Raw genomic sequence first — 144179 nt, 5'->3', positions numbered from 1 at the left:
GAAGTGAGGATGTGAGGTTCTTATTAGGTTAAGAATTGTTTGAGTTTAAAATATGATTGGGTAATGGTTATACCATATACATATTAAGGCTACGTTTGGATAGGGCGTTTGCGTCTGCGTTTTCCCTTTTCTTTTCTTTTTTCTTTTTTTCTTTTTTTTTTCCACGCGTTTTTGAGCTTTTTGAGTGCTGCGGTTACTGTTCATGTACTGTTCAATGAACAGTAACCGCAAATTTTGACTTTTCCAATTTGTTTCAGCCAATCACAGCACATCGTGTACTGTTCACGGACCCACAAATTTCACTTTTTAGCAACTTTTTCATTAAAAATGGGTCCCACGATACTATTCACACATTTAAAAATTATTTAGCTACAGTGTTTTTCAGTTTTCAGTTTCAATTTTCAGTTTTCAGCTGTATCCAAACAGACCCTAAGTTTATAAAATTATTATTATTATTATATTTGTTAAGAATCTGTGGGCTTGCTAGGCTTGCACTTATCAATCTTATATCGATCATTTTTTTTTTTTTTTGGTGAATCCGTGGGTTTCAGTTTTCAGTATATTAGGCTTTTTTTCCTGGTGGGCTTAACTGTTAGAGTTTTTTTTTTTTTTTTCCAGATTTTAGTTCAATTTTTTTTTGGGCTTTTTTTTTTTTTTTTTTTAGCTTGAAAGTAGAACAAATAAAATTTTATTTATTTATTTGAGGGTGTTCCTAATTTTGATTGAGGGTGTTCCTAATTTTTTTTAAAGGGTAAACAAATAAAAATAATTAATTAATATATATATATATATATATATTTTCAAATCAGATTGTTCCTAGGAACACCCTGATATGAACGTGGCATCATCACTGCCTCTTCGGATATAAGACCCAAAGACAGAGACAAGATTTTAGATTTGTGTGTGGAATGAGCAAGGTGGAACTCTTCAAGACTTAAGTTTGTGTGTAGAGTAATGAGACTTAACTGATTTCTGGTGCCACTCAAAAAGAGTCGTAGGGGCTCTTGAGTTTAATTTGACTTTTTATTATGAGAAAAAAAAAAGTTTGATTTGACTTGATAGAAACAAGTCATATGAGTGAGCTCCGGCAATTTGGTTTTTTTTACCAGTTTGTTAACTTAATTTTTTATTATTTGAAAAATCACAAAATGAAACTTTAACTCAGTTTTTTAAGTGATAAATATACAAGAAGTGAGAAATTAAACCAAATAAACAAACTTGTGGTGGGAATTGAGTGAAGTTTTCGGCTAAACTAAACATAGCCCAACTAACTAGTAAGACAATAACCTGTTGGGCCTTTCTAATGGATTCTTAGCTATGAAGCACGGGTGCGTTTCGGGACTCGGGTGCGGGTGCGGATGCGGGTGCGGGACTCGGCAATTTTTGAAAAAGGTGGGTGCGGGTGCGGCAGGACTCGGTGATTAAAAAATTATTAAAAATATTTTTATAATATATGTTTAATATATTGCTAAGCATACTTTTACTTTTTCACATTATATAAACAAATATTTTACTAATAATTTATAAACAAATATTTTACTAATATTTAACCAAATATTTATAAACAAATATTTAACCAAATATTTAACCAAATATTTATAAACTAATATTTAACCAAATATTTATAAACAAATATTTATAAACAAATATTGAACCAAATATTTATAAACAAATATTTAACCAAATATTTATAAACAAATATTTTACTAATATTTATAAACAAATATTTTACTAATAATTTATAAACGGTGCGTTTGCACCTTTTTTTTTTTTTTTTTTTTTTTGAATTTCGGCCTGACTCGGCCGTTTCGGCCGTTTCGGCCGATACAGGCCGATACGGCCGATACGGACCGAGTCGGCCCGATTTCGGCCGCGTCGGCACCGATTTCGGCCGCATCGGCGCCGACTTTGGCCGCGTCGGCCCGAATCGGGATCCGCCACGTGGCGCGACGCGGCACGACGCAGGACGGACGCACGGTCTGCGGCGTCGCTCCCGCGTCCCGCCGCGTCGGACGCGGGTACGCCGGCCTGGGAGCCGCGTCCGTGCATCCCAGATTCTTAGCCAACTCTAACCTCTATGCCCACCATTCACCACCAAATCATAGCCAGTGACAAACTGGGATTCCGCAGAAGCAAGAAACACCATAGTGTCCGCCACATTTTTGGGCCTCATCGCCCCACCTTTCAAGGTGTAAGTCGACTCTACCACCTTATCCTCCTCCTCATTTTCATACCCCAACATGTCCTTCAACAATGGCGTCCCAACCAGCCCTGGCGAAACACAATTCACGCGTATCCCATACGCACCTAGGTTCATGCTCGCGCACCTCACCAACCCCAGCACCGCGTGCTTCGACATCACGTAGTCGACGAACTTGTGGTAACCAGCACTCGCCGCTATGCTCGCCGTACAAACGATGCTCCCCCTCACGCGCCCTTCCACCATCGCCTTCGCCGCGTGCTTCACGCACGCCGCCATTCCACGCGCGTTCACCGCCATGAGCTTGTCGTAAGCCGCCAAGTCCACGTCCAGCACGCTCTGATCGCACGCGTGGGTCGCTCTTCCAATGCCCGCGTTGCTGAACATGATGTCCACGCGTCCGTACGATTTCACCGTGGAGTCTATTAAGTTCTTGACCTGTTCCTCGTCGCTGACATCGCAGTGTACGTAGGTGCATACGTTGGAACCGATTGACACGGCCACGTTTTGGCCCTTCTCGTCTTGGACGTCGGTAATGACGATGGCTCGTGCGCCGTGAGCGGCGAACGCGCGAGCCGTGGCCTCGCCGATTCCGCTTGCACCTCCGGTGACTATGGCCACCTTGCCTTGGAGCTTGTTGTTTGAAGATATGGAGTCTGTCATTTTGTTCTGTTTTAGTCAAGTGAGTGATCAGTGAAGTGAATAATAAACTTCTTATGTAGTACTGTTGACAAGCTACTCTCGACAAAGTTTGTCCATATATACAAAAGAGATCATATCAAAATTACAACATTGTACACAAACGAATCGACCTGATTGATGAATTAAATAAATGTGTTTTAAAATATATAAATAAATATGTAAGTTTTTTACCAAAAAATAAGTTTTTTTAATATTTTTTTTATTGATAGCAAATATGTAAATGTATGTTTTCAAAATTTGAAATACCTGAAACATTTTTTTTCAACTTAATTTGTGTAAAATAAAAACAGTATTAATAATAGACACATTTTTAAATGAATAACAATCTTTTATTTCATTTTTTATACCTCCACTTTATAATACGGTTCCCACGGTCTTTTTTTCGACTAACACCAACATACACTTTGGACTTTTTTTCAGATATGGCACTAAAGGATTGGTAGGAAAAAAATAATAATAAACAGGGAAGAGAAGTCAACTAAGCAGGGGTTGCACCAAGTACTTGAAGCAGCAGGTTGCCCACACAAGTCGCCGGTCACGCCTTCATCTTCTTATGTTGTTTCTGATCACGCCAAATCTTCTACTGCTATTTCTCCTTCTTCTTCCCCTTGCTCTTTTCATTTGTCCGTCTACACTCTCCCTTTTAGTTTTTGTATTCTTTTTTTATTTGCGTTTCCAAAGGCCCCCCACCCCACCCCACTCCGTGTGATTGCATTGGAAAGGTAGACGAGTTTCAGCCATTCCTTTTTTCACCTTATCCAAGGTGATGTGACAAATATCTCAACTCTTAAAGTACTTTCAAGTTTCGATAAATATTTACAATTTTTTTTTGGAAAAAAAGATCTAATACTACCATTTATCTCATCACGTTTTTACTATAATTTTTTTTTTAAAAAAAAAAATCTAATACTACAATTTTTTTTTTAACTATAATTTTGATGCGATAGAGAGTAACTAATAAAATTCTTGTTGTATACTTCAACTAACTGCTTCAGCTTCATCTTGAGGATGGTCGTTTCCCCTCGCTTAAATAAAAAGCAAAAACTTGTGAATATTGATGGGAATGACGATTCTACATCCCTAGACGAAGCTAACACTAATGACGAAGGAAGCATCCTTGACGAAATCATCAGGAACAACGAAGAAAGCTATCATCACTGACGAAGGCAGGGAGTCATTCAATGCAGTCAATCAATGACCTGAGCAGTTACGAAATCAACCTAGCAGACCGTTGGGAACCTCTTAAAAGTATCATTATTGGACCAGGGGCGTTACTTGAGAAAGCATTAACCACCCCAACGGCTAGCCCCCAAGGTCGCAGGTATAAAGCTCCCACACAGTCAATAGAAGGTACGAGATATACAAACACAGACCCACATCTTGATTTCTATTTTTTTATCATTCTAACTTTGGCATCGGAGACGTTGTGGCAGGCACCACACCGATGACCATCATTAAGCATACTCTCTCGCACAACGAAGGGTTCCATCTACTCACTGTTACTGACGATCTGTGCATCATCAGTTTGGCGCCGTCTGTGGGAACGATATTTTCAGATTCATATCTGAGAACGTAGCTCCCATCAACCCTCTACATTTAGATGGAATCCAACCCAGACCCTGCAGCCTTAGCCCAGCAAGTCCAAGCCCTTGCAGCCACCATTGAAGAACTCACCAAACAAAACCAAGAAATGAAGCTACGGCTCCAGCAGGTTCAACAAGCCCAACAGGAAGAGAACCGGTCCAAGGGTAACATGGAGGAAGAAGGGGATAGTCAACGGAGGGAAACCCCTCGAAGACCATCTACTCCGGACGAACAGAACTCAGATCTTCTTCGAGAAATGAGGAAAGAGATGGACGAACTAAGGAGTGCTATCAAAGAGAAGACGGACCGAAGCGTAGACAAAATGATAAGGGCTACGGATTCGCCATTCACTGCTGCGGTACTTGAATGCCCTGTGCCGTCGAAATTTCGCTTGCCTCAATTGGAGCCATTCGACGGACTCAAGGACCCACAGGATCATCTTAATACCTTTAAGACGACTCTGGGTCTTCAGCAACCACCTGACGAGATATTGTGTCATTCCTTCCCGACGACTCTCAAAGGAGCTGCAAGAGAATGGTTTACTAAGTACGAATTACGACGAGGAACTTTCACAGAAGGACTCAATGACGACGAATTACGACTCAACCTGGACTGCCTGGACGAAGTAAGAGACAACGCATCCAGTAGGATGACAAAGTATCAAAAAAAGATGGCCGAGTATTACAACAAAATGGTCAAACTCAGGCAACTGGATATAGGTGACCTTGTCCTGCGCAAGATCACTGCAGCAACCAAAAACCCTACTCAAGGGAAACTGGGCCCTACATGGGAGGGGCCTTACCGCGTCATTCACTACTCAAGACAAGGAAGCTACCATCTGGAAACCCTGGATGGACAAAAGCTCCCTCGGCCATGGAATATTGAGCATTTAAAGAAGTACCATGAGTAAATGTAATAGACGAATGCATTCGTTCTTGAGATTAATAAAAGGATTATTCTTCTGATGTCTTTATGCAGGTAGTACAAGTCAACCATAAGGCCCATAAAAAGTTAAAGTAACAAGATTCCGCCTTGACGGATGTAAGTTACTGACGGCCACACTGAAGGGTGTAAAAAAAAAAAAAAAGGAAGACTAAGTAACAAGATTCCGCCTTGACGGATGTAAGTTACCAATGATAACCCCATGGGTATAAAAAGTTACAGTAACAAGATTCCGCTCTGACGGATGTAAGTTACTGACGACCCACCAATTGGGTAGAAACAACAAAGTAACAAGATTCCGCCTTGACGGATGTAAGTTACTGACGACCCACCTATTGGGTAGAAACAACTAAGTAACAAGATTCCGCCTTGACGGATGTAAGTTACTGACGACCCACATAATGGGTAGAAACAACTAAGTAACAAGATTCCGCCTTGACGGATGTAAGTTACTGACGAAGACACCAGGGTTATAAAAGTTAAATGGCTATGTTCCGCTTGGACGGACATAAATTACCACGTACACAACCCATAGCAAGTACAAGTGGCAAAAGTCCTCTTGATGAGTTCACATAAAGAGGAAGGGAAAAAAGGGAAAAGCCATACATCAAATCAAAACAACACTCAAAATACATTCAAGATCGTCAGAACAGTTAACAAATCGTTGGCGAATAAGAATAGCACAAGAAACTAAGATACGGACGAGCGTAAATCAACCAAAGCAGCCGCTGAAAGAAAAAGTGAGTATGCTTCATTTTAACCCATAACCACTGGGTGATTAACATCGTTTTCAAAGTAAATAATTGTTCTGGAATTAGATTAAAAAAAAAAAAAAAAAAAAAAAAAAAAAAAGAAAAGGAGGGCCCTAAAACAAGAAGGGCATCCACCAAAAATACAACAAAAAATTTTCTAAGTGACAAGGTCAGGCATCGGCAGCAGCGTCCTCAACGGCAGGTGCGTCGGTGGCAGGCTCTGGAGCATCACCATCTGGGGCGAAGGACTGAGCAGCTTCGTCCAGAGCCATCTCCTTATCTACCTCCTCCAGGTCCAAGCTCTCCATGTTGACCCCAGAAGGATGCTTGACAAGATACCTCCTAAGAAGCTCGAAACCTTTAAAATACCAACTGAAGAATACAGTATTGTACTCGTCAGTGGTCTGGAAGGCCTCCACCGACCTGGCAGCAATAGTTGCAAGCTTCTCCTTGGCTGAAAGAAGCTGCTCATCCTTCTCTTGAGTCAACTTGCGTTCAACCCTGAGGTCGTCATCCAACACTTTAACCTTCTCCTTCAATGAGGTCGCCTCGTCCATGGAGGTAATAAGGTTCTTCTTCAGATCAGAGTTCTCTTTCTCCAGGGCCTCCATCCGGGTTGTCAGAGACACAACCTTGGCCTCTTGGGTGAGATACTCAGTGGTAATATGGAGGCTCTCTCCCAACACCTGGAAGAAGTTATAGAGTCGTCAATAAAAAAAAAATAAAAAAAAAATAAAAAAAAAAGAGAAAACGAAAAGGGAAAATATGGAAGAGCTCCGCACCTGGACGAGCTTATGAACATGACGAGGGACGACGTCGTTCAAAGACATGTCTGAAAGAGCCCTTAAGTCCGCTGGGGTGACAACCTCGTGAGCCCTGTCCACGGCCAACCTTTCGTCGTCCCATATTGTTGACGAACGAATGTCAGCCTTCTCCTTCTCCTTCCCTTTACCAGCCACGTGCTGCCTTTTGGAGCCAGGAGTAGCGATCTCCTCTATTGACGTAGTCGGAGAGGCAGTCCTCATCGTCTCAGGAGCCACGGGAGGAATGGTACTAAGGGGAATAGGAGCAGGGCCCTTCCCGGTCATGCGCACAATCTTCTTCCCCAGATTGGACAGCGGCTCGTCCTTCTTCGATCTCATCTTCGCGTACATGTCCTTGTTAAATTTTGTCGTCATCTCTGCAAGAAGAAAACGCTTATCAAGAATGCTTAAGTACACATAAGAAGAATCAGCACTGACGAAGATAATACTTACTCTTTTTGCCTTCAATACCAAGTTGACGAAGAACGTAAGGTGACGGGTCGGGACTGAGGTTGTAAAATGCAAGAGACCGGGGGTCAACCAGTTCGTCCCAGCTCTCAATCGTCTCCGCGTACCCGATCGCAGTCTCGATGCGCTTCTTATACTGGCTCTTAAGCCTAGGTCGTCTCTTAACTATGCCAAACAAAGAAACAAAGAAGTTAGCAAAACCAGAAGCTCAAAAGTAGCAAAATTAAACGACGGGGAGAAATACTGACGCACCTAAGGTCGGGGTTCCCCACCGACGGAGCAACCTCGGGATATCACCCCAATCACTGCTGGATTGAGTCTCGAAGTCGTCCCCAGACACAAAGAAAAAGCGCGACTTCCAATACCTGAAGGACGAGGGCAAGCCCTTGACAATCCTAGTCTCTCTCTCCTAGGGGACTAACTCATAATACCCCCACTCCTTGGATTCTTTCAAGCGGTACAAGTAGGTGAGCTCAGCCATCCTGATCATATCCCCGTTGGAGGCCAACCATATTTGCATACAGTTGATCACGATCCTCCACGAGTTAGGCATGAGCTGCTCGGGGGCAATACCAAAGTGATCCAGAAGTTCCATCAGGAACGAGTGGACGGGGAATCTAAGCCCGCAGGTGAAAGTTGACTCATAAAAACATACTTCACCTGGGAAAAAGTGGCAGGCCCTATCTTCTTCCCTGGGTAGACGAACACGAACCCTAGATAGAAACTGAAACCTATCCTTGAACCTATTTACGGTTTCGGCGTCCAGACCACAAACCTCCCTGAGGGCGTAAAAAGCCCTAACCTCCCGTGGGCCAGAGACGGCTGTATCTCCTTCAGCCGGATCGTCACTAGATGACAACCCAGTCTCAAGATCACTAGACCTAACCTCAGACATTGACCCTCTCCTTGCTAAACCCTCGAACCAATTTAGCGATTGACGGAGCAAGGGCAACAAGTCGCCCAAAACCACGCTCAGACAATTGCCCTCAAACACAAAATTTTCTAAAAACGGATAAGTACCCAAAGACCCCCCTAGACGCACGAAAAGGAAGGAGACCGACGGGCAAGCTATCCTAACCTCCAAACTATCAACCATGGAAATGCAGAAATCAAAGGGCAGAGAAATACGACACAAACTAAATCCCCAAAAAGAAAAACAGAGACCAACAACAGAAGAGAAATAAAAGGAAACATAGAATCAGAAATTATGCTGCAGTAAAAGAAAAAAGAAGGAAGTAAAAGGAAAGAGAAACGCACCTCCAATGGCGGAACAGCAAAAACACAGCGCAAGGTGATTTGGAGAAGAAAGGAAGTCTCAAGAGAACGCTCAGAGTATCACTGGGAAATTTTCTGTCTTTGCTCTCTGAAAAGTAAAAGAAAAATTAAAGAGGAGAAGTTTTAAACTTAGACCAAAAAGCGATTGAAAAACCAGCGGGAAACCCAAGGGTCATATCATTAATTCCACAGATCATCATGCGCCACGTGGCCATGATTGCGTGTAGCGCCGCCACTAAGCATTAAAAGCGGAACAGAACCCCAAGAGTCATAAGAAAAACTTTTCATCTTCTGTGATCGTCATGACACGTCACCGACGACCCCAGAACCTGGGGGGCAATTGATGGGAATGACGATTCTACATCCCTAGACGAAGATAACACTAATGACGAAGGAAGTATCCTTGACGAAGTCATCAGGAACAACGAAGAAAGCTATCATCACTGACGAAGGCAGGGAGTCATTCAATGCAGTCAATCAATGACCTGAGCAGTTACGAAATCAACCCAGCAGACCGTTGGGAACCTCTTAAAAGTATCATTATTGGACCAAGGGCGTTACTTGAGAAAGCATTAACCACCCCAACGGCTAGCCCCCAAGGTCACAGGTATAAAGCTCCCACACAATCAATAGAAGGTACGAGATATACAAACACAGACCCACATCTTGATTTCTATTTTTTTATCATTCTAACTTTGGCATCGGAGACGTTGTGGCAGGCACCACACCGGTGACCATCATTAAGCATACTCTCTCGCACAACGAAGGGTTCCATCTACTCACTGTTACTGACGATCCTGTGCATCATCAAATATAAAGCGTGCTGCCTTCTAAAGAGAGTTAGTGGGAGTTGAGAATGTAAGCCATTGAGTTTGGGTCCCCATCAAATTCAAGAGCCTCCACTTCAAGACGTCTGGTTTTTGCCCCTCCTCAGGTTTTGATTCCTCCCTTCAGGCTGGACATAAAAATAAATGTTGATGCAGCAGTGGGTCCTCGCTTCTCTGCCATCGCTGCGGTTGTGAGAGACAAGAGAGGGGAGTTGGTATTTGTTGGCTCCATAAAAGTGAACACAACCCTCCCTCTCCAGGTTGAAGCAGAAGTAATTAGATGGGCAATTTCCTTAGCCCCTGCTTTGGTTGGCGAATCTGTCATTGTGGAGTCTGATTCTCAATCTGTTGTCTAGCTTTTTTCAAATTTGGTAGTGCCCCTCCTTGGAGAATCAAGTCCCTATGCTCTGATTTGAAGTCCTTGATTTCTCTCTAGTAATGTCTCTGTATTCTGGGTCCCTAGGCTGAGTAATGAGGCAACCCACATCTTATCTAAATGGTGCTTATCCTGTAATTTTTTTGGCTCTTTTGGCTAGGGTTATTATAGCCCCATATTGTTTCTCTTCAATTATTTTGGGAGAGTCCAGCAGGGTGTTGTAGTTTTGTCTTTCCTCTTTAACAGAGTTTTCTGTTCATCCCAAAAAAAAAAAAAGCGTGTTTTTAAACAGTATCTTTTATTCGCTTGTATTCTCAAACAGTAAAAAGGTCATGTAAAAATGTTTATGCATGATCACAAAGCCAATATTACGTCTCAGTGTCCCACAACCACAAGTCATGACCAGTCCAAAACCCAAGCATCCACATTTGAACGCGCAAAATAGCACCACTAGAGCATTCCCGATTTGGAATAAAAACTAGTACTAAAAGTCTATAACTTTACCAAAACACCTCTATTATTTTCGATAATCAACACTAGAACACTTAATTACGAGCACAACACATAGACAAAAGATGGAAAATTCTAAAATCTTTGTGACACAACTCACACAAGTGTGCTTCTAATGGATCATTAGCCAACTTTGACAGAAAACCCAGCATCCACCACCAGATTATGCCCAGTGACAAACTCCGAATCCCCAGAAGCAAGAAAAACCACAGCGTCCGCCACATTATTGGGTCTCAGCATCCCACCTTTCAAGATGGAACGTGACTCTACCATCTTATCTGCCTCCTCATCATTTTCACACCCAAACATGTCCTTCAGCAGTGGCGTCCCAACCGCACCTGGTGTAACACAATTCACGCGTATCCCATACGCGCCCAGCTGCAAGCTCGCGGACCTCACCAACCCCAGCACCGCATGCTTCGACATCACGTAGTCGACGTACTTGGGGCAACCAATACTCGCCGCCACGCTCGTCGTGCAAACAATACTCCCCCTCACGCGCCCTTCAACCATCGCCTTCGCGGCGTGCTTCACACACGCCACCATTCCACGCGCGTTCACCGCCATGAGCTTGTCGTAAGCCGACAACTCCATGTCCAACACGCTCTGATCGCACGCGTGTGTCGCTCGAGCCATGCCCGCGTTGCTGAACATGATGTCGAGGCCTCCGTACGTGTTGACCGTGGCGTCTACTAACGTTTTAACCTGTTCCTCGTCGCTGACATCGCAGTGGACATAGGTGCAAATGTTGGGACCGATAGATGCGGCGACGTTTCGGCCCTTCTCGTCTTGGACGTCGGCGATAACGACGGCTCTTGCGCCGTGAGTGGCGAAGTGGCGCGCCGTGGCCTCGCCCATGCCGCTTGCACCTCCGGTGATTATGGCCACTTTGCCTTGGAGCTTCTTGTTTGATGGTGAGGAGTCTGTCATTTTGTTTGTATCAATCAGGGGAGTGAAGCAGTGAATGAAAACCTTTAATTTCTATGTGATACTATGCCAACTACTCTGGTCCCATATATTACAAATCAAATAGTAACAAAGCACTACAACTTTCAATGAAAGAGCATCTCCTCTTTATTTAAGAGAATCTAACCCCACAAAATGATCCATATGGGCGATTGGACCGAAAGGCCTACACACACACTCTCTCTCTCTCTGTCTGAGAACTTGAGATAACTGTAAGATGAAGAGGTGGAAAAATAAAAGTAAAAATGAAGATAGAGAGGATAAGAATAGGAATACGTGTATGGAGGGAAAAAAATAGGGAAAAAAGAAAAAAAGTAGAAAGAAGAAAGAGACAATTCTAAAAAGTGAAATCGTAATATAGATTTAAAAAATTAAAGAGAAGGGAAAAATAAAAATAAAGAATTAAAAAAAAAAATTTGGTTGGTGGATCAATCATACAAGAATTAGAATTGTTTGATTCTTGTTTTTGGGTTTACTCAAGGGCCATTAAATTAATGGGTTATTTGGTAGAGGGTTGCTCTCCCTTGACTTTAAGTCTCTCATTTGAATTTAATATTAGTTGCCTATTACTTATTACCTTTTATCATCTGAAAACGTAAAAACAACTCTTGCAATTTTATTGTTTACGATTCAAGGTGGCGCATCTAACTGACTAGGAGGGGCTTAGACTATTTTGCAATGTTCGATGTGAAAAATTTATCTAAGAGTTTAAAGTTAAATTTAGATACCTTGTAACATCCTATTTATAGATGGTTGAGATGAAAAGTTAAGAATCACCAGATTCACCACCATTTAATCACATAAGAAGAATAGTTTTTTAAAATTTTAACTTCTCACTTTTTTTAACTTTTATCTTTATTTTTATTACAGAAATGAGATGGAAATCTAAGTTTTTTACCTTCTAATCTCGACCATTCATAAAGTATTGCGTCTAGTGTATTGCACAATATCTAGATTAAGTGTTGGTTTGGATACGGATTATTCACATTTGCGTTTACGTTTACGTTTACACTGTTGCGCGTTTCAGCCTCTTTTTTTTTTTTTTTTTTTTTTTTTTTTTTCTCTCTCTCAGCTGTGCCGTAATTGTTGACTTTGGTACCAAACTTATTGCACACCTCAACAACTTGTCAGCACTTTAATCAACTTTTTAGAGTTTAAAAATTATTTTAATTAATTTTTCGGTACCTTTTACACAAATTTTCAGTAACTTTTCAGTTATGGGACACACAAATCACATTTTTTTTTTAAAATTTTCATTAAAAATTGGTCTTAAGATACTATTCACATATTTAAAAATTATTTTGCTACAGTGTTTTCAGTTTTTAGTTTCAACAAAATAAGTTTTATCCAAACAGACCCTAAGAAAAAGAAGTTAGAGACAATTCTAAAAAGTAAAACATATAGATTAAAAAACTTAAAAGAGAAGATAAAATAAAATAAAGATTAAAAAAAAGGTTTGGGGTTGGTGGATCAGTCATACAGAATAAGAATAATGTGTACCTAATTATTTATGTTTAAAGGATTTAAGAGTAATCAATCATACACATATGATAGTTGGTACAATTTTATTGTTTACTATTCAAGATGGTGCATCTAACTTACTAGGAGGGGGCTAGACCATTTTGCAATATTCGATGTGAAAATTTTATCAAGGAGTTTAAAGTTAAATCTAGATCCCTTGTAATATTTTGCTTATAAATGGTCGAGATGAAAAGTTAAGAATAACCAGATTCACCATCATTCAATGACACAAGAAGAGTAGTTTATTAAAATTTTAACTTCTCACTTTTTTAACTTTTTATCTTTATTTTTATTATAGAACTGAGATGGAAAACTAAGTTTTTTACCTTTTAATCTCGACCATTCATAAGGTATTGCATCTAATGTATTGCACAAGATCTAAATTAAGAAAAAGAAGACAAAGACAATTCTAGAAAGTAAAACATATAGATTAAAAAACTTAAAAGAGAAAATAAAATAAAATAAAGAGTAAATAAAAAAAGAAGGGATTTGGGTTGTTGGATCAATCATACAGAACAAGAATAATGTGTACCTAATTATTTGTGTTTAAAGGATTTTTAAGAGTAATCAATCATACACATAATAATTGACTAGGAGGGGCCTAGACTATTCTGCATTATTTGATGAAAATTTTATCAAGGAGCTTGAAATTAAACCCAGATCCCACGCAACATCCTACTTATAGATGGTGGAGATGAAAAGTTAAGAATCTCCACTGTCCAATCAAATAAAAAGAGTAGTTTTTATAAAACTTATACTTTTCTTTTTCTTTTTATCTTTTTATATTAGACAACTGAGATGAAAAGTAAAGTTTTTTACATTTTTATCTTGACCATACATAGGATATTGCATCTAGTGTATCGCACGAGATCTAGATTAAGACCAGTAATTGAAGATATAGGTCAATTGAATTGAGGAAGCTGTATCTATAAATCTCTCACTTGATCGCACAGCTTATAGATCTATGAGAAAGTAGGCACTTCTTCTAATTTCTTTGGTTGGTTTATATTTTTCTTGCAAGTCCTTCAATGATTTATAGCATTTAGAGTAAATGCTTTTTAAATTTATTCCTAGCTAAATGGTAAAATAAATTTTGAATTTTAAGTATACAACATTTAATTAAAACTGTAAGGACACGATTTGCAACGAACCTTAACAGTGTTGGGTTCGCACGTAAAAAGGCCCAGACAATATAATTTGTAGAGCGTGGATATAAAGAACTAGGTTAACTGTGGTCTCTTAAAAAGATTCACTCTCACGTATATTAAAGGTCTAAAGTTGGTAAAACGATCGTTTTCTTTAGTGATCAATACAATTCTTTTTCTCTACTTTTGCTTTCTTCCTTTTTGTCTGTGTTTTTCTCTCTTTTCTTTTTCTGTTCTGATCCTCCTTCTTGTATGTTCTTCTTTCAGTTTATATACCACCCTTTGCCTTCCATATCCTCACCGCACACGTGTAGGTTGGGTTCGGAGGATTTCTTTCTGTCCCATCCAGCACCTCCTAGAACTTCCTATGGGCAGTTGTAAGGCTGCCTCTTTACTGTTCAGGTATCACCTCCACATTAATGCGACCAGAGAGTTGGTTGAGAAGTCATTAATGCGGAGGCAGCTGTGGTTACAGATATTTTGTTTATCTTTTCCCTTTTATCCTTGGTCTGTGATCCTATCTGTATTGGTGACATGATTCTGAGGCCCGGCTGCCACAAGGCCGCGCCCTGTTCGTCCTCGGATGTACAGTGCCAAGGAGTATGGCGTCCTCGGTCGAATACGGCACCTCACCCTCGTGATTGATTACCAACCCCTTTAGTAATTACCTTATGATGGGACTTGGCCTCCTCGGACGGATACACATCCTCGGATGGGCCACAGGCCCAACAATCCTGACCTTAATGGGCTTATTGATCGAATTGCCCCCCACAATAGCCCCTCAAAATCCTACTTTTCGACTCCTCAGGAGAGAAGGTGAATTTTGACGTCACAAGCCCGTACCGATGCGTGTTTTAGGGCATGCCCCTGACGCTTCAGCATCCCGATTTTGGCAGCATTAAATTTTGACAACGCCCCTGTCTCCCACGTTCGACGGTGAGATCTAAATCAAATGGCAGAAGGCTTCCCTTATTTTGTGAGCAGGAACTTCACCGCTTACGAACTTCCCATGACTATAAAGGCGTTCCCTAATTAAACCCGTACTTTACTTTCGATGATGGTTCCAGAGCTCATACATTGAACCTACCTTTCTCCAGCCTTCGTTATTCTCCTGATGACTACAAATAATCGTATGTCGTCCGAGGTCCTTCATTTGAACTTGTAAGTCCTCTTGAAGTTTTTACCATTTTCATTTCAAACCCAATAGTCCTCTCTACTAAGTTTTTTAGAAAAATGGGGAAACAAAAGAATCCATTTCGATGTCTCGTTGAGTCCGAAGAAGGTATTAGAAACTTTCGCTCTAAGTATAAAATCCCCCCAACGGTAGGGATGAGGTATGCCGCCCAAGGGGAGTGGGTTGATGCCAGGCAAACTGGGGAAGTAGTTATCCCCATGATTGCCTTTATAGAGGGCAGGATGACTATCCCCATGGGTAGTATTACTAGGAGTTACCTCAACTTCTTTAAGCTATCCCCCATCCAGTGTGCTCCAAATATGTTTAGGGTCTTGGGAAGCATAGACGCTCTGAATAAGAAAATGGACCTAAAGCTAACCCATCATGACGTGAATTGGGTGTACAACCTTCATCGCTTAGCTGACCAGGGGTATTATCTCAAATCGAGATACCCTGAAGTAAGGCTAATTCAGTGCCTCCCCACCTCAAATAAGAACCTAAAGGAGGATTTCCTCATTCTCTCCGGGGAATGGCATGATGGTTTTCCCTGTCTGACAGTGGAGGGAACACCAGGTGGACGCGTAGTCATAGATCTATACTATTTAGTTCGTGAACACATTTCGTTCGCTTTTTCCTTTTTTATTATTTTTGACTCCTACAATTTTAACTCTAGAATCAATGGTTTTGTAGATAGACGCTACACGAAGCCCAATCTCAGGTTGGTCAATAAGGTGAGCCTAGATAGGTTATTGAAGGCTAAAATATACGTGAATGAGGCTGATGGTCAGTTTCGGGCAGCACACTTAATTCTCGGCTATACCCCCCTTTCTTTTGCTTTTCAGGCGCCGAAGTGCGTGATTAGGGCACGCGATCCTCGGCTTCACCGTATCAGTGTTGCCTACGAAGGGTTCATTGTTCCAGAGGGTATTCCGCTTCCCCAGTACACACCTCGCACAGAGCCTCTTTTCGTAGCCAGCATCTCGGCAGGAACTTCTTCACCCTCACCTTCCCTCAGGAAAGAGGGAATAAAAAGGGGAAGGAAAAGTGAAAGAGGCGAGGAAACCGTTGTAACAGTATCTGAGTTCTCGGACGATTTCGGGGTTTTTGATCAATCCACAAGCCCCGAGGAAGACCCTGACGAGATGGGGATACAAAGAAAACCCCAGAAAAGCTTACTGGAGCTGATGGAAGGTCAGTCGGGAAAGAATGTACCTGCAAAAACAATACCATCCCATACTTCATCTCTTCCAGCTGGGTCTCCTCCTTCTGCTCCTCGCCACCCTCCTCGGTCATCTCCACAACCAGCGCTTCCCAACGCTGTTGAGCAGAAAAGGCGTAGAGAGCGGAAGGGCAAGGAGGTGGCGGATACGAGTAAGTCTCGTCCCACTTAAGAGGAGTATGTCCAACGAGTTGCAAAGCAGCAGAAAACTAAGCACCAAGCCCCACGGGGCCAAGAGAAATCTGATTCCCCACATCTTGAGCCACAAGCATGGTTGCCAGTACCTATGCACGGTGGGGAGTCCCTGTGAGATGATGCCTCTATAAGGGACTTTAACGGCGGCATTGGGTGTCATGTAGCCTCGATCATAGAGGAAGCCTTATTGCTCCCGAAAGACATGGCCGAGATAAAGAACATGAGGAAGAATGAACTCATCCTCGAAAACAAACGATATTTGGGAATGGTAAGAAACTATCTTTTATCCTTTTTCATTCTATGACTGTTACTCACTAATATGCACTTTTCATTGACTATGGTGTTAACCCCCTTTTTTTTTTTTTTTACAGATCATCCAAAATACTTTCAAGCTAGATGAGATGCTCAATGCTTGCTCCAATCAGCTAGATGGCGAAAGGAAAAGACGGGTAATGGCTGTACAGACCTTGTCTAAGTCTGAACAGGACTTGGCAGACGTAAGGAAAAAACTACAGGTCGAAGAAGAAGCTTGCAAGAGCGCTGAGTCGACATCAGAAGGCTACCAGAAGCAGGCCGAGGAACAAGCAAGGCTTCTGCACGAGGTGAATGCCGAGCTGAAGAAGACTCAGGAGCAAGCTCTTGCTCTTAAGAAGCACCTAGAGGAAACTCAGAAGCTAAGGGAGCGAGCTGAAAAGCTCAAAGAGCAAGCCGAGAAAGCGAAAATCAACGCCGAACAGGCAATGAACGAAGCCGAGCAGAGAGGCTACGGAGTTGGTATAGCTGAAACCGAGAAGGCTTTGAGAGCCGAGGTTCTGGAGGTATGCCGCATCTACTGCGCAAGAACTTGGAGCGAGGCTCTTAATCGTGCTGGGGTTGAAGCCTCATCTGTGCTACGTAGGCCAGAGAACGTATTCTATCCCGAGGTGATATGCCCTTCAGTTCTTCAACCCCATCAGGCTGATGCTCCTTCTCCAGCTATTAACCTCAACGAGGAGGTTTTGCCTCGCAATTCTCCTCCTTGCGGCCAACCGGGACCAACTAAAGAGGGACTGGCCCCTCTAGGAGCTTCCCCAGACAAGACCACCACCGCTTCGGAAGCAGAGACGGCCTCCCAGGGTTTTCAACAAGAATTGGACTCCACAGTTCTACCAATTGGGGGCACTACCAAAGCCAAAGATGGAATCACAACTTCGGAGGCAGACCTACCCGCCAGCCAGATCCCACAGATCTAGTTGAAATTAAGAAAGTAGAACCTGTTTTGTAACTTTAAATAGACACTTAGTAGAGGACTTCCTTGCTCATTTTCTTATTGCTCTTGCGGCCGCATGTTATCTTTGCACTCATTCACTTTGTCGTTGTAATTTTGTATGGGTTCATGTCAACCACCTTCTTCATTGTACGTCAACTTGCGTCCAAAGCTCTCTCTCTGACTCCTCAATGAATGTTATAGGGCATTATTTCCCGTCAAGTTTATGATTAGAAGATTTTTCACAACTCTGTTACCATTCAATAATTCAATACACAACATAAAAGGTTAATTTCTACCAAGTTTGCGGTCCGAGGACCTGGCATAACTTAGCTTCTGTTCCACGTTTTAATATACATTATAGGATGTTAATTTCCACTAAATTTGCGGTCCAACGACCTGGCATAACTTAGTTTCTGTTTAACATTTCAATATACATTATAGGATGCGAATTTCCACTAAGTTTGCGATCCGAGGACCTAGCATAACTTAGTTTCTGTTTAACATTTCAATATAAATTACGGGATGTTAATTTCCACTAAGTTTGCGATCCGAGGACCTGGCACAGCTTAGTTTCTGTTTAACATTTCAATATAAATTATGGGATGTTAATTTCCACTAAGTTTGCGATTCGAGGACCTGGCATAACTTAGTTTCTGTCTAACAATTCAATATAAATCATAGGATGTTAATTTCCACTAAGTTTGCGATCCGAGGACCTGGCATAACTTAGTTTCTGTTTAACAATTCAATATAAATCATAGGATGTTAATTTCCACTAAGTTTGCGATCCGAGGACCTGGCAAAACTTAGTTTCTGTTTAACAATTCAATATAAATTATAGGATGTTAATTTCCACTAAGTTTGCGATCCGAGGACCTGGCATAACTTAATTTCTGTTTAACAATTCAATATAAATTATAGGATGTTAATTTCCACTAAGTTTGCGATCCGAGGACCTGGCATAACTTAATTTCTATTTAACAATTCAATATTAATCATAGGATGTTAATTTCCACTAAGTTTGCGATCCGAGGACCTGGCATAACTTAGTTTCTGTTTAACAATTCAATATAAATCATAGGACGCAGGAGTACAGGATGTATGATTGACGTAAGTTAAAAGAAAATATTTGAATTGAAACACTTTTATTAATAATAATACCTCTTGAGATTATTTACATTCCAAGGATGGAGTACAGGTTTTTCATCTAGGTCTTCTAGATAGTAGGCTCCTATTCCTGCTATAGAAGTGATCTGATATGGCCCCTCCCAATCAGGTCCCAGTTTTCCCCAATTTGGATTCTTAGTGGCCCCCAGGACTTTCCTCAGCACCAGATCTCCTATGGCTAACGGCCTCATCCTCACATTGCTATCGTAGCCCTGCTTGAGTTTATGCTAGTAGTAAGCTAGTCGAACCATCGCACTCTCCCTTCGTTCTTCAATCAGGTCTAAACTTTTCTCCAACATCGCATCATTATTACCCGAAGAGAATGTACTGGTCCTTAACGTTGGGAATCCAGTTTCCAGGGGAATGACGGCCTCGACCCCATAGGTCATGGAGAAGGGAGTTTCCCCCGTCAAACGTCGGGGTGTTGTCCGATACGTCCAAAGCACATGTGGCAATTCTTCCACCCATTCTCCTTTTGCGTCATCCAGTCTCCTCTTAAGTCCATTGACTATTACTTTGTTGACCGCTTCAGCCTGCCCATTGCCTTGTGGATAAGCTGGAGTGGAATATCTGTTTCTTATTCCCAGTTCTGAACAATATTCCCTAAAGGCATTGCTATCGAACTGGAGTCCGTTATCTGAGACAAGAGTTCGAGGAATTCCAAATCCTGTAACAATGTTCCTCCAGACAAACTTCTTCACATCTACGTCCCTGATGTTCGCCAAGGGCTCAGCTTCAACCCATTTAGTGAAGTAGTCTGTGTCGACCAGCAGGTACTTCTTGTTTCCTATGGCTTTAGGAAAAGGGCCGACAATGTCCAACCCCCATTGCGCAAAAGGCCAAGGGCTTGAGAGAGGGTTAAGAACTCCTCCCGGTTGGTGGATATTCGGAGCATATCTCTGACACTGATCGCATTTCTTAACGTACTCCTGCGCTTCTCTCCGCATATTTGGCCACCAGTAACCTTGCGTGAGGGCTCGGCATGATAGAGACCTTCCTCCTGTATGGCTTCCACAAATGCCCTTATGCAATTCTTCCAAGATTGACTCTGCTGTCTCAGGAGGCACACAGAGCAAGTATGGCCCAGAGAAGGACCGTCTGTATAACTTTTTATCCTCAGATAACCAATACCGAGGAGCTCTCCTTCGTATTTTCTCAGCCTCCACCTTATCTTCAGGCAATATGTCACTTTCAAGAAATTTTAATATGGGATCCATCCAGCTTGGCGACAGACTAACTTGATGGATTTGGCAAACCTCCTTTTCTAATGAGGTGGGAGTACACAGGTCTTCGACAATAATCACCCGAGGGAAATTTCGTACTGAGGAGGTGGCAAGGGTTGCCAAGGAATCAGCGTGGGTATTTTCACCTCGAGGAATATGTAATACGTCGAAAGACTCGAACTCCATTCACATACGCCTAACTCGGTCCAGATACCCTTGCATCCTTGGGTCTCGGGCCTCCAACTCTCCGGTCACCTGGCCAACTACCAACCTCGAGTCTGAGAATAGTTTCACTGCCTTTCCACCCATTTTATGGACCATGCTCATTCCCATTATCAAAGCTTCGTATTCTGACTCATTGTTAGTAGCCGAGAACCCTAGTCTTAACGACTTCTCGATGATGACCTCTTCGGGGGATATCAACACCAATCCCAATCCTGCTCCTTGTTGGTTTGCGGCCCCATCCACGTACACTTTCCATAAAGACTCTCCTTGTGCGGATATTAGGCCAACCGATTTTTCATCTATGTGATCTTGATTCCTACTAACTTCCTCGGGGCACTCAGCGAATTCAGCCACCAGATCGGCGAGGACTTGACCTTTTACAGAGGTGCGGGGCATGTATTTGATGTCAAAAGCACCCAGAATCGTCCCCCACTTGGAAATTCTTCCAGTGTAATCAGCACTTCTGAGTATGGACTTAAGAGGCAGTTGGGTCAAAATAACCACAGTGTGAGCTTGAAAATAATGCGGAAGTTTACGTGTTGCATGGACCACCGCCAGTATGGCCTTTTCTAATGACAGATATCTCACCTCGGCTTCATGGAGGGATTTACTTACATAATAAACTGGCCTTTGGACGCCATTGTCTTCTCGTATCAAGACGAAACTAACTGCATGAGGAGCTATCGCCAAATAGGCATACAACACCTCATCCACCTCAGGGCTAGACATGATAGGCGGGCTGGACAAGTAATCTTTCAACTGCTGGAACGCTTCAGCACACTCAACGGTCCATTCGAATCCTTGCCACTTATGTAACAGGCGGAAAAAAGGACGACACCTCTCAGCCGACCTGGAGATGAACCGGTTCGATGCAGCAGTCATCCCAGTTAGTTTCTGCACTTCTTTTGGATTGCGAGGTGCTTGCAAATTGTTAATGGCCCTAATCTGGTCTGGATTCACCTTAATTCCTCTATGGGTCACCATGTACCCCAAGAACTTCCCGGAACCTACACCAAAGGAGCACTTCGAAGCATTCAAGCGCAACTTATGTTTTCTCAGTATCCCGAAGATACTAGTGAGGTCCTCCACATGTTCGGACACTACTTTAATTTTCACAACCATATCATCGATATAAACTTCAATATTTCTGCCCAGTTGTGGCTCAAACATTTTCGTCATCATGCGTTGGTAGGTAGATCCAACGTTTTTCAAACCGAAGGGCATCACCTTGTAATGGTAGTTCCCAATCGGGGTCACGAAAGCAGTCTTTTCTTGATTGTCGGCGGCCAGCAGTATTTGGTGATACCCTTGGAAGGCATCCAAGAAACTCATCCTAGGGTGACCCACGGTCGCATCCACCAACTGGTCGATCTTCGGCATAGGAAATGGATCCTTGGGGCAGGCCTTATTAAGATCCGTGAAGTCCACGCACACCCGTCATTTTCCAGTCTTCTTTTTTACTACCACCGTATTGGCCAACCATTGAGGGTAAAAAACTTCCTTGATAGCCCCAGCCTGTTTGAGCTTGGTAACTTCGCTTCTAACTGCCTCGGCATGCTCCTACGATGGTCGTCGAGGAGGTTGCCTCCTAGGGACAACAGCAGGGTTCACGTTGAGTTGGTGACAAATGAAATTCGGGTCCACCCCTGGGGCTTAGTACGGGTCCCATGCAAAAACGTCCACATTGGCTCGGAGGAATTTCAGCAAATTTGCTTTCTCTTGCAAAGGCAAGTTGGCCCCAACCCGGAAGAATTTTTCTGAATCATCAGCAACAACTGCCTTTTCCAGATCTTCACACTCTACCCCATTGGTTGGCACGTCTAAGCCTGATACTGGGGACTTTAATTGCTACAACTCATTGTCGGTCGTAGCCGAGGTTTCTGCTTCTGGCCGATGCTGTATAGCCGCTACTTGGCATTGCCAAGCAGCTGCTTGACTCCCTACTATCTCCAGCACTTGGTCTCCGGATGGATACTTCACCTTTTGATGTAGGGTGGACGAAACCGCTTTAAGGGTGTGAAGTCAAGGTCTGCCCACAATAGCCGTGTACGGAGAAAAAACGTCTACGACAATAAAGTCCACCTCCACCACATCTGTGCCTGACTGCACGGGCAGCCTGATTAGCCCCATGGGAGTGACCAACCTTCCCTCAAAACTCACTAGAGGGGAATTATAGGTTGTTAAGTCCTCTGGTTTCAAACCAAGCCCTTTGTACAAATCTGGATTCATCACATCCACAACGCTTCCTTGATCAACCATCACTCTTCGGACATCGTACCCGCTAATCCTCAATATTACCACCAAAGTATCCTCATGGGGCTGTATGGTCCCAACCAGATCCTCATTTGAAAAACCCAAAATCAAGGGGACACGCCTCTTGGCTCTTTTCAATGCTTGAGAATGATCCTTGGCCGGGGATCGGGACACCGACAACACTCTCAAGGGGCAAGATCCCGTCCTTCCCAGTGCCGCAAAGATAACGTTAATCATACTCAGGGGGAGCCTTGATGAAGTGTCCCCACGCACCTCGGAACCTGCTTGGGTCGCCCTTCCGCTGGAGTGGTGCAAGAGTTGCTTTAATTTCCCTTCACGGACCAATTGTTCCAAGTGGTCCCACAAATTCCTGCAGTTATCTGTCGTGTGCCCATGATCCTGATGGTAATGGCAATACAAACTCGGGTTGCGTTTTCTAGGCTCTCCCGCCATCTTGTTCGGCCATTTGAAGAATGGCTCGTTCTTTATCTTCTCCAAAACCTGCTGAACAGGCTCCCAAAATACTGCATTAACAACCTGGGCGTCCGTCGAGCCCGACTGCCCGACAAAGTCCCTCCTCGATCGGCTGTTATTATAACTATCCGACCTGAAATCCCTCCTCTCCTGAGGGATCATCTTGGCCTTTCCTTTCCCCTGAAGTTGATCTTCCTCTGCCCTCCTGTACTTATCTATTCTGTCCATCAGCTGGCGCACACTAGTGACAGGTTTACCCGTCAAGGATTTCCTCAAGTCGTGATCAGCTGGGAGACCAGCTTTGAAAGTGGTTATAGCCACGGGATCATTCTTTCCCTCTATTTCGTTAAACATTTCCCAGTACCTATCCGAATAACTCTTAAGAGTCTCGCCCTCTCGCATAGACAAAGTCAACAAGGATCCTAAAGGCCGAGGAGTCCGACTGCATGTAATAAAGCGAGCACCAAAAGCCCGAGTCAGTGTTTTGAAAGATCCAACAGAATTGGCCCTTAAGCCATTGAACCACCTCATCGCCGTTGGACCCAAACTCGATGGAAAAATCTTGCACATCAAAGCATCATCCCTGGAGTGAATAGCCATCTTCTGGTTGTAATAGCTTACTTTCCACCGGATCTTAATGGCCATCATACAGAGAGAATGTAGGTTGATGGAACCGCCGAGGATGGGTAGCATCGTCTATGTTTCTCGTAAAGGGTAACTTGGAAATTTGACTCAAGGCTTTGTTCATGGCATCGTTTTTCAAGCCCCTGCTAGTTGGACTTCTACGCCTACGTCGATGGCGATGCTCCTCTTCATAGGAGAAAGTCTCGCTTTGCGGAGTTCTCGACCTCTGCATGTAACTAGTTCCATCTGACTCCCCAGATGAGGGTTCAGAGCAAGGTGGGGAACGTTCTCGCCGTGCATGGCGCAACTCTCTCTTCAAGTCTGCAATCTCGCGTTGCAGATTCCCATCATGCTTCGCGTGGGAGACATGACTCTTCCCCCGTGAGTGGCTCCTGGTGGTATGAGTTGTACGCACACTCTCCTCCCGGACTTCTCTCCGTTCGGGACTCCTCCGAGGACCACCATGCTGAGAGCCCCTTGACTCCGCCTGATGCAGGTTGACATCATCCTGATGCGGTCCCGCTGCGGGGTGAGGTGGTTCCACTCCTTCCATCAGAAGCATTGTACCGGAAGTTCTATAAGCTAACACAAGCTCTTCCCACAGACGGCGCCAATTGTAAGGACACGATTTGCAGCGAACCTTAACAGTGTTGGGTTCGCACGTAAAAAGGCCCAGACAATATGATTTGTAGAGCGTGGGTGTAAAGAACTAGGTTAACTGTGGTCTCTTAAAAAGATTCACTCTCACGTATATTAAAGGTCTAAAGTTGGTAAAACGATTGTTTTCTTTAGTGATCAATACAATTCTTTTTCTCTACTTTTGCTTTCTTCCTTTTTGTCTGTGTTTTTCTTTCTTTTCTTTTTTTGTTTCGATCCTCCTTCTTGCATGTTCTTCTTTCAGTTTATATACCACCCTTTACCTTCCATCCTCACCGCACACGTGTAGGTTGGGTTCGGAGGATTTCTTTCTGTCCCATCCAGCACCTTTTAGAACTTCCTATGGGCAGCTGTAAGGCTGCCTCTTTACTGTTCAGGTATCACCTCCACATTAATGCGGCCAGAGAGTTGGTTGAGAAGTCATTAATGCGGAGGCAGCTGTGGTTACAGATATTTTGTTTATCTTTTCCCTTTTATCCTTGGTCTGTGATCCTATCTGTATTGGTGACATGATTCTGAGGCCCGGCTGCCACAAGGCCGCGCCCTGTTCGTCCTCGGATGCACAGTGCCGAGAAGTATGGCGTCCTCGGTCGAATACGGCACCTCACCCTCGTGATATTGATTACCACCCCCTTTAGTAATTACCTTATGACGGGACTTGGCCTCCTCGGACGGATACGCATCCTCGGATGGGCCACAGGCCCAACAATCCTGACCTTAATGGGCTTATTGATCGAATTGCCCCCCACAAAAACTAATCCAACTAACCTGCCTAATTTGCTGAGTTGAAGTTGCCCAAATTTTATATCGACCAGCCATTTTTTTAGGTTGGTGGATTAGCCGTGGTTTGAAAATTTTCCAACCAGTCAATAGCTAATTGGTTAAAAAATATTCTATCAACCCGCCCAATATCTGTTATTGGTTTTAACCACTTTATTTCTTGGGTTAGTCGAATGAACACTAGATTTCCTCTCCATTGCCTTATTCACTAAACCCCCCTTATTCCATCTCTAGTTAAATTCTAGTAGAATTGGATGCATATCGATCATGTATTCTATCTTGTTCCAGCCAATTTTCAACGGTATTTGAATTTTGGGTGAAATACTCTCTTCATTTGTTTTGAACTTTTTTTTTTTTTTGAGAAACAGCACTGTGGTGCAATAGATTAAGAAATACCAGCTAAGTTAGCATGGTAAGAAGTCATTACATTAGTTGGAACATCTTCCATCCATATTACACAATTTGTAAAATTAATAGCTAATTGAGCCAAATTATGTGCAACTATGTTGCCCTCTCTCTTAGTGTGAGAGTAGGACAATTTTGAGAACCTAGAAGATAAATCTAAGGAATCCTGTAGCAGTAAACCAAACAGAGCTAGTCCAGTGTTCTTGAATTTTAGCGCCTTCATCACCAGTAGAGAGTCTCCCTCCAAAGCGGCAACTTTAATATCCATCTCTCTAGCAAACTCAAGGGCTTTGTTGGCAACCAAAGCTTCGATTTCCACTGGTTGGAGCTGTTGTGAAATCCGGGCAGCCATGAAAGCCATAACAAGTCCCTTCCTGTCACGAATGGTTACTCCCAGTCCAAAACATTTGTCCTTGGCAAAGATGGCGCCATCAAAATTGATTTTAAACGTTTCCTTGTCAGGAGGTTTCCACCGTGCCCTTCTCACCGGTCTACTGGGGAGTGGTGCGATTTTTAGTGCTTGGAACTCAACAAAGCTATTGTGAGCTCACTGTGAGATTTGGTTAAGGGGACGATGGTTTTGTTGAGTTCGTACCTGGTTTCTTTGGTGCCATATGGACCAAATATTAAATGCAAACAGTACCGGATTCCTTTGATGATCAAAAACCCAAGCCAAGAGCTCGCTGAAACTTAAAAAGCTCCGTTGGCTCCGAAAACTCCACATGCTATTCGCTACCCAAACTCCGTCCAGCATTTTGCAACTCCACACCGTGTGCAAAGCGTCTTCAGTTTCTTCCTTGCATTGATCACAGCACTGCTTTGTAATAATTGTTCGCCGGAATAGATTACACTTCGACGGGAGAAAGTTACGGCTAGCCCTCCAAATTAGATTATTTACTTTATTTGGGCATTCAAGAGCCCAAATCTTCTTCCAGAGCCCTATCTCATTGTCTTGATTCACATCCACCTGAAAACCAACTTCATCTTCTTTCAAGAATCGGTAGCCGGTTTTACAACTATACCTTCCATCATGCTCCCATGGCCAATACATAGAGTCCTCTGTGTCTTTTCTAGCCAACGGGATATTCTTTATTTCTTTAGCTTCTTGTGGTGCAAGAATTCCATCTATCATCGCAGAGTTCCATGTTCTAGTTTTCTCATTAATTAAGCAATCCATTGTGGCTTCTTCCATTGTTTCCACCATTGGGGAGAGTATCTTGGTTGGATGTCTTCGGGGCAGCCAATGGTGTTGCCAAATTTTTATGGACTTTCCATTCCCCACCCTCCAGCAAGCACCATCTAGGATACCATCCCGGCCATGTAGTATACTTTTCCAAGCATAGGACCCGAAACTTGTTTCCTTAGCTTCTAAAAGAGAGTCATTAGGGAAGAACTTTGCCTTGAAAACTTTGTAGAAGAGGGTTTCCTTATTGTGCAAGAGCCACCACCCTTGTTTCTCCAAAAGGGCGTCATTAAAATGAGCCAGGTCGCGAAAACCCATACCACCTACCATTTTTGATTTAGTTCATTCGCTCCACCAGATTCAATGAATTTTCCTTTTATTTCCCCTTTGCCCCCACTAAAACTTCTTTATCATTGCCTCAATGTCGTCACAAAGACCCAAAGGTAATTTGAAGCATCCCATAGCATAAGTAGGGATAGCTTGGATCCCGGATTTGATTAAAACCTCTCTACCAGCTTGAGAAAGCAATTTACCCTCCCATCCTTGGAGTTTTCTCCAAACCCTTTCTTTTATGTAACTGAAACTAGCATTTTTTTCCTCTACCTACAAAAGAGGGAAGACCCAAATATTTCTCATAAGACTTCACTTCTTGGACTTGGAAGAGATTCTTTATGCTTAATTTTGCTTCATCCGTGGTGGATTTACTAAAGAAGATTGTAGTCTTATCTTTGTTAATTTTTTGCCCTGACCAAGACTCATATTCACCCAATATCTTCAACACATTATGGCAATCCTCAGAGATTGACCTACAAAAAAGCAGGCTATCATCTGCAAAAAACAAATGGGTTAGCTTAGGGCCTTGTTTGCACAAGGAAAAGCCCTTGATATCCCCATTCCTCGCTGAGTGTTTTATGAGAGCATGAAGTCCTTCTGTATATAAAAGGAAAAGGAAAGGAGATAGGGGGTCTCCTTGCCTAATTCCTCTCTTAGGGTGGATCATCCCAATTGGCTCCCCATTCACCATAATAGAGTACGACACCGTTTTCACACAACGCATCATGAGAGCGACCCATCTAGCACAAAAACCCATTTTCTCCAAAAGCCTCTCCAAATACACCCATTCCACCCGATCATAGGCTTTACTCATATCTAATTTGATAACCATGAACCCATGTTTCCTTGAATTATGTTGCTTCATATGATGGAGGGTCTCAAAAGCAACCATAATATTATCTGAAATTAGTCTTTCCTTAGCAAAGGCAAATTGATGTTCAGTAATTAGGGAAGGTAAAAATTTCTTCAACCTATTAGCTAAGACCTTAGAATAAATCTTATAAAGGACATTGCAAAGACTAATAGGGCGAAATTCAGACATATGTTTAAGATTAGATATTTTAGGGATAAGAGTAATGAGTGTATGGTTAATGGATTCGGGTAGAATACCTAAATTCAACCATGAGAGAATGGCTGAAGTAACATCATGCTGCATCGTCCCCCAAAAGTGTTGATAAAACAACGGAGGCATACCATCAGGACCTGATGCTTTTAGAGGAGCCATCTGATTCAAGGCTTCCTTCACTTCCACTTCTGTAAATTCCTTCATCAAGTCCGCATTCATCTCATCAGTCACATGCATGGGATTTTCTCAAGAGAGTCAACATTAAGAATCGGATTGGAGGTGGAAAAAAGATCTTTGTAGTAACTCTCCATCACGTGTCCTATTTCCTCTTGATCGGTCAACCAAGCTCCATTCTAGTCTCTTATTCCTCTGATCAAATTCTTTTTAAATCTCTTTGTAGTCTTATCGTGGAAGAAAGCTGTATTGTTGTCCCCTTTGCTTAACCATAACACCCTAGATCTTTGACACCACATCCTTGATTCCCGGTCTTGCAGTTAATCTCCATTCTTAGGCTCCTAACCCGAGTATTATTTCCACTCACCATAGCCTCATTCTCGGCCAAAACCAGTTGGTTCTTCTTTATCTCTAGTTCCCTTCTTACGTGCCAAAAATTGTGTTTATTCCACCCATGATAATCTTTGTTCACATTTAGCCACTTTTTTCAGAATGGCTGTGCTTGGGTTTGGATCCCTTGTACTACTCCAAACTTCCTCCACCATTTCACCACATGTTGGATCCGATAACCACATTTCTTCAAATCTGAAACATCTCTTCTTTTCTGATTTTTTTTCTTGATTTTGCTTCTATCGCATTACTACTCTTCTCCCTTCTCTCTCCCATCATCTAACAATTATTCTTTTTTTTTTCAATCTCTTTCTATATCTCTTAATCTTATCATGAAGTAAAAATCATGGATTCACATCCAGTGCAATACCTAGGGTATTGCACGGGGTGCAATACCTCAAATCTCAGCCGTCTGTGTAATCCAAAGCCCATTAGTTTGACACGTTATAACTCCAGCCTGGCAAGCCGTGTCTCCCACTTTTTCTTTTCATTTTAGCTACCCAATTTGAATTCAGTAAAACACTCTCTCTCCCACCTCAACTGGGTTTCTCTTTCTCTCCCTAACGCTCCATTCTCTCAACCCGACTGTGCTTCCACCACTCTCTCAACCTCCATACTTGCTCTGTGCGTCTCTCTCAAGTCCTCAACCCCTTCATCACCGTTAGCAGCATACCCAACTCAGACCCATCAGCAAAAACAAAGAAAAAATAGCAACTCACCATCTGAAACCAAATCCCCAAACACTTACACGAGCACTTTTTAGACCTAGATGAGAGAGAGAGAGAGAGCGAGAGCAAGGGTTAGGGTTTGGAGAGAATCGGGTGTAGAGAGAAGCTGATACTTTTGGGATCAACTTCTGGGGTTTGATCTAGGGAGGGAAGTGAGATTGAGAAATTTGGTCCGAAGAAGCCACCATCGGAGGTGGTGCTGAGTGGTGGTTGTGATGAGCCATGGCAGCAGAGAGAGAGGAAGAGGCTGACTGGTCCGGTAGGTTTTCCCTTTATTTTATTTATTTTTTTTTCAATTGATTTGTTTTTTATAAACTCTGTTTGGTTGCTAGGAAAGGAAGGAAAGAAAATAATGGTGTTCCAATTTTGTTGATTGATTTATTTCTATTGAATTTGATTCTATTTTCTCTTATTTTTTATGTTTTTGGTTTTTAGCCTATGATTTGAAATCACCTCTTACATTGTCTGCATTTTTTTCAAATGTTTAAAAATGCTTAAATCCTTGTAATTTTTATTCAATGGACTTATTATGAGGCTCCTAATGAAGAAAGTTTGAACCTTGAGCTATTTGACCAAAACATGAATGTTCAATACACTGAAAGGCTTTCATAGAAAAATTTTGACAACGTATATTTCCATTTGGAGATAATTACACAATATTGACTTTAAAGACTTCTTGTAGACGTGTTGTTAAACAGATGATTTTATTGTGTTGAATGATCCATATTGAGTGTCACTCCTTAGATATAGAAGAAACTAAATGGGTAGCACAAATGATCAAATCCGTAATTATACAAAATTTACTTTTTGAGACTTTCAATTGTCCTGGCAACTCTAGAAACTGCTACAGATGCAGATCAATAACCATGAAGTTTGTTTATTATAATTTCTATAATGAAATTGGTTTCTTTAATCTTAGTCTTGCTGGATTTAATTTGTAGTCACTTTGGTTACATGTTTTTTATTATAACTTGTAGTACTTCCACAACTCAATTGAAAACCATCACAGCTCATTACTGTGCTTTGGGTATGGCTGAATATGCTGTCATTGAGTTTATGTTTGATGGTGAGCTTGTGTGTGTCCTTGGTGTAAATATGTATTATGGTTATAGCTTTCATTTGGATTTGAAACCAATGAATGGTGGTTGGATGGGCGTTTTTAGATTTGGGTTGATTTCAAAATGAGTTTCTATTTATGTGCTTTATTGTGTAAAAACATGTCATGGTGCACACGAGTTGTTGAATGTGGGTGAAATTTGTGTTTCATGAGTGTGCTTATATTAGTGTAAAAAAAATGCAGCAAGTGAGTACAAATCTAAAAATCTGGATCTATAAAGGGTAAAGTAATGTGTATTAATCTTCTTCTTGTTTTTTCCCCTTTGCTTTGATTTTTGTTATTGCCTTGTTTCTTTGTTGTTGTTGTTGTTGCCTTTGAGTATTTTGTTACCGCCTTATTGGTACCACTTGAGCAATTTTGGGATTTTTTTTCTTTGATGTTAACTAGAAATTCTGTTACTTGGTCATGAGGTATTCTAAAAATCCTTAGGACATTTTTCTTTTTTGTCCTAATTTTTTCTAAAGTGCGTGTTATTTCCTAAATTTGGATTTGCCATGCACTATGCGGCAAATGTATTATTGTGGTAGGACAATATGTTTGGCCTCTTTACAGATTAACTTGTGATGAATTTTTTTGCTGTCTTGAATTGTTACTAATCATACTTTATAAGTTAACCCAAATTTTAGGTAATGAATTACATATTTTTATATTTTTTTAGTGCATGCCCAAAATATTTTGGGTTCTTCGTTTCAAAATTTGGTGATTTTTTCTATGGTAATGAATCTATCAATGATTCATATGATTAAAAAAAAATAATGTTCTTTACAGTTGTGGACCTATGGTAGATATTTGACTAGTAAGTTCAAATTATTGACTTTAATGATTGTAACCAAAAAAGAAAAAAAAATCTATGGTTACCGTACTAATTGAAATTTATTTTTCAACACTGCAGGATGACATAGAAGCCAAGCCTACTCGATTTGTTTTTCAACACTACAGGATGACATAGAAGTGAAGCCTACTCAACCTACCACAAAGTTGGCTTTGTTCATGAAATTTTTTTTGAGAAACTGTTCATGAAATTGTAGATATAAAGAAAATGACTCATATTTATTTTGGTTGGGATCATTATCAAGATGTGGCTATTTTGGCTTTCTTGAAACACTGAAATCACATATTCATATTGTAAAGCTAATTTAGTTAGGCTATAAAGCCCTTTTTTTTATTTTAGGTTTTGTTCATTTGGTTGTGGATAAAAATTACAATGAAATTATATTGTTTACAAGAAGTGACAAGTGAATTTGGTGGCTCTACTATTAAAAGAGGAGATTAATGCACAATGAGAACAAAAAATTCTCACAAAAGAATGTACAAATTGTACAAATTCTAATGCCATTGTACATGTGCTAGAACTTTGCATGAATAGATTATCTCCCATGCAATGTCAAGAGATTGATATACAAGAAGAAAGCATCATTTTGACTTATTATGTACACATTAAAGGCCAAAACTCATAGAGGTGATCTTTATAAACGTAATAATCACAACCTCTTAACTTGTAGAAGTGATCTCTATAAACCTAATAATTGCAACCTCTTTCCATTGGCCATTTTGCCTAGTAGCATCTGCATGCTCCTTGTAAATCTTATTTACAGGGGTTTTAAGTGTATATCTCATTTACAAGGAAGAAAAAGCTTCTTTTCCCCTCATTCTCAAAAATGCATACATTATTAGCTTGTTTTTGAGACTCAAGCCATGTGTGTAAAGAGAATGAAGTGCTTAATGCAGATTAAACCATAGGGAAATCTCTTGACAAGCTCATTGCAATGAGCATTCATTTAAAAATAGATTCAACACAATATAACCAATTTCTCTAACACTATAATTATATAGTAGCACAACAAAAGTTCAATTACAAATTTATGATGAATATAAGGACCACAATAAAGATAGAAAAAGTGAATGTAATGGATAATAAATCAAATGCATATCTATGGTTATCAAAGTGTCGCACTAATTTCTAACAAGCAAAAAAACCAGAATTCAATCTACAATACAACATAACATTATGACTCCAACAACGTATCATTCCCCAAGAACAATTCCAGTTCAAAAAGTGGCTTCGAGTAAGAGCATGTAAAAGAAATTGGTTGTCCTTCCCCTAAAGAAGTTCTCTTCAAGGAGCTTCTAGAATTGAGCAAATATACATGATGAAGCATGAAAGTCCAAGTTTGCATTGTCAAGGTAAAAAAAACATGTTAAAAACGGCAAACTTGATGATTACACTCAAGCTCAACTTGACTTCAAACAATCAACATAATTAACCCTTCAAAAAGATAACATAAACTAATACATAACTAAATAAATGCATCAGTACAGTGCATACTCTGATTGCAACACATTCAACAAGAATAATCAACAAACAATTAAGCATAATTTAAGATTCAGGGACATTTGGGAAAGTGATGAAGGTTATAGACAAGAAGAAACCATCAACTCCAAAGGTGCAGAAGAAAACTTGACTTCGATAGGCCAATTGAAGGAATGAAACCTCTGTTGCCAGTTTGTTACTAAATCATTGTTAGATATTTAGAATAGAAGAATAATAACATAGGAGAATTTCCCCTTATAGTAAAAGTTAAACATTGAGCAAGGATTGGTTACAACAGAATCAACATAGTACAAATCAAAGCCTCAAGGACCTTGAAGATCTTGGTATTTTTCAAATAAAGAAAAGAACCCTAACATTCTTGCCAAACTGTGTTGGAGAATGGCATAGTACTTTGACGTTCCATGGGTCCGAATGCTAATTAAAAAGTACCTTACTCAATCTAGAATCAGTGAAAAAGGAAGGATGTATAGTTGCCTGTATGTCTTGTATTTGGACAGTGTGCAAAGATGGAGGTATAGTTCTCAATAAATGCTTAAAAAGGTCTATTTCTAATGGAGATTCTAGTTGCCTAGGGGTGATTTCTGGCTGTCACTACTGATAACAGCAGAAGTTCGACTAAGAAAAATTCTTTCAACTATTTGTTATAAAAATGCCCTGTGTGCCATTAATAACAATAGGACATAAATTTTCCTACATTGGAATAAAAACAAACAGATTCTAACTAAATAGAATGTCACCACCAACCAATAGAAATCCCCAAAAATCTGAAGCTGGGAAAAATTACCCATTTTTTGAAGTACAAGAAATTTGTGGAGTTCGTATAACTGATATCGCTCAATCACATGGTTCAAGTACAGGTGATTTCAATTCCTAAGCTAAAAACCAAAAACATGGTTAAGTAGAGGTGATTTCAATTCATAAGCTAAAAACCAAAAACATAAAAAATAAGAGAAAATAGAATCAAATTCAGCAGAAATAAATCAATCAACAAAATTGGGACACCATTATTTTCTTTCCTTCCTTTCCTAGCAACCAAACAGAGTTTATAAAAAACAAATCAATTGAAAAAAAATAAAATAAAATAAAGGGAAAACCTACCGGACCAGTCAGCCTCTTCCTCTCTCTCTGCTGCCATGGCTCATCACAACCACCACTCAGCACCACCTCCGATGGTGGCTTCTTCGGACCAAATTTCTCAATCTCACTTCCCTCCCTAGATCAAACCCCAGAAGTTGATCCCAAAAGTATCAGCTTCTCTCTACACCCGATTCTCTCCAAACCCCAACCCTTGCTCTCGCTCTCTCTCTCTCTCTCTCTCATCTGGGTCTAAAAAGTGCTCGTGTAAGTGTTTGGGGATTTGGTTTCAGATGGTGAGTTGCTATTTTTTCTTTGTTTTTGCTGATGGATGAGTTGGGTATGCTGCTAACGGTGATGAAGGGGTTGAGGACTTGAGAGAGACGCACAGAGCAAGTATGGAGGTTGAGAGAGTGGTGGAAGCACAGTCGGGTTGAGAGAATGGAGCGTTAGGGAGAGAAAGAGAAACCCAGTTGAGGTGGGAGAGAGAGTGTTTTACTGAATTCAAATTGGGTAGCTGAAATGAAAAGAAAAAGTGGGAGACACGGCTTGCCAGGCTGGAGTTATAACGTGTCAAACTAATGGGTCTTGGATTACACAGACGGCTGAGATTTGAGGTATTGCACCCCGTGCAATACCCTGGGTATTGTACTGGATGTGAATCCAAAAATCACTTGGGCAGGGAAAAATCTCTTTCAATGACTGCTGCTGTCTGTTGATGATGTGATGCCAACCTTTGTGATTCCCTTTCCCTCGTCCTTCTTGTGTCCAACAACCATAAAAGTCATGACCAGTCCTGCAGTCCAAAACTCAAACATCCACGTTTGAATGGGAAAAATAGCACCACCAGAGCATTCCCGATTTGGAAAAAAATACTGCTAAAACTTTGTCAGTTTTTCAAATAGAATAACACCAAAACACCTCTTTTTTTCAATAAACAACACTAGAACACATTATTAGAGACCTTTAAATAGTTCAAGTTAATTAACTCTTTATTGCATCTTCAACTACAGCCTATTTTGCAGTCACCAACATATAGCAACAAACGAGCCCACGCACCATACCAGTAAAATTACGAGGACAAGATATACAAATATACAGAAATATTATTTAGTTAATGATTATTACATATTTTTCGTACACACTACTATGTGGGCTGAAATCGTATTTCACAATTTTACCTGAAAGGCTGAAACCTTTGTTATGCAACTCACACAAGTGTGCTTTTAATGGATCATTGGCTAACTTTGAGACTATTCCCACCATCAACCTTAAAATTATGCCCTGTGACAAACTCGGAATCCTCAGAAGCAAGAAACACCACAACGTCGGCCACATTTTTGGGTGCCATCACCCCACCTTTCAAGATGGCACTCGACTCGTACACCTTTTCTGCCTCTTCATTTTCAACCCCAAACATGTCTTTGAGCAGTGCCGTCCCAACAACCCCTGGTGAAACACAATTCACTCGTATCCCATATGGCCCCAGCTGCAAGCTCGCGGACCTCACCAACCCCAGCACCGCATGCTTCGACATCACGTAGTCCACGAACTTGTTGCCGCCCATAGTCGCCACCACGCTCGCCGTGCAAACTATGCTCCCCCTCACGCGCCCTTCAACCATCGCCCTCGCCGCGTGCTTCACGCACGCCACCATTCCACGCGCGTTCACCGCCATGACCTTGTCGTAAGCCAACAAGTCCACCTCCAACACGCTCTGCTCGCGCTTGTGAGTCGCTCTCCCCAAGCCCGCGTTGCTGTACATGATGTCCAGGCGCCCAAACGCCTTGACTGTGGTGTCTACCAGTGTTTTGACCTGTTCCTCGTCACAGACATCGCAATGAACGTAGGTGCAGATGTTGGACCCGATTGATACGGCGACGTTTTGGCCCTTCTCGTCTTGGACGTCTGCGATGACGATGGCTCTGGCGCCGTGAGCAGCGAAGTGGCGCGCCGTGGCCTCGCCTATGCCACCTGCACCTCCGGTGATAATGGCCACCTTGCCTTGGAGCTTCTTGTTGGATGGTGTGGAGTCTGTCATTTTGTTTGTATCAATCAGGGAGTGAACTGAATAGTGAATCCTGATAGTAATTTCGTTTTTAAATCTTATGAGGATGGCTCTTGATTGTTTTACTTTTTGGTTTTTGGGATTACTCGAGGACCATAAATGGAAAGGTGCTTATTATCTTTGTCATCCTGAAAACAACCCTCGCAATTTTATTCAAAGTCGGCGATTCAAACAAAGTAGTGCATCAGGAAAAATGTCTAATTGATTTGGAAGGTATATTCTGCAACAACCGATGTAAAATGTTTTAAGGAATTTGAAATCTAGTTTTAAATTACTTGATCTTTGTATTGGACTAGGAGTTTAAGGTGGTGCACATCTAATTGACTATAGGGGCCTAAACTATATATTCTGCATTATGCGAAAAAATTTATCAAGGAACTTGAAATAAATCCAGATCCCATGGAACATCCTACTTATAGATGGTCAAAATGAAAAGTTAAGAATCTTCACTGCCGATCAAAACAAAAAGAGGAGTTCTTTTTTAAAAAAATAATAAAATTTTTACTTTTTATCTTTTTTTATTAGACGACTGAGATGAAAAGTTGAGTTTTTTATATTTTTATCTCGACCATCCATAAGATATTGCATCTAGCGTATTGCACGAGATCTAGATTAAGACCGGTAATTGAAGATATATCACAATTGACTTGAGGAACTATTCATAATTTCTCACTTGATCCCACACCATATAGACCTATACAGGCTCCTCAATTATTGTATTCTCAATAGATAAGAACCATTATAGCCACATCCAAATTAGATTTCCATGATTGATTCTCCCTTAATTTCCACGTATTCAAGATATAAAGGTTAAAGTTTAAATTTCGTCATCTAAATTTATAAATGGTCATGACATGTGATTAATTTATTATAAAAAATATTTGTTTTAATAAAATTTTTAAGATATTATTTTAAAACTAAACTTTAATAAAAGATGGAATTGTTGCTGGTTTAATTTGGACCGCTTATGTCTTTCGGCCGTCCTAAGAACACAAGATTTCCTCTGCCTTATTCACTAAAATACTCATAAAGTAAAACTAAGTATGATTACCATGCATCTGCTTCTCAAAAAAAAAAAGTATGATTTCCAAAACTAGACCAGGGGTTCATCGTCCCCTAGATTTTTTTTTTTTTTTTAATTATTATATATTTATATATGTGTGTAAGATAATAAAATTTAACTCCAAAATAATTATACTTGGCACCCTCAAATATTAAAATTTAGTCAAAAGAACCTATAAGAAAAGGTTTGATCTGGATTCAACATCAACAAAGCGGTGATTGATGGTTATTTGGGAAGCAAGAGCATGTACCCAATAATAAATGTCAGAAATTTCAACTAAACGGATTTCGATAATTCCTCGAAAGGCTAAGAGAATTCCGAACAATGGTGAAAACATGTTTACTAGTGGAATTGACTCTAGAAAACATCTTAATCAGCCACAAGTATGGTAAATTCTAACGAACGAAAATGAAAATGAACTAGGATACATTTTAAATACATCTTAGCTATGAATGAACCCTCTCCATTTCACTTTGGAATATAGAGGATCCGGATCCAAAAAATTTCAAATAAAAGCGCAATTTATGTGATTGGATGAAATTTGGGTTTTAAATGGCCCAAAATCTTCTCTTTTTTTACCCTTTTAAAATATATTGAGCTAACTTGATTTGTCTAATATAGAATAACGGTCACATAACTAAGAACCTAAAAAGAGGCCTTAGAAAACAATTTTCTACTAAAATTAACAAACATGAAATATTATGTTAATAATGTAGATGGAAAGTGCAGCAACACATGGTTTTTTTTTTTGTTTTTAATTTAATCAACAAAGAATTTTTTTGAGAACAAGAAACATACATGAAAGACAAAAAAATAGAAGGCTTTGCTTTGATAAAGGGAAAAGGAAAATGTTTGACTCTAAATATGTTTGGAGCCTTCGGCTTCAACTATCAATAGAAAGATGACACACGCTATATTATGTGTAATGCACATGACTCACTTAGTAGTTGAGTTAATTGAGTAATGTGCAATGCACATAATAAGCATAAATGTCATCTTCCTACCAATGGTTGGAGCCCAAAGCTTCGAACAAGTTAGAGCCAAACTTTTTTCAAAGAAAAAGAAGCACCACGACTTACTTTGAAAATACCTAATAATTATTCATTTGCATCATTTGATAGGGAAAATTCCTAACACTTCATAAATACAATCTCATTCCTATCAAACTATTACTAGTCGCAGACTCACACAATGTGTGGGAGTAAATAATTATTTTTAATTGTAACATAATGTATAATTTGTTCTCTAAAGTTTGTTGAAGATAATTTGTTCTTCCTAAAATTTAAAAAATTTCTATTTGGTCCACTCGGTCAATTTTGGTCCCCCTTCGGTCCATTTTGGACTAATTGGGTCTTAAATTGATTTTTTTTTTCTTCTTCTTCTTATAGGTTGCATTTTGAAGTTTAGCTCAAAAATTATTTTTTTCCTTCTTAATTTTTAGGTTGAAAAGTATGAAATTTTACTATATTTGGGATAAAATCTTTACTTTTAAGTTAAAACACACAAACAAAATAGTCATTAAAAATTAGAAATATGTGCCCTAAAAATGATAAATATTCAAAAGTCCTATTTGGTCTATTTTGTCCTCGTCAATTCATTTTGGTTCTATTAGAAATATGACCTAATTGACTAAAGTAGACTGAATGGACCAAAATAGATCTAAGTGAACCAAATTGACCAAACTAAATCGAATAGACTGAATTGACCGAAGTAGATCGATTTGGAGCGAAATGGACCAAAGTGGACTGAAGTAGACTAAACCAAACCAAATAGATGAAGTTGATTGAAATAGACCAAGAATTAGCATAGCCAATAATTTTTTTTTTTTTTAATATATATAAACTCAAATTTTTACTTCCAAAATAATCAAGTATTAACTCAAACAAAAATCAAATTGAAACTATAAGAGAGAGAGAGAGATACTACTTGTAATGAGCAACTAAAAACTACAACACCAAAACGTATGAACCTGAAATAGAGTTTTAAAAATCACAATGATTCATCAATATAAAGTAGAGTTGAGAGAGAGAGAGAGAGAGAGAGAGAGAGAGAGAGAGAGAGAGAGAGAGAGAGAGAGAGAGAGAGAGAGAGAGAGTAATAAGAAATTTATAGAACATAATATGAGAAGAAAAAAAGTAAAAATAAAAATATATAGTGATAACACCAAATTATCCAAGTTATGTAATAAAATAACCTTATATTCTTAAATATTATTTTTATAATGCAATAGGATAACATCTATGAAAAAAAAAATCATAATAAAAAAGATGACAACTTAATCACATTAAACCAAAGTAGAGTTCTAAATAATATAAAAATTATCTATCAACCTAAAGTAGAGATGCAAAAAAAATTTAAAAAAATCCACCAAAAAATGAAAAAACAAATTAGAGAAAGAGAAAGAGAGAGAAATGTATAGAATGAGAGAGAAAATTGTAAATTTATAGTAAGAGGAAGGGAATAAGAAAAGCAAAAAAATAAAGTAAGATAAAAAGATAGTGTAAAAGTGATATCAAGGTAAATAGTAATAGGGAGGTAAAAAAGTAAAAGAGATTGTAAAAATTGGAGAAAGTATAACATTAAGTTGAGAAATTAATAAGAAAAAAAGTTAAAAATAAGAGAGAAAATGTTGGACATAGGTGGTTGATGTGGTCACTAATGTGGCTTAACAGAAGTGTAGTAACAATAAATACTACGTTTCAACTTATATATATATATCTATATATATATATTGTAAGGACACGATTCGTGACGAACCTAACAGTGTTGGATTCGCACGTGAAAAGGCCCAGACAATGTCATTTGTAGAGCGTGGGTTTGAAAGGCTAGGCCTTAGTCACCAGGCGGTGGGTTTTTCGGGATTTTCGTATATAGTTAAGTTTCCTTCACCCCTGGAGTCTTTCTCCTGGTGGTGGGCTGGGAGCCTCTGGTTTTTGGCCATTTTTCCCAGCCTCTTCTCTAGGTTACTGAGTTTTCCTTTTATATTCACCTGTGTCCACTGTCCTTCGTCCACGTATAGGGTCAACATTTCCAAGGCTGATATTTGTCCCATCAGCCCATACCCAAAGTCGTTGGGGGTGGTTGTAAAAGCCAAATAATGCGGCTATGTCAGGTTAAGAGTATTAAATGGCAGTAAGGGCAGCTTTCCCTGGATATTTTAGATCTTTCTTCCAAGTTTCAGTCCTATACCGTTTTCACCCCTCTTTCTGGGGAGACTTTGGGTCTGCCGAGGACTGAACAGCCCTCGGCGGTATCCATAAGCTATCTTGTCGAGCTTGGACCATAGCCCTCCTCGGCTTGGGCCTTTGGATTCTCCCCGGGTAGATGGGCCTGACCCATAAATCATTTGGGCCCCACAATAGCCCCTCAAAACCCTACTGTCCAACCTCCTGGTTGGAAAGAGGGGTTTTGGTAACACCGAGCCTCTTCCTATGGCCCAATCAATTCGGCCTATTAATAATGCTGGCGGCTCTTCATCTGCCCAAGAAATGCACCGGTCTGCGAGACAGTCTTTTGACTTTACTCTTGATGCGTTCTTATCGTTCAGGTATTCAAAACGCCCTTTTAATGACCTCTATTCACGGAACTACTTTAATTCGACGGTTTGTTTTGATGAGGTAGAGAAGTGGAACCGGCATGTTCGTGTTTGCAGATTCCTTTGGAGATCTGTACCTATTAAATGCCCCCCCGCTCCACCCTCTGTATAAGAAAGAAGGGAGGAGGTTATTGTTTTTGTAAAGAATCCCTTTTCATCCTTCTGAGTTTTGAAATACTTGGCCTCCCCTAGGGTTCATTTTACCCACTGGTTTATACACTAAATCGTGGTACACTTTACCATAACAACGAGTGATGCAGGAGCCATACCCCTCCCGTAAACGCCACGTTCCAATAAAGCTCATTATGGCTCGATCGGGACAGGGATGGCGAAGACTCAAAATCAACCTCACCCTTCTTTCAGTCAAAATCCGAAGCAGGGACTTGTCACGTCAAACTTTCGGCGTGACTGAGTCGAGAACACCTATCATCAGTACCAACCGCTCTCCTATAAGCATACCTAGTATGGCCCCAGCGTGTTAGGAGTCAGAACCGAGGCAGGGACTAAGTGTCTCTGCTTCTTCTTCTCTTTGTTCACTGGAGGCCCTCTCCGCCTCCCTTTCTTAGTCTTCCCAATACCAGATCCATTCTGGTGCTTTCTCTTCTCCCTCTTTTGCTCCTTTTCTTTCTTTTCATCTCTTCTCTCTTCTTCTCCTCCTTCTTTACTCATGTCCTCCATCTTCTTCATTCATCTCCTCCATCTTCTTCATTGATTTCTTCCTTACTATTTCCTCCTCCTTCATCTTTTTCCAAAGAAGGCTCTTATCATAATATGAGCAGTATTGAGGCAGAGATTGAAGAGACTTCGAAAACGAGTTTAAAAGACGCCGGACTGTTTACTTATCTGTACTGCGGATGTTATCGTTGCTTAGGCAGTTCACATTTTGTATAGGCTTGTTTGAGCCCCTCTTTGTACGTTGTAATAATTTTTCGTATTAATAAAAATTGTTATCATTTTATTTTTCATGTTCTATCTTTATATTCTCGAAATAATAGCGCAATGTAATGATATACAACCGTGTGAATTCTTTTTATTCTTAAACCGTGACCGACGTTTAGGACCAAAGTCCCAGTTAAAAAAAAAATCTTGCTTGGCGTTTATAAAAACAATACGGTTTTATAATACTGGGCCAAACGAATAGTACTTAGGGTTGAAACTCCCATTAAGCAGGAAAAGAAAAAGGCATTATGATAAGCTCTCCCAGTCGGCCAGGCACAATACCGCCGACCTGAGAAAAAGGATACTTACCCCAAAACTAGCCGAGATGTTAATTAATTGCTCGATGTGGTGTAGGAAGTAATCGTCCGAGAAAATATCACTCGCCAAAATGAACAGCCCCCTGAGGCTACTGAATAGTGGAGTGCCCCACCATCATCCTAACACTTTTATTGGCCTTAACATTTTACAGCATTTGGGCCGAGGACTTTCCCTATCCGAGCAGTTGGTTCCCCCATAGGCTTGAGTCCGAGGACCATGCAAGGCCTTGGTACTGTCCAACACTTGTAATTTTTATTTTTTGTACTTGGTTTCCCCATAGGCTTGAGTCCGAGGACCATGCAAGGCCTTGGTTCTGTCCTTGGACCCCTATGCTAAACGGGCCTGGGCTGCGAATTTACTGGGCCCACAAATTATGGGGTATTTCCGTAGTCTCAGGTCACGCGGTACTTTTTGGCGTCCCAGTGTTCGAGGTGCGCCTTCACGAGGCTCCTTTAATCTCAGGGTTGCAGACGGCATTGGAAATCGAGCCAGAGACGTTTTGTTTGTAGCATTCCTTGGGACGTCGCGTGAGTTAAATGCCTCCACCTTATCCTTTAAATAAATAGGAGAGAAAGTTGCTTTTACTTTCGCACAAATCCTTCAGTCTCCTCTCCTAGTACATCATGTTCGAAGCGAGGGTTGGGGCAAAGGAGCTCTCTCCGCCACAAAGGCGTCGTGTCCTCCTGAGACTCCAGATAATGAGGTACGGGCAAAGGAGGCATAAGTTCAAGAGAATATTCCAGTTTGACAGAGGGGAAAGGGTGTTTCTCCCTCTTTTAGTCAAAATCTGAAGCAGGTTCTGTTCATGCCAAAATTTTGGTGTGTCAGAAGAAAGATTCTCCGCCCCTAGCGCCTCTACCTTGTTGCAGGCAAATTTTTTGGTAAAGGCTCCTCAACTTCCGGCTCCCTGCACCTTTCCTTCTGCGGTGTGAGGCTCAAGTCGGGTTCTTTTGCTGCCTGAGTTATGGGCATGCAAAAGCACTGAAGAAGAATAAGGTCTTGAAGTAGTAGCCGACCTCTCATCTGTACTACCTCCTCGGCTTTATCTTATTCTCTTGTATCTTTCCTTTCTATTATGTAGCGAGCTTTGACATAAACTGATTCCAGCTTTTTATTGTATGCTATGTTATTTCTTCGTTTTAGTAAAAAGGGAAATTTATTTACTTATTTTGAATACTATTCTTTTTGCAACACTACTTTGTGGAAGGGTGTGCTCCATGTGTGTGTTTATTCAATAATACTTAGAGCGGGAAACTTTGGAACATAGTCCAACTAATTCTAATTTACCAACACTACCAAGCATTATAACGATAATTCATAGAAAGTTAAACTTAGGAAACTAACCGAGGTAACAATTGAACATTTTGGGATGAGGGCGAGAATACCGTCTGAGAATGATAATCTCTGAATAATCCTTCCGAGGGGTTGTCTAAGCAGTAGAGAACTCAGATTGTTTTTCAGGCGACCTATTGCTCCATACTGCATCGATCCCTTTGGTGCTGCAGATCCGAAAACAGACTTGATAATCCTCACAATTTAGGAACTAACCCAATTACTAGTGGAGAGCTTTCCTCGGATAGATCTTAAAGTCCAGGTAATGGTTTCCCATAGTTTTCCACATCCAGGTAGTTGGTTTTCCCATAGGCTTGAGTCCGAGGACTATGCAATGCCTTGGTTCTGTCCAAAACCTAGTTTTCCACGTCCAGGTAGTTGGTTTTCCCATAGGCTTGAGTCCGAGGACTATGCAATGCCTTGGTTCTGTCCAAAACCTAGTTTTCCACGTCCAAGTAGTTGGTTTCCCCATAGGCTTGAGTCCGTGGACCATGCAATGCCCTGGTTTTGTCCAAAACCTAGTTTTCCACGTCCAGGTAATTGGTTTTCCCATAGGCTTGAGTCCGAGGACTATGCAATGCCTTGGTTCTGTCCAAAACCTAGTTTTCTCTTTGTGTGGGATCTTGGCTTTAGGGGAGTTAGCTCCTCAGCCAAGCCCCTAGTCAAGAAACGTAGCCCCTAGCAGAACTTTATACTAGAACTTTATAACTAACGGTTAGAAATAACAAAGAAACTCTATCTACCCACCGCCTATACCAACACACAAGCCTTCCCCACAGACGGCGCCAATTGTAAGGACACGATTCGTGACGAACCTAACAGTGTTGGATTCGCACGTGAAAAGGCCCAGACAATGTCATTTGTAGAGCGTGGGTTTGAAAGGCTAGGCCTTAGTCACCAGGCGGTGGGTTTTTCGGGATTTTCGTATATAGTTAAGTTTCCTTCACCCCTGGAGTCTTTCTCCTGGAGGTGGGCTGGGAGGCTCTGGTTTTTGGCCATTTTTCCCAGCCTCTTCTCTAGATTACTGAGTTTTCCTTTTATATTCACCTGTGTCCACTGTCCTTCGTCCACGTATAGGGTCAACATTTCCAAGGCTGATATTTGTCCCATCAGCCCATACCCAAAGTCGTTGGGGGTGGTTGTAAAAGCCAAAGAATGCGGCTATGTCAGGTTAAGAGTATTAAATGGCAGTAAGGGCAGCTTTCCCTGGATATTTTAGATCTTTCTTCCAAGTTTCAGTCCTATACCGTTTTCACCCCTCTTTCTGGGGGGACTTTGGGTCTGCCGAGAACTGAACAGCCCTCGGCGGTATCCATAGGCTATCTTGTCGAGCTTGGGCCATAGCCCTCCTCGGCTTGGGCCTTTGGATTCTCCCCGGGTAGATGGGCCTGGCCCATAAATCATTTGGGCCCCACATATATATATATATATATATATATATATATAGATTATGGAGTTTGTATGGCTTAGGTTTAAGGATACAATCTCATTTATATTATTATGGAGCCGTATCTCTTCGTTTTAGAAATACAACCTGTGCGAAATGGTTGTAATTTTCCTTTCGACTTTTGCTTAGGGTGCAACCCTACTATCACAATTCATAGCATATAAAAGCATATTATAAAGGAGTGAACTTTTTTTTTTTTTTTCTTTTTTGAGAAGGCCTCTTTATGAGTTTTCAATTATTTTTTTAAATATATAATTCAATAATTAAGGAAGAAGGATTTGAACCCCAACTGTCTCTTTTGGAAACACCAAATATAACTAGTTGAGTTTCAAGTTTTTTTACTAATATTTTGAGTTTTCAATTCAAAATTAAAGCAATTCTTGACTTTCCATTATGACTTGACTAGTTTCCATTTTGGAACAGTTTATCTACCTTTTTTTTTCTCACGTATTTTTGTTAAGAGTGTGCTAAAATATACTTGTACCTTGAAAAAGTTAAGTGAGAAAAAATGAGGTTTTAAAAATTTGTCCATAAAAACTAAAAGCTTCCACTTGAGGGTAATGGTTTTACTTTTCTCTTGCTTTTAAAGAGCAAAAACTAGTGAATATAAATCATTTTTTTTTTAATGAATAAAAAATAAGCAAGGATGCGACCTGAGTCCTAACCAAAACCAGTAAAGAAAAATAAAACATGTTTTTAAACAGCATCTTTTAATATTTAGCTTGTATTTTCAAACGGTAAAATGGTGCCTATCTTTGTGATTCCCTTTCCCTCCTCCTATGTTTAAAATGTTAACGCATGATCAAAAACCCAATATTACTTCTCGTGTCCCGCAACCATAAGTCATGACCAGTCCAAAACTCAAACATTCACATTTGAATGGGAAAATAGCACCGCCAGAGCATTCCCCCCCACCCCCCAAAAAAAGAACTACTACTACTACTACTACTAAAATTTTGTGAGTTTTCCAAATAGAATGACGCCAAAACACCTCCCTTTTTCCAATAAACAACACTAGAACACTTAATAAGAGACCTTTAAATAGTTCAATTAATTAATTCTTTATTGCATCTTCAACAATTTTAATAGAGGATTCGACAATTTTTCCTGAAACCTTTGTGACACAACTCACACAAGTGTGCTTTTAATGGATCATTGGCCAACTTTGAGACTAAACCCACTGTCCACCACAAAATTATGCCCAGTGACAAACTCCGAATCCTCAGAAGCAAGAAACACCACAACGTCGAACACATTTCTGGGTGCCATCACCCCACCTTTCAAGACGGCACTCGACTCGTACACCTTTTCTGCCTCTTCATCTTCAACCCCAAACATGTCTTTGAGCAGTGGTGTCCCAACAGCCCCTGGTGAAACACAATTCACTCGTATCCCATAAGCCCCCAGCTGCAAGCTCGCAGACCTCACCAACCCCAGCACCGCATGCTTCGACATCACGTAGTCCACAAACTTGTCGCCGCCCATAGTCGCCGCCACGCTCGCCGTGCAAACAATGCTCCCCCTCACGCGCCCTTCAACCATCGCCTTCGCTGCGTGCTTCACGCACGCCACCATTCCACGCGCGTTCACCGCCATGACCTTGTCGTAAGCCGACAAGTCCACGTCCAACACGCTCTGCTCGCACGTGTGAGTCGCTCTCCCCATGCCCGCGTTGCTGAACATGATGTCCAAGCGTCCGTGCGCTTTCACTGTGGTGTCTACCAATGTTTTAACCTGTTCCTCGTCAGTGACATCGCAACGAACGTAGGTGCAGATGTTGGAGCCGATTGATAGAGCGACGGTTTGGCCCTTCTCGTCTTGGACGTCGGCGATGACGATGGTTTTTGCGCCGTGAGCGGCGAAGTGGCGTGCCGTGGCCTCGCCCATGCCACTTGCACCTCCGGTGATAATGGCCACCCTGCCATGGAGCTTCTTGTTTGATGGTGTGGAGTCTGTCATTTTGTTTATTTCAGTCAGGGAAGCGAATACCTTTCTATGTGATACTATTCGCCAACCACTCTGATCCCATGTGTAGAGATCAAACAGAAATCAACTTATACATTATATGAAAGATCGTCCAACTTTTAAGTAAAAATTTACTTCTTTTTTTTTTTTTTTTAAGTATTTTTTAGAATGAAAAAGTTGATAAATGTCTTAAAGGCATTAGTATAAGAAATATTTGAAGACATTTTTTTTTATCTATACTATATATAAGAGGATTCCCATATTTTAACTGGATTTTTATGTGATTTAAAAATATTCTCATTAATGAAAAGTAACTTCATATAGAAATAGGGTCATAAATGGTAAATAACAAATTTTATTTTAAATTAAAAAAGAGAACTAATAAAAATTTAGGATTTTATTTGTTTGAAAAATAAAAAATAAAAAATTTAAATTATAGTTGATACAAATTATTAATATTTATCCAAAAAATATAAGAATCTCTGAGCACATACAACGTGTGTGCTTAGAGACTAGTAATAGTAGGGGTGGCAATTTGTATTCGCGTGTCGAGTTCCTGTCGTGTCAAGTCATGAGTATTAGACTATATGGGTCAACCCTAACCCGACATGTTCATTAAACAGGTCAAGATTCCTCAATCCTAATACAATCTATTTATTAAATGGGTCAGTTGTGTCGACCTGTTTATCAAATTTTATCAAAACGAAAATAATAATAATAATTTTAGTATTAAACAAATTGATATGAATTATGAAAACCCAAACAAATAAATATTTTTATATAAAAATTAGAATTAATAATTGCATTACAAATAATAATTCAAAACTAAAACATATCTCAATATCATATATAATCAATCATAATATGTCAAAGAAAATAAACCACAACAATTAAAAAGTTTATATACCTAGGGTTTGAAGGGTATATTGGTAAAATGTTATTTAATTAAACGGGTCAAACGGGTTCCATGTGATGGACACTGACTCAATCCATTTATTAAACAGGTCAGTCGTGTCAACCCGAATATAACATGAACCCATTAAGTCTCAACCCATAACCTACTAATTTTGTATCGTGTCAGGTTCGCGGGTCGTGTCCAATTTTGCTAACCTTAAGTAATATAATAATAATTTGTTTTACAGTTTTTTATACTTCTCATGAAATTAATTTTTTTTTAAATAATTTAATATCTTATGCCCTAAGAGCATTTTCATTAGGAGTTTCAAAAAAATGTTATTTTGACACATCAAAAATACAATTTTTTTTTGAGAAAATACTATTTTATTATTTTGACACACTATTTTACAATTCAGTATACATCACATCTTCTATTCTTCAATTTTATACATTAAAATAATATATACAAATATTAAAATAATATTAAAAAAAAACCAACACTAAAGCATTTGAAACTAACATGGTTGCATTTGAATAAACAATACAAATTTTTGCAACATGTTACAGTACGGTTCCATAAATGAAAATGCATTGTAGCATGTTGTAAAAATTTTTGAAATTTAGAACATCTCATAAAACATAAATATTAGTATTTGATATGCCAAATATCAAAAATTTAACATTCGACACACTTAATACGAATACCCTAACGACGTCTTTTAACTAAACTCTTTTAAAAATAGTCAATCATACACCTGTAATGATTTCGTCTTTAAATCTTATGGTGGGGATGACTTTTCCTTGTTTTACTTTTTAGTTTTTGGACTCGAGGGTCATTGGTCTTGGGATATTTAATTATTAGAGGGTGCTTTAGTTATTTGCTCTCTCCCTTCACTTGAACTCTCTCATTTGGATTAAATGGTCCGGTGCTTATTAGCTTTGTCATCCTGAAAACAACCCTTGCAATTTTTTATTCAAAGTTGGCGATTCAAACAAAGTTGGTGCATTAGGGAATATGCCTAATTGATTAGGAGGGTATATTCTTCAACAACCGATGTTAAAATGTATTAAGAAGTTTGAAATCTAGTTTTAAATTACTAGATCGTATATTTGTGTAGGACTAGGGATTAAAAATATAGCTCTCACAATTTTTTTAATTTGATCAAGTTGGAGGTTCAAAGTGGTGCATATATATATATATATATATATATATATATATATATATATATATATATATATATATATGTATATATGTATATATATATATATCACTTGAGGAGGCACCTACAAATCTCTCATTTTGGATCTCAACGGATAGGAACTACTATGATGATATGATCACGTCTAATTTGAACCACGATTGATTCTCCGTTTTCCTATCCTTTTCTTATTCATGATATAATTTATAAAGGTTTGAAATTTTAAATTTTAAATTGTATGACCCCTATATAAAAAAAGATTCGGTAGAAGGAGGGATTTCTTGAGATAGGAAGATGGCGAGAGTGAGGATGTAAAATTTTTTTTGAAAAAAAAAATTAATAATGTATAATTTTTCTGAGTTGAAAAAGGCATATCTCTTCATAAGCATGTGCAACAACCCGCTTAATTTACCCAAATTGTGCGAATCGCGTTCACATCTTGTAGTGAATATGATATTTATCTTTTGGTGGATTAGGTGGGTCCACTAAATGTAAATGTACTGAAGCCCTTTTTGGAGACTTGAACTCTCAACCCTTACTCCCACACCCCACAAACACTTATACTTGTGGAGTGACCATCGCACCAAGAGTATATGGTGATTTGTTGGTTGTTAGGTGGACTTCTTTCAAAACGCCAAGACCCAACCTAACCCCTATATATATATATATATATATATATATATATATATATATTAGCCTTTGAGCACAGGCTTACGCGCGTACTCAGAAACTCTTTTTTTTTTTTTTTTTGGTAAACGTTAATAATTTGCATCTATTCAAATTTAGAAATATATTTTTAATTTTAAAAAAAATAAAAATAATAAACTTTAGAAATAAGCAGTAACTGTAATTTCTCTTTTGAACGTGAAGAGAAAAAAAAATCCTAAATTTTAGGAATTCTCTTTTTGAATTCAAAATGAAATTTGTTATTTGACATTTATGACTCAATTTCTAAATGAAGTTATCCTTTATTAATGAGGGTATTTTTGAACCAAATAAAAGTTCAGTTGAAAGAAGAGAATCCTTATATACACACACACACACACACACTAGCCTCTAAGTTGCGCATACTCAAAGGCTTTTCTATTGTTTTAGGTAAAAGTTAATAATTGGTATCTATTATAAAAAAAGGAAGAAAAATAAAGCGAAACTACACTATTGATTCCTAAAGTTTACCCTGTGTGCACAATTGGTTCTTTAAGTTTGAAGCGAAATTACAATTCAGTATACATTACATCTTCTATTCTTCAATTCTCTATATTAAAATAATATTAAAAAAAACCAACACTAAAGCATTTGAAACCAACACGGTAGCATTTGAATAAACAAATAATAAAAATTTTCGCAACATGCTACAGTACGGTTCCATAAATGAAACTGCATTGTAGAATGTTGTAAAAAATTTTGAGATTTGGAACATTTCATGAAGTATGAATATTGGTGTTTAGTATACCAAATACCAAAAATTTAGCATTTAACACAGCTGATGGAATGCTCTAACAACATCTTTTAACTAAACTCTTTTAGAAATAGTCAATCATACACCTGTAATGATTTCGTCTTTAAATCTTATGGGGATGACTTTTCCTTGTTTTACTTTTTAGTTTTTGGAAGTACTCGAGGGTCATTGGCCTTATGGGATATTTAATTATTAGAGGGTGCTTATAGTTATTAGCTCTCTCCTTTCACTTGAGCTCTCTCATTAGGATTAAATGGTCCGGTGCTTATTAGATTTGTCATCCTGAAAACAACCCTAGCAATTTTTTATTCAAAGTTGGCGATTCAAACAAAGTTGGTGCATTAGGGAATATGCCTAATAGATTAGGAGGGTATATTCTTCAACAACCGATGTTAAAATTTATTAAGAAGTTTGAAATTTTGTTTTAAATTACTAGATCATATATTTGTGTAGGAATAGGGGTTAAAATATAGCCCTCACAATTTTTTTTTTTAATTTGATTAAGTTGGCAGTTCAAAGTGGTGCATATATATATATATATATATATATATATATGTTAAGGCCATATTTTATACAATAGGCTAATCCTTTTACAAAATGTACTTTACTTGTAATTGGGTAGATCTATGATGAGTTTAATACTTCAAGAAATAAGAGTTCAAGTCAAGTATTAAAGTCATAAAGATTAGACCAAGAAATAAGTGAAGAAAAGTTATTCATTAAAACCCGACAGATACCTCAATAGAAACAGTATCTATCAAGATTTAAGAACGAAACTCAACAGAAGCTCAACAGAAGCTGAATTTGTAGAGATCTGCGAAATTAGAATTTCCAGATCTGATTTTTGGCCCTAGCTGACATGCATGTTTAAGGTTTCTTTTGTCACAACCCTAGACATATATAAGATTTATTTTAAAAGCCATTATAAGTCTCAGAAATTCTCCCATTAAAAAACCACGCAACATTATTTCAGGTTGGGTTGTCATCCGGATCAAACACAACTAAGTTCCACAAAGCCCAACAAATCTCTCACTTGGAGACTAGTTCAATCACCAACATCAACCGCAATCCTCCAAAAACAATCTCTTATCCCTGCAACTCATCCTCCTGTCCTCAAGCTAGAAGACCAACTGAAGCTGTACATAGCTTCAACTTCTCAATAGTGACATCGTTAGTCAACATGTCTGCCGGGTTCTTAGATCCACAAATCTTCTCAAGTATTGTTAGCTTATCTTCAACAAGGAAACGGATAAAGTGGTATTTTGTCTGTATATGCTTCGACTTTGAATGAAAAGTCGAATTTTTAGCAAGAAAAATTGCACTCTGACTGTCACTTTGTAGAATGCCCATTTCCTGCTTCTTACCCAATTCATCTAAGAAGCCATATAGCCAAATCATCTCCTTTTTAGTTTCAATTGTGCAACATACTCAGTTTCTGTAGTAGACAAAGTAACAATTTTTTGTATATTTGAAGTCCAGGATATAACTATACCACCCAGAGAAAAAAAAAACCTAGTAGTACTCTTTATACTATCAATATCACCAGCAAAATTAGCATCTACATAACTGTATAGTTTCAAACTTGCACCTGTGAAGCAAAGACATGTATCTAATGAACCCTTCAGATATCTCAAAATTCACTTGACTGCCTCCCAATGTTACTTTCCAGGCCTACTCATGAATCTGCTCACAACTTCCACTACATGTGTAATGTCTGGCCTTGTACACACCATAGCATACATCAAGCTGACAATAGCTGAGGCATAGGGCAATTTGCTCATACATCAAGCTGACAATAGCTTTCTTCTTCTATCTTTGATGACTATTCTTTGCTTAGTTTGAAATGACTACCCAAGGGTGTGCTCACTGGTTTATCTTCATTCATGTTGAACCCGCTGAGAATTTTCTTCACATACTCTAACTATGAAAGATTTAATGTACCATTAGCCTTGTCTTTAATGATTATCATACCAAGGATTTGCTTTGCAACTCTCAAATCCTTCATTGCAAATTGTTTTGACAATTGCTTCTTTAGATTATCAATCTCCTCAATGCTAGACCCTACAATGAGCATATCATCCACATACAACAGTAAAATGATGTAAGAATTGCCAAAGAACTTAACATAGCAACAATAAACAGCTTCACATCTCTTGAACCCAATTATATGCATAAAACTATCAAATTTCTTGTACCACTGTCTTGGAGCTTGTTTTAGGCCATATAAGCTCTTTCTCAGTTTGTAGACTAGATTCTCTTGTCCCTGAACAATGAAACCTTCTGGCTGAGTCATGTAAATGTCTTCCTCTAAGTCACCATGAAAGAATGCCATCTTCACATCTATTTGTTCAAGATGTAAATTTTCTGCAGCCACCATTCCCAGTACTAGTCTGATTGTTGACATCTTCACAACTGGAGAAAATATTTCTGAGTAGTCAATGCCCTTCTTCTACTAGAACTCTTTGACAACTAATCTGGCCTTGTAATGCTTGCTACTATCATTCTTATTCTTTATTCTGTATACCCACTTTTTGTGCAAAGCCTTCTTTCCTACTGGCAATTCAATCAATTCCTATGTCTGATTCCCTAATAAGGAATCCATCACATCCTTCACACCTAACTCCCACTTGCTTGAATTTTCATCCTGCAAAACTTCATCATAACATTCTAGCTTACCACCATCAGTCAACAGGAGATAATTTAGAGTGGGTGAATAACGTTGTGTAGGTTTAATGGTCTTGGAAGATCTGCAGACTTCAGCTACAGGTGTACTTTGATCTACCTATGAATCTATATTCTCCTTATCTTTTTCACCCCTATTCTAGACAGTACTTTCAGTCAATTCATCTAAGTTAACAAACTTAGATTTATTTTGATCTATCTCTATAACATCTGGCACTACAGTTGACCTGTCCTTATACATAACCTGTTCATTGAATATCATATTTCTACTTCTGATGATTTTTTTGTTTTGTTCATCCTAAAATTGATAGCCAAATTTCTCATCACCATTGCCAATGAAAAAAACATATTTTAGACTTTGCATCAAGTTTACTATGAGCAATAGAATCAATATGAACATAAGAAACACAATCAAAACTTTTAAATGGGAAAACTTTACCTCTTTACCACTTCAAACCTCTTTAGGAAGTCCGAACTCCATGGGAATTGATGGTCATCGGTTTTTCAAGTAAGCTACAATACTAACAGCATCAGTCTATAAAGTTTTTGGTAATCCAGTATGCAACCTTATACTCCTAGCACGCTCATTGAGAGTTCTGTTCATGTGCTCAGCCACACCGTTCTGTTGTGGTGTCTCAGGAATAGTCTTCTCCATCTTGATTCCATGTGCAGCACAATATTCACTGAACCCTTCATTTATGTACTCTCTTTCATTTTCTGACCTCAAACATTTTACTTTCAGACATGTTTCTTTCTCAACCATATCCTTCCACTTCTTAAAAGTCTCAAATACATCAGATTTATTTTTCAGAAAGTAAACCCATTCCTTTCTGCTTGAGTCATCAATGAAACTGATGTAATACCTTGAACCTCCAAGGGATGCAATCGGATAAGGCCCCCATAAATCATTGTGTATTCCAATTTTTCAGCCTTCGATATCCTACCAATTTTCAAGAAACTCAAATTTTTCTGCTTTCCTAAGATGCAACTTTCACACATGTCAAAATCAACGGACTTCAATTCTGGTAGTTTCCCTTTTGACAGCAGCATCTTCATCCCTTTCTAACTTATGTGACCAAGTCTGTGGTGCCATAGGTTTGTATCAGTACTTGTTTCAGAAACTGCAATTGTGTCTCTTGAAGTTAAGGTCATATATAGAGTACTAGCCTTCTTTCCACGGGCCAATACTCTAACTCCCTTTGTAACCTTCCAAATACCACCAACAAACAATATTGCATGCTCTTCATCATCAAGTTATCCAATAGAAATCAGATTCCTCCTCAAGTCAGGAATATGTCGAACCTTCTCCAGTAACCAAACAGACCCATTGGTAACAATATCCGGACGCTTCCCATACCCACAAAATCCAAGGCTGTACCATCAACCAAATACACCTTACCAAAATCACCTACAATATAGTTCTATATGATTTCTTGGTGTGGAGTGGTATGAAACAAATCTCCTGAGTCCAAAACTGAATCATCAAGTAGACTGTCTACTGTAAGAAGTAATGCATCTTGTACCTCTTCTGTTACAGTATTAGCAGAATCATCTTCATTCTTCTCCTTATGACTTTTGCATTGCCTTCTAAAGTGACTCGTTTTCTTATAGTTCCAGAATTGGACTTGTTGACCTGATCTAAATTTACTTCTGTTTCGATTAGAATTTCTAGATTTTGATATACTTTGAATTTCTATCATTACCTCTGTTTCTTGTCTCAAGGTTTAGGACAGAACCAAATCTTAAGGTTTCACTTGCATCTCTTCTGCGAATCTCCTCAGCCAGAATTAAATCTCCTATGTCATTGTACTTAAGCTTTTCCTTTCCTGTAGAATTTCTTATTGTCATCTTCATTATCTCCCAACTGTTTGGCAAAGAAGCCAAAACAATTAGTGCACGAATCTCATCATTAAAATCAATTTCTATAGATGACAATTGATTTGTGATAGTGTTAAATTCGTTCAAATGTTGTGCTACTGATCCATTATTTGCCATCTTCAAATTGAACAATTTATTCATCAGATGCACCTTGTTGTTTGCTGACGACTTTTCATACATACCAGACAAAGCCTTCATCAGATCTGCTGTGGTTTTCTCCTTTACATCATTCTGTGCAACAAACTTAGACAGAGTTAACCTGATGACTCCCAATACCTGTCTATCAAGAAGAGCCCATTCCTCATCCTTCATAGTTGTAGGTTTTTCCCCTAAGAGTGGTAGATGCAACTTCTTCCCATAAAGATAATCCTCGATTTGCATCCTCCAAAATCCAAAGTCTGTGCCATCAAAGTTTTCTATTCTAGACATCTTTCCTACTTCCTTTACCATTGCTCCTACTCAAACCTAATCCTAGGCTCTGATACCAGTTGTAAGGAATTAACACAAAATTTCCAAATCTGTAAGAAACAAAATAGAGAAAACACATACCAAAGAAAAAAAAATAATCACACACACAAGACAATATTAACGTGATTCAGCAATTTGCCTACATCCATCGAGTTGCAGGGATTTCACTATTATCATGAAAAAATAAAAAATGCAGTAGTACAGTTTTTCTATCTCTCAAAAACTACAACAACAAAACCCTAATTACTAACTAGGCTTAGAAAATCTCCCATTAAAAAATCACATAACATTATTTTGGGTTACGCCGTCATCCGAATCAAACACAACTAAGTTTCACAAAGCCCAACACAAGTTGCTGGAGTTAGTCACGTATTGGAATTCGTACAAAAGAATGACGTTCATATATTAAAGAGTTCAGAGGTTCTGAAGCAGTAGAAGGTTTCTACTGTAAGTTCATTTACAGGGATTATAGAGTTTAGGGACAAAAGTTTTGTACTAGATCTGAAACTTCTCTTTACTATAGTGAATTGCTTTTTGGTAAGGTTTTCCCCCAAGGTTTTTTTTTACTGTAAAACTAGTTTGTTTCATTGGTTTTCCTAGGTCATCATATCTTGTCTTATTTACTATTCCCTTGTGCATGATATTGATGTTTGTTTGTTTTAACAAGATTTATTCATAATAAATCTAATTAACAACTTGGGTTTAAAACTTGTTAATTCTATCAACCGGAGTCTAAATTTCCCAACAATATATATATTTATATATATCACTTGAGAAGGCACCTACAAATCTCTCATTTTGGATCTCAACGGATAGGAACTACTATGATGATATGATCACATCTAATTTGGATCATGATTGATTCTCCGTTTTCCTATCATTTTCTTATTCATGATATAATTTATAAAGGTTTGAAATTTGTATTGTATGACCTCTATATAAAAAAGATTCAGTAGAAGGAGTGATTTCTTGAGATAGGAAGATGGCAAAAGTGAGGATGTAAATTTTTTTTTTTTGAAAAAAAAAAATTAACGTATAATTTTCTGAGTTGAAAAAGGCATACCTCTTCATAAGCATGTGCAACAACCCACTTAATTTACCCAAATTACTCGAATCGTATTCGCATACCTTGCAGTGAATATGATATTTATCTTTTGGTGGATTAGGTGGATCCAACTACTAGGGTAGTGGGTTTTTTTTTTTTTTTTTTTTTTTTTTTTTTTTTTACAATATAGAATTTCTACTCTAACTTAATCTAAATGTATATGTATTTGAAACTCCCTCCAAGAGACTTGAATTTCGGTCCTTACCCCCCACACTCCATAAGCACTTATACTTTTGGAGTGACCATCGCACCAAGAGTGTGTGGTAGTTTGTTAGGTGTTAGGTTGACTTCTTTCAAAATGCCAAGACCCAACCTAACCTCATATATATATTAGCCTTTGAGCACAGACTTACCCGCGTGCTCAAAAACTCTTTTTTTTGTGTAAATGTTAATAATTTGCATCTATTATAATTTAAAAATATATTTTTTATTTTTCAAATAAATAAAAATAATAAACTTTAGAAATAAGCAGTAACTGTAATTTCTCTTTTGAACATGAAGGGAAACAAATCCCAAATTTTAGGGTCTCTCTTTTTGAATTCAAAATGAAATTTGTTATTTGACATTTATGACCCTATTTTTAAATGAAGTTATCATTTATTAATGAGAGTATTTTTGAGTCACATAAAAGTTCAGTTGAAAGAGGGAAATCCTCTTATATATATGAATGTATGTATGTATAAACACACACACACACACACACACTCACACACATACTAGCCTTTAAGCACGTTCGTTGTGCGTGCTTAGAGACTTTTCTATTCTTTTGCATAAAAGTTAATAATTTGTATCTATTATAAAATAAAATAAAACAAAAAAAATAATATAAAATAATATAAAAAAAAAAACAACAACAACAATGTGAAGAGAAAAAAAATTTTAGGAATTTTCTTTTCGAATTCAAAATGAAATTTGTTATTTAATATTTCTGACTCACTTTCTAAATGAAGTTACATTTTATTAATAATGACATTTTTGAACCAAATAAAAGTCTAATTGAAAGAGGTGAATCTTCTTATATATATATATATATATATATAACATAGCCTTTTACTTAATTTTATCAATTTTTAACACTTTCATTTATTATATTTATCTAAAATTTATCATTTACTCTAATTTGTGAAAACTATGCGATAAAATTCGTATAAATTTTAATTGTGGCCAACAAAATAGGAGCCACCAATCTACTTGTCCATACTTTCATTATCTCTTTTTGGATATATGGACATCCTTTCTTGCGAGTAGTTTGTCAACAATACTACATAATCTTACAAATATATTTATTTTTTAGAACATATTCATTTAATTCATCAATTACTTTGATCCGTTCGTGTACAATATTATAAATTTGTGGCCGACAAAATAATGATCTCGTTTACATATAAGGACAACCTTTGTTGAGAGTAGCTTGTCAATACTTCACTGATCAGTCACTTGACTCAAACAAAACAAAATGACAGACTCCACCTCTTCAAACAACAAGCTCCAAGGCAAAGTGGCCATTATCACCGGAGGCGCAAGCGGCATGGGCGAGGCCACGGCTCGCGAGTTCGCCGCTCACGGCGCACGAGCCATCGTCATCGCCGACGTCCAAGACGAGAAGGGCCAAAACGCCGCCGTGTCAATCGGCTCCAACGTATGCACCTACGTACACTGCGATGTCAGCGACGAGGAACAGGTCAAGAACTTAGTGGACTCCACGGTGAAAGCGTACGGACGCTTGGACATCATGTTCAGCAACGCGGGCGTGGGGAGATCCACCCACGCGTGCGATCAGACCGTGCTGGACATGGACCTGTCGGCTTACGACAAGCTCATGGCGGTGAACGCGCGCGGATCGGCGGCGTGTGTGAAGCACGCGGCGAGGGCGATGGTGGAAGGGCGCGTGAGGGGGAGCATCGTTTGTACGGCGAGCATAGGGGCGAGTGTTGGCAGCGAGAAGTTGGTCGACTACGTGATGTCGAAGCACGCGGTGCTGGGGTTGGTGAGGTGCGCGAGCTTGAAGCTGGGCGCGTATGGGATACGCGTGAATTGTGTTTCACCAGGACCAGTTGGGACGCCGATGTTGAAGGACATTTTGGGGTATGAAAATGATGAGGAAGTGGATAAGATGGCAGAATCGAATTATACTTTGAAAGGTGGGGTGGTGAGACCCAAAAATGTGGCTGACGTTGTGGTGTTTCTTGCTTCTGAGGATTCCCAGTTTGTCACTGGCCATAATTTGGCTATGGATGGTGGGTTTCTTAGAGTTTAGAATTCGGCTAAGTAATCCGTTAGAATGACCCAATTGTGCGTATATGGGTTCGTTTGTAATAGTTGAAGATGCAATTATCAAATACAGTAACTCTTTCTCTATGTGATCATAAAGTTAAGAATGAAGGAGCATGATCAATGAAGCACTGATATTGAAATGAAATAAAATAATTCTTTAGATTGGTGTAGTGATTAATTAAAAGAATTGATTGTTTCACTAATGGTGTTTACACTCTTTGGCAACATATCAAACTCCTTGGCATTGTGTGTTAGAGCACTAGCAATAGTGGTGCTAAATAACTAAATAGTTATTTTTAACACCACTAATTCTACAAAGTAGGCTACAATAGTTGAGCTAAATTTAAAAATTTTAGCTTCTTATCTACAGTGCACTACTATGGGCAGTAGCAAGAAGTTAAAACAAAATATATATATATATATATATATATTTTATTAAATTTCTCATTAAAATAATGTTTCTTTTCTTTTTTTTTCTTATTCTTTTTTCTTTTCTCTTCCCATTTCAGCTCATCTCTCTCTCTCTCTCTCTCTCTCTCTCACACGTTACTTCCCTCTCTCAAACCAAAGCTCCTCTCTCTCTCTCTCTCTCTCATCCTCTCTCTTATCTCACAGATCAAGTCACGCCCTTGCCACCTCCCTTGAATCCATCTCTTTCCTCTTTGCTCAGATCGGAATGCCCTTGCCGCCGCACTTGAATCCATCTCTTTTCTCTTTGCTCATATCAGAATTTGGGTGTGGGGGAATGGTGTTTGATTTTTTTTTTCTTTTTTTTTGTGGGTTTGGTGATTTGGTGGCTATGGTGGTTGTGGTGGTGGATTGGTGACTATGATGGTGGTTTGGTTTTTTATTTTGTTTGTGGGTTTGGTTGTGTCTGTGTTGGTGATGGTGGTTATGGAGGATGTTGATGGTGGTTATGGAGGTTGTTGCTGCTAGAGTGGTAGTGGAGGTGATTGTGGGTGGATGAAAGGTTGTTGTGGTAGATATTTTTTATTTTATTTTAATGAATGTTTTTTTAGATTTTTTTAATCAAATAGCTAAAAATATAAATCCATTGATGTTGGGTATATTATAAAGTGAAGAAGTAAAATAGATAAAGTGAATTGTGTAGGTGCTGAATAGTTAAATTTTTAACTCCATTGATGTGGATGCTCTTATGTGGAACATTATACGTGGCAATTTGAAACAAAAATTTAGTTTCCCTACATAAATGTTCTAAAGTCTACTTCGAAGTTCAGAATGACTTGGATAGGCCAAAAAGTGGGTGGGGAGAATAGTCACACAATGAAGATGGATGATTTCAACAAGGGATTGGTGGGTTGGGTCAGGTTTTGAAATTTGTTTTTAGAGTGGGTTGGATTCGAGTCATAAAATTCACAAATCTGCCATAACCTAATCCACCTATATTTAACATATATTTAAAATTTAAAAATATATTATACAATTTCGTTATTTACTTTTTTACCTATCTTCCCAAATAAAACCTATAGGGATGAAGGGCCCAAGAGTGTATATTGGGCCGTGGGCCTTGTCCGAGGACATTTAGCAGTCTGAGGACAGGTAGGCTTTAACGGAAGGATTCTGGCCATAAAGGTTTGGTAAGGTTGTCCAAGGAGAAATGCCTCCTTAGCTAAACATAGCAGATGTCAAAAGGTTTGGCTTGCCATCAAGAGCTATGCTCCGGACGATTCTACTGGTAAGGATAAACATTAGGAGGGAATAGGACAAAGGGAAGCTAAGAAATATCCAAGAGAAAGCAGCTACCACTGCATTAAAAGCTCTGCAGCTAACTCTCTGACCACATTAATATGGAGATAATACATGAACAGTGATATTCAGCCTTACAACTATTCCCAAAGATTCCAGGAAGGTGTTGATGGGACAAGGATAAAAGCCAACAACTTGATCTACACGTGAAGGGTTGAGATGAAGGAAACAGGATAATATAAAGAAGAAAGACCCCAATTACAGGAGGATCATTTGAGAATCTATAGGAAAAACACTATAGCAATAAGAACTGGACTTGTAATCAAATTGAAAAGAGGCCTATACAAGATATACTCTCCTCTGACTTTGCCAAGGAAGATTTTCTTTGCATGAAACTTGTTTATCTTTGCTTTCTTGTCATCTTTAACCCATCACGATTGTTGTCTAACTCATTGAAGTTTAGTTTCCAGCCCACTCTCTAAAAATTCATTGTGTTGGGCTCTTTGGGCCTGAATCATTTTACCTTTTGGGTTTAGGAACCAAAACGTGCCCTTACAAAACCTAAACCCTAAGTTCTCCTCATATATTTTGCATTGGTTTGGTATTATGCTTAGGATTATCTGGTTGTAAATTTGCTCTTATTTGTAGTGGTGTTGTTCTAATTCTCAATTTAATATTAATAATAGTAATTAAAAAAATATGTCCACCCTGATCCACGTGGGTTGGGTAGGGTTAGGCTAGACCCCTATTGTAGGTCGGGTTGTATAGGATTTTTTTTAACCCACCATGGTGGGTTGGGTTGATGAAACCCCTCTACCCAAACCATGCACGTCCCTAGTTTCGACATGTCAATCCATTTTTTAACAAAACATAAAAGGGTCCACATCTGAAGACAAAACAACAAAAGTGAGTATTTTTAGCTATTCTAGGGTGGTTATTAAGAAACTTAAATTATACAGAACCTAATAAAAAAAGGAATTTGAATATATCAACATCACCAATATATATATATATGAAAATTTTCAATTTCTTTCTACAAACAAAATTAAAAAGCAAAAAGAGATTGATGAAAATAGGTGAGAACTAAGAATGATGAGATGAGTAATTAAGTGAGAAAGAACCTGAAAATAATAATAGAGAAAGTAAAAATGGGAAAAGTGAGAGAAAACAATGAATGATACATGTTGTGACTGCAAGCCAAGCCACTAAAGAGTAGAACTCTCAACGCCGTCGACGAGAACTCACAGCCACAATCTCTCTCTTGGTACCATTTTTTAGGAAAATGAAATTTGGGATTATTTATTTATTTTTATGAAATGAGTTGAATAAGTTATGAATATGAATGTTTAGGTTTTTTTTTTTTTTTTTTTTTTTTTTTTTTTTTAATGAGCATTTGTTGAATATTTTATTCATTTGTTTCTGTTTGGTCTAATCTTGTTTTTTGGGCTAACATTTTATGTTATTTGGGCTCATTTTTATAAGAAATGTTATGTTCACAATATTTTCACAACAAATCTTAAATGGTAGGTTATTACTGGTTGTTATGAGTGGACAAAAAAATAATTTAAGTGGTGGGTTCAAATTAGAGTCATAAGCAACTTACCACCTATGATTTATTGTGAAAGTGCTATGAAAATGTTGTAGACATAATACTTCTCCTTTTTTGTTGTTATTTGAACTTTTATTTATGTTTTTGTTTAAGGGCTTAAGGATTATGGTTGGAGGGTTAAGATTATTGTTGTGAGTAATACTAGAGACACAACAAAATGTCACAACAATTCTTATATTAGCATAAAAAAAAACAAATTAGGAATTAAAAAAGGCCCATGTGTGAGTTGGCATTTTAATTTCAGAATGTTGTGAAATTGTTGCGACATTTTATTCTATTCCTAGCATTATCTTATTTTCATTGTATCCAAATTCTTGAGATTATCAACTCAAGGTGGTCAATATCTTTTTTAGGAAAGACAAAATGTACTAATTTAAATATAATTGTGTTATATATATATATATATATATATTGCAAGTATAATTTGTTTTTGGCAAGTCAAGGTGGTCACAAGACCACACTGACTATATATGTGCAGTAGCCCTTGTTCCTATCTAGAGATCTAGCAAATTCAAACTTGATTACAAATAATTGAGATTAATACCTTCTAGACGGCTAAGATAAAAAGTTAGAAATTTAGGGGCTATTTGGATTTGCTGTTTCCGTAACTCATAACTCTGTTTCCATAACTCGTAACTCAAAAATGGTGGGACCCAGGGCTAAAAGGTCCGTTTGGATTTTGTTTACAGTTTTTGTTTCCATCACTCAATTCTCTGATTTTTTAGTGATGAGTTATGGAAACTAAAAACACATTTTAGGTATTTTCAGTTTCCATAGCTCTGTTTTTAATGGCATTTTCATAAATAACACTACACACTTGGTCCCACAGTCAGAGCAATACACGTGAGGCGCTCCTTTTGATGCTCTCTTCAGTAAAGCAGAGCTCTCTCATCTCAGACTTCTCTCATCTCCATTCTAGTACCACCACAAGCTAAAAGAAGCTCTCACTGCCCTCACCTCCTCACACACTATTTCACCGATTCGAGCTCAGCCAACCCGCACCGCCGTGTCACGGTCACTTCACGCACCAACCAAACCCCGACCTCTTTCTTAGCTTTTTTCACAGAAATCCGAAGGTATTCTTTACATTTGAGTTGTTTATATATCTAATTTGTTGGTAATAGCAAGGTATTTCGCATCTTTTACATCGAATCAAGGATTGGTGATGAGAAGTTTGCTTCTCTTTTTTTTTTTTTTTTTTTTTGATGTTTGGGTTTTCACATTTGATTTAATTGTATCAACCCGTGGTGATGGGTTTTCAATCCATTGTGATGAAAGTTTGCTTCTCTGCTTTTTTTTCTTTGTTTGATGTTTGGGTAAGCATCTGATTTGATCTATTGAAACCTGACTTAATTTTGAACCTCCTAGATCAAACAAAACCCCAATCCAAAGTTCCAAACACAAACCAGATCAAAGAAAATTCATATAAGCAAACCAATGAAAATTCCTGCTTAACAAAAATTTCCATGAGAGAGAAGAGAAGAGAGTTTTAGACCTTTTGGTCTGACAGAAGGAGGTGAGAGACTGTCCCAGTAAGAAAAAAGAGAAACAAATATAAAATTGGTGGAAAGTGGGTTAGCAAGCAACAAATATAAAATTAGTAGAAAGTGGGCTTTAGCTATAAAATTGTGGAGATTTGATTTGGATTTGATTTTTTTGGGTTTATGTTCTTCATGTTTAAGATCTATGTGAATGGAAAGAGTGACCAATTCCATTTTGATCTTATTTCTATTGTGTTTTTATGTTTTTTTTTTTTTTTTGGGAGGGGGGGGAGGGGAGAGAGAGAGAGACATAAAAAGGAGAGCAAAAATACATATTTACCCCTGTTTTTAACAAAGGTTGGTTATGGAAAATAAACGAAGTTTACCTCAAGTGTGTAAATTGAAACTTTTCAAATCATTGGTAGGTAAAATAATTTTAGGCCAAACCATAGGTGGGTTTACTGCAATTACCCTTTAAATTAATTAGGGTAAATTACAAATTACACTCCTAAAATTTGGGGGTATTTAGACTTTACATCCTGAAATTTTAGAATTTGGGTTTTACTACCTGAAGTTTGTGGGTGTTTAGATTTTACAGTCTAACATTTTAGAATTTGGATTTTACCCCCTAAATTTTAGGGGTGTTTGGATTTTACTCCCTAAAGTTTGGAAATGTTTGGATTTTACACCATTGTTAGGTTTTTAGCCGCCTTAACACATTATGTTTAACCTAATATTAAGTCAAGTTGATTAACAAGTTTGTTATTCAAGTCTAGGTTAAACAATTATGAGCAAAACAAATATAATGTAGAAAGTAATGAACACAAAAATCTGATGACTCAGGAAAACCAAACTGGTAAAAAACCTGGGGAAGATTTGACCTACCTATTCTCAAGGTAAAAATAGATCCACTATGAAAGAATTGAAGTTTTACAAAAGGACTTAGACTACTAACATCCTAATGCTACCTCGAGTAGAAAACTTACTATCACAACCACGTGATAGATCTGAGTCCACAGACTACTTCTTTCCTTGAATCTGCACCAAACACAAGTTCTCCTACTTGTGACTTTAATACTTCACTCAAAGGTATTGTACTTTGAAGGATCTTTGTGCAACAATTGAATCACCACCAAAACTTGATTTCAAATCTAGACTTTAGGAGAGCTTTCCTTGTGTTTTAAGGAAAACACCTCTCAAATCTCACACGAGAAAAAACACAAAGCTATTCAAAGACCTCTAAAATGTGGCTAGAGTTTTTCCTTTTATACTAGGAGTGAAACACTTAACTCTACACATCATATAGGCTTGGGCTGCGTTTGAAATTTCTGCAGAATTTTTTGATCTGCGTTTAAAATAAACTACACATATTATAATGAGTAACCATCATATAATGAATAAACATCATAATATATAAACCATAAACAATGTATCAAAGTTTGTGAAACAAGAACAAAGAACATACATCTCAAAATACTTCAAAAAAACTACTCCCCCTATCCCATAAACTACTCCCCCTATCTCATCTATCACATTTCCCTTATCTCTATGCACTCCCCCTTTTTGCGATGTATTGCCAAAGGGCAATCATGGCTGATCCGAGGGTGGAGTTGGTGGAGAGGCACCACTAGTGGCAGCAACCTCAACTTGTAAGGCAGCAACCTTATTGAGCAAGTCCAAGAGCAGTTGTCCATGTGCGGATTGGACTGTAAGTACGGTCTCCAACATAGATCTAGTAGAAATGGCGGTAGATGTGGATGGCTCAAGATCCACAACAGCAGTGGGATCCACATACTCCTCAATTGGAGGATCACTAGAAGAACGACCTCTAAATGTGTCACCTGTAGAAAACTCGACTCTAGGACATTTTGAGCTAACTTTTAACTGAGCTGCTCTTTGCCTAAGAAAGGAGGCACCAATAGGAGCTATGATATGTACATGCTTAGAAGCAAACATTTAGTTTTTGTAAGGCATGATAGATCGAGAGATATTAAGATTCATTTATTCTCGATATATCGATGGGTATGAAGACCAACAATTCAGCTTTTCTTGAGTAATTTTTTTGAGTAATCTTGTGTTTTCAATAAAACTACTTGTACCACTTGTTGGTGAACAATATGTTATTCTTAAGTACACTAGAAACTAAGACTCAATTGCATATAAAGTGCTTTTTAATCTCAGATATGCCAATACATAAAAATATGACTCTTACAATCATCATTGAAAAAAATAACACTATTTATATTTCATTGGACTTCTTCCTGTAGAATTCTTTGATGCAGTTCTCTCAGGCTTTTTATAAACATCAATTACAGAAATAACTAATGCTTCAAACACAATTTTTATTACATAATAATATAATATATGATATGATACAAGTATGCAATTAAGATTCATGAGTTGGCAAAACAAAGGCTAGTTGCTATTAATGATTCCATTTTCGCAACTTTATTTTTTTAGCAAGCTTGAATGAAATTGCATACTTCGATAGACATAGAAACAATAATACATAAACACTCTAAAAACATCTTAATGCTTTATTTGTTCAATAAAGCTTTCAAAATTCTTAAAAGAAGATCCACCTTCACTAACACTCTTTTTAGCCATGTCCTTCAACTTTAGTGCCTTTGTCTTTATAACATCATTAGAGAGCAATGCTTTTATCTTTGTGTTGATCTCGTGCCTTGTGATAATCCCATTTTCATCCAGGTTCAACCCTAAACCAACCTTCCAAAAATCACATATGTAACTCTTATTTTGGAATTGATCTGTAAAGTAAGGCCAACATAGAAATGGGACTCCCATGCTTATACCCTCCAAGGTTGAATTCCATCCACAATGACTTATAAAATGTTCAATAGAAGGGTGAGCTAGCACCTGCTCTTGAGGTGCCCAATCAACAATCTTTCCATTATCAGCTATTCTCGATCTAATCCCATCCAAGAATTCAAAAAGTACTTCATTGGTGATATCTGAATGAATAACCCACAAAAATGGTAGGCCTGTGAGTTCAAGTCCAAGTGCTAGTTCATCAAATTGTTGTTGGTTGAAGGTTGAGGTGCTGCCAAAGGAAGCATAAATGATTGAACCCACAGGTTATTTATCAAGCCAACTTAGGCAAGTTGAATCCACAGGCCAAAAGCTTCCAGTATGATTTTCCAATTGATTGCTCGAAAGTAATGGATCAACAGGTATGATCTTAGGAATTAAATTTAAGGACAACAAGTCAAGTTCATAGAATGAGTTGCAAGAAGCCAGTTGCATAGTTTGACAAAATGGTTCATCTTGAGAGCATATTGAAAAAAAAAATGTTTTGCATCCTTGATTCTCCTAGGAAGCTCCATGGAAACTCTGAGCTTTTCCATGCAGGGATTTCCTTTGACAGCCAAATCAAGTCTTTTTTTATTGGAGTTCCTACAGGGTCATCAAATTATTTTAATCAAAACCAAACAAAGTACAATATCATGTATCAATTTTTTAATTCAAAAATAACCTTCATGTGAACTTTAACTTCTTTTCCATTTTTCTTTTCGTCATTTAAAATAAAATTTTAACAGTGAATGAACTTTCTTCATTTCAAGTGAAATGGAGAGACTGGGAGGTGCAAGGAACGATGGTTAGTTATTACCTTGAGTATCTATAATTCCATCCTCAATAAGCTTTGGGATAAGGAGTATAAGGGCCAAGGTTGCTGGTACATTAGGTCAAAATGTAGCACTTTGAATTCCCATCTTCTCAGCAACATCAAATGCCCACGCAACTGTTACATCAACAATGACACAAATGATTCGATCATCATCATCAGATTCGTTAATTTTCTCAATCAAGTGCTTGAAATGATCTAGCTTAACTTCTTCAAAACTATTTATCTGTTTAAGAGCATCAGTTTGATCATCCTCGGGTTCTAGACCATCCGGGAGTGAAACTAGCCTTATCGGGCTATTCATTGGCATTGTAGTTGTTAATCTTGCATTTATGAACTCAGAGCTAACAAATGTGACCTTGATCCCATGACCGACAATCTGGTGTGACAACTTCATAAGTGGGGCAACATGGCCCTGTGCTAGAAATGGTATGACTAGCACATGTGGTTGGCTACCCATGACAAATTCAAAATTCCAAAATCTGCAAAATAACATATGGAAGTCATATTCCAATTTTATGATAAACAATATCTCTAGTAAATCTCCAACACATAGGTAGATTAAGAATAGCATCACCCTTTAACACTGCAACAATAAGTCAAATTTATTTTATTTTTTATTTTTTCTATGAGAAGAGATAACAATAAGTGACAAGATATTGAATATTTGACAGGCTTTAGATGGTCTCATAGAACTATGTGCGTAAGAGCTAGTTTGAAGGTAAAAAACCATTAAATAAAATCACATATTATGAGCAAAAAGCAGTATAAGTGGTGGACCTGAAGCGTTAGTTGGGCTGAGCGGAACTGAAGCTTAGTTGGACGGTTTATGGAAGAAAGAGAGAATAATTGAATAAGTGGAGAAGGAGATAAGGAGAAAAAGCAACAAAAAGAAAAAAAACAATAAAAAATAAAAAATGGTTGAAAGTTAAAAGGTGTGGCTGAGGGATAAGGAGTAGAGTTATTATCCACACAAACTCTCTCTTCTATTTCCAAGGCAATCAGTCTTAAAAGTTTCAATTTTGAAATTTTACCTTAAATTTTTTTTTTTTTGAAAACTTTTTATTTTTTCCGTACTTATATTTAATTTATTTTATTTTTTAAGTCTTAGATAGATATTGGACTTGGGCCATTTTTATTGGGTATGTTGAACTAAACATATAGGATGGATAGTTTAAAAAAAAAAAAAAAAAAAAAAAAAAAAAAAAAAAACCGTATAGGATGGATACTGATGGGACTGACGAACTCACCATCTGATGGGACTGACGAACTCACCTTTCTTGGATGACCTCATCGAGACTGATGAGGCTGTCCTCTGAGATGAACTAACCACATGTCCATATCACTGACGAAGGTAACAAAACCATTCAATACAGCCAATAATGTCTCGAGCGGTTACAAGACCAGTTGTACAGACCGTTGGATGCCTCATTAAGGCACACATTACTAAGCATGAGACGTTACCAAAAGAGACATTAAAACCACATTAACAACCACAACAGCTAGGGGCTGTGGGAGCATATATAAAGCCCTCACAACACCAACACAAGGAACACAGACACACCTCAAAGCATTTCTAGTTATTCTAATACTTTGTTATTTCCTCAAAGTTCTCTTATACTGACTTTGGCATCGGAGACGTTGTGGCAGGCACCACACCGGTGTCCACCTTAAGGGAGCTACCTTACCAGTTCCACAGTGACGCCAACGAAGCTACGGCTCCATCTAGACGAACTTACAAGACTGACGATTTGCACTTCATCAAATATAAATTTAATAACTATATACACACTTTTAACTCAATGCATATATAGTATATACATGCTAGAACTAGTATTGAGGATTTGTATTGGATAGAGGATTCCCCTCCTCCAGTCATTGAACAATTGTATCACGATGCTTGCCTTTTATAAATGAATGAATGCCGTTTCCCTTTTAAAAAAAAAAAAAAAAAACTCAATGCATATATAGTATATATGTATTAGCAGTAATCTCAAAACGGTATACCGGTATAAATCGGTATCAAAATATTTCATTTTTTTGAATAAACCGATACGCCTTCCAATACGGTATTGACTCCCTTAGCCAAGAAAGGTATTGGTAATTCATACACTACTGGTATAACAAGAAAACTTTAAAATTTCTGATTTGATAATAAAACAAAAACATGAAGAGAATGACCTCAGGGAAAGAATTGAAAGAATAGTTTATCAATGTAATAACATGTACCAAATCAAGACAATAATCTTAATTAATATCCCCCCTCACAGTACATATTTTTTTGATAATTCAATAATTGGGGAATGAGAATTCTAATCCTGGATATTTTCATTTGAAACACTAAGAAGTACCAACTAGTTGAGTTACAAGACTCTTGACAAAAAAAAAAAAAAATAAATACATTACTTTAGGTTCTCAATTAAATTCAAATATGGTTGTTTTGAATTTAATATTTCTTATAAAAGATAACGCTAGCTGTGTTTTACCCATATATGTAATTCAAACTTTGACCATCAAATGTCATAAATAAATGTATTGAATAAGGTAAATGCAAAACAAGTAACTCTAGTTCATGAAAGGGTTGGTGTGAAAACATACAAGAAGTCAAACTGAAGATCCAGAAAAATATCAGACGGCAGCTATGATCTATGTTTGTGACAGTGTCGAACAAGGAGTCAAATTGAAGAGCAATAGATGGTTTAGTTGACTTTTTATAGCTCATTCTTGAAAATGTGAAATTGGATGTGACAATTTAAGGTGCATGCCTTGCAGAGTTCTCAAGAATTTGATCTCTAGTTTTTTTTTTTTTTTTTTTTAATCTCTAGTCTTAAATTAATGTCCATTGACTATTCCATCAATTTAGGCCTTGAAAAATAATTGGAGCTGGATTTGGTCTGTTTAGATACCGCTTATTTTGCTAAAATTGAAAACTTATTACTGAAAGTACTGTAGATAAAGGTAAAAGTTAGTTGAAATAGTACAATGAGGCTCATGAATTGTACTAAAAAGTGCAGTGGGGTCCATAAATAGTAACAAAAATAAGTTAAATGGTAAAATAATTTTAATTTTTCATTGGTATCTAAACACACACTAAGGGGCTGTTTGGATACCGCTTATTCCTGAAAACTAAAAACACTATAGCAAAATAATTTTTATGTGTAAATAGTGCTGTGGGATTCAGTTTTAAAGTTGTTTTTGCTAAAAAAAGTACTTATGGGTTCCGATGACAGTGCATGGGACCCACTAAAAAAAAGCACCCGTTGGGAAATATGCAAAACGCACTTCCCAAACTCACACGTAGTGACTGTTTGGCTTGCACTGAAAACAGCAGACGTGTGTGTCTATTTTTTTTTGTGTGGGTCCCATGTACTGTTCACGGGACTCGTAAATACAGATTTCAGTAAATTTTTCTTTAAAACTGGGTCTCACGACACTATTCACACATTTAAATTATTTTGTTATATTATTTTCAGTTTTGTGCAATAAGCGGTATCTAAATAGATCCTTAAATTAAAGAAATTGGACATGAAGGTGATTAGGTATTTAGGAATCCAAAATTTCTTGGGTTTTGCTGGGGACAGTGAATTCCAGTGCAAGCAAAATAACAAAATATTTTTTCAAGATTCATCCATATTATAACTGTTAGGCGAGCCTTTAACAAGAATCATAGGTAAATGCTTTTGTAGCAAATTGTGTGCATTGTTAGCACACGGGTGACTGGTAAAATAATGAAAAAAATTTAATCACTTCTTAAAAAAGCCACATCATCAATATTAAAAATGAAAAAAAAAAAAATTAAACATCAGAAAGAAAAAAGAAAAAAGGACGAGTGCTTTTAATTTTTTTTTTCATTTTAAATCATAATTTTCCTACACTTTCTTGTAAGCCAAACACAGCAACCTGAAAACACAAAATAAGCTCAACCCAGAAAATTCAATACCTCGTAATCAATACTAGTACCTAAACCCACAACATAAAAGACATTTGCTTAGGCACTCACACCAACCCAAAACCTGAAATCTTTTCCTTACTAACTCTGATTCCCACTAGAAGGAATCTGCTTTTCACTTTCTTCAAGTGGGATTGCGCGATTTAGTTTTGTTATAGTAGGGGTACGCTACTTTGTGCTGCTGAATTCATATTCGAAGGTTTTGTGGGTGATAATGATAAGTTTTGATTGCGAGATAGCGAATGAATTTTCTGGGTTGAGTTTTACTTTTGCATTTCCGGGTTTCTGTGTTTGGCTAACAAGAAAGTGTAAGAAAAACTTGATATTTTTTAATAATAAAATCCCTCATCCCTTCTTCCATTTTTTTTTAATAATAATGCACACCATTTGCTATGTAGGCATTTTTTGTTAATAAATTAACGGTAAAGATTAATTTGATTGTAAGTTAAAAATAATATAGACTAAATTGACGGTTACCAAAATCTAAGGATCAAATTGACTATAACTCAAAATATAAGGACCAAAATAATGTTTTTGCCTTTAATATAAAGATCAAGTCTCTATAAAAAACTAAATATTTATATATGAACTTGGATTAAAGAACATTGCGATGCCCGGAAATATATAAATAATATGTAGAGGCTTGTTGCTATTCATGATGCCAACTTCGCATGCCATTATGGCAATTCAAATCTTTAAACACCTGCTCACATCTTCATTTTTTAGCAATAAGCTTGAGTGAAATTGCATACTTCGATAGGCATAGAAACAATAAAACATAAACACTCTAAAAACATCTCAATGCTTTATTTGTTCAATAAAGCTTTCAAAATTCTTAAAAGAAGATCCACCTTCACTAACACTCTTTTTAGCCATTTCCTTCAACTTTAGTGCCTTTGTCTTTATAACATCATCAGAGAGCAATGCTTTTATCTTTGTGTTGATTTCGTGCCTTGTGAAAATCCTATTTTCGTTCGGGTTCAACCCTAAACCAACCTTCCAAACATCACATACGTAACTCTTATTTTGGAATTGGTTTGTAAAGTAAGGCCAATATAGAAATGGGACTCCCTTGCTTATACCCTCCAAGGTTGAATTCCATCCACAATGGCTTATAAAACATGCAGTGGAAGGGTGAGCTAGCACCTCCTCTTGAGGTGCCCAATCAACAATCTTTCCATGATCAGCTATTCTCTTTCTAATCCCATCAAGGAATTCCGAGAGTGCTTCATTGGTGATATCAGACTGAATAACCCACTAAAATGGAAGACCTATGAGTTCAAGTCCAAGTGCTAGTTCATCAAATTGTTGTTGGTTGAAGATTGAGGTGCTGCCAAAGGAAACATAAATGACTGAACCCATATGTTGTTTATCAAACCAACTTAGGAAAGTTGAATCATCAGGCCAAAAGCTTCCAATTTGACAGCCCAATTGACTGCCTGAAAGTAATGGACCAATAGGTATGATCCCAGGAACTAAATTTAAGGCCAATGAGTCTAGTTCATAGAATGAGTTGCAGAGAAGCCAGTTGCATAGTTTGACAGAATGGTTCATCCTGAAAGCATAATGAAAAAAAGTGTTTTGCATCCTTGATTCTCCTAGGAAGCTCCATGGAAACTCTGAGCTTTTCCATGCAAGGATTTCCTTTGACAGCCAAATCAAGTCATTTTTTATTGGAGTTCCTACAGGGTCATCAGATTATTTTTACTAAAACCAAACAAGTACCATATCATGTATCAATTTTTTTAATTTAAAAGTAACCTTCATGGAACTTTAACTTCTTTCCATTTTTTGTTTTCATCATTTAAAATAAAATTTTGACCGTGAAATGAACTTTCTTCATTTCAAGTGAAATGGAAAGACTGGGAGGTGTCAAGAATACTAGTTAGTTATTACCTTGAGTGTCTATAATTCCATCCTCAATAAGCTTTGGGATCGGGAGTGTAAAGGCCAAGGTTGCTGGTCCAGCCAACCAAAATGCAGCACTTTTAATTCCCATCATCTCAGCAACTTCAAATGCCCACACAACCGATATCCCAGGAATGACACAACTAATCCGATCATCATAAGATTCATTACTTTTCTCAATCAAGTCCTTGAAATGACCTGGCATAACTTCTTGAAAACTATTTATCAGTTTAAGAGCATTAGTTCAATCATCCCCAGGTTCTAGACCATCTGGGAGTGAGACTAGCCTTATCAGGTTATTCATTGGCATTGTAGTTGTTAATCTTGCAATTATGAACTCAGTGCTAACAAATGTGACCTTGATCCCATGATCAGCAATCTGGTGAGACAACTTCATAAGTGGCGCAACATGGCCCTGTGCTGGAAATGATACGACTAGCACATTTGATTGGCTGCCCATGACAAATTCTACTCTATATTGCCACAAAAATTTTAACATCCACAAATTCAAAATTCCAAAATCTGCAAAATAACACATCGAAGTCATATTCCAATTAAATCATGAACAATATCCCATGTAAATCTCCAACACATAGCTAGAATATGGATAGCATGAGCAAAAAGCATGATAAATGGTAAATCACACACTTGATCTTAGCTAGAAGGCCAAGAAAGGCATTGGTAATCACACACTACTGTTACAAAAGGATAACTGTAAAATTTCCGATTTGATAATAAAACAGGAACATGAAGAGAATGAGCTAAGTGTAAGAATTGAAAGAACAATTTATCAATGTAATAACATTTAGCAAATCAAGACAATAATCTTAATTAATATCCACATATATTTTTGATAATTTGATAGGAGGGGGAGGGGGTATTCGATTGGCAAAAAGACAATAATCTTAATACACAATAAGGATATATATATATATATATATATATATATAAAAGAAAAAAAAAAGAAAAGAAAAAGAAATCAAATATAGGGTAAAACTCAAATATAGTAGTACTTTTGGTTTAAATCCAAACAATTGGTTGTTTTGAATTTAATTTTTCTTAAAAAAGATAACACTACTTGTGTTTTACCCATATATGTAATTCAAAATTTGACCATCTAATTTTATAAATAAATGTATTGAATTGGGTAAAAAGCATAACAAAATAACTCTAGTTCATGAAAGGGTTGGTGTGAAATCATACAAGAATTCAACTGAAGATCCAACAAAATATCAGACATCAACTATGATCTGTGTGTGTGAGAATCAAACAATGTGAATTAACTATTAAGGCCTTAAAAATTTAAAGTCAAAAGCTCAAAGGAGCTAAAATTTGGACAAAAATAGAAGGTTTAGTTGGATTTTTATAGCTCTTTTTGGCAAATGTGAAATTGGATGCAACAAGACAAGGTGCATGCCTTGCAGGGTTTTAGGCTTCGTTTGGGAGTTCATAAGGGAATGGAATGTAATGGAATGATCATAAGGGAATGGAAAGGAATGGAATGTATTTAAGTAAAGGAAAGGAATGGAAAAGAATGGAATGGAATTAAGTAATCTTGATTGGATGTTTTAAAATAAAGGAATGAAAATGAATGGAATATAAGTAATCTTGTTTGGGAGTAACATGGAGGGAATGAAATGGAATGGAATCATTTTATGACAATATTACAATTAGATCCCTATTTTAAAATAAATGGTTGAATATATAGGGGTATTTTGGGAGTTTTAGTAAAAACTTCATTAAATCTAATTTCATTCCCTCCCATTCCTTCTAATTTCGGGGAGAATGAAAATTTGAGGTTTTAAGGGAATAGAAAAGAATGAGTGTTCCCTTCTACCTATTCCATACCCTCCCTATTAAACTCTCAATTAAGGGAATGGACTTTCCATTCCCTCCATTAAAACTCCTAAACAAGGGAAGGGAAGAATATTCTAAAATTATTCTTTTCATTCCTTTTCATTTCATTCCATTCCCTCCTCCCAAACGAGGCCTTAAAGAATTTGATCTCTAGTCTTAAATTAATATTCGTTGATTATTCCATCAAATTAGGCCCTGAACAATAATTGGAGCTGAATTTCTAATCTTAATGGGCTGCTTGGATGTTTAAAAAAGGAGGGGAAGTAGAGTAAAGGGAGGGAGAGTAATTTAATTACCTTGTTTGGAAGTTTTTTAAGAAAGGAGGGGAGGGGTTCCAACTACTTCTAACCCCTCATTTTTAATTTCCCCAAATTGGAGAGATTTGGAAGGAGAGTAGAGTAGATAAATTATTGACCAAATGAATTCCCTAATTTACCCTTTCTAAATTAACAAAATTACAAACCAAAATAAACGCTCTCTTCAATCTCTCCTGTTAAAACCTTCCTTCTTCTTCTTCGTCAAGATCTAGGGCTTCGTTTCTTGTAGCTCAGATTCAGAGAGAGAGAGAGGTCGTGCAGACATGGCGGCTTCTCAGGAGTACATGGACAAGATGCAGCTTCGCTAGAACTACTGGAATCTCTGGCACACCAATCTCATGGGCATCATTCAAGCAGACACTCCCTGTATACTTGAACTTGTGGATCTTGATTGTGTTGTGGATTTCTGAGTTTTTGAGGAGTTGTTTTGACTTTGACTTGGTTTTGACATTGGTTGACTTTGTGAATTCGTTTTGATCTCTGTGAAATTTGAGTTAGTTTTCTTTTTTCTTTTTCTTGGCATCCAAACAGTGAAAGAACAAGTAAAAAAAAAAAAAGATTTTGCCTTATTAATTAGATGGACAAGGCATTCTCAATGGGCTCTATGTTGCTAAGTCGATTTTCAAATAGGGGTAAATTTGTCTATTTAAATCATTTCCTCTCATTTCCATCCTAATTTTTAAAACATCCAAACAAGAGAAATGGCTAATTACTCTATTCCCCCTTACTAATTTAAAAAAATCCAAATAAGGTAATACTCTCCTCCCCTCCCCTCTACTCTCCTCCCTCTCTAAACTTCCAAACAGGCCATAAATTAAAGGAATTGAACATGAAGGTGATCGGGACACAAAATTCCAATGCAGGCCCAATAACAAAATATATTTTCAAGATTCATCCAAATTACTATTACGCGTGCCTTTAATAAGAATCATAGACTAGGAAGCATGGTCACAATTACATGTATGGGTATGACATGACAAGTTTTGAAAACTTAGGACACAGGTGCCATGAAGATACGTATATTAATTATGGAGTAATTACAATAAACCTATTGTAATTTGACCTGAATTTACATTGCTTACCCGTGATTTAAAAATTGTCACATTGTCTCCTGTAACCCACCTTTAATAAAAACAGGTGTAAATATGTATATTTATTTCACTTTTATATCTCTCTTCACAAAAAAAAAAAAAGAGAGAGAGAGAAAATAAGACTTAAAAGTTGGAGTTTTGTAAAAATGAAAAAAACCCAACTTTGAAGCAAATGCATCTTTGAAAAAGCATTCCACAATCACATAGATCTATAAGAAAAATTTTACAGAAAAGAAGATCAAAGAAAATTCAAATGGGCTCACTATAGACTTTAAGCTTACTACAATTTAGTTGGGCTTGTGATCATATTCAAAGAAACTCCTTTTGACAACCTTTTTATTACTAAGGAATTTCGTCAAACACATCATAGGCACCAAATTCAATCAATCTCAATTACAAGCCTTTCGTAGTGATAGGAAATAAAAAATCTACACAGATAATAGTAGATTTACCCCTATTTTTGTCTTGGAGCCTAGCGTTGTTGAAATTGACTTTGGAACTAGAATTATCTTTCTTCTTAGTAGTTCTTCTGTCTTTGACTTGTACTTGCCGAAAAGCGGCGACGGCAAATTTGGTGGTAGCAGTGGAGGAGTGAGGATCATCTTTGGATTTGGTTTGTCCAGTAAAGGAGAGAATTTTCAGTGGGCCAAGAGTGAGGATTATTTTTTTTTTATTTTTTTTTTTTATAAGAGTTTTAGTTTAGGGATGGTAATGGGGTGGGGCGGGGCCGAAGGATGGGGTCTTCGTCCCTGCCCCACATGGTTTTGTCTTGCCCCATTCCTAGCCCGCCCCGCATGACGGGTGAAACTTTCTAACTTCATCCCCGCCCCTTTGGGCCCTGCGAATCCCCACCCCACCCCATAAAACTCTACTTTTTGTTAATTCGCCCTACAACTAGTACAATTTTTTTTAATGAACCCTATTTCATTAATAAAAATATACTTGAAATTACAACTAAATTTATCCCATCAAGTCAAATCAATTTTTAGAAAAAAAAATTGAATAATATATCCAAGTGTTTAACAAGATAATCACAAAAAAATCTCATAGTATAACACATAACAAAATAAAAGTAGAGAACCACATTGGGTAGAATAAAATAAGCTGATATTGATATGTTTGTTTAAATAGTAGGGTTTTAAGGTGTGAAAATTTTACAATTATAACTCTTAGCAACGCGAGGTGGGGCGGGGACAGGGACGGGGACGAGGACGGGGAGGGGCGGGTCTAAAAGTCTAAACCCATCCCTGCCCCGCACCATGGTGCGGGGCTAAATTCTTACCTCATTCCCGCTCCACCACCTTTGTGGGGTGGAGAAAACCCGTGTGAGGTGAAGCGAGGAGGGGCGGGGCAAAATTGTCATCCCTATTTCAGTTTATAGCATTGAGCTAATTAGAACCCATGTTAAATTAGTGAGTATAATAGAAGCCATTTTGCTTAAGCAATTTAATTTACAATTTTACCCTTAATTATAACATTATTTCCATTTTTTTTTCTTTCCTTTTTTTTTCCCCCATCATGTTGTTCAGCGTCAATCTGCTCTTTTTTTTTTAATTTATTTTTTGCATTGTTTTAAAATATATATAATAACAAAAATATAAAATGGTATAAAATGTGTAATGTGTTAATTTTTATAAGATGTAATTTTATTAATTTTAATTGATAATAAATAATATTTTTCTTATTTAATGTAATAAGTAAATTTATATAAGTTATATTTTTTATTCTCTCACTTTTCTCTTCAACCAAATACAAAAGTTTTTTATCTCTCCACTCTTCTATCCTCTCAACTAAATACATATGTGAGAAAACTAAATTTTTTCTATCATTTCACTTTTTTATCTTTTCCCCCATTTTCTTTGAAAAAGTGACCTTTGAACACCATTTATAGGGTTTGAAGTTTGAATTTCAATGTGTGTGCCCAAACATATTAAAGCACATTATGTGAGTGCCTTGCTCATATGTGAATTTAAAAAAAAATAAAAAATGCGTGAGTGATAGAGAAAAAGTGGTTGACAGCTAACCACTTAAAGGTAAGGCCCTTTTATAGTTGTACTTTATGTAATGTATTATAAACCCGGTTTAAAACACTAATATTACTATTTTCGTGTGTGTTCTAATAAGTATTACTGTTTACTCAAAAAAAAAAAAAAAGAGTAAAAAGAAGGGCAGTCAGCCACACAACTCTTTAAAAAAAAAATGAAGATAAGTTTTGAAAACAATAATTGGTGTGTTTATAAATGAAGAAACACAACATGAGAGAAGCTGAAGAAGCATGAGAAAGAGGGAAAGATTGAAGATGGAGATGCAAGGTTACAAATCTCTTTTTTTCTTTCTTTTTTCAACATAGGCCGTGTCTCCAACATGTCCTTGATGTGTCCAATGATGGTTTTTAGACCCCTTAAAAACAATTGATTTAACCTAGGTAATTAGCCAAGTTGTTACTTAGTTCAATTTAACAAATTTAGGTTATCACAATAACAAAGATCATATCATGCAAAGCAGCGGAAAGATAAATAACACAATATATGATCACCCAAGAAACCAAACCGGTAAAAACTTGGGGAGGATTTGACCTAGCTATCCTCAAGGTAAACTTGAATCCACTATCTTGAAAGAATCGAAGTTCATACAATAAGACTTACAAGCCCCCATGCTCGACTTCTTATTGCTACCAACCAGTAGAACTTACTGACACGACCACATGCAAGCTCCGAATCCACAGACTCCTTCTTTCTTGGATTCACCACCAGATACAAGCACACCTGCTTGTGTTTTCTTTAAGCTTCAATGGCAGCAACCGAGTTGATCATCAAGGTGTAAATAAATCTTCTCCTTGAAAACCCTAAGTTTGTGTAAAGGAAAGCTCCTCTAAATCTCACAAGAGATTTACACAAACCGCAATATGAGCAACACTAAAACGTGGCTAGAGTTTGCCTTTTATACTTAGGACAAATTAGAAAACCCTAAAACATTTTAAAACAACTAGGGCTGAGTTAGAAAATCTACAGAAAAAAAAATTCTGTCCGAGCTTCGATCGATCGAGCCAGGCCGAAATGCATAAAACTTTTCTGCATTAGCTCGGTTCCAACTTTACATAAATGCACAACTTTGAGCAAGACTAAAACACTTCTAAACACATTGTTTTGATCATGGTTTGCCAACGATACATATTAGAGTTCTAAATACATAAATACCTAAGTCTTTAGAACCTAATATCCAATAATTTCTTTTTTTAAAAAAAATGGGCTAGGACACATATGCAGTCATGTCTCATACATGTCTAGCACAAGCACAATAGGCAAAAGGCCATGTCGATGCTTTCCAGTTCATAGTTACTAAATAAAAATTCAATAAAATAGATTTTAAAGACTAAAAGAATAAAAACTAGACTAAAGTGTAAACTACACAAGTAAAGTTTGGTGATGTTTGTATTTTATACTATAAAGTTTCAGAATTTGAATTTTATCCTCTTGAAGTTCTATTATGTTTGCATTAGCAATCCATCTGTCCATATTTTCCATTAAGTATCACATAAACTTGTCACGCTTGTTTAGTTTGTCCAATAAAATGATGCTACATCATTTTTAAACTAGATATTTGTATCTAAACTGGTTTGGATCGAAGATCCTCCTTATTTTCTTGCCATGCAATTATTAAATGATGTAGAATCTACTGATTAATGATGATAGTATCAGTTTTCCTTTTAATTTTTTTTAATAAAAAACTAAGGCTAAATTGAAAACAACACCTCTAAAATTTGGAGGTGTTTGGATTTTATACTATGAAGTTTTAGAATTTAGATTTTACCTCTTATTCCATTTGCATTAGCAACTCGTCCATTCATATTTTCCATTAAGTGCCATATAAGCTTACCACACGTGTTCAATTTATTCAATAAAATAATGCCATGTCATTTATTAAATTTTTTTTTAGGTTATAAAAAAAATATATATATATATATATATATATATTGCAATTAACTCAAACGTGTTTTTTGAGATGCCATTGACTCGTATGTAGTAGAAATGGTTGGAAATGAGACCCCTGTCCCAAACTTGCCTTGTTTCCATCCCTGCAACTCATTGTTTCAGGCTCAACATGCATGCTAAGTTGCTAACTCAGAAGTGTTTTTTTGCAAAAAGATAAATATGTTAAATAAAGTTTATGAATTGTGGTTAAGTTGGCATTTTCACTTGTGTACTTTACAAGTAGTAATGTTTGCTAAAACTTTAGTCATAATTGATAAATTGCCACTTTGAAGCACTTAGCCTTTTTGCTTACCAAAAAAGAACAGAAAAAGGGGAAGTAAAATATTCAATAAACAGGTTAATTAAGCTTAAACAGAATTAAGGCTAATTGCAATTCATGATGCCAACTTTGCAAGTCATTATGGCAATTCAAATCTTTAAACACCTCAGATCTTCATTTTTTAGCAATAAACTTAAATGAAATTGCATACTTCCGTAGACATAGAAACAATAAAACATAAACACTCTTAAGACATCTTAATACTTTATTTGTTCAATAAAGCTTTCAAAATTCTTAAAAGAAGATCCACCTTCGGTAACACTCTTTTTAGCCATCTCCTTCAGCTTCAATGCATTTGTTTTTATACCATCATCAAAGAGCAATGTTTTTATCTTTGTGTTGATTTCATGCCTTGTGATAATCCCATTTTCATCTGGGTTCAACCCTAAACCAACCTTCCAAACATCACATATGTAACTCTTATTTTGGAATTGATTTGTAAAGTAAGGCTAGCATAGAAATGGGACTCCCTTGCTTATACCCTCCAAGGTTGAATTCTATCCACAATGGCTTAGAAAACATGCAGTAGAAGGGTGAGCTAGCCCCTACTCTTGAGGTCCCAATTAACAATCCTTCCATGATCAGCTATTCTCGTTCTAAACCCATCCAGGAATTCAGAAAGTGCTTCATTGATGATATTTGACCGAACAACCCACAAAAATGGTTGGCCAATGAGTTCAAGTCCAAGAGCAAGTTCATCCAATTGTTGTTGGTTGAAGGTTCACTACACCAAAATAAGTCTATTACATCAAGTGTTAATGCAACAAAATTAGTATAGTGGTATTAGACATAATATCACATCTAAAAATTAAAAGTCATTGCAATAGTAACTTAAAAATAGTAAATTATTACATTAATAATAATTAGTTGTAATAATTTATAATTTTCAGTTGCAATTGAGTTTTAATACTAAATTGAATTTAGAAAATTTTTTGCAATAGCTTAAATTGAAGAAATCAATTTTTTTTTTTAATAACTTAAATTGAAGAAACCATTGTAATAACTTGATACCAATTATATATTTTGCGATATATTATAATATATCGAAATTTCAAAGAGATGGCTTATTGCAACAAATTTAACATTGCAATAACTAAAATATCTATTATTTTAAAATTTATTGCAATGAAAAATATGAAGCTGCAATGAATATATTATTACAATGATCTAATTCCAATTATTTTACAATCTATTGTCAGAAAAATTATGAAAAATTTAACTATTACAATAAATATACCGTTGCAATAATTTGAACCCAAATTATTTTTGTTAATTCTTTACAATCTATTGTAATAAAATTTATGAAATAATAGCCTATTGCTAAAAGATATTCAAAGTAATAAATTGTTTATTGCAATAGCAAATATATTATTACATCAAAATTTTCATTAAAATATTTAAGATTTATTGCAACAAAATTTTTTTGTAGCACAAACTTATTACCTCAAATTTTATTGCAACATTTCGCATAAACTATTGCAATGACTTCGATGTTATTGCAACGATTTTTTTTGTTGTAATAAACATTTTTTGTTGTAGTGGTTGAGGTGCTACCAAAGGAAGCATAAATGACTGAACCCACAGGTTGTTTATCAAGCCAACTTAGGCAAGTTGAATCCTCCGGCCAAAAGCTTCCAATATGATTTTCCAATTGATTGCCCAAAAGTAATGGACCAATAGGTATGATCCCAGGAATTAAATTTAAGGCCAACAAGTCAAGTTCATAGAATGAGTTGCAGAGAAGCCATTTGCATAGTTTGACAGAATGGCTCATCTTGAAAACATATTGAAAAAAAAATGTTTTGCATCCATGATTCTCCTGGGAAGCTCCATGGAAACTCTGAGCTTTTCCATGCAGGGATTTCCTTTGACAGCCAAATCAAGTCATTTTTTATTGGAGTTCCTACAGGGTCATCATCATATTATTTTTATCAAAACCAAACAAAGTACCATATCATGTATCAATTGTTTAATTTAAAAATAACCTTCATGTGAACCTTAACTTCTTTTTCATTTTTCTCTTCATCATTTAAAATAAAATATTAACCGTGAATGAACTTTCTTCATTTCAAGTGAAATGGAGAGAGTGGGAGGTGTCAAGAATACTAGTAAGTTATTACCTTGAGTATCTATAATTCAATCCTCAATAAGCTTTGGGATATGGAATATAAGGGCCAAGTTTGCTGGTCCAGCAGGCCAAAATGCAACACTTTGAATTCCCATCTTCTCAGCAACATCAAATGCCCACGCAACTATTACATCAGCAATGACACAAATGATCCGATCATCAGTAGATTCGTTAATTTTCTCAATCAAGTCCTTGAAATGATCTGGCTTAGTTTCTTGAAAACTATTTATCAGTTTAAGAGTATCAATTTGATTATCCCCGGGTTCTAGACCGTCCGGGAGTGAAACTAGCCTTATCGAGCTATTCGCTGGCATTGTAGTTGTTAATCTTGCATTTATGAACTCAGTGGTAACAAATGTGACCTTGATCCCATGATGAACAATCTAGCGTGACAACTTCATAAGTGGGGCAACATGGCCCTATGCTGGAAATGGTATGACTAGCACATGTGGTTGGCTACCCATGACAAATTCAAAATTCCAAAATCTGTAAAATAACATATGGAAGTCATATTCCAATTAAATCATAAACAATCTCTCTAGTAAGTCTCCAACACATAGGTAGAATAAGAATAGCATCACCCTTTAAGACTGCAACAATAAGTCAAATTTATTTATTTATTTATTTTTAATGTGAGAAGAGATACAATAAGTCACAAGAAGTTGAATATTTGATAGGCTTAAAGATGGTCTCATAGAACTATGTGTGTAAGAGCTAGTTTGAAGGTTAAAAACCATTAAATAAAACAAGATATTATGAGCAAAAAGCAGTATAAATGGTAAACCACAAACTTGATCTTAGCTAGAAGGCCAAGAAAGGGATTGGTAATTCATACACTACTGTTATAACAAGATAACTGTAAAATTTCTATTTTGATAATAAAACAGGAACATGAAGAGAATGACCTTAGGGGAAGAATTGAAAGAACAGTTTATCAATGTAATAACATGTACCAAATCAAGACAATAATCTTAATTAATATCCCCCCTCACAGTTTAGCTACAAAATTAGTTGTAATCTTAGGCTACAAAATTAGTTGTAGTATTAAGCTACAAACTTACTTAATATATTTTCATTGGAGGTGAATTTTGACAAATCTACCATTGGATTACATCTTCTTCTTATATCCTCCATGCTTGTAAAATTTCAAGAAAATTAAAAATCAATAGCTATGTCATCAATAAATTTTTTAAATTGCAAGTTTTTGTATTTTAAAATTATGCACAAAATATAAGCTTATAGATCATATAGTAAATAATATCGAATTGACATAAAATTTAACATGTGTATTAAGAGTGTAAAAAACATACAATTCAACGGTTAGATTTTCAAAATATGTTGTAATATTTATTTTAAGTTACAACCAATTTTGTAGCCTTAAGCTACAAGTAATTTTGTAACTAAACTTTGTTCTTTTTTTTGATAATTTGATAGTTGGGGATAGAGAGGATTCTAATATTGGATATCTTCATTTGAAACACCAAGAAGTACCAACTAGTTGAATTACAAGACTCTTGGCAATAACAAAAAAAAAAAAAAAAGATACTTTACGTTAGGTTCTCAATCAAATTCAAACTTTGACCATCAAATTTCATAAATAAATGTATTGAATAAGGTAAAAGCAGAACAAGTAACTCTAGTTCATGAAAGGGTTGGTGTGAAAACATACAAGAAGTCGAACTGAAGATCCAAAAAAATATCAGACAGGCAGCTATGATCTATGTGTGTGATGGTGTGTATAAGGCCTTAAAACTTTAAAGTGAAAAGCTCAAAGGAACTAAAAATTGAAGAGTAATAGCTGGTTTAGTTGGCTTTTTATAGCTCATTCTTGCAAATGTGAAATTGGATGTGACAATTTAAGGTGCATGCCTTGCAGGGTTCTAAGAATTTGATCTCTAGTCTTTTATTTATTTATTTTATCTCTAGTCTTAAATTAACGTGCATTGACTATTCCATCAATTTAGGCCCTGAAAATTAATTGGAGCTGGATTTTTTATTTAAATTAAAGTAATTGGACATGAAGGTGATTGGGTATTTGGGAATCCAAAATTTCTTGGGTTTTGCTGGGGACAGTGAATTCCAGTGCAAGCAAAATAACAAAATATTTTTTTCAAGATTCATCCATATTAAAACTGTTAGGCGAGCCTTTAATAAGAATCATAGGTAAACTAAATAAAGAGAATAAAAATTACTTTAAATTATATGACTAAGTGACGCTAAGAAAACATCATCTTGAGGTCATAGTTAATTTGATTTCTATAATTTGGTAGTAGTCAATTTGGTCAATGTCAAGAATACTAGTTAGTTATTACCTTGAGTGTTTATAATTCCATCCTCAATAAGCTTTGGGATCCGGAGTGTAAAGGCTAAGGTTGCTGGTCCAGCCAGCCAAAATGCAGCACTTTTAATTCCCATCTTATCAGCAACTTCAGTCTTCAAATGCCCACACAATCGATATCCCAGAAATGACACAACTAATCTGATCATCATAAGATTCGTTACTTTTCTCAATCAAGTCCTTGAAATGACCTGGCATAACTTCTTGAAAAATATTTATCAGTTTAAGAGCATCAGTTCGATCATCCCCAGGTTCTAGACCATTTGGGAGTGAGACTAGCCTTATCAGGCTATTCACTGGCATTGTAGTTGTTAATCTTGCAATTATGAACTTAGTGCTAACAAATGTGACCTTGATCCATTGATCAGCAATCTGGTGAGACAACTTCTTAAGCGGCGCAACATGGCCCTGTGCTAGAAATGATACGACTAGCACATGTGATTGGCTGCCCATGACAAATTCTACTCTATATTGCCACAAATATTTTAACATCCACAAATTCAAAATTCCAAAATCTGCAAAATAACACATCGAAGTCATATTCCAATTAAATCATGACCAATATCTCATATAAATCTCCAACACATAGCTAGAATATGGATAGCATGATGCTCTAAGAATGCCAAAAAAAAAATTTGTTTTTTGAGAAGAGTTCCAATAATTCACAAGAAGCCGAATACTGACAGGCTTTAGAATGGTCTCATAGTTTGAAGGTAGTAAAAAACAAGGAAAGAAAACAATATATTATGAGCAAAAAGCATGATAAATGGTAAATCACACACTTGATCTTAGCTAGAAGGCCGAGAAAGGCATTGGTAATCACATACTACTGTTACAAAAGGATAACTGTAAAATTTCCGATTTGATAATAAAACAGGAACATAAAGAGAATGACCTCAAGGTAAGAATTGAAAGAACAATTTATCAATGTAATAACATGTAGCAAATCAAGACAATAATCTTAATTAATATCCACATATATTTTTGATAATTTGATAGGTGGGGGAGGGGGATTCGAATGGCAAAAAGACAATAATCTTAATACACAATAAGGATATATATATAAAAGAAAAAGAAATCAAATATAGGGTAAAACTCAAATATAGTACTTTAGGTTCTCAATTAAATCCAAACAATTAGTTGTTTTGAATTTAATTTTTCTTAGAAAAGATAACACTAGTTGTGTTTTACCCATATATGTAATTCAAACTTTGACCATCTAATTTTTTAAATAAATGTATTATATTAGGTAAAAAGCAGAACAAAATAACTCTAGTTCATGAAAGGGTTGGTGTGAAATCATACAAGAAGTCAACTGAAGATCCAACAAAATATCAGACAGTAGCTATGATCTGTGTGTGTGACAATCAGATAGTGTGAATTAACTATTAAGGCCTTAAAACTTTAAAGTCAAAAGCTCAAAGGAGCTAAAATTTGGACAAATATAGTAGGTTTAGTTGGATTTTTATTGCTCTTTCTGGCAAATGTGAAATTGGATGCAGCAAGACAAGGTGCATGCCTAGCAGGTTTTAAAGAATTTGATCTCTAGTCTTAAATTAATATCCGTTGACTATTCCATCAAATTAGGCCCGGAACAATAATTGGGGCCGAATTTCTAATCTTAAATTAAAGGAATTGGACATGAAGGTGATTGGGTATTTGGAAAACCAAAATTTCTTGGGTTTCACTGGGGACACAGTATTCCAATGCAGGCCCAATAACAAAATATATTTTCAAGATTCATCCATATTACTATTACGCGTGCCTTTAATAAGAATCATAGACTAGGAAGCATGGTCACAAATCACAATTACATTTATGGGTATGGTATACAGTGGTGGAGCCAGGTATTTAGGTTAGGGGAGGCAAGATTAAAAGTAAAAAACTAATCTAAAAAATAATCATATTAATAACAAAATAAATAAGCAACTATATGCTAATGTACTTGTCATATAGAATCTAACATAAAATGTAAACTTTAATTTGGCTTTTCACACAAAACTTAATTTACTCAATTGCCCTCGACGATTTTTCATATTTTGAAACCACTGCATGATTTTTTCACATTCAATAGTCTTAAATATATCTTTCTAAACAATCATTCATCCATTGATCTCCCATTCAATTGCGTAGTCGATTTTTAATTATGTTCATTGCTGAAAAAACTCTCTCAATAATAGTTGTTGCAACTGGTAAGATCAATGCCAAGGTCACTAAATTGTATACCAATGGATATGAAGCATCATTTTTCATTTCTACCATCTTTTCAGCAAGCTGGACAATTCCTTTAAGTGCTGAATGCTTTTAAAAACTCAACAAAAACTCTAAGTTACAAATTGAAAGAGACTAGTATCAAAAGATTTTTTTTTTTTTTTTTTAATGTGAGGCATCCTTTACTCCTTTATACTATATATATATATATATATATATATATATATATTTATAGAGTCCTATTAGTATTAGTATTAGGTTGTGTAATTCCTTTTTCATTTGGCAGTAGGATCCTCTTTTCTTTTCTTCTTCTTCTTCTTTTTTTTTTTTAATCATTATTAGGTCAGCCCCATTCCCCTATGATTCCTATTTCCTTATGGCAGTAGGATTTGCATCTTGTATACAACTACAGCCTAATGTCTTTTGTGTCGGTGGGGCATGTGTGATATATGTACCATATTAGAACTAAAAAAATTTGAAAGTTCGGGGGGGCACCTGCCCCCCCCCCCCTCCCTCCGCCCTTGTATGTATATGACATGATAAGTTTTGAAAACTTAGGACACAGGTGCCACAGAGATACATATATTAATTATGGAGTAATTACAATAAACCTATTGTAATTTGACCTGAATTTACATTGCTTACCCGTGATTTAAAAATTGTCACATTGTCTCCTGTAACCCACCTTTAATAAAAACAGGTGTAAATATGTATATTTATTTCACTTTTATATCTCTCTTCACAAAAAAAAAAAAAGAGAGAGAGAGAAAATAAGACTTAAAAGTTGGAGTTTTGTAAAAATGAAAAAAACCCAACTTTGAAGCAAATGCATCTTTGAAAAAGCATTCCACAATCACATAGATCTATAAGAAAAATTTTACAGAAAAGAAGATCAAAGAAAATTCAAATGGGCTCACTATAGACTTTAAGCTTACTACAATTTAGTTGGGCTTGTGATCATATTCAAAGAAACTCCTTTTGACAACTTTCTTATTACTAAGGAATTTCGTCAGACACATCATAGGTACCAAATTCAATAAATCTCAATTACAAGTCTTTTGCAATGGTAGGAAATAAAAATCTACACAGATAATAGTAGATTTACCCCTATTTTTGTCTTGGAGCCCAGCGTTGTTGAAATCGATTTTGGAATTAGAATTATCTTTCTTCTTAGTAGTTCTTCTGTCTTTGACTTGTACTTGCCGATGAGCAACGGTGGCCAAGTTGGTGGTAGCGGTGGAGGAGTGAGGATCATCTTTGGATTTGGTATAACATCATTTCTATTTTTTTTTCTTTCCTTTGTTTTTTCATCATGTTGTTCAGCGTCAATCTGCTCTCTCTCTCTCTCTCTTTTTTAATTTATTTTTTGCATTGTTTTAAAATATATATAATAACAAAAATGTAAAATAGTATAATATGTGTAATATGTTAATTTTTATAAGATGTAATTTTATTAATTTTAATTAATAATAAATAATATTTTTCTTATTTATTGTAATAAGTAAATTTATATAAGTTATATTTTTTATTCTCTCACTTTTCTCTTCAACCAAATATAAAAGTTTATCTCTCCACTTTTCTGTTCTCCTAACTAAATACATACGAGAGAAAACTAAATATTTTTTATTATTCCACTTTTTTTACCTCTTCTCCCATTTTCTTTGAAAAAGTGACCTTTGAATACCATTTATAGGGTTTGAAGTTTGAATTCTAGTGTGTGTGCCCAAACATATTAAAGCCCATTATGTGAGTGCCTTGCTCATATGTGAATTAAAAAAAAAAAAAATGACGCGTGAATGATAAAGAAGAAGTGGTTGATAACTAGTCACTCAAAAGTCCAATTGAAATTAAAAAGAAGGGTAGTAAGCCACATAACTCTAAAGAGAGGAAAAAAAAAAGAAAAAAAAAAGAAAAAAAAAAGAAAGAAGGAAGATATTTTTTGAAAACAATAATTGAGAGAGAAGGTTAAAAGAATTGAAGAAACACAGCATGAGAAAGAGGGAAAGATTGAAGATGGAGATGCAAGGTTATAAATCTATCTCTCTCTCTCTCTCTCTCTCTCTCTCTTTTTTATGACATAGGCTGTATCTCCAACGTGTCTTCGACGTGTCCAATAATTTCTTAAAAGAAAAAAGGGGTGGGACACATAACCACATCTTGTTTCTGCTCATAGATTCTTTATATTCTGATCTCTCTTGTCTTTACATCGAAATCTCTCCTCTGCGCATACAAATCTCCTTGAAGTAACCACTCCAGTCTTTTTACATTTATTTACATACTCTTTTCTAATACTAAAACCCATATTCATTATAAAAATCATATGCATTTTCATCTGCTTCAAACTCCATCCCTTTTAATGGGGTAGATTCCATGGGCACATTAGAAGGAACATGTATTTCCATCATTATCCCTAGAAAAAATTGACCATAAATTTATTATAACTTTCACCAATCATTTGTTTTCAAAACAGAGATGATTTAAAAAAATGAGATAGAGTAAAAATGAAAGAGTAGCCAAAGTAAAAATGAAAGAGTCATTGGAAGCAAGGGAAAATTTGGCTGCTGAATGAGCAGTAGAGTTATGGCATCTACTAATCCAACTAAAATTGCAAGAAACAAAAGACATAGCCAAGTCTTGAATGTCAGCAATCAAATGGGAAATAGACCAAGCAAAACAGGGACCATTGGTATGGATAGACCAGGCAATCAAATATGCCATATACTAATAAAGATTCAGTCTTTATCTCAAAAAAATAAAAAAGATACTCCAAGAATCATCCAGCCATTATAAAGATTCAATCTTAATCTCAAATAATTAAAAATAAAAGTTCAGATAGACTCTAACTTGCATCGAGCCATCAAAACAACAATATAAACTCACCAAGACAGCAATATAAATGCAAAAAAATTGAGATGGACTCCAAGAATCATCCAGCCATTATAAAGATTCAATCTTTTTCTCAAAAAATTAAAAATGAAAGTTCAGAAAGACTCTAACTTGCATCCAGCCATCAAAACAACAATATAAACTCACCAAGACAACAATATAAATGCAGAAAAATGAGATGGACTCCAAGAATCATCCAGCCATTATAAAGATTCAATCTTTATCTCAAAAAATTAAAAATAAAAATTCAGATAGACTCTAACTTGCATCCAGCCACCAAAACAACAATATAATTAAACTCACCAAGACAACAATATAAATGCAGAAAAATGATCAAACATCAAATAAGATAACCATAAACAAGTTTTACGGATATACCTCTATTTTGGCAAGATAGAAATAGAGATGTGCTCTGAACTTGTTCTTTGAACCTTTGAACGTGTTCTTTGAAGCTTTGAACGTGCACGTTTGGTTTTCACTTTTACCTCCTAAAAGAGCTGTAACTCTCTCTCTTTTCACTTTTTATGTTTTATTTATTTATTTTTTTTTTTCTAGTAGAATTTGTCCGGTTGAGCTAAAGAGCCCTCTAGTTTAAGTGTTTAACCACAGTTAAGATTGATATTGAGTTAAGTTATGAGCTGTCATGTTTTTAACCCTTGTTATTTTTCAAAAAGATCATGTCCATGGAATGGACACTCTCCATTTCAAAGGGAAATGGAGAGGATTAATTGGATCCCAAAAAAAAAAGGGAACAAATATAAGTTTTGTTTAACAATTACATAAACAATTGACTAAATTTCACGCAACAGTGTTTTCAAATGGAAAAAATAAACAAAAAAAATATTATGTTAAAGAGCCTCACACTCTCTCACCCGATTCAAACACAAACCAAATTTAAAGCCTCTCTCTCTCTCTCTCTCTCTCTCTCTCTCTCTCTTCAAATCAAGACCCATGGCCTCCTCAAAGCCCCTCTCTCTTCAGATCAAGACCCAATCGTCACCTTCACGACCATGGTTTTCAGATCTTGTCTTTTCTTATCCCAAGCTCTCTTTTCACACAAACCCTTGACTCTATCTCTCTCTCTCTCTCTCTCTCTCTCTTTAGATCGATCTAAACCCTCAACCACTATTGTATGGTGTTTGGATTTGAAACCCATAAACCAAACACAAAGAGGACCCACTGCCGTTCGTGGTTGTAGTGGTCAACGGTGAAGGATTAAAGCTTGAGGAGCTTTGGCCTGGGTTCCTCGCAATGACATAGAAGTAGAAGATCGAATGGTTGTGATTGGTTTGAAGACTGGTGAAGGATTAAAGCTTGTGGATGTGGATGTGGTGGGTTTGGAGATTTTGGATCGTTGGTTTGAGTTAAGTTTCAAATCGTTGGGTTTCAAATCACGGATCGTTGTGATTTTGTGTTTGGATTGTTGGGTTGTTGTTGAAGATGGATTGATGGGTTTGTGTTTGTGTTTGTTTTCTTGCTTATTTTTGGGTATGTGTTTCTTTTTCTTTTTTCTTTTTTTGTGTTTGGTTGACAAGAGAGATTTGCTGTTGGGTTTGTGTTTGTGTTTTTGCTGGAGATCGATTTGTGTTTGGTTGACAAGAAAGGGTAAGAAAATGCTAGAAAATCTGGGCATGTGTTTTTATATTTAAAATCTGGGTTTGTGGCCTTCAGTGTTCTTGTTGAAGATGAAGACCGATCTAAATTGATGTATTTTTTTAATTTTAATTTTGTTTTTTTTCTTTTTTTTTTTTATTTTGTTAAAATTGATAAAATTAATAGCCATGTCAGCATTTCGTATGATAACATGGACTCCGTTTGCTACATAGGCTATTTTCCGTTAGTGAGACAACAGTAGAGACCAAAACGGAATGATTTTTTTATTTTGGAGACTAAAGGTGGTAAAAAAAAAAAAATAGGGACCAAATTGGAAATGGGGTGAAAATATAAGGACGAAAATAGTATTTCCTTTTTCTTTTTCTTTTTTGGTTGGAGGGGTATGGAAGGACTACAAAAAACGTTGGCATTAGCCGCGTTTCAAAAACACAGCTATAGACCCTAATAACACACCTATAGGTTATAGTTGCGTTTACAAAGAGAATGATATACTTGATTTGTGTGCATGGTTTTTCAATTACGCAATCTTGGCCTTATGGCCCTTATATAATGAAAAGAAGATGGAATAAAGCCTTGTTGTACCTTGCTAGCAAGGGGGTGTAAACAAAGCTAAAGCCATGAATATGATAGGATTATATTACTACAGTGGCCCCTTACTTTTTTTTTTTTTTTTTTTTTTTTGAGAAACCAGTTGGTGCTTTATATTAGATGGACAGAAAACTTCTGTCAATTATTACAAGATTTTTTGCATTACAATGGATGTCTTCAATCCAAATCTGAGGATCATAAGAGAACTTAGCTAAATGGGCAAGCTTGTCAGCTACAACATTGCCACTGCGTTTTATATGGGAAAAGGAGGCAGCTCCCATCTGCGAAGCTAGAGCTCGAACCTCGCCGGTAATGTGACCAAAGGAGGCCCAGCTTGAGTCGGCAGTAGTAAGGTGCTTGAACACCACCTTGCAATCACCCTCAAACACCACATCTTGCATTCCAAGCTCGCCAGCCAATGTGACAGCTCTTCTCCACGCCATTGCTTCCACATCCTCCACTGATGGAGGCAGAGGGACCTGTTCAGTAAGAGCCGCCATCACCAGGCCTTCATGGTTTCGAATAACCACTCCCAGTCCAGCACGGTTGATGTCTTGAAACAGAGCGCCATCACAGTTTGCTTTGAACTGCTGAGGCAGCGGTGGAAGCCAATGAGCCGGGTTTGCTTCGGTCGGAATGTGCAGAGGATGATCGGTGGCTGCCTGGAATTCTTGTAGTCGCTCCAAAGCATCCCGATGAATCTGATTTGTTGGCACCGTTGGGCTGCCCACTCTCGAGGCATTGCGGTTAAACCAGATGCTCCACGCAATGAAAGCCACTGTTTCAGCAAGGTTGTGACTGTCTCGCAGCATCACTCCCTCAAATAGGTCCCTGAAATTGACAAACCTTTCAGACAAGAAGCTTCTACACGGCTCCACTTCCCACCATAATTCCTTTAGCATTTGGCATCCCCATAGTGCATGCACTGTATCTTCAATCTCCCTGCCACACCTCTCACAAATTGCATTTGGAATTGGGATTCGCCTACTTAAATTCAATTTGGTCGGCAGGGAATTGTTGCAAGCCCTCCAAATGAAGTGCTGAATCTTGCTCGGAACATTCAATGACCATACCTTCTGCCAGAAATTTTTGTGAGCATTCCTATTTGAAGGACCCGTTGCAGCTGACTTCACTGTGTCATTAAGAAGCTGATAAGCAGATTTTGTTGAGTAGATGCCATTTTTTGTGGCAGCCCAAATCAGTTTATCTTCAACACCAAGGTGGCTTAGAGGCAGACTAAGGATGGTGTTTGCTTCATGAGGGAGGAACTCATCTCTAACCCGATCTTCCAGCCAACATGAGTTGTTTTCATCAATGAGAGCACAAACCCGAGTGTTATTTGGGAAGTTTTTTTGTGGAGATATGATGCAGCTTGAATGTTGGTTTGGGAGCCATTTATCCTTCCGAATGATAACCTTTCTTCCATTACCAATTCTCCAACGAGCACCCAAACTTACAACCCGCCTAGCCTTCATGATACTTTGCCAAGCATAGGACCCATTTAGCTTCACCTCCTCATCCATTATTGAGCAATTAGGGAAGAATCTTGGTTTAAACACTTTGTAAAAGAGTGAATCAGTGTTGTGAAGGAGCCTCCATACCTGTTTTCCCAACAATGCTAGATTAAAATTCTCCACGTCCTTGAATCCCAATCCTCCTTGACATTTTGGAAGGCAAAGTTTGTCCCATCCAATCCAATGAATTTTCCTTGTTTCCCCCTTGTACCCCCACCAAAATTTGCGGATTAGAGACTCTATATCCTTGCACAAAGACTTGGGCAGCAAAAAACAACCCATGGTGTAGGATGGCATGGCTTGGAGGACCGCCTTTATCAAGACTTCCCGCCCCCCTTGTGACAACAATTTTTCCTTCCATCCTTGAATCTTATGCCAAATCCGTTCTCGTATGTAACTGAAGCTTTTCTTTTTTCCTCTTCCAACAAAAGTTGGTAAGCCAAGGTATGACTCAATATGATGGGTGGCCGATACTCCTATCTTGGATTTGATGTGCTCTTGCATGGCATGATCTGTATTGGGGCTAAAAAACAATTGGGTTTTTTCTCTATTTATTTGTTGGCCCGATGCTCTCTCATATTGGTGTAGTATCTCCAGAATAGTGTTGCTATCTTTCTGATTAGCTCTACAAAATAGCAAGCTATCATCAGCAAAAAAGAGATGAGACACCTTTGGACCAGCCCTACAAAGAGACACACCCCGAAGAGAACCGAAACATTCAGCTTGCTGGATAAGAGAATGTAAGCCTTCTGCACATAAGAGAAACAAATAAGGGGAGAGGGGATCCCCTTGGCGGAGTCCTCTATTAGGGGTAAAGTGACCATGGGGTTCACCATTAATCAATACCGAAAATGACACAGTACGCATACAAGAGCTTATAAGAGAAATCCACCTGCTACCAAAACCCAATTTCTCCATAAGTTTTTCTAAAAAGAGCCATTCCACTCGGTCATATGCTTTGCTCATATCAAGCTTAAGAGCCATAAAACCCGATTTTCCTTTCCGCTTATTTTTAATGTGGTGGAGTGTTTCAAAGGCAACAAGGATATTGTCAGATATCAATCTATTGGACATGAAGGCACTTTGTGACTCATAAACCAGTTTGGGTAGGAGTTTTTTTAGGCGATTTGCTATGGTCTTGGAGATGATTTTGTATAGAACATTACAAAGGCTTATTGGTCTAAAATCTTTTGCTTGTTCTGGTGATTTGGTCTTTGGAATGAGGGCTATGTAAGTGTGGTTTAAGTTTTCTGGCATTGTACCCGAATTAAGAATAGAAAGGGCAGCAGCAATAACATCTTGGCTTATAAAATTCCAACAAGATTTGTAAAAAATAGGAGACATACCATCGGGTCCAGGTGCTGTTAGTGGTTTCATTTGTTTCAAGGCTTGCTCCACCTCTACAGCTATGAAATCTCGGGTCAAGTCTGCATTCATACCAGGGGTTATCTTTGGCTCAATACCTTGGAGAATCGGCTCAAAATCAGATGGGGACGTTGAAGTGAAAATATTTCTGAAATAGTTCACCATTGCTTCTCCAATCATCTTTTCATCTTCAACAACTGAGTTATCCTCCAAGACCAGCTTTGAAATAAAATTTCTTTTATTTCGTTGAGTTGCTCTACTGTGGAAATAGGAGGTATTCATGTCTCCACTTTGCAACCACTCAACCCGTGCCCTTTGGTGCCACATGACATCTTCCTTCACCATGAGATCATATACTTCCCCTTTTAGAATCCGAATCTGTTCATGGCTGCCCCCTCTCATTGATAAAGCTTCTGCTTGAACCAGCTGCTTCTTTTTTTCCAGCAATTGTCTTATGTTGCCGAAGGACAATCTGCTCCAACACTGAAGGCTTGTACGACATGCCTCAATTTTGTGTATTACCTTGTCCATATGCTCTCCTGGACTTTGTTTCTGCCATGCCTGCTTGATTACCCCTTCACACCTCTCATCCTTCAACCATGCCGCTTCAAAACGAAATGGTCTATTCCGCTTGTAGAAACGCTTGTTCTCATCATCTGAACTTAGCCATAATGGGCAATGATCTAATAAGGAACCAGCTATGTGGTGTACTCGAACTGTTGGGAATAATTGGGACCACGAAGGTGTAGCCACCCCCCTATCTAGCCGAATCCATGTCACCCCTTCATCAGGACGGTTATTGCACCAAGTGAACGGTGAACCCACAAAGCCCAAGTCACGAAAGCCACAAAAATCCAACACTTCCCGAAATTCCCTCATCTGTCTTTCCCGCCTAAGGGCACCTCCCATTTTTCTTCCGCTTTAACAATTTCATTGAAATCTCCTACGCACATCCATGGTAGGTCCATCTTGAGACATAAGTGTTTAAGTAGCGCCCAAGAGTGTTCCCGGTTGGCTGTTACCGGATTCCCATAGAAACCCGTGAACCGCCAGGCGTCATCCACTCCTGGGTTAACCACTGCGTCAATATAAGTTGGTGAGGAACTCATTACATTGAGATCAATGCTATTTTTCCAGTAGAGCGCCAAACCTCCTCCTGTGTTTGTTCGTGGAACAATAAAAACCTCCTCCTGTGTTTTTCCAGTGGCCCCTTACTTTGTTATCAGTGAAGATGATAAAATATTAAGCCTGATGGGCCTACCTTAATGGGCCCGACGGATTGGGACTGTTGGGCCCATGTGAAGATAGTCCCACGCGCTTTGAAGGCCCATCGCAGACAAACATCGTGTGGGCCCATGAAAAATTGGTATCAGAATCCCACATTGGAAAGATCTGGAGGTCAAGAAGAAAAGCCTACTCTCCACCACTATAGTCCCACATTGGAAAGATCTGGAGGTAAAGAGCCACCTCTGCACCACTATAAAAGGGATGACATTCTCGCAAATCGAGGTAAGATTAATTGACCCCTCTCTAACGCTTTAAAAAGGAAAAGGACGAATTCTGACTTGACCTTCGGAGAGTGTTAGGCCGGCCCCACACCGGTGCTCTCTAAAGGTTTTTCTCTTGATCGTTTTTGCCGTGCAGGTTCGATTTTGAGTCGCGAGTACGATGTGACCCATTGGTGACGAATTTTCAACATCATCAGTTGGCGCCGTCTGTGGGAATCGTGTGGCACTTCATCGCTTCCTAGACAAAAGAGTTACATGGTACTCACGCGCTCAATGCAACCACGCATGACATCCAAGAAGAAACCCCTACGACTGCCCTTGAGAAACAGGTCAGGACGCTCGCCGCAGCAGTGGAGCGCCTAACCAAACAAAACCACGACCTAGAAGAGCAACTGATCCAAAAGAATGCGGCGGTCAATAACCAAGGAGCGGATCAGGAAGGGACCAGCGCTGAAAGGAGAGATCAGGACGGACAACAGGAGAGTAACGCCCCGAGCAGACCAGTGCGACGGGACGTTAACATCCCTACCCCGACGGATACGACTCCCCTATCCATCATAATGGAGATGCAGGCGATTAAGGAACAGATGGATGTAATGATGAACGCTCTCAAGGGTTGAGTGTCAAGTGATCTTGACGACCTTGTCAACAGGACTGACTCGCCCTTCACAACAGCCGTCAACTCCTTCCCCCTGCCGAGTAAGTTCCGCATGCCGAGTATGGACAGTTATGACGGAGTCAAGGACCCCCTAGATCACCTAGAGACCTTCAAGACCCTGATGCACCTTCAGGGAGTGGCAGACGCGATTATGTGCAGGGCCTTCCCTACAACCCTAAAGGGCGCAGCACGGATTTGGTTCAGCCGACTAGCACCCAACTCAATCAGCACCTTTAAGGAACTAAATGCTCAATTTACTACGCACTTTATCGGAGGACATCGGTATCGAAAATCCACGGCTTGTTTAATGAACATCAAGCAGCGAGAGGAGGAGACGTTGCGGGCCTACATATCACGCTTCAATAAGGAAGCACTCTCGATCGACGAAGCCGACGACAAGATATTGGTAGCAGCATTCACGAATGGGTTGAAGGGGGGTAAGTTTTTGTTCTCCCTATACAAGAACGACCCCAAGACCATGTCAGAGGTGCTTTACAGGGCCACCAAGTATATGAACGCTGAAGACGCACTGTTATCGCGAGAAGACAGAACCAAGAAAAGAGACAGACAAGAAGATCCCCGACAGGACCAGGGGCGGAAGAAGGGAAGGATGGGAGACCGAAGGGAGGACAGACGTCCAAAACCCACGGGCGGAAGGTTCACAAGTTTCACCCCGCTAACCGCACCGATTGACCAAGTCCTAATGCAGATTAAGGACGAAGGGTCCCTGACGTTCCCAGGAAAGCTGAAGAGTGATCCCAGCAAAAGGCCCAGAGACAAATATTGCCACTTCCATCGCGACCACGGCCACGACACAGCCGATTGCTACGACTTGAAGCGGCAAATCGAAGCCCTCATCCGACAAGGGAAGCTGCAGAGGTTCGTCAACAAGGGGAGAACGGATCAACCCCCACAAGAACAACACCCCCGCCGAGAAAACGAGCGACAAAGACCCCCAATAGGAGACATAAGAATGATAATCGGAGGAACTGCTGCGGCCAGATCGTCAAAAAAGGCTCGCAAAACGTACCTTCGGATGGTACAGAATGTCCAGTTGACGGGCAGAGTGCCAAGGATAGCAAACAGAGAAGGCCCCGTTGTTGGGTTCACGGAGGAGGATGCACGACGCCTACACCATCCACACGACGATGCCATCGTCGTCAGCATGCGGACAGGGGATTACAATATGCACCGAGTGCTGATCGACAACGGCAGCTCAGCCGATATCTTGTATTATCCGGCATTCCAGCAAATGAGGATCGACAGGGAGCAGCTAATACCGACGAACGCCCCACTCGTTGGTTTCGGAGGAAGTAGGGTATTCCCTTTGGGCGCGGTAACCTTGCCAGTGACAGTAGGGGATTACCCCCAACAAGTCACAAGGAAAGTAACATTCTTGGTGGTCGATTGCTCGTCCGCCTACAATGCTATTCTCGGTCGACCTACGCTCAACTCGTGGAAGGCGGCAACGTCAACTTACCACCTAATGGTCAAGTTCCCAACGGAATACGGGATAGGAGAACTACGCGGGAGTCAAGTTGCCGCGCGAGAATGCTACGTAGCAATGATGGACATGCAGGACCAAATCCAGGCCTTGAACATAGAAGAGCACCGGACGATGGCAGAGCCCACAGAGAAGTTGGAGGAGATAGCTATTGACAGTTCCAACCCGGACAGAACAATCAAGATCGGAACGCTTGCCAAACCCGCAATCCGTCAAGAGCTCGTAGCTTTCTTGAGGAGCAACAAGGATGTGTTCGCCTGGAGTCATGACGACATGCCGGGCATCGATCCCTCGATCATGGTACACAAATTGAATGTACTGCCCTCAATTCCACCCGTCCGACAAAAGAAGAGAGCGTTCGCGCCGGAACGAGACCAAGCAATAGCGGAAGAGGTCCGCAAACTCCAAGAGGCAAGCTTCATCCGGGAAGTCTACTATCCCGATTGGCTGGCGAATGTGGTAATGGTGAAGAAAGCAAGCGGCAAGTGGCGGATGTGTGTGGATTTCACCGATCTTAACAAAGCCTGCCCTAAAGATAGCTATCCCCTCCCAAGGATCGACGTCCTAGTAGACTCGACGGCTCAACATCAATTACTAAGCTTCATGGACGCTTTCTCAGGCTATAACCAGATCTGCATGCACGAGGCGGATCAGGAGAAGACTTCGTTCGTAACAAGCCAAGGACTATTCTGTTACAAAGTAATGCCATTCGGCCTGAAGAATGTGGGGGCAACATACCAGAGGCTAATGAACAAGATGTTCGTACAGCAAATCGGGAGGAATGTCCAAGTCTATGTCGACGACATGCTGGTGAAGAGCCGGAAGGAGGAAGACCACCTGGGAGATCTTAAGGAAACATTCGGTACGCTTCGATCCTACAACATGAAACTCAATCCGGGAAAATGCGCGTTCGGCGTAACGGCAGGTAAATTCCTAGGGTTCATGGTTTCCCAGAGGGGAATTGAGGCTAATCCGGACAAAATCCGAGCCATAGTAGAGATGGCCCCCCCACGAAATGTGAAGGAGATACAAAGCCTTAACGGCAGGATAGCAGCGTTAAACAGATTTGTGTCGAGAGCCACGGACAAATGCTTGCCTTTCTTTCGCATATTAAAGAAATCCTTCGAATGGACGGATGAGTGTCAGCGAGCGTTCGAGGAATTAAAGGCATACCTATCTTCACCACCCCTATTGAGTCCCTCGCAACCTGGTGAAGAACTTTTCCTCTACTTGGCCGTCTCCTCTGTAGCCGTCAGCGCGGCCTTAATTAGAGAGGAGGATAATGCACAGAAGCCTGTATACTACGCCAGCCGGGCATTCCGCGGTGCCGAAGAAAGATACCAACCCATGGAGAAACTCGCCTTTGCATTGGTCACGGCAGCTCGCAAGCTCAAGCCTTACTTTCAAGCCCATACCGTGAACGTAATGACTGACAAGCCCTTGCGAAGGGCGCTGAGTAATCCTGAAGCTGCAGGCCGACTGACACTGTGGGCAATAGAGTTGAGCGAGTTTGATATCAAGTACCGTCCACGTGTGGCCATTAAAGGACAAGCTGTAGCCGACTTCATAGCAGAGTTTACGCGAGACGAGGACAAGGGGGCAGAAGAACCCCCCCCCAGTGGAGCATCTATACCGACGGATCATCCAATCGGCGAATTGGAGGGGCCGGCATAGTGTTGTTGTCACCTGAAGGAGACAAAATCGAATGTATGGTCCGTCTCGACTTCCCCATTACCAATAATGAAGCAGAGTACGAAGCGGTGGCGGCAGGACTCGACCTAGCCAAAGCCGCCGGAGCCGAAAGTGTAGTTGTTTATTGCGACTCTCAAGTCGTGACCAATCAAGTAAACGGAGATTATGAATGCAAAGGGGAAAGGTTGAAGAGGTACCTTGATCAATTAAGGACGAGAGTCAACGGGCTAAACGCAATGGTCGTCCAGATCCCCAGGGGAGAAAATGAGCTTGCCGATCGGCTAGCCAAGGCCGCTTCAGCAGAACATATGATGACACCTTGTAATGTGCTTTCCTTTGTTCAACCGTTTCCACTAATAGACCCCGTCAACGTGCAGGAGATAAGCTCCGAAAGAAACTGGACTACACAGATAACTTCATACTTGAAGGACGGGCTACTACCAGAAGGGAAGGAAGCAGCGAGAAAGCTAAAAGTCCGAGCAGCAAGGTTCGTCTTGATAAAAGACATCCTCTACAAGAGAGGTTTCTCCTGCCCTTATCTAAGATGCCTCGGGGATGAAGAGGCCGACTACGTAATGAGGGAGGTACACGAAGGGATATGCGGGAACCATTCTGGGTCGCGTTCGTTGGTGCACAAACTGGTCCGAGCTGGGTATTACTGGCCAACCATGCAGAAGGATGCCGAGTCATACGTCAAAAGCTGCGACAAATGCCAGAGGTTCAGCAATCTTATCGGACAGCCAGCTGAGGAGCTTACCCCTATAACGGCTCCATGGCCGTTTGCTCAGTGGGGACTAGATATCATGGGACCCTTCCCAATGGCAGCAAGACAGCTAAAGTTCTTGGTAGTGGGTATTGATTACTTCACAAAATGGGTAGAAGCGGAAGCTTTGGCCACCATTACAGAAAAGAACATTAGAAGTTTTGTCTGGCGATGCATCGTTTGCAGGTTTGGTATTCCTAGAGTTCTTGTCTCAGATAACGGGAAGCAGTTCGACAACGGCCACTTCCGGGACTTCTGCACACAGCTAGGAATAAAAAACCATTACTCGTCACCCGCCCATCCTCAGGCTAATGGCCAGGTTGAAGTCACGAACCGATCCTTGTTAAAGATTATCAAGACTCGGCTCGAGGGGGGAAAGAGCATATGGCCCGAAGAATTACCAAGCATACTGTGGGCATACAGGACAACGGCGAGGATTCCAACAGGAGAGACGCCATTCCGACTGACATACGGAACCGAGGCGGTCATCCCAGCAGAAGTTGGGCTCACAAGTTACAGGGTTCATAACCATGACGAAAGCAAGAACGACGAATCTATGAGGCTACAGCTGGATATGATGGATGAGGTAAGGTCGGCAGCGGAGCAAAGGATCGCTAGATACCAGGATCGCATGGCCAAACATTACAACTCCCGGGTCCGACACAGAAACTTCCAAGTAGGAGACCTCGTACTCAGAAGGGTCGTTGGTGCAACTAGAGACCCTACACAGGGAAAACTCGGCCCCAACTGGGAAGGACCTTATAGAATCACGGCGTGGAAAAGGAAAGGAACATACCACCTGGAGATGACGGATGGAGAGAAGCTACCGCATCCATGGAATGCCGAACATTTGAGAAAATACTACCAGTAATGAAAACACGACGAAAGGCAACCGAGTCTCTTTGTTGCTTTTTAAGTTTTGCATAAGTTTTTCTTTGAACTGTTTTTATTTTGCTACAATCTTGTCGTGCCTTTTTTAAGCCCAAGGGGGCAGGCACTTTTCTTTTACGCATCTCTATAATTAAATACTATTATGATCTTCTACTTGGATGTCGTTACAATTGTCCACACAGTTAACGAAGACAACTTAAAGTTCACAAAGTGGACGGGCCTCCCATGACAGTGAACTACCTTAGAAGTCCAAAAGAGGGACGGTAAAGCCGCCACAAAGTGGACGGATCACCAAAACGGTGAATAATTTCACTAGTCCAAAAGATGGACGGTAAAACCGCCACAAAGTGGACGGATCACCAAAACGGTGAATAATTTCACAAGTCCAAAAGATGGACGGTAAAACCGCCACAAAGTGGACGGATCACCAAAACGGTGAATAATTTCACAAGTCCAAAAGATGGACGGTAAAACCGCCACAAAGTGGCCGGATCACTGAAACGTTGAATAATTTCACTAGTCCAAAAGATGGACGGTAAAACCGCCACAAAGTGGCCGGATCACTGAAACGTTGAATAATTTTATGCCCGTAAATTGGACGGTGCAAAATAGTCCACAAGATGGACGGATCGTCTTACAAGAATGACCACATGTCCGTCCCTAATATGGACGGACAATTTTACTCTAAAAACCGAATCCATCATGTGGACGGATCACCCCTAACGGTGAATAATTTTACAAGTTCATAAGTTAGGCTGTATAACCGCCGAAAGGTGAACGGATCGTCGACTCAATGAAAAGCTGCCTACAAAAGCGGACGGACCGTAAAAAAAAAAAAAAAAAAAAAAAAAAAAAAAAAAAAAACGGTACTAAAACACCCTCGAAGTGGACGGATAGTATACCTAATCCGTAATAGACGGGTCCGATTGGAAGTGAGAAAAGTTTGTTAAAGTGGACGGATCAACAGACCAATTTGTCCAGACCAACACTCAACATATAAGTAGACGGAGGAAAAATCCTTAACGGATGCAAATACTTAACCAGCAACAAAAACATGCATAAACATATAATGAAAGAAAAATATTGTTCGGTACAAGAGTTAACTTGAAACAAAACTGTCTTCAAAGTGCTTAAAACATAAAAAAAAAAAAGGGGGACGGATCCTCCTCAACATTTACTACAAATTAATCTACTTTTTTCGGCTCTTCAACTTGAACGTCCTTCGACGGAGCAGACTCTCCGTCTCCCTGAACAGCATCTTCACCAAAAAGGTCTTCCGTGTTTTCTGAAGCGACGGGCAGAGCGGATGTCTGATCTTGGTCACTGACGGTTATCATGGACACGTCAAGATCCGGATAGGCTTTCTTTATCTGACGGAGCGCATCGTCAAAGCCTTGAAGGAATGAACCCCCCAGCTCCTTCAACAAATCCAAAGAGTTGCGATACTCGGTGACGGCATCCTCCCCGGCTTGACGGAGTTTCTTCTTTAACTCTTTGACCTCCTCTTCTTTACCCTTCAAGGCCTTCCCAGCTTCCTCCGTCCTCTGTTCAAACTCTTTCCTGGTCTTCTCAGACAGTTCGAACTTCTGCTCCATGGTGAACTTCCACTTATGCAGCTGGCTAAGCTCCTCCTCCGTCTGCCCAGCTTTTGTCCGTACACGTTCCAGAGCCGCTTCACGGTTGAGGCAGCGATCCATCAAGCCCTTCATCATAACCAAGGACTGAAAAAGACAACATTAAAAAGGTGTTAAATAGAAAACTAAGAGTGGACGGGCAAATGGTGACGGATAAAAAAGGAATAACCTGTCCAATGGCGAATAAACCCGTCTCCCCCATTGCCTCCGTCGAATGATTCCCCAGATCCTCGTAATCCTCTGCGGAAATTATCGACGTAAGTTTCTCCAAGGCAAACTTCGAGTCGTCACGGAGAAGGGGAGTGGGCTTCTCCTCGTTGACGGGCGGGGCATGCATTAATCCCTTGCCGGATCCATGTTTGGCAGGGGTGACGGCCTTAACACCCTCAGCCAGCAAGCCTACAACAGGCTCCAATGAAACCTTCGGCTGCTTGAACGGACGGTCAAACTTTGGTGGCTGCTTCCTCTTAGCCGACGACCCCGGCAACTTAGGAACCACAACTTCACCCGTCTTCTTTTGTTCGACGGCTAGAGATTTTATCATCGCCCTCCTCTTAGCGTCATCCATTTCTGTAAATACTGGACGGGTGAAGATTTTTTACTCAAAATAAAAGGTTAAATTCAAGAGTAAAAGTGGACGGACTCACGTTTGTGTATTCTTTCGTCGTATGCAATGGCCTCGCAAGTAGGTTCTGGACCGTCACAATACCAGTGTATTGTTTTTGGGTTCACTAACTTAGCCCAGGTCCTTTCTTCCGGCTTAGTTCTTCTGCAAATCTCTTCAAGGAAACTAAATTCCTCGAGGCTAACTTGCGGGCGCCGTCTACCTACAGAGAAAGACGATCAGAATATACACACAAAAATAGACGGATATGAAAAGCAATATAAAACTGAGACGGATGCATACGCAATTGGTTTATCACTGCCCAGGTTGTGTCAACGGGCAGATACTCCGTCTCCCCTGGATGGTTCATCCATCTGTTACCCTCCAGGAAGAAGTAACGACTCTTCCAGTCTCTATTTGAGTCTGGGGTCTCGAAGATCACCTTCAACAAGGGGCTCCGACTAGCAAAACTATACATCCCCCTTGATCCAGAAATCTCGTCTGGACGGTAGCAGTGAAGAAATTCACGGACCGTCAGTCTCCTCTCTCCATTCGACCAAGCACCATAGAGAATCTCCATGGCTATGAAGACCCTCCAGGCGTTAGGAGATATCTGTGTGACGGACAACCCTAGATACTGCAAAAGTTCCCTGTGAAGTGTAGAGAGCGGGAACCGAAGTCCAGCCTTCAATGCCTGCTCGTATACTCCGACACCTTCTACCCTTTCATAGTAACACCTCTCAGAGGCATAGGGTAGACGGATGGAAACGTAGTCTGGGATTTGGAAGTTGGTCCTAAAAGTGCTGAAATCTCTCCTTGATGACGGATGTGAACTTATGCACTGTCCACTCTGGCAACATGATGAACTTCCTTAGTCCATCAGCACCTACAACGGACTCCAGTGCTTGATTCCCGTCGTCATCAGAACCCTCTATTTCAACTATCTCCACATCCTCATCTGTAGAGGACGAAGAGGAGGCAGATGGACTCCTATCTTCGCCGGGGCTCTCTTGGTCTTTATGACCGGACGGGTATACACTCTCGTATTCCGTCCCGTCACGAACCACCGACTGGTTACTTGACGCACTAGACATTTCCTACAATTGACGATAAAACCTAAGACTGACGGGTTTGAAATCACTGACGGGTATAGTAAGCCTAACAACAATGCATGGACGGAAATGTACTTGATAATGTATTGAAGTAAGTACTTACCACACTTGGCGGATTAGGGGTGACGGTTGATATAATCGGTAGATTCTCGACCACGACGGGTGCTCTGACAAGGTTGACGGTTTCGCTCTGACAGTCGTTTTCAGGGTAAAAATTGTGAAAATGAGAGTAAGGCGCCTTATATATATATAGGAGATGCACGGAAGACGAAGCGACGCTTCGATCCTATACAACAGCCACTTAGAGATTGACACGTGTCATGCTCAATAAATGCTGACAACCTGTCAGTGCACATCAACAAATTGAACCCTTCATGTAACCGTCAACTTGATGAATCTTCTCCTGACGGGTTGATCTGTCTATAACCGTCATCTTAGCTTTCATGAATCCGTCAATTAGTGTAAACTTTCTTAGCCACACGGATCCCATACCGTCATTAAAATACCCATCATACCCTTACTTTGTGATCGTCACCCCATTGATCCTCTGACCTAGAAGCGGACGAATCATTGGGGTGAAGGGGGCAACTGAAGATGATAAAATATTAAGCCTGATGGGCCTACCTTAATGGGCCCGACGGATTGGGACTGTTGGGCCCATGTGAAGATGGTCCCACGCGCTTTGAAGGCCCATCGCAGACAAACATCGTGTGGGCCCATGAAAAATTGGTATCATAATCCCACATTGGAAAGATCTGGAGGTCAAGAAGAAAAGCCTACTCTCCACCACTATAGTCCCACATTGGAAAGATCTGGAGGTAAAGAGCCACCTCTGCACCACTATAAAAGGGATGACATTCTCGCAAATCGAGGTAAGATTAATTGACCCCTCTCTAACACTTTAAAAAGGAAAAGGACGAATTCTGACTTGACCTTCGGAGAGTGTTAGGCCGGCCCCACACCGGTGCTCTCTAAAAGTTTTTCTCTCGATCGTTTTTGCCGTGCAGGTTCGATTTTGAGTCGCGAGTACAGTGTGACCCATTGGTGACGAATTTTCAACATCATCAATCAGCATAAAGCTGGCTCGGTTTCCAGGATTTGCGGTCAAGAGGCACCTATCACCTAGATGATTAAGCTACATACGGTGCATACCTCAGTCATTTATGCTAAATACAACTTTGAATAAATATTTACTATTGCATTTACTAGCCATATGCTACCACTTATTAAATAAATATAACATACCACATAAGTTAAAAGTTAATTAGAATTTAGTAGTTTAGGTAAAAAAAATTACTTTTATCTTTCACTGACAATGATTGTTACAGTTTATGTTGGGTTAAAGTTTATTATTAGTTTGTTAATGGATCATATGCAATGTCGACAACTCATTGTACCAGAAATTATATATGCAGAAAGGAAAGGATGTTGCTTAGAGTATCTTACTATTTTCTTATTTGGAAAGGAAAAAGAAAAAGTGAAAAGGAAAAATATAGAAGGGAACCAATATATAAGGGAACCTATAGGATTGTTACATTTGTTAATTAATTTTTCAGTATAACGTCTATAAGCTACTGCAATATTCTTTGTTTCCCATATGTTACATGCAGAATGATTGCAAAGCTCTCCCATATTTTCTTTCCTACTTTTTTTTTTCTTTTTACTTCTTTAAATGCTTATCAAACATGGATTTTAGTATAACAAATACCACAATACAGCATGGCAGTGAGTAAAAAATTGTTTAGTAGACAAAATTTGAACATATAGTTTCTCCAGGGACAAGAAGGATCACTCTTTAGATTTCAACTTTGAAGCTTTAAGAGAGGAAAGGGTGTTTGCAAAGTAGCTCAAGAATCATCGTACCCCTTTAGAAAGGTAAATTCTACCAACAAATCCAAAACGCAAAAAAGGGAATGATTTATAGAATTATTTACCAAGAGGATTCTTAGTCACTTCTACCTATACCAACTGACGTGGTTGGTACATGTGCCTTTGCCAGGTGCTAATTAAATGTGAAAGGCATGTCACAAAGTTGCTAATGGTACCAATATTAATATGACAAAGGAAAGCAAGTAATGCCCCTTCTATATATATATAGAGGAGATTCTAGCCTTTTGCTCTTAATTTTTAAAAAATTTAGCAATATGTCCCTATTTCGAAACTATATAGGGATAGGCCCCTGTTTCGATACTCGATTACCTTAAAATCGAGTTTCAATGAAATACTCGATTCGTAGAAAATCGAGTTATGCCGAATAAAAAAAATAAAAAAAGCAAGAAACTCGATTTTAGGGAAGTCGAGTTCAAAAACGCCGCTATAGTGTTTTAAAACGTCACTATAGGGCTTAAAAACGCCACTATAGAGCCCCTTGAACGTGGAATGGGACTGATAAAAAAAAAATTGCAGGAAAACGCCGCTATAGGGCTCTAAAACGTCACTATAGGGATTAAAAACGTCACTATAGAGCCTAAAAATGCCACTATAGGCACCTAGAACAGGGCGATTACACTTAAAAACGCCACTATAGGACTCCCTAAATATGGGGTAATTACACTTATAAAAAAAATTTTTGCATGGAACTCGATTTCCTGAAACTCGAGTTCCATGGAAATTTTTTTTTTTTTAATATTTTTTTAAGTTTGATCGGGCATAACTCGATTTTCTACAAATCGAGTATTTAATTGAACTCGATTTTAGGATAATCGAGTATCGAAATAGGGGCACACTCCTATATAGTTTGCAAACAGGGGCATATTGTCAATTTTTTTTTAAAATTAAGGGTAAAATACCAGAATCTCCTATATATATATATATATATGTGTGTGTGTGTGTGTGTGTGTGTGTGTGTTTTTGATGTACGTGTGTGTTTGTTTGTGATTAGAATAACAAAAGTATGATTATGTGAAATTGATGTGGCAATCCAAATGAAAATTGTTTTGATGGCTAAAGATGATACCAAATGGCAGTAAAATATGTGATCTTGGAGCCCTTCTACATGGGTTTCATGCTCTGTCATAGGAATGGATGTGGCTTTGCCTAAAGCCATATGCCAACAGGTGGCTTAGCCTAAAGCCATATGTCAACACCATCACATGTTTTAAGCCAAATGTTAAGGCCTTTGGCTAACATCTGTGTAGCCATTATATTTTGGCCTTATCTCTTCGGACAACGATACCCTTTCCATTTGTATAACTCAGGAGGGGCAGTAGACCAAATTCACGGAGATCAAACCTGTGACAAAATTTCAATCATAGTGGTGGCTATTTTAGCCATTTAAGGCCAAATGAGAAGAGATTCTCTAAAAACGAAAAAAGAAACTCCACTTCGATATGAAGAAAATAAATACCACTTCGAGATGGCAAATTACTACTTTATCCCAGCAAATTATTCCAGAAGCTTAATAGTTTATAAAGCATATGAAAAAGGCTTGGATCATAAGCCTGAAAATACTAGACAAACAAATAGTAAAGAATAACTTCTACTGATCCATGTCTATATCTTGAAAAACCTTTTTGACCTCTTCCCACTCTAAATTGGCGCTTTCAGTGATAGAAGTAGCTTCTTTTCGGAGAGTCCAAAAACTTTTTTTGACCTCTTCCCACTCTAAATTGAACAATACAAAAAGGCAGATTTTCTGGAGTGTTTGGAAGTGCTCTTTCAGTAAAAATAAATAAAAAATAAAAGCATCACAGAAAAATTCCATATTCTCCCTTCTCCAACTTAATTATTTTCTAAAACCTTTGCATTGTAAAAAGAATTAATAGAATATCAAGTCATTTAAGCACATCAAGATTCAAATGTCAATATGTCAAGTGAAGATGTTAGCATAAATTAACATTTTGTCATCTTGTATAATTGAGGTCATAAAGTTTGTCTTAGATTGAAGAGTAATAATCATCACAAATTTCTCAAGAAGACAGAACATATGTCAGAATCTAAATTGTCTTAGTCCCCAATTTTGCTACATATATGAACTATAAAGACAATAAGGTATGTTCTATTTTTACTAAAGGAGAACAGGACAAGACAATTATCCTATTCTTTATAAACTAGCCGGCAAATAACTTATTTAATTCAAATATCAATCTTGATTAAAAGAAAATCTCCATGACAACCTAAGCACAAACTGTGGCTAGCATTATTTGCAAGAGCGAAATTTGAGCTTAACTAATCCAAGTCCTTGTAAAATAATACTTACTTCTTGTGAGGTTATTCCAATCATCCACTCTGACCCACTCTTACGTGGTTAAATCTATCGGCAAAATGAAGAGATGAATTTAAATATACCCACAGCAGCATATATAAACATGTCATAATGCCACAAGATATTGACCGGCCATAGAATGGCTGCCACAGAAGATGAACATTGTGATGCAGCCACCACACCACAATACCAATGCATTTGACAAAAGACCTAAATACAGGATTGGGGGAAAACAACAGAGATTCTGTCATCAAAACACATAATAGAAGCTAGCCACATGAGTAATAACCAACGAACAACTTATATAAAGACAATACTAGCCACAATACAACCAAGCCCAACCCATTTATGACCTTTCCAAACCCACCAAACCTAAAACTGAAAAAAACAGCATAGTGAAAAGAGAAACAACATAGAGAAATAAGTGAAAGAAAAAAAGGTGAGAGAGAGAGAGTTCTGACCTATGATGGCTGAGAGAGAGAGAGCTATGAGAATGAGCTTCTTGATGGCAGTGGAGCGAAGATGGACAACGAAAATGGGTGGAGAGGTTCTCGACGGCGGCGGTGGCAATGTGGTGTTGAGAGTGATAGAGAGCAAGGGTTTGCTTGAGAGTGATAGATCGAGGTGAGTTTGTTTGGTGGTGATGAGGGGTGATTAGTGGAGGGGTGTCCCACTATCACCGTTCCACCAACCACAACTCGCCACATAGACAAGTTGTGACACAAGTTATGCCTTTTGGTGTGACACCAGACTTTTTCCTTTTGGATATATGGACATCCTTTCTTGGGCCTAGCTTGTCAACGGTAACACATAATCAAGAAGCTAAATTCACTTCACTTATCATTCATTTGACTGAAACAACACAAAATGAACTCCACATCTTCAAACAATAAGCTCCAAGGCAAGGTGGCCATAATCACCGGAGGTGCAAGCAGCATGGGTGAGGCACCAGTGGTAGAGCCACATTGGAACCGAATAGGGGGCTTTGGCCTCCCCAAAATATTTGGAAAAAAAATTAGTATATATATATATACAGTAGAGTTATTTTAATAAATAAATACTATATTCACAATATTTTTACAATAAATTTTAAATTGTAGGTTGTTATTGGCTGTTACGGGTACGCAAAAAAGTTATTTAAGTTGTGGATTAAAATTAGAATTAGTAATAACTTATTACATAGGATTCATTATGAAATTATTGTAAAAATATTGTGGATGTGGCGCGTGTAGTTAAAATCCTTCTTACAAAAGCAAATGTGTAGCTGTGTAGGCTACTCTCACTTTAACATGTACTTTTATTTTATCTTGAATTTTGTTTAATTTGACATTTCTCATATATTTATTTGTTTTTAAAATATTAAAATAATCAATTTATCATAACATAATAAATGTATACGGTTAAAATATAATATTTTTACTATTTAATTTATATATAAAATAATATAATATGTATTTGGTTGTAGTTATTAGATTTTTTTTTTTTTTTATATATTGAAATTTGAATGATTTTTTGTCTTTTATTTAACAATCTTTAAATTATTAGTATTTTTTTAATTTTATTCATTATATTTAATGAATGATAATTTAATTTGAAAAATCTAGATTCATGAACAAGTTTAGGAGACGGTAATTCAGAAATAATACACTTTTGGGTTTTGATTATTAAATTGTATGTACATTACTATTAGTATGAATATAATCTGTTAAGGACATATTTTATGTAATTGGCTAATCTTTTGACAAAATTCGTTTTACTTGTAAGGGTAGATCTAGGATGGGTTTAATACTTCAAAAAACAAGAGTTCAAGTCAAGTGTTAAAGCCATGAAGATCTGACCAAGAAACAAGTGAAGAAAGAGCTGTTCACTAAAGCTTGACAAAAGTCTTGACAGAATCCTTTCTATCGAGAATTAATGTTGAAGCTTGAAACAAGCTGTTTTTGTCGAAAATTACAAAATAAGACTTTTCAGATCTGATTGCATGCAGATTCTTGTATATTTGTGTAGGGTTTCTTTTCAAATTTTTTTTTTTTTTTTGAAACCATGTTAATTAATGAATTTGAATAGCACGCATAATGATATGTAGCATATGGGGATATATATCAAGTGTAATATTTAATTTTTTGTTGTTATCTAAAATTTTTTTTGCAGGGGAGTGAGTTTGTAGTCCGAGAGGAACAAGGATTAGGGGAGTTCTTGTTGGCAGCGAAATTTTATACCAGGAAAGTTCTGAACATGGAGGCCATCGCAAAGACTTTCACCTTGTTATGGAAGACTAGGAAGGGGTTCGAAATTAGGGATATGGGGGACCACATGGTTTTGTTTGTTTTTCCTAAGGCATCAGATATCGATAGGGTCCTACTGGGGGAGCCCTGGATGTTTGACAAACATTTAGTGGCCTTGAAAAGGATGGACATGAATGAAGACATTAGAGAGTTGGATTTCAGTATGACTCGCTTCTAGGTACAGATTCATGACTCACCCTTACGAAGCTTTTCATTGGCAGTAGCGAAGGAGATTGTCTCAATAACTGGAAGTGTGGATTCAAAAGCTTCCGATGAGGGGTGTGGGAATGCATTTAACTTCATACGGCTTAGGGTTGCAATGAATACGTCCAAGCCCCTTTGCCGAGGTCGTAAGATTTCAATGGCTAATGGCAAGGAAGGATGGGTTAGCTTCAAGTATGAGAGGCTACCTAATATATGCTACTGGTGCAGTAAGCTAACGCATAATGATAGAGAATGTCCATTGTGGGAAAAAAAGTAGAGGTACTCTGAGAGGGAGGGATCAACAGTTTGGGGTGTGGCTACGTGCTTCAACACCAAACCTGTCTCAGCGAGCAGTGATCCAAGTGGCGGGGATAGAGGATGATGAATGCAGTGAGGGTGGAGATCTAAATGGAGATAATGAGGGGATGGAATTGGTACCGAGGAAAGACGGAGTTGATGATACGGAACAGGGGACGGTCTTAGTTGATGAAGAAGATGTGTTTAAGCAATGGGGAGTGGAATCCGATGGCAGTCTGATGGGTGACCTCCCTATCATTAAGGCCTACCCGAAATATCCAGATGGTATTAAAGAGAACCCTACAGATATGGAAACAAATTTGAACAGCTCGGCAGTTTCAAGTTTGGTCAAAGAAGTGCAGATAGAGGATTTTCAGGAGCAGTTAGAGGACATTGATTACGAGTTGAAGAAATTTGAACACGTTGAGGGAATGAAGGAAGCACAGGGAGTTAACACTTTAGAGGAATGTTCAAGGCAGTCAAGGTAGCAGAATATAAGTGGGCTTAAGTCAGTGGTCTTGAACTTAAACATGGACTCGGCCCAAGATGAAGGAAAAATAAAGGCCAGGGGCTAGGTTCGCAGAGATAGAGCTATTAATGAGTCCAAAGAACAGAGTCTATATTTGTTAACAAAGAGAACCCACAGAGGCGAGGAAGATGAAGACAGTGAGCTTAAGGTGAGTAAGAAGAAGGTGGCTAAAGAAACACAATGACAACACTAGAGGCTGGTTCACAGCCCCGTCGACACCAATGAATCTTTTAGCATGGAACTGCCGAGAGTTTGGGAACCGCTTAGCAGTTAGTGAGCTTGTAGAGTTAGTGCAAGCGAAAGGTCCCGCAATCATGTTTTTGTCAAAGACATGGTCGGATCGAGAACATATGGAATGGGTTCGTTGTTAGTTAAAGTTTGATGGTTGTTTTACAGTTCCTAGTTGTGGAAGAGGGGGCGGTTTGGCTATGTTATGGAGGGATGAAGATGTAGTATGGGTTGATAGTTTTTCAAACTACCAAATTGACGCCATTGTGCATAGGGGCACGGAGAATGCATGGCACTTGATGGGATTCTATGGGGAACCTTAGACTTCTAGATGAAGTGAAGGGTGGAATATGTTACGCATGTTATGCTCAAAACCAAAACTACTGTGGTGTGTTTTCGGCGATTTTAACGAACTGCTGGAGGTGGGTGATAAGAGTGGAGGGGTGCCAAAATCCCATAATCTCATGCAATCTTTTCGTGAGGTGCTAGACGAATGTGGTTTCATTGATTTAGGATACTCAGGACCGGACTTTACATGGCATGGCAAATGGAGGGGTGAGTTAGTTTGGGAGCGGTTGGACAGAGGCGTGGCCAACTACGAATTGTTAGATCGGTTTCCCACAGGCAGAGTTGTACATCTCCATTGCTTCACGTTTAACCACAGACCATTGCTACTTTCCCTTGATCCTAATGGGGAGAGTAAAAAATGGAAGCGCAAACTGTTTAGGTTCGAAGCGATGTGGACGGCAGACCCGGGGTGCAACAACACGATGGCTAGAGCATGGACAACTCAAGTGGAAGGTACTCCTTTGCATATAGTTGCTGTGAAGCTCAAACGCTGCAAGAAGAGTGGAGTCGGCATCACTTTGGTAATGTGAAAAAACAGATAAAGGAAACAAAGGAACTATTGTGGCAGGTAGAAGCTAATTCGGTGAGAGGTGGGAACTATCAGGAAGTGGTAACACTGAAGGCAGAGCTTAACAAATTATATGATAAAGAAGAATAGATGTGGCATCAAAGGTCTAGAGTTCAATGGATCAAGAGTGGAAATAGGAACACCAAGTTCTTCCATGGAACAGCCACACAAAGGATACGAAAGAATTTTATCAAAGGACTTAGGAACAATGGTGGAGTTTGGCAGACAGAGGAGGGAGTGATTTCTAAGATGTTTGTTGACTTCTATGCTGGCTTATTCACAACATCCAACCTGCATAATTTAGAGAGCATTTTAGAAGGTGTCCAGGAGGTGGTCATGTGGGAGATGAATGCCAAGCTTACAGCCCGGTACACAGGAGAAGAAGTGCAGTATGCAATAAAAGAAATGGCTCCTTTAAAAGCCCCTGGACCAGATGGTATGCCTCCACTCTTTTATCAGACTTATTGGTCTGATGTGGGTATGGATATTAGTCAAGCTGTTTTATCTTGTCTTAATTCTGGATCTATTTTAAAGTCAATTAATCATACTTTTATTGCTTTGATCCCAAAAGTAAAAAATCCTAAAAAAGTGTCAGAATTTAGACCAATAAGCTTATGCAATGTGATTTACAAAACTGTCAGTAAAGTTATTGCCAATAGGTTAAAACCTTTGCTAAATAACATCATCTTAGAAACACAAAGTGCTTTCATTGCTGAGAGGTTGATTACTGACAACATTTTGATTGCTTTTGAATCATTGCATCATATGAAGACAAGTTGTATAGGAAAAACAGGTTTCATGGCTCTAAAACTTGACATGACTAAGGCGTATGATAGGGTGGAATGGGTTTTTTTGGAGAAATTCTGTTGAAGATAGGCTTTCACAGATCTTGGGTGTCATTGATTATGGAGTGCATCACTACTGTATCCTATTCCATTTTGGTGAATGAGGAGCCACAAGGAATGATCTCACCAACTCGAGGAATTAGACAAGGGAACCATTTGTCTCCTTATCTTTTTCTTTTTTGTGCAGAAGGTCTAAATTCTATAATCAGAAGGGCTACAGATAATGGGGATATTCATGGTTTCTCAATCTGTAGAAGAGGTTTAAAGCTCACCCATCTCTTTTGTGTAGATGACTACCTCTTATTTTGTAGGTCCACCTTGGAGGAGTGTGAGAAAATAAAAGAACTCCTAGCCACCTATGAAGCGGTGTCAGGCTATGTGGTGAATAAGGAAAAAACTATCTTTTCTTCAGCAAAAACACAGGTGATGCTATCCAAGAAGCAATTAAGGAGTCTCTAGGCCTTCCGGCAATTCAACATTATGAAAAGTATTTGGGACTACATTCTTTTGTAGGAAGGAACAAAAAGACATGCTTTACCCAAATTAAAGAACGCATTTGGTCTAAAATGCAAGGATGGAAAGAAAAGTTTCTCTCACAAGGCGATGAGGAGGTTATGATAAAGGCCATCATCCAATCAATTTTGGCATACTCAATGAGTGTTTTTAAGCTTCTGGTAAGTCTATGTAAAGATATTGAGGCAATGATCAAGAAGTTTTGGTGGGGGCAAGGGGAGACAAAGAAGATTCATTGGGTGAAATGGTGTACTTTGTGTTCCTCCAAATCAGTGGGTGGTATGGGCTTTCGTGATATCCAAAATTTTAACAAGGCAATGCTTGCAAAGCAGGTTTGACGGTTGCACCATAAAAGGGATACCTTATTGTACAAAGTCCTAAGTGCTAAATATTTTCTGAAGGGAAGCATTTTGGAGGCCCCTATCTCTTCAAAAGGGTCTTATGCGTGGAGAAGCATTTTAGAATCTAGAGAGGTGATTCTAAAGGGAGCTGTTTGGAGGATTGGGGATGGGTGCTCCATTAGTATTTGGGAGCATAAATGGCTTCCTGAACCTAAAAGAGGTAAGATAGTTTTGCCAAAGCTGGATGCAAGTTTAGATAAAGTCTTTGATCTTTTTTATCCTAACACTACGGAGTGGAATATCGAGCCGCTAGAGCACTCTTTCTATCCTTGGGAAGTGGATGTAATAAGGAGGATCGATGTAAGCAAGTTGAGCCAAGCAGACTGTCTTGTGTGGCCTTTGTAGATTGATGGTAGCTACTCGGTTAAAACAACTTATCATATGCTTGCAATTGAGGTTATTAACTCATCTCCTTCTTCCTCTGGTGGAGTGGCTGGGAATGTGTGGAAAAGAATTTGGAAGATCAGAACTCTCTAAAAAGTCAAGCACTTCATTTGGAGAGCTGTCAAAGATTCACTACCTACAAAGCAAAACTTGGCACGTCGGCAAATCCCTGTGGACGAGACCTGTTCACTTTGTGAAGAGCAACAGGAATCGATTTTACATGTGCTATGGTTATGCGACCATGCGAAGGCTATTTGGAAATCGAGCTTTTGCTTTGCCAAACTGTATCAAAAGGTCTTTAGATCCTTCTTGGATCTCTTTGAGGCAGTTTTGGAGCAAGGGTCTGTCTTCAACGTGGCTGTCTTCACCACTACTGCATGGAGTTTATGGCAACGATGGAATAGACTTCACTAGCAACAGCCAATGTGGCCCTTCCATGAGATCCACAAGAGAGCAAAGAATATGGTAGTGGAGTTTTTTTACTTCCATAAATAGGTACCTAGTCTAGTTGCACTGTCAACTTGGGTTGGCTGGTCCCCACCACTAGTGGGTGTTTACAAAGAAAATTTTGACGCGGCGTTATTTGAGCAATGAAACTATGCTGGGCTTGGAGTGGTGGTTAGGGACTATACTGGCGCTGTGATAGGAGCCTTAAGCCAAAGGATCTCGCTGCCCCAATCAAAAGAGCACGCTGAAGCTCTAGTGGCGAGCTAAGCCGTGTCACTGGCTAGGGAGTTGTGTCTATCCCAGATGATATTTGAGGGAGACTGCCTAAGGATAATTACAACCTTAAACTCGACAGAAGCATGCCACACACTGTTCCGTTATATTATAGATGAGCTTCGATGTCTTAGTTCTTCTCTAGTTAGTAGTTGTTTTGTACACACTCGAAGGGAAGGTAATAATATAGCCCATGCCCTAGCTAGAAGAGCAGTTCTAACTACAGATACTGATGTTTAGGTAGAAGAGCTACCCAGTGATTTGGAAGATGTATTCCATTCTAAATTAATCCAATAAAACTCACTTACCTTTTCCTCAAAAAAAAAATCTAAAATTTTTTGCAATTTGGTTTCTTAAAAACTCTATATTGTCATAGACTTCAAGAAGTTTAGGGTATTTGATTTTTACTTGGTTTCCTTTTAGGTGGAGTGCATATTTATACATAGTTATTAGGTGTTTTTTCATTCTCCAACCTACTGTATGGTTTCTTGGTTTAGTCTTCCATTCTTCTATATACAGCAACTACAAAGGTATGTATTTGTATACAGTGACTTTTTTATTTATTATAATCATATTGAATAGGTTTTTGTTTAATTATTATAACATTTTTTACTTCTCAATTCTCATCATATCTCAATGCTAATGAAGTTATTTACTTCTCAATTCTCATCATATCTTGAAAGTTATTTTCAATTATCAATGCAAACTTATTGCCAAGGTTTTAACTTTTAGTTTTTTAATTAAAAAAATATTGAAGTTTTTGCGAGTATATAAACCCTCTTTTTTCCTTTGTAGGGTGAAACTCGCCCAAGTTTTGGTGTCTCCTCCCCATCTTTCAAAGACAAATTAAATTATCATGTGAGTTTCTCCACTTTCATTTTTTAAAGTTTAGTAATTTGGATTGTTTTTTACTATTGAATTAAGGTTACCACCTAAATATGCTTTCAATTATTATTTTTGGATTGTTTATAATTATTGAATTCAAGGTTTTTGCATTTATATATGCAATGGTGAGAGGAACTTAAGCTTTAAAGCTTAATATATATTATGCAAACTCCCTACACACTTCTTTTTTTCCCTCAGAAAAAAAAAAAAAAAAAAAAAAAAAAAAAAAAAAAAAAAAGAAAAGGAGTTATATAGTTATTTATCATCTTCCATTACTAGACTTATATTTGATTTTTTTTTTATTATTATTATATAAAAATCTTAGTCTTACACAATAAGCATTCATTAAGAAAAGAAAAGAAAAAGAGTTATATAGTTATCTATCATCTTCCATTACTAGACTTATATTTGATATTTTTATTATTATATAAAATCCTTAGTTATACACTGTAGGGATAAAGGCCCAGAATAATATGTTGGCCTTTGGGCTTTTGTCCGAGGATGCTGAATGGTCCGAGAAGGGGCAAATAGTCATTTAGGGTCCCAATTTAAAGTCTCATGAGTAAGGAACGAATAGAAGGTAGTCCGAGGAGGAATTAATCCTCGGATGTGGCGTGTGCAGCTCAAATATGTATTCCAGCAATTAGAATGACCCTCCAAGAAGCTACAATGATAGGAACATGCCTCATGAACATACAAGAAGGAAGGAAGCCTAAAAATATCTAGGGGAAAGCTGTTGCCATCGCATTAAATGCATTGCAGCTACTTTTTTTGCCGCATTTATATGGAGAAGACCTCTGAATTGTGTTACCATGACTACCACAACTCACAGAAAGTCAAAGAGGGTGTCTAATGGGACAGGTACTCAAGTAGAGGCTCAGATGATCAACAAATGTAAAATCAAGATGTTCCACAGTGAGCTATATAATGTGAGAGACCCTCCATGAGAAAGGGATCTGAAAAATAGAGAAACAAGACTGTAGCAATCTAAATTGTCTTTGTATTCAATTTTGATCAATATATACAAGTGTGACCTCCTCGGACTGAAGGTCTATTGATACCAAAATCTCTTATTTTGTGTTTGATTGTCATTTAATTCAGTACTAGTCGTCGTTCAACTCATTAGGGTCTAGTTCTTCGATCCACTCTCTACAAATTTATTATATTAGGCTCATTGGGCTAATATCCCATACATTTTGGACTTGGACTGTAAATCGAGACCCTACATACACAATATGCATTCATTATATAACCCAGGGTAAAAGATTACTTTATTTTTATTATTTCATTTTAATTAAATTAATAATAAATTTCATCAATCTACACATTATTCTTAATTAAGTTGTGCATCGCACAAGCATAATTCTAGTAAATAAATAAATTTGAATATATCAAAATCACCCAAAAAAAAAAAAAAACAATACAAATACATGAAGTTTTAATTTCTAAATCTATAAAATAAAATAAAAATTAAGTGAGAAGGGTGGTTATTAAGAAACTTGAATTATACACAATTAAATAAATAAATAAATTTGAATATATAAAAATCACCCAAAAAAAAATACAAATACACGAAGTTTTAATTTCTTTCTCCAAACAAAATTAAAAAGCAAAAAGCAATTGATGAGAAATTTAGTGAGAACTGATAATACTGAGATGAGAGTAATAAATTGTGAAAGAGCTCGAAAATAGTGATAGAGAAAAGAAAAATTCAGAAAATAAGAGAGAGCAACGAGTTATACATGTTGCAATTACATGCCAAGCCACTGAGGAGTAGAGCTCCCAGCATCATCGGCAACTTATAGACACAATATTCCTCTTGGTACCATTTTTTAGGAAAATGAAATTAGAGATTATTTAATTATTTTTATAGAATGGCTTGAACGAGTTACGAATCTGAATGATTAGGGGTTTTTATTTTTTGTTTTTGAATGAGCTTTTGTTGAATATTTTGTTCATTTGTTTTTGTTTGGTCTAATCTTGATATTTTTTAGGCTAACTTTTTATGTTATTTGGGCTAATTTTTATTGTTATTTGAACTTTTATTTATATTTTTGTTTAAGAACTTAAGGATCATGTTTGGAGGGCTAAGATTATTTCTGTGAGTAATGTTAGAGACATAACAAAAATGCCGCAACAATTCTTGCATCAATTAGAGATTAAAAAAGGCCCTTGTATGAGTTGGCATTCTAATTTTGGAATGTTGTGAAATTGTTGTAACATTTTATTGTGTCCCTAAAAATATTCTTTTTTTTTTTAATTCAAAATTTTGAAATTATCAACTCAAGGTGGTCAATATTTTTTTAGGACAGACAAAACATGCTAATTTAAATATAATTGTGTTGTATAATTTATTTTTGCAATCATATGTGTTTATGTGCAGCCGCCTTTGCTCCGACCTAGAGATGTAGCAATTTCAAACTTGATATATATCAATGAATACATATCGATACCTTCTGTATGGCTGAGAAAAAAAGTTACAAGTCGGGTATGACATAGGATTTGGATTTAATTCAAACTGTTTAATAAATTTTTCACATAAGTTATTATAACATAGACTAGCTAGGCCATTTTCAGGAGAAATTATTAGGTCCACTAAGAGGACTACTAACCTGGTCCTCTCAACCAGTCATTTATGTAAACTAACTTGTAATCTCATGCATATACATGGATATACTTAAAAGATACATAGTATAATTCTTACATATATAATTTAAATATTATTATTGTAATTCTTATAGTTTTTTTTTTTTTTTAACTCTTTAAAAAGTCTTGTAAGAATGTTATTAGGCAGAAAATGTAAATTTTCTATTTTTCAAATATTTTTATGTTCATTAATTTTAGAGTCTTTGATTTTATACACAATAACTCACTTGAATGGATATTTATGATATGATTCCATTTGTTTCCACAATTAAGAAATAAGACTCTCTCTAAATATAAATATTTTAGGACACATGGTGCAAAATTAGACTTCAATTTTAGAATCTAATTGGATTTTCTCTAATTTTTTCCTATTAATATATGTATAAAAAGACTTATAAAATTTGAATTGTTTTTAGTTATACAAAAAAAAAATGGCTCATAAATATAAAATCATTCAAACTCTCTCTTCCTCTAATTTTATATATAGTGTTAAATATATGATTATACTTTTTATGATTTATTTATATTAGACTCCTTGTTTTCTACACTAAATTAACTCATTTAGCACAAAAATTTTAAAAATTTCGATTAAATGGGACACGTAATGTAAAATTAAGTTTTAATTGAAATCCAATTTTTATACTAAATTAACTAACTTGACAAAAAATTTAAAAATTTTGATTGAATGGGACACATAGTGCAAAATTATACTCTAATTAAATTCCAATTTGAAATCTAATTGAATTTTTTCTCAGTTTAACCTATTAATATATATATATATATATGACTTATAAACTTGAATTGTTTTTAGTTCTACAAAAAAAAAAAAAAAAAAAACTCATAAATATAAAATCATTCAAAAATTATGTTTTTTTTATGGTTTACTTATATTGGACTCCTCGTTTTTTTACACTAAATTAACTCATTTAGCACAAAAAATAAAAAACTTAGACTAGATTGGACACATGTCACAAAATTAAACTCAAATTGAAATCCAATTTTTACATTAAATTAACTCACTTGGCACAAAAATTAAAAAATTTAGATTAGTTGGGACACGTGACACAAAATTAAACTCTAATTGAATTCTAATTTGAAATCTAATTGGATTTTCTCTTAACTTTACCTATTATTATATATATAAATGTCTGAGTGAACTTCTTAATCAGTACAAGAAATAAAAAAATAAAAAATTACCAAGTGATGTCACATTTGCATAAATAACAATATTTTATTAATTGGTTAGTTGGTCAAGGAGGACCACGTCAGCAATTCTCCTGGTAGACCTAATAATTTCTCTATTTTCAGTTAGTTAGCCATATTTGCTTGATTGCTATTAAAAATGTAGGGAGCAAATTGATTGTGATCCCAAAATATAAGGATCAAAATAGTACTTTGTTGGGTAAATTACAAAATTGGTCTCTGTCATTTATAGCATATCTCAATTTGGTCCCTCACTTTTCAATTGTGACAATTTGATCCCTAACATTTTTAGTGTTGTGTCAATTTGATTCATGCCGTTATCTCTTTGATGGAAAAAATGACATGTCAACCGAAAAAATAAAAAATTATTTTACTTGTCACATCAACTGCCAACTATATCGCCACATTAGATTATTTTATAATAAAAAAATCCAAATTAAAATATGCACACAGTATCATCTCACTAAAATATATTTCTCTCATTAGTCCTAGTCAATATCATCTCCATCTCTTTACCCCAAAAAAAATCAACTTGCAATATATATATATATATATATATAATTTTTTTCTTTAAGTTTCTTGGCTGCCAAACACATCTAAAACTACTTATAATTGCTAGCCACCATGATCTACTTAAAAAACTACACATCTAAAACCCGAATCGAAGCACAAAGGACTTCTTAATTTTTGTGTTTCCAGGTTTGTTTCATGTATTGCTCAATTGGGATAAGAGCCTCTAAATTGGAAAAAATCAACAAGAAAAGAGCAAGAGAAAAAGGAAAACAGAGGCAAAAAAAAAACCGTAAAAGGTTGATATTATTGGTAATCCCATGGCTCTTTTTATAAAATTTCACCTAGGTTTTTTTCCCCATAAGGGCCTCTAAATTGAAAAATAGCAAGATAAGAGCAAGTGAAAAAGGACAATAGGAGCAAAAACCTCAAAAGTTTGAATTTTCTACTCAAAGAAACAGATCCCAATAAAATTTCCACACCTCGTGGCTCCTCGTTAAATTTCAAGTATGGTTTTGTATAGAATTAGGGAAGTGCCTTCACCAATAACGACTGGATCTTTGTAAATTAGTTTCTTTCATAAATAGAAATTCAGTTGCTCTCAATTCTAGTTCTACAAGAAAAAACATCGAATTGAGAGAGAACCTTAACAAATCTTAAAAACCTTCAGGCTATTAAACCCAAAACCAACCCAAAGGACTTCTTAATGAGAGAGAGAGAGTGTGTGTTAGGGATTTTAGTGAGATGATACTGATTTCAAGTGTTTAAATTTTAATTTGGGTTTTATTTTTAATAATTTGATATGGTGAATGGTGATACAATTAGCAGTTGATGTGGTATGATAAAGAGTAATTTTTTATTATTCAATTTGACATATCGGATTTTTTCATCCAATAATAATAATAATAACTAAATTGACACGGTATTGAAAAAATTAAGGACTAAATTGACATAATTGAAATATTTTGAACTAAATTGCAATATGATGTAAAGTATAGGAACCAACTTTGTAATTTACCTTACTTTGTTTTTTTATGAACAAAATAGTACTTCGTTGTTGACCTTTATAATAATTGTATCTAAAATAAATTTTATCAATTACTCATAATAATTTGCGAATATTAAGAAGGTATTGTCTTCACTCTCCTAACTAAAACAAAACAAAATGAAAAAGCTCCAAGGCAAGGTGGTCATAATCACCGGAGGCGCAAGTGGCCTGGGCGAGGTCACAGCACACCACTTCGCTGCTCACGGCGCTCAAGCCATTGTAATCGCAGACGTCCAAGATGAGAAGGGCCAAAAAGTAGCGGTAGAAGTCGGCTCCAACATCTGCACCTATGTACACTGTGATGTCAGAGACGAGGAACAGGTCAAGAACTTAGTAGAGTTCACGGTGAAATCATACGGATTCCTTGACATCATGTTCAGCAACGCGGGCATAGGGAGAGCGACCCACACCTGTGATCAGACCGCGTTGGACATGGACCTGTCGGCTTACGACAAGCTCATGGCGGTGAACGTGCGTGGGATGGCGGCGTGTGTGAAGCACGCGGGGAATGCAATGGTGGAAGGGCACGTGAGGGGGAGCATAGTTTGTACGGCGAGCGTGGCAGCGAGCGTTGGTAGCGAGAAGTTCGTGGACTACATTATATCGAAGCACGCGGTGCTGGGGTTGGTGAGGTGCGCGAGCTTGAAGCTTGGGGCGTATGGGATACGCGTAAATTGTGTCTCACCAGGGGCCGTTGGGACGCCATTGTTGAAGGATATGTTCGGGTATGAAAATGAGGAAGAGGATAAGGTGGTAGGGTCAAATCAGTACTTGAAAGGTGAGGTTTTGAGGCCCAAAAATGTGGCTGATGCTGTGGTGTTTCTTGCTTCTGAGGATTCTGAGTTCATCACTGGCCATAATTTGGCGGTGGATGGTGGTTGTAAGACTTAGAGTTTGGCTAATAATCCATTTGAATCATGGGCCAATTGTTCTTGCAGAGTAAACCGTAGTTGAAGATGCAATTATGAAATAATAATTTGGGGAATTTTTTTTTATTAGGGGGAACTATTTTGTTAAGTCTCTAATAATAATAAAGTCTTTTCTTTGTGTGATCATGCGTAAAAACGCTTTGAAAATAGGAGGGAATCATAAAGGCGAGAATTAAGAGGTATGATCAATGAAGCACGGGTTGAAATGAAATGAAATAAAATGTTCACTATAGATTGTTGAAGTAAGTTAAAGATCAGCCCAATTGTTCATGGGAAAAAACTACCTTACACTAGGTAAATGTTTCCTCTCTCTCATAACTGATGGATCTCACTAAATAGTGGGACCCACCAATTGTGAGAAAGGAGAAGCATATATCCGATGCAAGTATACCTTCTCTTGTTCATGGACTCGTTTGTAATTGTGTTTTTTTTTCTTCTTTTTTTTGTTTTTTTTTTTTTTTTTTTGGGTAATCATTTATAATAGTTGAAGTCGCAATTTTGAAATAACTTTTTCCCTATGTGATCATACGTAGACACTTTAAAAATAGGGGGAATCATAAAGGTAAGAATGAAGAGGCATGATCAATGAAGCACCGGTGTTCAAATGGAATAAAATATTTACTCTAAATTGCTAAAGTGATTAAAACTTAAAAGAATTTATTGTTTCACTAATGGTGTTTACACTCTTTCACATCATATTAACTCTTTGGCATTCTATGTTATGTGAAGCATTATATATGCCTAATTCGACCTGATCTACCTATATTTGATATAATTTAAAAATATATTTGTGGGTGCTCGAGGACCGAGGGTGGATCTGAAGAATTGCAATGTAACTGTGGGGATCTCTTGGTCCACGGACCCGAGGAGGAAAGCCGCCTAAAGGAAGAGATGAGTCAAAGTACTCTGAGGCATTCCAAGTGGGAACAAGAATCTGAAGAGAGAGAATCAGTAGTCATAAGGGAAATTTCTAGATTGGAATAGCCTGTTGCCTTCACATTAAATGGTGTGCAATAGCTTTATTAGCTGCATTGATGAGGAAGTGATCTGAACAGTGTAAGTCATAGCAAAGCAGACTCCTTCCACCACTTTCTTCAGACATAAAAAGCGACAAGTGTCATGAGAGGAGGGAGGTTAGGTGAGGATGGATGGTTGAGATGTGATGAAGGGAGGAGTATATAAGGAAAGGAATGTGCACAGAGAGAGGGATCTGGAGACAAGAATCAAGAGACAAAGAAGAACATTTAGAGGAAAAGGAGTGAATAGTGATAATTTCTATGTAATTTTGGCCTCCCCGGACTAGCATAGAAAGGGAAATTGGTTCACCTATCTAAGAAAAAAAAAACAGCCTGTTCTTCCTTATTTTTGTCCTCGGGCGAAGCCCCCCTTTGGTTGTCTGGTTCCCTCTCTTACAAATTCTTTGTTTTGGGCCACGGTTGAACTAATCCAGCCAGTATTCTAAGTGGGCCTGGGCCTCAAGATACTTTGGTCCTTACAATATTATACAATTTTATTATTTACTTTTTTACCCATCTTCCTAAATAAAACCTAAACCTTATGTTCTCCTCATATATTTTGTGTTGATTTGATGTTATGCTCAGTATTATTTGGTTAAAAATTTGCTATTATTTGTAGTAGTGTTTCTCTAATTCTTAATTTAATATTAATAATAGTAATAAAAAAAAATATGTCCAACCTGATCCATGTGGGTTGGCTTGGGTTAGGCTAGACTCCTGTGGGTTGGCTTGGGTTGATAAAACCCCTCAACTCGACCCATGCAAACTCAATCAATCCATTTTTTAACAAATCATATGAGGGTCTAAAATTGAAGATAAAACAACAAAGTGAATATTTTTAATTGTTCTAAGATGGTTATTAAGAAACATAAATTATATAGAATCTAATAAAAAGAGAATTTGAATATATCAACATCACAAAAAAAAAAAAAAAAAAAAAATCAAATATATGAAATTTTACAATTTCTTTCTATAAACAAAATTAAAAAGCAAAAAGAGTGATGAAAAATTAGGTGACAACTAAAAATACTGAGATGAGAGTAATAATGTGAGAAAAAGCTCGAAAATAACGATAGAAAAAATAATAATGGAGAAAGTGAGAGAGAGAGAGAGAGAGAGAGCAACGAATGATACATGTTGTGACTACAAGCCAAGCCACTAAGGAGTACGCTTCCAAAGTCACCAATGTGAACTCATAGCCACAATCTCTCTCTTGGTACCATTTTTTAGGAAAATTAAATTAGGGATTATTCTATTATTTTTATAAAATGAGTTGAACGAGTTACGAATTTGAATGATTAGGAGTTTTTATTTTTGTTTTTGAATGAGCTTTTATAGAATATTTTGTTCATTTGTTTTTGTTTGTCTAATCTTGTTGCTTTTTGGGCTAACTTTTTATGTTATTTGGGCTTATTTTTATAAGAAATGTTATGTCCACAACATTTTCATAATACTTTCACAACAAATCTTAAATAGCAGGTTATTATTGTTACGAGTGGGCAAAAATGTAATTTAAGTGATCGATTCAAATTAAAACCAAGAACAACTTACCACTTATGATTTGTTGTGAAAATATTGTAAACGTATCACTTCTCCATTTTTATTTTTATTTGAATTTTTATTTATGTTTTTGTTTAAGGGTTTAAAGATTATGGTTGGAGGGTTAAGATTTTATTTGTAAGTAATGCTAGAGACACAACAAAATGCCGCAACAATTCTTGTATTAGCATTAAAAAAAAAAAAAAATCAAATTAGAGATTAAAAAAAGTCCATGTGTGAGTTGGCATTTTAATTTCAGAATGTTGTCAAATTGTTGTCACATTTTATTGTGTTCCTAGCATTATTCTTATTTTTATTGAATCCGAATTCTTGAGATTATCAACTCAAGGTGGTCAATATTTTTTTAACATAAAAAAATGCTAATTTAAATATAAATGTGTTATATATATATATATATATATATATATTTGTAGGCATAATTTGTTTTTGGCAAGTCAAGGTGGTGACAGGATCACGCTGACTTGTATGTGGAACCGCCCTTGTTCCTACCTAGAAATCTAACAAATTCAAATTTGATTTCAAAGAATCTAGATTGATACAAATTTGAGTTATCCATTCTAAGAAGATAAAAATTTTAAGTATTGAAAAGCTACTCTTACTAACTGAACTTTCGGTTGAGATTCTTAACTTATCGATCATCTCGGCCATTTACAAGTAGGGTATGACATAGGATTTGGATTTAATTTCAAACTCTTTGATAAATTTTTCACACGAGTTATTACAAAATAGACTAGACCAATTTTAGTTAATTAAACATATTCGCTTCATTGCTAGCAAAAATGTATGGAGCAAATTAATCCTGATCTCGAAATATAAGGATTAAAATAATATTTTATTGGCCTTTCTTATGACTGTATCTAATATAAATTTTATCTTATATTCATATTAATTTGCGAAAATTAAAAAGGTGTTGTCTTCACTCTCCTAAGTGAAACAAAACAAAATGAATAAGCTCCAAGGCAAGGTGGCCATAATCACTGGAGGAGCAAGCGGCATAGGTGAGGCCACGGCACACCAATTTGCCACTCATGGTGCACGAGCCATTGTAATCGCCGACGTCCAAGACGAGAAGGGCCAAAGAGTGGCCGCATCAATCGGCTCCAACATCTGCACCTACATACACTGCGATGTCAGCGACGAGGAACAAGTCAAGAACTTAGTAGACTCCACGGTGAAAGCGCACGGAAGCCTCGACATCATTTTCAGCAACGCGGGCATAGGGAGAGCGACCCTCACGTGCGATCAGACCGTGCTAGACATGGACCTGTCGGCTTACGACAAGCTCATGGCGGTGAGCGCTCGTGGAATGGCGGCGTGTGTGAAGCACGCGGGGAAGGCCATGGTGGAAGGGCACGTGAGGGGGAGCATAGTTTGCACGGCGAGCATAGCGGCGAGCGTTAGTTCCGAGAATTTTGTGGACTACATTATGTCGAAGCACGCGGTGCTGGGGTTGGTGAGGTGCGCGAGCTTGAAGCTGGGGGCGTATGGGATACGCGTGAATTGTGTTTCACCAGGGCCAATTGGAACACCATTGTTGAAGGAGTAGTTCGGGTATGAAAATGAGGAAGAGGATAAGGTGGTAGAGTCGAATCAATACTTGAAAGGTGGGGCTTTCAGGCCCAAAAATGTGGCTGACGCTGTGGTGTTTCTTGCTTCTGAGGATTCCGAGTTCATCACTGGCCGTAGTTTGGCGGTGGATGGTGGGTATAAGCCTGGTGTTTAGCTAATAATCCATTAGAATCATGGCCAAATTGTTCTTGCAGAATAAACTGGAGTTGAAGATGCAAGTATGAAATAATAACTTGGGGAACTATGTTTTCAGTCTCTAATAATAATGAAGTGTTCTCTATATGTGATCATGCGTAAAAATGCTTTGAAAATAGGAGGGAAATGAAATGAAACAAAATAGTCACTTCAGATTGTTGAAGTGATTAAAAGATTGGGCATTGATTGTTTGTTTCACAAACGGTGTTTGTGTTTACATTCTGTCGCACCATATCAACTCCTTGGTATCGTGCATTATGTGAAATATTATACTTGGCCTTTTGAAACAATATAAATGTAAGTCATTAATGGTTGAATAAGATATTTAAGATTTAATATTCGCCTGTATCAAAAACTGATTATGTGTTTGTGGCATGATTGTGGATAAGAAAATAATCACAATGAATAATGTTAGAACTACAACTTTTGCCATAACTTATCTACGAAACAAGTTGCAAATGGTATAGATATAGACCCAATTCACCACTTTTAATCTATCACTCTCAACTTGCCATATAAGCAAATTGTGGAAAAAATTATGACAAAAGTTAAAAGTTATAAATCCAATCAAAAGTTGAGATAAGAGAGTCTGATGACAAAAAAGAAAATTGGAGTGTTTATTGGCAAAAAATTTTTAGTATAAAAAATTAAGGGACAAAAGCAAAACAAAAAAAGTGACATGGTGTTAGATTTGTTTTTTTAAGCGTGTTGTTGGAGGAGTTATAATAGCTGTTTCAATGAATAATGAACAGCGACAAATTTATAAAATTTGTATACAAAAACTCAACAAATTTGAAACCTTACTGTGGGGCCCAATAACTTACAGGCCAAGCCCATTTATCCGTGGGGAATCCAAAGGTCCAAGCCGAGGAGGGCTATGGCCCAAGCCCGATAAAATAAAGCACAAGATAGCCTTGGGATACCGCCGAGAACAGTTCAGTCCTCAGCAGAACCCAAAATCCCACCAGACAGAGGGACAAAAATGGTAGAGGACGGAGCTTGAAAGAAAATCTCAAAATATCCAGGGAAAGCTGTCCTCGCTGTCATTCAATGCTTTGCACCTGACAGAGCCGCATTCTTTGGCTTTTACAACCACCTCCAACGACTTTAAATATGGACTGATGGGACAAGTATCAGTTTTGGAAAGTTTAAATCTACACGTGGATGAAGGACAGTGGACACAAGCTGGTATAAAAGGAAAGGTAAGTAATCTATAGAGAAGGCTGGGAAAAATGGCCAAAAACCAGAGCCTCCCAGCCTACCTCTAGGAGTAAGACTCCAGGGGTGAAGAAAACTTTACCATGTATGAACACCACGGAAAACCCACCGCCTGGTGACCAAGGCCTAGCCTTTCAAACCCACACTCTACAAATGATATTGTTTGGGCCTTTCTACGTGCGAACCCAAACTGTTACGGTTCGTTACGAAATCATGTCCTTACAATTGGCGCCGTCTGTGGGAAAGGCTTGTGTGGTGGCATAGACGATAGGTTGAGAGAGTTCCTTTGCCATTTTTAACAACTGGTTATAGAGTTTTAGTGTAAAGTTCCGCTAAGGTCTATGCTTCTTGTCTAGGGGCTACGCGTGGTAGCGTTAATCGCACGGATAATTCTAGGGGCTTGGCCGAGGAACTAACTCCCCTAAAGCCAAGGTCCAACGCAAAAAGAAAACTAGGTTTTGGACAGAACCAAGGCATTGTATGGTCCTCGGACTCAAGCCTATGGGGAAACCAACTACTTAGATGAGAAAACTAGGTTTTGGACAGAATCAAGGCATTGCATGGTCCTCGGACTCAAGCCTATGGGGAAACCAACTACTTGGATGAGGAAAACTAGGTTTTGGACAGAACCAAGGTATTGCATGGTCCTCGGACTCAAGCCTATGGGGAAACCAACTACTTGGATGAGGAAACTAGGTTTTGGACAGAACCAAGGCATTGCATGGTCCTCGGACTCAAGCCTATGGGGAAACCAACTACTTGGATGAGGAAAACTAGGTTTTGGACAGAACCAAGGCATTGCATGGTCCTCGGACTCAAGGCTATGGGGAAACCAACTACTTGGATGAGGAAAACTAGGTTTTGGACAGAATCAAGGCATTGCATGGTCCTCGGACTCAAGCCTATGGGAAAACAAACTACTTGAATGAGAAAATGATTGAGTTTTGTAAGGTGTGCTACTTAATAGCAATTCTAAGTTATTCAATCCTCGGCTCAAATGCTGTAAAAGGTCAATACCAATAGGAGTGTTAAGAAGATGGTGAAACGCGCTATTATTCAGTAGCCTAGGGGGGCTGTTCATTTTGCGGGTGATACGTCCTCGGATGGTTACTTCCTACACCGCATCGAGCATTGAGCTGTCATCTCGGCTAGTTTTGAGGTAAGTATCGTTTTTTACAGGTCGGCATTATTGTGCCAAACAACTCTATTAAAGTTATGGTGATATCTTTTTCTTAGCAAGCATTTTGGCCGTAGATGTCATTGATTCAAATACTATTATTGTGCTGAATAACACTTGCAAATTCGTAATAGCACCCTTATCTTTGATGAAGGACTAGGGCCCCAAGTATTGTACTCTAAGGTCGGCGGTATTGTGCCAGGCCGACTTAGTAAGCTCATCATAATGTCCTTTCTTTTCCTGCCCAATGGGAGTTTCAGCCTTAAGTGCCATTTGTTTGATTCAGTATTATTAAGCCGGACTATTTTTATAAACACAAAACAAAATCTTTTTATTAACTGAGACTTTGGTCCTAGACGTCGGTCACGGTTTAAAAATAAAAAGAATTCACCAGATTGTGTGTCTACACATTGCGCTATTATTTCGAAAAGATAAAGGTAGAATATGTGAACTAAAGTAATAACAATTTGTATTAATATAAAGATGTATTACAACGTACAAAGAGGGGCTTAAACAAGCCTATACAAAAGGTAGATTGTCAAAACAATAAAAAAATAAATAAATAAATAAATAAAAAAGAGGCAGTACAGTAAATAAACAGCTAGACATCTTTTTAAACTCGTCTCCGAAATCCTTCCAAAACTCTGTCTCAGTGGAGCCCATATCGAGAGAAGGACCTTCTTCAGAAGAAGATGGAAGAGATGGAGGAAGAAGATGGAGGAGATGAATGAAGAAGATGGAGGACATGAGTAAAGAAGATGAAGGAGATGAATGATAAGAAGGAGTAGAAGAAGAGAGAAGAGATGAAAAGGAAGAAAGAGAGGCGAAAGGAAGCACCAGTGAACAAAGAGAGGAAGAAGTAGGGGCACTTAGTCCCTGCCTCAGTCCTGGCTCCTAACACACTGGTGCCTGTTAGATATGCTCGTGAGAGGCCGGTTGGTACTGATAATGGATGTCCTCGGCTCAATCACGTCGAAAGGTGGACGTGACGAACCCCTGCTTCGGATTTTGGCTGAAAGGAAAGTGAGACAAATCTTGAGTCTCCGCCATCCTTGCCCTGACCGAGCCATTTCGAGCTTTATTAAAGTATGGTGTTTTTGAGAAGGGTACAGTTCCTTCATTGCCTACTACTATGGTGAAGGTATTACAACTTAAGGAATAACCAAAGGATAAAATTAAAACTCTGAGAAGAGTCTAAGGGTTTCAGATTTTGGGGGGGTTAAAGTGGTTCGGGTGTGAGAGAAACAACTCTTGCCTCTTCTTTTTATATGAGGGGTTACACGAAGGGCACTTAATACGTTCAGATCTCCAAGGAAATCTGCAAATAAGAATGCGCCCGTTCCGTTTCCCTATGCCATCAATAACCGTTAAAATCTGGAAGATCTCGTAAAGGGAAACTATTAAAGACACGCTTTGGATAGTCAAACGGCATGAGCGCATCTTGAATGAATTAGGAGGAACGTCTCGTAGACCGGTTCGTCTCCTGGGTAGGTGGAGAACCGCCAACATCGATGAAAGGCAGAATTAATTGAGTCATAATAAAAACTCGGTATTACCAAAACCCTCCTTTCCAACTAGAAAGTCGGATAGCAGAGTTTTGAGGGGCTATTGTGGGGCCCAATAACTTACGGGCCAAGCCCATTTATCCGTGGGGAATCCAAAGGTCCAAACCGAGGAGGGTTATGGTCCAAGCCCGATAAAATAAAGTACAAGATAGCCTTGGAATACCGCCGAGGACAGTTCAGTCCTCGACAGAACCCAAAATCCCACCAGACAGAGGGACAAAAACGGTAAAAGACGGAGCTTGAAAGAAAATCTCAAAATATCCAGGGAAAGCTGCCCTCGCTGCCATTCAATGCTCTGCACCTAACAGAGCCGCATTCTTTGACTTTTACAACCACCTCCAACGACTTTGAATATGGACTGATGGGACAAGTATCAGTTTTGGAAAGTTTAAACCTACACGTGGATGAAGGACAGTGGACACAGGCTGGTATAAAAGAAAAGGTAAGTAATCTATAGAGAGAGCTGGGAAAAATGGTCAAAAACCAGAGCCTCCCAGCCCACCTCTAGGAGTAAGACTCCAGGGGTGAAGAAAACTTTACCATGTATGAACACCACGGAAAACCCACCGCCTGGTGACCAAGGCCTAACCTTTCAAACCCACGCTCTACAAATGATATTGTTTAGGCATTTCTACGTGCGAACCCAAACTGTTACGGTTCGTTACGAAATCGTGTCCTTACACTTACAAACCAAAATGACAATAGATTACAATAAGATCACTAGTAAGATTTATTATTGTCAAATAAGATATTTGAGTTTCAATATTCGTTTATACCAAAAATTAAATAGTGTATTAGTTTGATGATAAAAAATAATCATTCAAAAGAACACTTTAATTGTGTCAATTTGCCCCACAATTTTATTAGTGCCACAAACTCACAATCCAAACACTTTATTTTTTTTATCAAAAACTTTGTAACTCAATTAATTAACACTTCCTAATGTTTTTAATAAAGACATTAAGTGTTCAATATCAAAGAGTTTTCATCTTAACGATTGAAAACTAAGGCTTCCCTTACAAAAAGTGCAGGGAATCAAAAATGGAACTACCCTCTTTCTCCAATTGAAATCCAACTTGCGTACTCTGACTGAGACCATTCTAGAGACTTGCTTGCCCTTCTCCCATTCCCAACTATAAATAAAAACACTATTTTTTTTTTTTTTTCTGTATGTATTAGCTTTTAGATTTCTCATACAGAATTTAGTGGAACCAAACAAGAATTTTGATTATAACTCAACTACAACAATGGAGGATTGGAGATTTGAAAGGTAATTCTCCTCACAGCAGAGGACAGACAGTTTCACTGCGTGATAAGGCTCTTGACAAGTTACTACGTGTCAAGATAGGAGTGTCCAGCTATAAATTTTTGGGGGATAGCAATGTGAAGTTATATAATCTTTTTTTTTTTTTTTTTGGGTTGGGGGGAGACAGAAATAAAATCATACAAAATCAAATAATGACATCCATTCACTGGCGAGAATACAATATACAGGCCCCACAGATAGGGGCAAATCACTCACAAAACATGCTTAATAACATTACATTCTGGCCAAATTTATGGCTTTAGATTTAGCACTCACGACATGCTGACTGCTACATATGCATCGTCATTAACAATAATCTGACTGGGACTCGTAAAAATCACTTGGGCATGGTGACATGACCTCTTGCTCTAGCAACTGCACTACCTGGTTCATTGATGGTCGATCATCTGGGATCGCATCCGTGCATCTGGCAGCTATTTCTAGAACTGCTTCTACAGTTTCAATATCTGCATCTTTGCACCTTCTATCCACTACATCTTCCAGTCGGTTTTCTCTCAACAGTGTATTCATCTGTAAGTGATAAGTTATAAGAACCTAACAATCATTGCATAATCTGGAGACAAGAAAGGAGAGAATGAAGGAACAAAATTTTTGAAGAGCATACCCAACCAACAACATTTAAGCCTCTTTTCACAAAAGACGGATCAGTAGGTCTCTTCCCAGTTACAAGCTCTAGCAAGAGAACTCCAAAGCTATATACATCTGACTTCTCTGTGGCTCTCCCACTTTGCAAATACTCTATGATAGTAAATATTAGCAATGAATCAGTTAGTCAAAAATACCCATGGGGATCAAATAGAGTAAACTGCAATGTGTGAAGAAAACTAACATAGCATCATTTTGTTATATTTGCTGTTGGTTTGGACCACTTATTCTTTTAGGCAGTCCCATGAACAATAGATTTCCTCTCCATTGCCCAATACACTAGCAAGTACCCATTATCCCTCATATCGCCAACCTAAGCTTACCAAAATATTACAACAGTTTTGTGTTGCCAGACTGGTCTGGGATACAATTATACAATTAAGTACCTTGGATTGTTCAGATCCTTGAATGGGTTATGACTTGTAAGTGTAGAACCCAAGCCCTCCCCAAACAACACCCAAGGTAGTTTAGGCACTCATAAAGCCAACGTTCACTCCTTTAACAATGTGGGACAGCCCACAAGTGGATCGTTTAAAGGGGTCTTTTTTTTTTTTTTTTTTGTCACTAAGTAATTGAGGCCAATGAGAGGAGTAGATGAAGGCCTTAAAAGTGTAAACCCCAAGCCCACCCTAAAAGAAGTACTGACTCCCAACCTCTCATGATCTATTCAATCAATATTCCGATATTCTACAATTAAATAGAAGCAAAATAAATGGGAAGATTCAAAATACGCACCTGGTGCTAAATAGCCAAAAGTGCCAGCAACCACGGTTGTGATATGGGCATCCTCATCAACCAAAAGCTTGGCAAGACCAAAGTCTGAGACACGAGGCTCCAAGTTTTCATCAAGAAGAATGTTGCTGGACTTTATGTCACGATGCACAATCTTTGGAGAGCAGTCATGATGCAAGTATGCCAGACCCCTGGCTGAACCAAGAGCTATTCTCAAACGAGCACTCCAATTCAATAACTGCTCTTCAGGCCCATGTTCTAAGGAAGAACCAAAAAACAAAAAAAAACAAAGAAGGATAGAAATCAATTTTGCATTACACTTCACATTTTAACTGCTAAATTTTAGATAGACATATTAACTTGGATCCATAACTAGCAAAATATTGTAATTTACTGAATATACCAAATAGAAAAAGAAAATGAAACTAAAGTTCAGACACCAAAGAATAATTAAATATAAGTAGAACAATAAAGGTAGAACAATAAAGGGACAGCACTTTAGGTGAAAGTATCTTGTACCCCACTGTATACAGCAAGCCCTCTCACAACGAGTGGGCCCCACCATGTATATAATAATTAAATATAAGTAGAACAATAAAGGGACAGCACTTTGGGTGAAAGTATCTTGTACCCACTGTATACAGCGAGCCCTCTCACAAACAGTGAGCCCCAAGTGGGCCCCACCCCCACCAGTAAGTGGGGCCCACATGTGAGAACCTTTGACAGGGATTTTTGAGCAGAAAAATTTCCTTACCGGCTAGTTATTTATTTATTTTTTACATAGCTTTCTTCTATCTTTATTTGGAAATATTAATAGAGATTATAAATAATTGTTCCAAGAGTTTGAAATTAAAACACAGACACACATATATACCACCAACATGAGAGTTTATTTCTATCATTCTGTTCACACATTGATTTTTTTTCATGGCCACACAATCCATGTTTCAGCATGTAAATAAGAACCACAAAATTCAAAACTGTGAAGCATACCATGCAAGAAACCGTCTAAGCTGCCCATAGCCAAATAATCATAGATAAGAAGCTTTGAAGCTGGGAGTCTGCAGTAACCTCGCAGGTTTACTAGATTTATGTGCTTGATGCTACCCAAGATCTCTAACTCCCTCTCGAATACTTGATCTGATCCTTCACGACTCCGATCAATCCTTTTAACAGCAAATGTTCCACAATCATTCATAACCATCCTGTATACAGTACCAAATCCACCCGACCCCACAACATCCTCTTCATTAAGACATTCCAGCTTTTCTATGATCTCACATGATGGGTATGGCAGGTCACCATGGAAAGTAATAAGCTTTGTGCCTGTTCATTATTCAATGGTTACCTTCACCAAAAAAAATATAAAATAAAATGAAATGCTTAGATTTGAGGAAACATCCAGCTCACTTGCGTCTTTGTCAACTTGCTTTTTTACTTCAGTGTATTTCCTAGCAGCTCTTTCCTTCTTTGATTGTAACCAAACCCAGAGCAAAGCAAGGACAACAACAAGTGCAACACCCATTGTAGACATTGCGCCAATCAACACTCCTTTGATGTAATGAGAGGATCGCTTACCAGGGACTGCTCCAAAATAAATAAACCAGGATTACCTTATGCACATATCTAGTTGCAATATAATCAAAGTGATTTACAGAGCTATAGACCAGATCTAGATGGACAACTCATCAACTGACTAATCCAAGAAATCATGATCAAAACTTGCCTGCAGCTTCTTCACTTTCAGCATGTGGTAGCACAACAGGGAATCCCATTGATGTTCGACATGGCCTATGCACTTGCCGGCCACAAAGGTCAAGATTGCCAATAAACCTATGCATAAACAGGGCAGTTTTTAAAAAATGCATGGTAAGGAACATAAAAAAAAATACATCAAAAAGGCAAGCTATAGTATAGAGGGTGTTTACAATTATGTCATTACTGCATAGAAATATATTGGTGGTGTTAGGGGGATGGGGGGAAAAGATGCTGACAATTAGTGCAAAGCTAGTGATTACTTTAGTAAGCTAATCACTTGGTAGGCTTTTGGGTTAAGTCGTGTCTCTATATGTAATACTAACAACTCAATTGGAGGCTCCCCAAGGTATTCTCTCCCCAACAAGTGGTATCAAAGTCCATAGTGGTGTGCAGCAAGGTAGCAAGGTGTTCAAGGTCCCTTTCGCAATTGGAGCAAGGACAGTGCAAGCCTAAAAGGACCACACAAACCATCCTAGAAAAATGCACAAGGAATATTGCCAATGGTGCTAGAGCACAATGAGGAGGTTCCCATGGACATGGAAGTACGAATCGGGTTCTCATGGATGAGCATGCGAAGTTGACATGTGATTCAAATGGATGAAAAATGAGAAGTCCATAGATGATGCGCTAGCGAAGGAAAAGCCCATAGGCAAGAGGGAACTAGGAGGACTTGTTCGTTGACCCAACTATATTATATTAACCATTCCCTCTTCTTATTATTCTTATTATTAATCAATGTGGGACTTCACTCACATGTGTATACCCAACAAATAGATAAATATTGTAAATGTAGAAACAAGAGAGAGAGAAAGCATGGAGAATTATGCAATTTTGCCTGACAGCCTACATCCACAAGTATGTTGATGTTTACAATGACCCTAAGAAAGCTTTACACTAAATTAGTTTACATAATAGAGTAATACCTTTAACAATGCCAAAGCCCTACTCTAACTAATGTGGCACTTCCCTCCTTATCTGAAACCCAATGACCAAATGATAATCCACAAATTTGCAAATTTCCTTGCTAAAGTTTCAAACAGAGGTTTACACTTTCAAGCATTGGTATTGGTATGCATTATATTCAAATGAGCATAGACCTAAGAATTTGGTGATGTAAAGAGTAACTCACGACTTGTTCCCAAATGTGCTTAGAGCTCCAAAATCTGGTATCTCGCCTGAGAAAAAATTGGTGGACAGGTTCCTGAGACAAATTACAATGATACAGACTATCATGAAAATATCCAATTTTCGTACAACATAAAATAAAAAGAAAATGATTAAGCAGCATAGCCATAACTGATTGAACTTACAGGAAGCGCAAATGTGTCAGACGGCCAATAGTTGAAGGTATAGCACCCTTTAACGAATTGCTTGATAAATCCCTATATTTAATTTTGTGGTGTTATAAACTAATCCAGAGTTTAAAATTGCATACCTCAATGATAAATACATCTAGTGACATATAGATAACTGAGTGAGACTAACAACAGTACATTCATGTTTAAGCACTCTAGTAAGTAGAATTTGAACAACATCAAGTACAATTTAGCGTCAAAGATCTTACAATATGGTGAGATAAGAAAGATTTCCAATATCCGCTGGTATGCCTCCTTGGAGATAATTCGCCCTCAAGTACCTATTGTTGCAGTAATTTCATTTGTATGCATCAATAATACAAAATGCAAAAGTGAAGGGGGCGGGGGCCATATAATTATTCAAAAATATATGAATAACATATTTTAAAAAAATGGAAATTAGGAAACCAAGGTCCAGGTCTACTTACACGGCTCTGAGCTCAGTACAATTGGTGATTTCATTAGGAATAATTCCATGTAAGCTGTTCTGGTGAAGTGCCCTGGTTCACAATCAGAAAAATCAAAAAGTATAAAAGCAAATTAAATGAAGGGGCACATTTCTTTGATATTTTAACGTGAAAAATTTGATGGAGGAACTCAGTTAAAGGAAAAGTTGTTGGGTATTGAACTTACAGTCTCTCCAATCTACTCAGTTTACCAATGCTGGGAGATATAATCCCTCCTAGTTGCATATAAGGTAGGTTTCTGAAAAAAAACCAAGAAATAAAATGTAAGAAAAAGATTTAAACTTAAAAGTAAACAGCATAGAAGCAGAAGTGAAAGATTGAAGAAAAGGGTCAGACATACATAGAGCTGACTTGTTGGTCTTGGGGATGACAAGTGATACCAGTCCATTGGCAGGGACTCTCATCAGAAGATTGCCAATTACTGAGGAGGTTTCTACTGTCATTCAAAGTGCTTTTCATTTCCAATAATGTTAGCCCTGGAACATAAAGATTAAGCAGAAAGGTTGTTACTTTAAGCTTCATTTTGTTGCTAATAGAAGCTTACAAAAAACATGAAAACAAAAACTTAACTGCTTTCACTTAGTTGAGTGGAATATTTAGGAAACAAAAAGATTCATAAAACTTTAAAAAACAAAGTATTTTTTTTTAAATAGTACTTCATCACCATTTTCTCAGTAACCAAACAGTTAGCTCCAAAAAGAAAGAAAAATGGATGATGAAACTTAATGGGGCTTACCATCTTGGGTGAGAGCCAGAGAACAAGGGCTCAAAAGGGTAGCTGCATAAACCAGAGAAAAGACACAAACCAACACACCCATCTCCATTCCTCCTTCCAAATGTGTTTTCTGAGTATAGTTCACTTGCTGCACTCTATGAAGACAGTGAATGAGAGAGACAGTCTACACCGTAATGATACTAGTGTTGGGTAGAGTAGAAAGGAAGTTCGAGCTGTGATGATGGTTAAGGATTTCCCATTTGAATATCTTATAAATTAGTTAAAACTAATAATTAATATTTGAAGCATGAAGAGAGAGAGAGATTGTAGTACTTTTTTACAATACTTTGAGCAGAGTGAAAGACAGACTTTTTAAAGTTTGGCATAGAAAGTTGTGCAGAAAGAAGTAGTAGCCGTTTCCAATGGGAAATTCAAAAAAAATTGTACTTTTACATCTAAAACTCTATTCTCTCGTCTAGATAGAGTGTTAAACTCGCTTAGTTTGAAGAACGCGTGTCCATGTTAATATTCTGAACCAGTGAAAAACACAAAGTACTGGGGCCACATAAGGAATCGATGAAAACAAGAGTCAGGTCTCCTTTCAAAGACTCATGAGTATAACTTAATAAAATAACAAGTGTTCTTCAACCTCCCACTTGAAAAAGGTCGAGACAAACCAGTAAATATCGTGTTATTATTACACGATATTTGCTGTACTTTTTCCCACAATTATTATGCTTGACATAATTAATTTTTGGATAAATTTCATTAATATATTCTTAGCTTTAAGTTAGTGGCAAATAGGTCCGAAACGATTTAAAATTAATCAATTTGGTAATCATCTGAAAACAGCTTATCAAGTTTTTTTTTTTTTTTTTTTATCAGAGCTTATCTAGTTTATTTGTTAAAAACTTTTTTGGTGAAAGTATATAAAAATATACTAATACCTTAAAAAAAAAAAAAAAAAAAGAGAAAATTGATATTTTGAAATGTTACATATAAAAGCTGAGTTTATAAATTGGAGTCAAACAAAAACTTAGTCCCTAAGTGGGCTTTGGGGACCAAGTTGGTCAATTTTGGAAAGTTTTAAACATAACTGGTATTAGCACAAACCATAGAGTATGTTAATAAAATTTATCTTTCATTTTTTGTTCCTCTCACAAAAAACCCACTACTTTTTTTTGATTACTTATAATCAACCAAATATGATAGTTATGAGAAAAGATAATTTTCAAGTGGTAGATTATAATTAGAATATAATAAATAAATGGTGGCATAAGTAAAAAGGACTAAGAAAATTATTTGTGAGTAGTTAAAAAAAAAAAAAAAAACAGAATTTAATGGCATGTAGCTATCAAATTAGAAATTATATATATAAACGCTGGGTCTTATAAGTTGTGATATGAAAAATAGGTATCTTCTCTCTCTTATATGTGGCTTTTGTCATTAATTATTAAATTATTTTATTTTATTATTTTGTTAAGAGAGTTTGATTAAGTTTGTTAAGACATATTTATGTAATTGATTAATCTTTTGACAAAACACACTTTACTTGTAATGAGGTAGATCTAAGACAGGATTAGTGCTTCAAGAAACAGTGTTCAAGTTAAGTATTGAACTCATGCAAGTCTGACCAAGAAAATTATTTGTGAGTAGTAAAAAAAAAAAAAAAAAACAGAATTTAATGGCATGTAGCTATCAAATTAGAAATTATATATATAAACGCTGGGTCTTATAAGTTGTGATATGAAAAATAGGTATCTTCTCTCTCTTATATGTGGCTTTTGTCATTAATTATTAAATTATTTTATTTTATTATTTTGTTAAGAGAGTTTGATTAAGTTTGTTAAGACATATTTATGTAATTGATTAATCTTTTGACAAAACACACTTTACTTGTAATGAGGTAGATCTAAGACAGGATTAGTGCTTCAAGAAACAGTGTTCAAGTTAAGTATTGAACTCATGCAAGTCTGACCAAGAAACAAGTGAAGGAAGTACTGTTCTTTAAAACTCAACAGCAATCCCGACTGAAAGACTTCTATCGAGATTTAATGTTGAAGTTCAACAGAAACTCGACATAAGTTATATCTGTCAAGAATTACAAAATCAGACCTTTTCAGATCTAATTACACACATATTCCTATGTATTTATGTAAAGTTTTTTTTCTCACAACCCTAGATATATATAAAGATTATTTTAAGGGTCGTTACATAGTAATGCAAATAGAATACATGCATTGTGTGATTGGAGGCAAAAATTGCTCTAGTTCATCATTCTCTCTATAGAAGCTACTGCGTTTTTACGTTAAGAGTTTTGTGACCAATGAACTTTCTGATATTCATTGTTAATGAACTGAAGAACTTTGCAACCAACAATCTTCTTCAAGTTGGTGAAGTTAGTCACGTGATAGGATCCGTGCATCATTGGTTAGTCACGTATTGAGATTCATGCATTGAACGGAGAGATTGCCGCTACAATATAAGTCCAATTGGGATAGATATTTTGGGATAGATCAAAGGGTTTGGTAAGATTTCTTATACTTGTAACTGCTTGTGATTGATAATAGTAGATTATCGGGAGTGATGACCTTAAATTCACCCAATAGGATTTTGCCTCGGAGGTTTTCTCCATTCGTAAACAAATTACCGTGTCAAATTTATTTTCTGCTGCATTTAGTTTAGTTGGTGATTTGTTTGTACTGCCACACTATTACTTGTAATTTGACTAATTAATTAACTTGGGTAATTAATTAATTTGCAATGGATCAATTCATTTTAACCCACCAAAGTTAAAATTATATTGTTCAAATTTCAAGAAATTAAAATTTCCTACTCCAACTAAAATTTCATTATCTTGTTAATTTTTATGATAGTTTAATTAAATAAAACTCTATTATCTAACTTATAATAATTTTAAAATTCTATTACGAAAATAAATTCAAGAAATTCAAAATAATATTTAATATTTATTGTGATTATTTTAATGATTTATTGTAATTTTGTTTTTTAATGTACTTACTTACACACTCTGTACCCATTGGTTTTGTGTCAAGTGGCTCAAAATATGTACGTATTATTATAGTTAATTTAGAGTTTAAATGGCTCGGTCAGCTCTATCAGTCTGAATTGGGGCATGAACACCCCTAGATGTCTCCACTCTCCCTAGCAACTCCAGAACCACTGAACTCCTTCTATATGGAAAACTTCATGAACGATGCATTCACTATAATCCGGAACTTCTGAGATCACGCTACATGTATTGATATAAAACTATAAGATATATGGTTTTAAACAATATATAGTTTTACCAAAGTTCTTGATCAACAATAGGACAAAAAGGTACAAAATCAAGAATTAGGAGGAACGAGGTTATGGATTTGAAACAGAGGAAAGGCTCTAATGATTTTATGTGATAAGGTTGCCTCTCTACCCATAAAAATCGTAGCATTAATTATATATAGATAGGATTAGAAAAGGCTACGGAAAACTAATCTAAAACATACTCTCTCTTTTTTTTTTTTTTATGAAATCTAAAACATACTTGGAAAATAAAACTTTGAACTCTCACATGAGTGACTGAGTGAGCCTTGCTTGAGGGTTAACCAAGATTATAGGTGCTTAATGACTCATTCAAATACGCAAGATAGGCAACCCTAGTGTCTCATTCGAGCAAGCCACGGGTGAGATTACCCAATTTTCACTTTTTTTTATTTATTTATTTTTTTTAAGTGGCTTCAAGTCCTTCAACCATGACTTGTTTTTAAATAATTGCATCTCTTTTATATTACATTGACAACAATTACTACCAACTAAGGGTCCGTTTGGATACAGCTGAAAACTGAAAACTGAAACTGAAAACTGAAAAACACTGTAGCGAAATAATTTTTAAATGTGTGAATAGTATCGTGAGACCCATTTTTAATGAAAAAGTTGCTGAAAAGTGAAATTTGTGGGTCCGTGAACAGTACACGATGTGCTGTGATTGGTCCAAAAAAATTTGAAAAGTCAAAGTTTGCGGCTACTATTCATTGAACAGTGCATGAACAGTAGCCGCTTGTGGGAAAAAAAAAAAAAAAAAAAAAAAAAAAAAAAAAAAAAAAAAAAAAAAACTGAAAAACGCAAACGTGGATTGGGCAAAAAACGCCCAATCCAAACGCACTCTAAATCATAGCAATTGTTAAAGTTTATTTTTTGTCATTTTAGTCCTTAAAAATTAACATTCCTATCAAGTTGGTCCTTCTATTTATTGTTGGTTATAAAACTAACTCTATTCACATATATGATACATTTTTATTTTACAGGAATTAACAGTGGTTTTATACACGGAATGTCCAATTTGAAAAATATTAAGGTTGAAGAACTAAGTGACAAAAATTAAATTTTATGGAAAATAATGAAAATTCACCCAAACCTAAGGGGTATAATTTGGATTTTGGCCTAAAAAT

The 144179-nt window shown here is 37.7% G+C and overlaps 9 protein-coding genes, 2 long non-coding RNA genes and 5 pseudogenes across 12 annotated transcripts in view; 4 read left to right on the top strand and 12 right to left on the bottom strand.

The window, feature by feature from the left end:
- LOC115962496 ((-)-isopiperitenol/(-)-carveol dehydrogenase, mitochondrial-like) overlaps nucleotides 1-2863 on the bottom strand; it is a 3329-nt gene extending 466 nt beyond the window's left edge. The window contains exon 1 of the mRNA XM_031081345.1: nucleotides 2082-2863. Within this exon, the coding sequence (XP_030937205.1) occupies nucleotides 2082-2863 (782 nt within the window). The remainder of the gene's footprint in view (nucleotides 1-2081) is intronic.
- Nucleotides 2864-6316: 3453 nt separating this feature from the next.
- On the bottom strand, nucleotides 6317-10327 carry LOC115965778. 2 transcript variants are annotated; one of them, XM_031085079.1, is made up of 4 exons: nucleotides 8709-10327; nucleotides 7437-7616; nucleotides 6963-7360; nucleotides 6317-6866 (listed from the first exon to the last, which is right to left on the bottom strand). In XM_031085079.1, the coding sequence occupies exons 3-4, from the start codon at nucleotides 7356-7358 to the stop codon at nucleotides 6351-6353; spliced, it is 912 nt and encodes a 303-aa protein (XP_030940939.1). In that variant the 5' UTR covers nucleotides 7359-7360; nucleotides 7437-7616; nucleotides 8709-10327; the 3' UTR covers nucleotides 6317-6350. The 2 variants fall into 2 exon arrangements, with proteins under 2 accessions (XP_030940939.1, XP_030940940.1); XM_031085080.1 differs by lacking the exon at nucleotides 8709-10327 and adding an exon at nucleotides 7704-8001.
- A 101-nt stretch (nucleotides 10328-10428) lies between these two features.
- On the bottom strand, nucleotides 10429-11630 carry LOC115965779 ((-)-isopiperitenol/(-)-carveol dehydrogenase, mitochondrial-like). The gene has a single exon (XM_031085081.1). It carries the CDS (start codon nucleotides 11367-11369, stop codon nucleotides 10563-10565), a length of 807 nt encoding a protein of 268 aa, XP_030940941.1. The 5' UTR covers nucleotides 11370-11630; the 3' UTR covers nucleotides 10429-10562.
- Nucleotides 11631-29234: 17604 nt separating this feature from the next.
- LOC115964198 lies at nucleotides 29235-31801 on the top strand. Its single transcript, XR_004085996.1, has 2 exons — nucleotides 29235-29849; nucleotides 31600-31801. It is a non-coding gene; the product is annotated as an uncharacterized LOC115964198 (long non-coding RNA).
- Nucleotides 31802-33841: 2040 nt separating this feature from the next.
- Nucleotides 33842-34380, bottom strand: LOC115962779. The gene is made up of 2 exons (XR_004085603.1): nucleotides 34138-34380; nucleotides 33842-33914 (listed from the first exon to the last, which is right to left on the bottom strand). It is a non-coding gene; the product is annotated as an uncharacterized LOC115962779 (long non-coding RNA).
- A 65-nt stretch (nucleotides 34381-34445) lies between these two features.
- Nucleotides 34446-36190, bottom strand: LOC115962778 ((-)-isopiperitenol/(-)-carveol dehydrogenase, mitochondrial-like). Its single transcript, XM_031081648.1, has 2 exons — nucleotides 35295-36190; nucleotides 34446-34909 (listed from the first exon to the last, which is right to left on the bottom strand). The coding sequence occupies exon 1, from the start codon at nucleotides 36152-36154 to the stop codon at nucleotides 35348-35350; it is 807 nt and encodes a 268-aa protein (XP_030937508.1). The 5' UTR covers nucleotides 36155-36190; the 3' UTR covers nucleotides 34446-34909; nucleotides 35295-35347.
- Nucleotides 36191-46027: 9837 nt separating this feature from the next.
- On the bottom strand, nucleotides 46028-46834 carry LOC115964392 ((-)-isopiperitenol/(-)-carveol dehydrogenase, mitochondrial-like). Its single transcript, XM_031083711.1, has one exon. It carries the CDS (start codon nucleotides 46832-46834, stop codon nucleotides 46028-46030), a length of 807 nt encoding a protein of 268 aa, XP_030939571.1.
- An 11026-nt stretch (nucleotides 46835-57860) lies between these two features.
- On the top strand, nucleotides 57861-58966 carry LOC115963968 ((-)-isopiperitenol/(-)-carveol dehydrogenase, mitochondrial-like). Its single transcript, XM_031083236.1, has one exon. It carries the CDS (start codon nucleotides 57985-57987, stop codon nucleotides 58783-58785), a length of 801 nt encoding a protein of 266 aa, XP_030939096.1. The 5' UTR covers nucleotides 57861-57984; the 3' UTR covers nucleotides 58786-58966.
- Nucleotides 58967-66128: 7162 nt separating this feature from the next.
- LOC115964391 lies at nucleotides 66129-66863 on the bottom strand (annotated as a pseudogene).
- A 440-nt stretch (nucleotides 66864-67303) lies between these two features.
- On the bottom strand, nucleotides 67304-67702 carry LOC115964390 (UDP-glycosyltransferase 83A1-like). Its single transcript, XM_031083709.1, has one exon. The coding sequence runs from the start codon at nucleotides 67700-67702 to the stop codon at nucleotides 67304-67306; it is 399 nt and encodes a 132-aa protein (XP_030939569.1).
- A 4287-nt stretch (nucleotides 67703-71989) lies between these two features.
- LOC115964389 lies at nucleotides 71990-73304 on the bottom strand (annotated as a pseudogene).
- Nucleotides 73305-73343: 39 nt separating this feature from the next.
- Nucleotides 73344-83267, bottom strand: LOC115964387 (annotated as a pseudogene).
- A 1964-nt stretch (nucleotides 83268-85231) lies between these two features.
- LOC115964386 lies at nucleotides 85232-96228 on the bottom strand. Its single transcript, XM_031083708.1, has 2 exons — nucleotides 92607-96228; nucleotides 85232-85656 (listed from the first exon to the last, which is right to left on the bottom strand). The coding sequence occupies exons 1-2, from the start codon at nucleotides 96226-96228 to the stop codon at nucleotides 85232-85234; spliced, it is 4047 nt and encodes a 1348-aa protein (XP_030939568.1).
- A 19531-nt stretch (nucleotides 96229-115759) lies between these two features.
- LOC115964385 lies at nucleotides 115760-124394 on the top strand (annotated as a pseudogene).
- Nucleotides 124395-127951: 3557 nt separating this feature from the next.
- Nucleotides 127952-128731, top strand: LOC115964384 (annotated as a pseudogene).
- Nucleotides 128732-134173: 5442 nt separating this feature from the next.
- Nucleotides 134174-140094, bottom strand: LOC115965937 (LRR receptor-like serine/threonine-protein kinase FEI 2). The gene is made up of 13 exons (XM_031085254.1): nucleotides 139753-140094; nucleotides 139357-139492; nucleotides 139183-139254; nucleotides 138978-139049; nucleotides 138759-138830; nucleotides 138505-138576; nucleotides 138324-138395; nucleotides 137163-137269; nucleotides 136847-137020; nucleotides 136430-136762; nucleotides 135440-135694; nucleotides 134664-134797; nucleotides 134174-134569 (listed from the first exon to the last, which is right to left on the bottom strand). The coding sequence occupies exons 1-13, from the start codon at nucleotides 139838-139840 to the stop codon at nucleotides 134345-134347; spliced, it is 1812 nt and encodes a 603-aa protein (XP_030941114.1). The 5' UTR covers nucleotides 139841-140094; the 3' UTR covers nucleotides 134174-134344.
- Between the last annotated feature and the right edge of the window lie 4085 nt (nucleotides 140095-144179).

The sequence above is a fragment of the Quercus lobata genome, chromosome 10 (genome assembly GCF_001633185.2).
Source record: "Quercus lobata isolate SW786 chromosome 10, ValleyOak3.0 Primary Assembly, whole genome shotgun sequence".
In the NCBI taxonomy this organism is placed as follows: Eukaryota; Viridiplantae; Streptophyta; class Magnoliopsida; order Fagales; family Fagaceae; genus Quercus; species Quercus lobata.
The sequence above is the reverse complement of the archived record's forward strand: the minus strand, read 5'-3'. Positions and strand labels throughout refer to the sequence as shown.

Coding starts and splice junctions, on each gene's coding strand:
- LOC115964392 (XM_031083711.1), bottom strand. CDS start 46,834: ATGACAGACTCCACACCATCAAACAAGAAGCTCCATGGCAGGGTGGCC.
- LOC115963968 (XM_031083236.1), top strand. CDS start 57,985: ATGACAGACTCCACCTCTTCAAACAACAAGCTCCAAGGCAAAGTGGCC.
- LOC115962778 (XM_031081648.1), bottom strand. CDS start 36,154: ATGACAGACTCCACACCATCCAACAAGAAGCTCCAAGGCAAGGTGGCC.
- LOC115964386 (XM_031083708.1), bottom strand. CDS start 96,228: ATGGGAGGTGCCCTTAGGCGGGAAAGACAGATGAGGGAATTTCGGGAA. Junction 85,657..92,606: donor TTGGATTGAAGACATCCATT/GTAATGCAAAAA, acceptor GTTATTTTGCAG/ATTTTGGAATTTTGAATTTG.
- LOC115964390 (XM_031083709.1), bottom strand. CDS start 67,702: ATGGGTAGCCAACCACATGTGCTAGTCATACCATTTCTAGCACAGGGC.
- LOC115965779 (XM_031085081.1), bottom strand. CDS start 11,369: ATGACAGACTCCTCACCATCAAACAAGAAGCTCCAAGGCAAAGTGGCC.
- LOC115965778 (XM_031085079.1), bottom strand. CDS start 7,358: ATGACGACAAAATTTAACAAGGACATGTACGCGAAGATGAGATCGAAG. Junction 6,867..6,962: donor ATGTTCATAAGCTCGTCCAG/GTGCGGAGCTCT, acceptor AACTTCTTCCAG/GTGTTGGGAGAGAGCCTCCA.
- LOC115965937 (XM_031085254.1), bottom strand. CDS start 139,840: ATGGAGATGGGTGTGTTGGTTTGTGTCTTTTCTCTGGTTTATGCAGCT. Junction 139,050..139,182: donor CTGAGTAGATTGGAGAGACT/GTAAGTTCAATA, acceptor ATTGTGAACCAG/GGCACTTCACCAGAACAGCT. Junction 138,577..138,758: donor CTTTCTTATCTCACCATATT/GTAAGATCTTTG, acceptor AATTAAATATAG/GGATTTATCAAGCAATTCGT.